Here is a 109,595-nt window from a genome sequence, read left to right as displayed (position 1 = left end):
TGTCGTTCACCCCGTGAGACAGGAGACCATTGAAGACTTGCCCTTTTTGCTTTCTGTCTTTTCTTCATTGGAGGAGGAGGGAGAAAACCTGCAGAGAGGCAGGGAGGGGAAGAAGGCCGCTGGAGAATTTCCTGGACAAAGCCACACATTTCTTCGTATCTACCCATGGGTGTCTTTATTGATTTTAAGTCTCCCTCTAGTGCCCTCGGCAGTGGACACTGGCTATGTTCCTAGGGTGTGGTTTCCTTCCTGAAGCAGTCTGAAGAACTCCCTTTTGTGTTCAATTCCCTTGTTGCTTGCATTGGGAAGACTGCTCTCTCTCCAGATAGCACCCCCGAGCCAGGACTGCTGAGGAGGCACACCTGGGATCTGTATGCAGTCACCGTCCTTCCTTTTTCTGATTTCAGTCCTGAGTCAGGACTGTTATCTTAGCTTTTTCAGTTGAAGACCTTAGCTGTGGTGGGCTATTAGCCTCAGAGGTCTCCTGGAGAGACACCATGTGTAACCAGCCAGGCTGGCCTTTAGCGAGACTTGCTGCTACCTACTTGCCACACTTCAGCTTCCAGCAGGGGGTACAGGAGTGACACAGGAGTGACACAGCAGTGGGGCGGCTGGGCTGAGGGTCTGGCAAGGTTCTGGACTCACTTGGTAGCAGGGGTCGGGTAATGAGTCTTGTACTGTCTCGCGAACCACTCTGCCAGCAGCAGCCTGTCTTCTGCAGAACACAGGAGGCCTGGTGTGAGGTCCACCTGTCAGTGGCACCCAAGTTACAGCTGTTGCCCTGAGCATGGTAACCACCCCTGAGACACAGCAAGCACCCTTTGAATCTGGGACTGCATTGGGCATGGTGGCTACACCTGTGATCCCTGTGGCTTGGCAGGAGAATCGCCAGTTCAAGACCTGCCTCAGCAATTTAGCGAGGCCCTCAGCAACTTGGTGAGACTCTGTCTCAAAATCAAATAAGTTTTAAGGCCAGGCACCTGTAATTCCTGCGGCTCGGAGGCTGAGACAGGAGGATCATGAGCAACTCAGTGAGGTACTAAGCAACTCAGTGAGACCCTGTCTTTAAATAAAATATAAAATAGGGCTGGGGATGTGGCTCGGTGGTTGAGTGCCCCTGAGTTCAATCCCTGGTACTCAAAATAAATAAATAAATAAATAAAAAGAAATCAAATAAATTTTTAAAATAGTTGGGGATGTAGCTCAGAGGTAGAACTCTCCTGGTCCAACCCCAGTAACACACGCACATGCACACATAGCCAGGGCCCACACAGCGCTGTGTGCAGGAAGGACAGATGAATATGGCGACTGGAAACACAGGGTGAACATCCTGAGTCTCGTGAACTCAGATCCAGATCCCTAGGAACCTGCACCTCCATCTTATCCTGCTGAAGACTGACAATTGCTTGAGTTTGCTGAATGATTTGTAGGAGGGGAGTGTGGTGCTCAGGAACACACAGAGCGCCTTAGGTAAACCTCTGGGCACACTCCCAGGGCAGGTCTGAGGAATGCCTTTTCTGAGACTCCTTTCCTGATGCAGAAGGCCTTCTTAGTAATCAACAGAGTTTGTGGCTCCAGTACTGAGTGAAGCCCAATTCCCCCCAGCCCCCCAGCTGTCTTCCCAGGCTCCCCAGGGCTCCCCAGAGGACAGCTGGCTTTCTACGTGGCCTCTCACTGCCCATCTTCTGCAAGAGGGGCCCAAGAGGAGTTGTGCTGGTCCCCCCACAGCCCCCCGAAACCAGGACAGTTTGAGCCTTCCTCCTTCCACCATCCCTTTTGCTCATGAACGCACACTGGTTGGTTTGGTTCCATCTTTACTGGTGGTTTATGGGCCCCACATAGATGGCTGGGCACTCACCTGAGTCAGCTTCTTTCTTCCTCCTGGGTCATTGGAGGGGACAGGAGTGCCACTGCCACGGGGACGTCTTGCTTTTTCTGTTTTGTTCTATTCCCTCTCTCCAGTCACATCTCTGCTGTAAATTTTAAAGGCAATCTCTACCAGTAGAGAAGGGTTAGTCTTTGGACTCATGACCAATTTTTGGAGTTCTATTCAGACATCAGGAGCACACTGAGATAGGAAGTAGGTATTTGGGGTTATCTGGCTACTGTTCCCTTCTGGATGCCAAGGGGTATATTCTTTGAAGATGGTTTCTCAACCTCTGCATGAAGGCTGAAGGATCCTTCTTTGGCTTCTGGTGAATTTCCCTGTGTGCCCCAATTAACTTTGGGTTTGCTAGCTTCCTGCATTCTCTGAGGATGTAGGAAACTTGCTCCTCCTGCCACTTAGTTGGGACTTTAAAAATGAGGGTCCCCTGGAGCTATTCACCAGGTCACCAAGCTGGTTTCATGATTTGCATGCAGCTTATCAGCCTTCGTTTTAGCCTCTGCCAGTGCAGCTGACTTGACTTCTTTGGTTGGAAGGTGGAAAGGAAAGTGTGACTATCTTCTCAGGCTGAGTTGTGGGTTGTAGATACCCCTCATAAGACAAGTGCATCTTCCTGGGTCTGCCCTCAGACCTTGGCCATGTGCTTCCCAGCTGTACAAATCAGAGGTCACACAAGGCACATGCATGTAAACAAAATGCCCCTGTCCATTGGGAACCTGTCGCTGGAGAAAAAAATCTTTCCTGGCTAGTAATTGGCCCCATGCCTGGTGGTGCTTCAGGAGGAAGAAGGGGTTTTAGTTTAAGGGAGGGTCTGGGTGCAGAGGCTCTGGGAGAAGCATCTGGAAAAGGAGCTCAAGATCAGGAGGGTGTGGAAAAGGCTGATCCACCTGCTCAGCAGGAATTGAGAAACAGGAGAGTCACCTCTCCACCCATGGGAAGGTAAAGCAGGTCTTCCTCCTCAGGAGGTCTTTCAAATAGCAGGAAGGGGTTTCCTTACTTCATCAAAGGTTTAAGCTTCAGGTTGGTTAATTACATTTCTTTTGGAGTCCTTCAGTTTGATATAAAGCCATAAGACACTGCGTGGGGAATTTTCTCCCCTTCTTCCTCTCTGTTGCAGAGAATGGTCTAGTATTGTAATGTAGATCCCAACATCGGGCCATTGTTCTTGGTCTCCCTGATCATACTATAGCCATAACATGTTACAGAGAAAGACCATCTGTCCCTTGGTCATCACTGAGTAGCTAACCCCTGTCAATGATGGGGGAGACACATGAGTGGTCTGCCCTCTGTTGTGGACATCTGATTGCCCATATGAGTTGCCTGAGGGGGAAGAGAGAATGATTAACCAAAGCACAGATTCCACAATTCTTTATGCAGGTGTGAATGTTGGCTCTGGTATTTCATGGCATTGAAATCATAAAATTACACATCTGGTGGTTCTGGAATATACCAACAAGATAAAACAGAGACCCCCACACTTCCCTCCTTTACATCCTTTGGAGGGACCCCTTTACCTTGCTGTAGATCTGCGGGTGGAAATGGTTTCCAGCCAGCACAGAACTCTCCTGGCCCTCCTCTGAGGGCTTCTGTGGTTGATCGACCCTGAACAGCCTCCCCTTCAGGACAGAGCCCCCTGGTAACGTCCTGGATGCCTGGGCTCAGCCTGGATGGAGGTTTTCTGTCAAGACCAAGAGGCACTCTTGGACGTTCAGCTGACCCCTGCCTGCTTCCATCTGTTGTGGAGCCTCTGTCAGTGACTCAAGGGAGCAGCTCCACCCATCCATCAGGGAAAGCTTCCAAATGACAGCTCGGAACAACTATCAAGTTCTCTGGGAAACAGAATGGCGAGGCAGGTCACCATCATACACCAAGAGAGGGTTCTCCTTAGCAGGCCAGGACCCATTTCCAGCAGTGCAGGATGGCTAGCCTGGGATAGGCTACCTTCCATCTCTCTCCTATTGGGAGTCAAGCAGTAAAAACCAGGGAGCTATCAAGGGAAAGTCCTAACTGAGGTCACCAACCATGTAACAAAATGCAGTGGGTTTCCACTTTACTGAGTGCAAACCCAAAAAGTACAACCAGAAGGTAAAAGAGTGGAGATTGATTTACCACCTGCACTGGGAGGGCACTGGGGTTATTTCCAAAGCAATGCTCTCCTTAGGGAAAGGAAGCATGGGGTTTCCTTCAGGGAGTCCGTATTTCTATAGGAAAGCACACTAAGGGTGCCAATGTTCCTGAGCATGCTCAGTTCAAGCTGTATGCTTCTGGGCAAGCTCAGTTTGGAGTCATAAAGATGGTGGCCCCCAAATGCTTCTGGGCATGCTCAATTCAATAGTATAAGGAGCCAGTAGTATAAGGTGACTTTAGGTCACCTCAAAGAATGAGCCAGAGTGGCTTGGTGACCCTGGTTGGTTCTCTGCAAGTTTTCCAAAGAGCATTAACTGAAATAAAAAGAAAGGACAACTTTGAAGGTGCTTTAATGCAAGAGTTGCCCCTGAAGTTTCCCGCTTTACTTAGTGGCTAACATACCAGAAGCTACTGCAATAGTCTAAGCCAGAAATTATTATAGCCAGATTGGAATAATGGCCTTGGGGAGAAGAATACAGATAAAGGAGAAGCAGACAAGGGGTAAACAGGCAGAGCTTAGGGAGCAAGTACATCTGGTGGCAAGGGTGAAGGGAAAACTCAGGAAGGCTCCCAGGGCTCCAGGTTAGATGCCCAGGTACATGTGGCAGTGCGGGTCCCTGAGCAGGTATGTGAAGGAGGAGGAATGCATGCCTTCATGCAGTCAGTCCCCACCCTGACAAAGAGGGTGCACAGGTGCCGGGTGTGGTGGAGCACTTGTAGTCCCAGCTACTCGGGAGACCAAGGCAGGAGGATTGCAGGTTAAAGGCCAGCCTGGACAACTGCCGTGGCAATTTAGCAAGAGCCTGTCACAAATTTTTAAAAAGCAGGGCAGGGGAATGGGGATGTGCTTCAGTGCTGCTCACCGCTGGGTTCAATCCCCGATACTGTTAGGGAGAAAAACACCTGCAGTCACAAAGGTCCAGGCACAGTGAGGCTTTCAGTGCTTGCCTTATTTTGGAGTAAACAAAAAAGTTCAAAGAGGTGGGCTCCATGAAGCCAAGACCGGTCCTTTCGGACGTTCCCTCTAGTATCCTTCCTTCAGCACTCTGTGCCCTTATCGAGCAGCCTGGGGGCACAGGAAACTGAGAAGGTGGGCGAAGAACAGGCACACAGCTCTGGTGATGGATCCTCTGCCTCGTCCTGGTCTTATCCACGCCTTTCTATAATAAAATCTTTTTCTGGTACTGGGGATTATAGGCATGTGCCACCATGCCAGATATATAACACAATCATTTAAAAACAGTTTCCCAAATATAAAATATTTGCTTCACTCAATGACAGGATAGACTTTATGTTCAAATTTACTGAGAAAACAATTCACATGCCAAGTAGAGACTTTTAAAAACACATACAACTCAGTGGGCTGGGGATGGTAGAGGGCTTGCCTCACATGCACAGGGCCCTGAGCTCAATCCCCAGCACCACCAAAAATGACAATAAAAAAGAAAGAAAAGGGCTACGGAAAACAGAAGCTTAATGAGATGTGTTAGTAGAAGTAAAACCAATTTAAGTCCCTTGGTGTTTTTATAGACAAGCCTCTCTGTCTTCTAGAGAGAAGCTTTCTCTTCTCCCTGTCTGTCTCCCTCTCCAAGTGTGGACTTCACCTTCAGTCTGGGGAGCTTCTGTTATCTAGGGCCAGTGCCTGCTGAAGGACTATTTGGGGCATGACCAAGACATAGGGGCTGAGAGCCTCTGGAGACAGCACACTCCTAAGTGAAGGGAGAGACACCTGCTATCTGCAGTGGGAGGAGCTGAGGAGGGAAGCTCCTGCTCAGGTCACTTATGTGGCTGCCTTCCAGCAGGGACTGAGGTTGAAATCATTTCCCAGGTTTCCTTGCTCAGATAGCTGTCTTGAATGTGGCAGTCAGCTGGGATCTCACTGTGCTGTCCTGTGGCCTGGGCTTCCAGACAGAATGACAAATGGGTCTAAGAGCAACCCTCCCCCGGGGAGAGCCACATGGAAACCAAATGGGTTTTTCTGAACTAGCCTTGACATTATAGGAAACACTGCGTGGCACTTCAGAAGCATGTGACTAAGCTGGTATTCAAGGACATTCCATCTCTGGATGACACAACTGCCTAAGAATTTGAGGATATGATTTAAATCACCACATCCTGTCAAGCAAGGTGATGCATGTCTGTAATCCCAGCAGCTCTGGAGGCTGAGGCAAGAGGATTGCAAATTTGGGGCCAGCCTCAGAAATTTAGCGATACCCAGTCTCAAAATAAAAATAAAGGGGCTGGGATTGTGGCTCAGTGGTAGAGCTTGCCTTGCATGCATGAGACCCTGGATTTGATCCTCAGCACCATATAAAAATAAACAAATAAAAATAAAGTTATATTTTTAAAAAAGTATTGTGCCCAACTACAACTAAAAAATATTTTAAAATAAATAAATAAAAAGAGCTGGGAGGCTGGGCATATACTTCAGTTGGTAGAGTGCTTGCCTCCCATGCACAGGGCCCTGAGCTCAATCCCTAACACCACCAAAAATGAAAATAAAAAAGAAAGAAAAGGGCTACGGATGTGGCTCAGTGGTAAAGCACCCCTGGGTTCAATCCCCAGCACCAAAAATAATGGGCAAGGAACATTGGAAGGAGGCGGCCAGCTGCAGTATCTGGGAAAGAAATGGAAGCTTATTAGAGATAAGAAATGTAGAATCCCAGGAGATATTTGGAAAGGAGAAATAACAGGACTTGAATTGAATGTGGGAAACAGGGAGAAGGACGACTCTGAGGCCCTTGGCTTGAGCAACAGGGAGAACATGTGTCACTCACTGTAGTGGAGGAGACAGATGGAGGAACAGATGATGGGAAGGTAGATGATAGAAACCAAGAATGTCACATAGGACATTCTAATTTTGAGATGCACATTAGATATACAAGTTGAAATGTGGAGGAATTGGTCAGGATTTAAGTTGAATGCTCGAGACTGGTGTAGGCTAAGGGTGTCGATTTGGCACTTGTTAGCATTAAATTGGCATTTAAAGTCATAGGCTAGAAGAAATCACCCAGAGAAGAGAGATGGACAGGGAAGAGGTGTGCCCTTAAGGTGCTGCATTCCTGCTGGGAAGAAAATGGAGCCCAGAATGGGAGGAAATGCCCCAGAGAGCTTTCTACTGTAGGAGAGTCAGGAGATAGGCATGCAAGGATAAGAAAATGACACCATGGAGTAAGGAAAAGGGAGCGTAGAGAACCAAGGAAGCAGAGGGGACTGAACATCACCATCTACATCCAGTCAACTGGGAACCAGGAGGACCACCCGCAAGATGGCAACTCACGACACAGGAGAAGCCCTATGTAATCACAGCGAAGCCGCAGAATAATAGAGATTCAAGCAATTGAAAAAAATACTAATTGTGGAAATTTGGACAGAAATAATAGCCTAACCCTGGGTTGTCCATTGGTCGTCCTGAGAGTAAATAGAGAACTTAAGAAAGGAGAGAGGACAGACCTGCAGAGACAGAGAGGCACACCATACACCTACAAAGGCACTTCCCAGAGCCAATCCTGGCCAAACCACTGAAACTACCAGGACAAAAACCTTCCACAGACCTTCCGGCAGGAGAGCAGGAGGACCTTCAGCCAGCACAGGCTTTCTCACAGTCCCAGCCGGAGCCAGAGGATACTAGAGTCAGCTCCAAGGAAGAACTGACAGAAAGGAAGTGAATCAAGAACATTCTACTAAGATGTCAGCTATGAATGAAAGCATGAAGCAGGAACCCCCAAACATGTACCAGAAATAGAGCAACGATGAACTCCCACATGGAAACTGCAGATTCAACAGCATTGTGGTATTTTAAAATCTTCTATCACAGCTTTCATGAATCTTGAGAACAGATATGGCTTATACCCAAGCACTTATCTAAAGAAATTCTTTCACTGTACTTAATTTCTTTAGCTTCTGCTATACAGAAGAGTTATTCCTAATGCATTCTGTTGTCTATCTGCCTAATATTTTAACCACCTATTTGCACATAAAGAAGCATGAAATGAGCATCACCTAATGTTAAAAAATGATATATTTGGTGGTAGGAAATTTCATGATTGTTTACTTTATTCTTTGTATTTTTATATGACTTAGATTTTACATAACAATTACAAATTATTTCACAAAACACTCTAATTTTTTTAAATTAAGCAATTATTAAGAATGATGTACAGGGCTGGGGATGTGGCTCAAGCGGTAGCACGCTCGCCTGGCGTGCATGCGACCCGGGTTCGATCCTCAGCACCACATACCAACAAAGATGTTGTGTCCACCGAGAACTAAAAAATAAATATTAAAAATTCTCTCTCTCTCTCTCTCTCTCTCTCTCTCTCTCTCTCTCTCTCTTTCTCTCTCTCCCCCCTCACCCTCTCTTAAAAAAAAAAAGAATGATGTACATAAAGAAAGAAAGAAAGAAAGAAAGAAAGAAAATGAGCTTCATGAGCCAGGTGTGGCAGTGCACACCTGTAATCCCAGAAACTCAGGAGACTAAGGCAGGAGGATCACAAGTTCAAAACCAGACTCAGCAACTTAGTAAGACTAAGTTTCAAAATAAAAAGTACAAAAAGGAATGGGGATGAATCCCCAGTTCTGCAGAGAGGGTGGGGGCAGATAGATGAGCTTCGTGACTACAGGAATCACACTTACTCAGCACAAAAATTACATACTGGCTATCTTGCACACATTGGACCCACATATAATTCATCAAAATAAGAATCATGACCTTAGCTTTCCAGGGGGGGGCACTGAGGTTCCTGGGTATTTGTTAAACCTGGGATCACACAGCAGATAAAGACAGGGTCAGAGCTAGGCCTGGGCCAAAACCAGTGCTCCTCTGCCAGCCTCCTGCTGCGGTCTGCTCAAGCTCACCCACCCTCACATGTGTCCACACGACTTCCTCAGTACCCATCTTCCAGGCCCAGGATTTACCATGAGAAAGCAAACGCAATCTCTGTCACCTGACCACTCTGTCACCTGACCAAGCTGTCATCCAGTGTCTCATGATTTGGGACGCAGGTTCTGATTCCACCCTGACAAGGGTCACACTCACAGCACCTCCTGTTCCACGTAGAAGGCGATGGTGTCCAACCCATCCAGCCCTTTGGGACACTCTGCTGGAAGGTGGCCAAGGGCAAAGGACAAGTGACTCACCGTCCTCTCTGTTGCTTTCATGGATGACAGTACTGTGTACTCTAGCGTCTGTGCTAAGGGTGGATTCCAAAGTCCTAGAAGCAAGCCAACGTCTCTTCCACAGTAAGAACCTTGGAAAGTTGGTGCAGTATCTGGTCGTAACCACACACATCCTCCTATATGCTTTAAATTATCTAGATTACTTGCAATACTTAGTATGGCATATACTAGATTGATTAGGGAATAATTACAAGAAAAAATTCTGTCCACATTCAGTACTGACAGTTTTCCCATATATTTTCAATCCTTGGTTGGTTGAATCTATAGATGCAGAACTTAAGGACACAAAGGGCCTCACATACATTCACGCTAAACTAATAAAAAAAAAAATAAGTTCCAAATGACTCATGAAAAGCAAATGCTTTTCATTTGCTTGAAGTGAAGGTGTGGCCCAAGCTGCCCAGATCAGGCCGTTACTGCTACAAGGTGAAGAGTGAGAACACAGTCGTGGCCCTGAGAGCGCTGTCTTGGGTTCACCCTCATTCCACCTGCTCTCTGCAAACTCCACTTCCTCTAAAATCCTGACTGCCCAGGGCACAAGTCACATGTGTTCTTGGCTACCCTGCTGGATCTCCCCCGATGTAGCACATTCTGAGTCCTGTCTCCTGGCATTATTGGGGCTCAGAGTAGCAACAGCTTCCAGGGACAGGGCCCACCATAGCTGCCATAGGACCCACACAGAGATGACCCTACTGCCCCTTGTCCCCTATGATCTAGTTCCTCAAGCCAGCCAGGGAGAGATATGTACAATGTGAACCAGACCATATATTTCCCTGGCTCCAAAGCCACACACCCTGAGTGGTTCACTACAACCTGCAAATCCTCTTGTGCCCCACACAACTCATTGCTGCTGTTGGCCTGTCTCTGGGAGGAACTCATGAAATGCATTTGCTTTTCATGAGTCATTTGGAGCTTATTTTTTTATTAGCTTGAACAACTCTCCCTCTAACATCATCGTTAAAACAGCCTCAGGCTGGAGTTAGTTGAGAACAGATTGAATCAGGCACACAAAACTCTTCCAATAGCCCTGGTGTCACTCTTGATCCACACCTTGCCACACTTTCCTCTTGATCAAGAGGAAACAAACCCCAACAGGCCTCTGCACCAACCTCCTGATCTCCCAGGACTGTCCCAGCATCAGGTCCTCCCAAAGATGGGCCAACAGCAGCAATGGGTTGTGTGAGGCACTTCCATATGACTACCATATTCAACATCCTCCACTAATGCCACACTGAGTCTCTACCATCTAGGTCAAAAGCATATCTGCATCCTTGAGACAAGTCTAGCAGCTTGCAGTAGCTCCAAAGGCAAATGCCCCGACCAAATTTTGGACTGTAAGTCTTCAGAGGTGGAGATTCCAGAGCTGCCACCAAAGAAAACTGCTATGGTAGAAATATGAGAAAGGACTATGGGATCTTGCATAGAAGTCCCCAACTTCAATGGCAAAGTAAGAAGTGGAAGTGCATTGAGGCAGTTGCCATGGTTCAGATACGTGGTGTCTCCAAAAGCTCATGTGTGAGACAGTGCAAGAAAGGGCAGAGGTGAAATGTTGGGTTATGAGAGCTTTGACCTAACCAGTAGGTTAATCCACAGAAGGATTACCTGGGTGGCAACTGCTGGCAGGTGGAGTGTGGCTGGGGGAGGTGGATCACTGGGGTGTGTCACTGGAGTTTATGTTTTGTCCCTGGTGAGTGGAACTCTCTCTACTTCCTGGTGCCATGTCCTGAGCTGCTTTCCTCCGTCAAGCCCTTCCACCATCATGTTCTGCCTCATCTTAGGCCCAGGGCTATGCAGTCAGCTGACCATGGACTGAACCTCCGAAACCAGAAGCCAAAGAAAACTTTTCCTACTCAAAGTTGTTCTTGTCTGTCAATTGGTTATAGAGATGCAAAAGATGACTAAAACAGTGGTTAAGTCAAGTTTTAAAGTCAAATAAGATCCAGTTGTGGTGGTGCCTGCCTTTAATTCCAGCTTCTCAGGAGGCTGAGGCTGGAGGTTCACAAGTTTTAGGCCAGCATGGGCAATTTAGCAAGACCCTGTCTCAAAATAAAAAATAAAAATGTTGGGGGGGGTGGGGGAGGGATCTAGCTCAGTGGTAAAGTGCCCATGGGCTCAATGCTAAGAACCACAAAATAATAATAATAGTAGTAATAGTAATAGTAATAGTAATAAAAAATAAAGTCAGATAAGGATCACCATGAGGGCTTTGCTAAGCTGTTCTTATGTCTAACTATTTAGTGGTCTCCAAAGCAGGCAAGTACTTCCCAGGGATAACTAAAAATAACTATCAAAATGTGAGAAGAAAGTACTAGAACTGGGCTGGGGATGTGGCTCAAGCGGTAGCACGCTCACCTGGCATGCATGCGGCCCGGGTTCGATCCTCAGCACCACATACCAACAAAGATGTTGTGTCCGCCGAGAACTAAAAATAAATAAATAAATTAATTCTCTCTCTCTCTCTCTCTCTCTCTCTCTCTCTCTCAAAAAAAAGAAAGTACTAGAACACCTATGTATATTTTTAAATCTTGACCATTTTAATTTTTTGTATATTTTATTATAATCAACTTTGAGTAACACTGTGTGTAATTTAATGTGTATGTATCATGGATGTGTGTTTAAAACTTTTTCACTAATGGGAGCACAGGAACAGGATTGGAGGCTACTGTTATTAACAATGGATACCGGCTGAAGAATCGTCCTGGGGAACAACAAGATCAGATCTTATTTTGGTAAGACAGTCTGTCTGAGGTTTGAAGAAGAAATTCAGTTGGGATGAGGGTCCAGGCAGAGTTTAGAGGCTGTTGGGGTTCTCTGAGCAAGGGCTGGGGCTGGAACAGTGTGAGTGGGTATGGGGGGAGAGGTGAGAAATAGGCAGCAGACAGAACCCACCTGACCTGGGGATCTGTGCACAGGACAACAGGGGAGCAGATGTTCAGGACTCTCAATTTCTGCCTGTGGTTGAGTGGAATCACTATTCAGGATAAGGAAAAAGGAGTAGGTTATTGGACATATTAAGCTTCAAAAAAAAAAAAAAAGTCTAGATCTCCAAATCTGATCCTCTTTCTGAACCCCTGCTCTGCATCAGTCAGGGTCCACACAGGAGACAGAAACCACACAGTAACTTGAACATGGAAGATTTGCAAGAGGATCAAAAATAATTTTAAAGAACACAGTTACAGCAGAGCAAAGGAACAGGCCTCCTGCAGAGTCTGAGGCAGGAGGATCACAAGTGCAAAGCCAGCCTCAGCACTTAGCAAACCCTGTCTCAAAATAAAAACAAAAGGGGCTGGAAGGTGGCTCTCTGTGAGTGCCCCTGGGGTTCAATCCCTGGTCAACAACAACAACAAAAACAGTAACAGCAGTCATAAGCATAACTATCTCCAGGGCTGAGACAAAGAGCCACCCAAGGCTGAGCACCCCTCCTCTTTGGAGCCAAGATCAGAGCTTTTCAGACAGGCAGTACTGTGGGACTCTGGGTGGTAAAGTCACCAGGAGGTGTGCTGGATAATTTCCTGGCAATATGCCCTCTGAAATTTGCCAGAAATCCACCCTCTAGGATCCTGAGGAAACACGTTCAGAGGGAGATGTTTCACCGGAGGAACCATGCCATGAAACTGCCGGAGGAAGAGTGCAGGGAAGCTGCTGGCTGCTGGGGGCTGCAGAGGGCCATCGGGAGCATGTCTAGGAGCCAGGCGCTGGAGAAGCCATCCATGAACCAAGAGCTGGGTACGGGGAAGCTGCCTGTGTTTTAGGGTCTGCCAACACGAGCACACCAGAAACAGAAGGGAAAACCTCTTCCCTCCTGGACATCTCAGGTGACTGGCAAGGTCTGACATCACGCCAGCTGCAAGGAGCATAGTTAAAGGATCCATCTTTATTCTATTTAATTTTTTAAATATCTATTTTTTAGTTGTAGTTGGACATAATACCTTTTTGTTATTTATTTTTATATGGTGCCGAGGATCGAACCCAGGGCCTCACACATGCTAGTCAAGTGATTTACCTCTGAGCCACAATCCCAGCCCCCATCTTTATTTTTGCAGAGCAGGAAATGATGGGTTTGGAGCTGAGAGACAATATATTAATAACTGGCATAATCCACCCTTTTGGTTTCTCAGCTTTCATGAGAGTCTAAACCACGTTTCATTGCAAGTTTGAGAGTCCCATTTTTTACCTACTGGTGCCCTCACTTTCACACCAGATCACGTGTTGGGATCTCATGTGAAACTGGGTGATGCTGTGAATCCAACTGCTGCAGTTCTGCAACCACTGAGTTGATCTTGAAGACATCAGCCCTGGAAACAGGAGATGTCTGAGGTCCTTCTCCAGCTGCGAGGAGAGTGCTCTGGTTCTTGGGCCTGACTCAGGCTGAGTTAGACTTGAGCAATGTTTTCCTCTGCCAGGTCTTGACTGCACTAAAGGGTCATCCTGCAGCACAGTCACCACTCAGCTCCCCAGGCGTCAGCCTGGGGCGTGTCATCACAGTCAGCAGGTGGTAACACATTGATTGGAAGGTCACTTCCTGTTACAAACACCTCATTCCCCTGGAGCTCAGCTCTGATCTCAAGGCAAAAGGCAAACCAAACTTGCACCCAGATCCTGGCTCCTGTCTCCTGGTGGCAAGTCCTCTCAGGATTCAGAGAGGAGACATAAAGCACAGAGGTTTACATAAATGGAGTTTAATATGAATAATTATTAATTATAGCAAGTGACCTGCATAACAAGAGATTGGCTTGAGAGAACTTTAAAGAGGGTTAAGATTAGGAGCTACACTAATGTCAACATAAGGAGCAACTATTAATCCTAAACTGAGTGCCGGAGGAGGGGATCCCTCCTGGGTGGTGGAACCAGAGAGCCCTTCAGCGCCCTCTACTGACCTTGTTTAATGATGTGTCAGTGGCCAGGAAACCTGTAAAAGACGCATCTGTGTGGTTCTGAGCCAATGGTTAAGGTGAATCTGGAACTGATAAAATCAAGTGGTAACTAGTACAGGACCCATTTCCACCCTGGGAAAGAAAGAAGAGAGGGGAGGGTGTGGGTTCTTCCAGGACTACAGACACAGTTGGAAAACAGGAGAGCAATCCTAGTAACCACAGGCTCAGGGCCATTCTAACTTCATAACTGTACCCTCCATGGGACCCCTGGTCTTTCCGCAGAGATCCCCATGTTCCCCAGAGGCTTCTGTCCCTAACCCTTAGCAGCTCCCTTTCCTCTGTAATCCACGACCCCATCTTGTATTTCGCAAAGACTCAGAAACCACCAGACCAAACCCCCTGAACGTTTTGCCTCTAATGTACACAGACCTCCCTTCTAGTTTCCTTCTCTCCCTCCTGTTGGAAAGTGCTACCCCCTGGGGATCTTCTCTGTGACCACACTTACCATTTTCTCTCCCATTTCCCTGTATCTCTAACCTGTTCCCTCTTTTAGATCTTCCTCACCAGCACTTAAACTACTCATGTTCTTCCATTTTAAAAAACCCTCCCTAACCTGAGGGTTCCCCTTTAGGTCTTCAGCGCACCTGCAGAGCGTTCTGCTCCCACGGATGATCTGATCCACGAATCTGCTCCTGTCACCCTGATTTAAACAGCTCTCTCTGGCCTTCTGGATTAACTCCAAACTCCTTAACAGCCCACACTCCGTCCTGCCTCAACCAGGAGTCTCACCATTTTACCTGCTTCCCAGCCCCACTGAAACTTTTCTCCCCCTAAGTGTCCCGATTGTCTCTTCAGGCCTCTGAGTGTGCCATTCTCTCTGTTGGTATTCTTCCCCGTAAACACTGCTTTCTAGTTGGCTCACCTGTCACTTGCCCCCTTTGGCATCGTCTCCTTCCAGAAGCCCTTATTTGCTCCCAACCCTGGGGAGCATGAGAGGTGAGCTGCTCCTCCATGAACCAGGGAGGTTAGGGAATGTGATCCCCATGGAGAATTCATTAATTCTCCAGTGCTTAGCTCAGCACCTGGCACAAAATAGTCACTGTGGTAGGCAAAACAGCATCCCCTAAAGATGTCATGGCCTTATCCCATACAATTATGCTGTGTTACAGGGAAAGGGGGAACCAAGGGTACATAAGAAATTAAGGTTGTTCATCAGCTGAATCTAAAAGTTTACCAGGAAGGGCGCCTGGAAAGCCCTGGCCACTAGGGGCCACTAGATGCTGCTAACCACCATGCACCATGGGGAGCCTGTTGCCGGCCCAATGTAATTGCAAACAGAGAAGAGGAAAGCAGAAGGGTCAGGACCAAAGATGGCATTATGAGAAAGGCTCAAAAGATGGGAATGAGCAACAGGCAAGACTACAAGCAGCCTTAGGAACAGCAAAGGGAAGGAATCAGGCCCTCCTAGAGCTCCAGACAGGAACACTGTCCTACCAACAACTGGCTCTGGCGCAGCGAGGCCCACTGTGGATTTCTGATCTCCAGAATTGTAACTAATAAATTGCTATCTTATACCACCAAAATTATATATAAATTATAAATAGTGCTTCCACTGCCCTCAGAAAACCCTTCCTGTTTGGGTCCTGTAAAGGAAAGCCCCATGGTTTCAGAGGAGCATGGGACCCTAGCAGGCCTTACTCCATCAGATCTTCGTTCTAAGACAAACAACTCAGTTATCTTGTCTGAAATGCAATATCCCTGCCCTCCATGGGCTGTTGTGGGGATAAACTAAAGAACTGTGTAAAGCAGGCGGCACCATGGCAGCCAGGACATATGTGGGCAGCTCCTGGTAGCCACTATGAGTGTTCAGATCAACACATGAGCAGGTTCTCAGATCATCATACAGCTAGAAGCCACTCACACTGACCCCTACTACACTCTTCAAAAAACAACAGCCCTGGGATTGGGGTTGTGGCTCAGTGGTAGAGCGCTTGCCTAGCCTGTGTAAGGCTGGGGGTTTGATCCTCAGAACCACATAAAAATAAATAAAATAAAGGTTTTGTGTCCAACTACAACTAAAAGAATTTAAAAAAAAAAAAAGCCTTGGCCCACCTGGGATTGTGAAAAAAAATACACTCTGTCAGAACCGAGTGTATTCGAGCAGAGCCTGCACCTACTGTGTGGATCTTCCATGTGAAGTGGGGGTCTTCCTCTATCAAAGTAAGTCTTCTGTGTTGGGGGCTGACTAGCGGAGCCAGCAAAATCCAAAGAAAGGCTGATGGTGGGAACCAGAGTTAAAGACCCTCAAGAGAGACCTCAGCAGAATAGCAGGCTAGAGAGTAGAATTCTTTTTTTTAAAAAAAAATCTTTATTATTTATTTTTATTTATTTATTTTTATGTGGTGCTGAGGATTGAACCCAGGGCCTCATGCACGTGAAGCAAGTGCTGTACCACTGAGCTACCACCCCAGCCCCAAGAGTATAATTCTTTACAAAGTCTCCAAGTCTAAGACTGTCTGGCTCTTTCTTGCAACCTGAAAGGATAATTATCACAATAAAATGATATGTCTATGGCAGCCAGGTAATAGTAAACTGTTTTCCCAAGTTCTGAGCCATTCTAGCAAGTGATTTTACCCAAGAATGGGAACCGCTGGATGACAACTGGTTGGTCACAAGTCCAGGGGGTAATCTGGGACTTGCAGCTAGCATTGGAAGTAGGGGTGGTCTTGTAGGGCTGAGTTCCTAACCTGTGTGGTCTAAGCTAATCCAGGCAGCCTCAGAACTGGACACATGACACCCAGTGGTCTCCAGAGGTTTGGAGAATTGGCAGATTTAGTCAGAAGCATATGAGTGGAAACACAGATTTTTGTTGTACCTATCTTTCCAGTTTCCTAGGAGAGGCAGTATGCAGAGCTAAAGAATAAAGCAAACAGAGAGCTAAAGAATAAAGCAAACAGCTGAGCACAGTGGTGCATGCCTGTAATCCCAGCAAGTTGGAAGGCTGAGGCAGGAGGATCACAAGTTCTAAGCCAGCCTCAGCAACTTAGTGAGATCCTGTCTCAAAATAAAAAATAAAAAGGGTAGGAGTGTGTTGGGATTGTAGCTCATGGTAGAGTAGCCCTGGGTTCAATACCCAGTACTATAAAACAAAAAATTGATATACAAAATGATCATGGGTACATTAAGATATTGGGATAAAGGTGATTCATTTTCTTTTTTGTGTATTTTCTAACCTTTTTTTTTTTTTTTTTTTTTGGTACTGAGGGTTCAGCCTAAGGGTGCTTAACTGCTGAGCCACATTCCCAATCCCCAGCCCTTTTTATTTTTTATTTTAATTTTTTTCTTTAGTTGTCGGTGGACCTTTATTTTTATGTGGTGCTAAGAATTGAACCCAGTGCCTCACACATGCTAGGCAAGCGCTCTGCCACTGAGCTTCAACCCCAGCCCCTATTTTTAATTTTGAGACAGGAGAATTTTATTCTCTCAGTTCTGGGGCCTGTCATCCAGGATGCAGGTCAGCTGGACCTTCCTTATCTCTCCACCAGCTTCTGGTTGCCCCCCACCCTGCTGCCCTTCGTCTGAACATACCATTCCTTGTTTGCTTGTCACACCGTCATCCCCCCCCCCTTTCTCTGTTTATTGCTATAAGTTTCCTTCTTGGGACTGTTTGCCTCGTCTCATAAGTTTTGGTCCATTGTGTTTCATTTTAATTTCCCTGGAGATATTTCCTAATTTCTCTGTGACTTCTTCTTTGATCCATCAGTCATTTCAGGCTGTTTAACTTCCATGCATTGTGGTTTCCCAGTTTTTCTTCTGCTATTGTTTTCTAATTTTGTTTCATTGTGACCAGAAGTGATACTTTCTTTTTTTCTTAATATGTATTTTTTGAAGTTGTAGTTGAGCATAAAACCTTTATTTTACTTATTTATTTTTATGTGGTGCTGAGGATCGAACCCAGGGCCTCGAACATGCTAGGTGAGTGCTCCACTGTTGAGCCACAACCCCAGCCCCCAGAAGTAACACTTTCTTTTAGATAAAGATGTTTCTGTAGTATTGTTTAAGTCCTCGATTTCTCTATTGTTACTTTATTGATATCTGTTTCTCCCTTCAATTCTGTCAATATTTGCTTCATGTATTGAGGAGCTCCTGAGTGTGATGAACAAGTGCTTATGATTGCAACATATTTGTGGTGAGTTGATCTTTCATCATGACCCAGAACTCTCGTTGGTCTCCTGTGATCATTTTGACTGCAAGCCTGTTTTTTTCTGACACTAGGATAACCAACCCAGCTCTCTCCGTTTACATGAAATCTCTTCTTTTTCCTGTTGACTCTAAACCTATTTGTGACCTTATACCTAAAGTGAGTCTCCTGTACACAGGATAGATATAGATGGGTGTTTCTGTCCCTTCTGCTAATCCATGAGTTTTGATTTTAATCCATTTATGTTTCAAGTCATCAGAAGGAAGTTCTCTGCTGTTTTGTTACTGGTTTTTTCTTTTCTATCCCTCATCTCCTCCACTACTAGCTTTCCTTCATGTTTAGTTAATGTCTTTGTTTTTCTCTTCATTTTCTCCCATGAATAATCTATAGATATTTTCTTTTTGGTTATCATGGGGATTAAATATGACATCCTAGTTATGGGAATCTGTTTTGAATTTATACAAACTAGACTTGAATCACATAAAAAGGCACACACATTATTTGCCTTCCCCCATGATATGTTATCGGTATCATTGCGTATCACCAATAGTCTTAAAATTATTCTCTCCAAAGTCTGGAATACCCAGGCCTGCCATTTGCTGATGTCGCTTTCTTTTTCTCTATTTTAATTAATTAATTTATTTATTTTGGTACCAGGAATTGAACCCAGGGGTGCTTAACCATTGAGCCACACCTCTAGGCTTTTTTATTTTTTGAGACAGGGTCTTGCTAAATTGCTTAGGGCCTCACTAAGTTGCTGTGGCTAGATTTGAACTTGCAATCCTCTTGCCCCAGGTTCCTGAGCTGCTGGGGTTACAGGCATGCACCACTGTGCCTGGCTCTATTTTATTTTACTTATTTATTTTGTGATGTTGGGCCTTGCATGCTAGGTACATGTTCTACCAATTAGTTACATCCCTTCACTCTCTTTATTTTATTTTGCTCAAGTGCCAAGACCTTCTCATAAAGGTCTTCCAATCCCTCTGAAATATCACATTCACAATGTGCCCATGTTTCTATTTCTTCTTGTTAAATATATTTCTACTGACTCTAGCACAAAATTACATATTTCCTAATCGCACTCATCACCAATGGAGACATGTTGTGCATCTTTGAAAAAATTGTTGATCTCATGGTCTCATACTAGAATATAAACTGCATGTGAATAGGAAACTTTATCCTGGAAGTCTAAAGCAATGCTGGGTACATAGTAGATATTTGATCAATACATTTTGAATGAATGACCAGGGCTTAAACAGCAATTTGAATTTTGCTGGTTTTCATTAATACTTTTTAATACTATAGGTGTTTATCTATTCATAAACACACACACACACACACACGTTTAATGAATGGGAACTTATTTTACACCTATAGCTGGGGGAGAGACAATCTTGACGGGGTGCCAGGCAACCACAAGAACATGGCAAAGGCATAAATGAGTGGGGAAGAGCAGTGTTGGATGTGAGGTAAAGCCAGTGTCACTTAAGTCCTGCCTGAGGGATAACAGAGACAGAAGTAAGCTCTGCTTAGGTTCAAAAGCAAACATGGGTGTGCAGTGTCACTCAGCTATGGATCCTGACCAAGCCAGATGAAGAAAATGAATCTTCATTTCTTTTTCTACTACTCACAGGGTTGCTGCAATGATTTATTGAGAATCCTAATGAGAGAAACAAAGCTTTATAATCTGTGCATATGTAGGCTAACATGAGGAATTAGAGACCACTCCCAGAGCATGAGCATTGCTTGTCTCTGTCCCACCGAGTATGGAGTCAAACCACTCAACAATGTACTTTTAAAAAAAAAAAATCTTTATTTATTTTTAATGTGGTGCCAAGGATCGAACTCAGTGCCTCACACATGCGAGGTAAGCACTCTACCACTGAGCTGCAGCTCCGGCTCCTAAACAAGGTACTTTTTTTGTGGGGGGAGGTTTACCAGGGATTGAACCCAGGTGTGCTTAACCACTGAGCAACATCCCAGTCCCTTTTCTTTTTTATTTACAGACAGGCTCTTGCTAAGTTTCTGAGCCTGGTCTTAAACTGACAATTCTCCTGCTTCAGCCTCCTGAGCAGCTGGGATTACTGGTGTGTACTACTGTATCAGCACAAAAGCTACTTTTAAATCTTATTCCAGGCTCTGAGGTATACCTCAACAGTAGAGTGCTTGACTAGCACAAATGAGGCCCTAGGTTCAATCCCCAGAACTGTGGAGGGGGAAAATGCTTCCCAATAATCTAATCAGCATACATTTAGAGTCTTCAGGCAGGAGAATGAGAGATATTGGAACCTGCTTTCTGGGGACATAGCTCAGTTAGTAGAGTGGTTGCCTTGCATCCACAAAATCCTGGGTTCAATCCCCAGCACTGAAAAAAAAAAAAAAAAAATATATATATATATATATATATATATATATATATATATATCTTCTAGAAGCCAGCAGGGCATGGATATTTAGCAATTGTGGATTGAAACACAATGAAAAGGAAGAAGTAATGAGGGGCTGGGGATGTGGCTCAAGCGGTAGCACGCTCTCCTGGCATGCGTGCGGCCCGGGTTCGATCCTCAGCACCACATACAAACAAAGATGTTGTGTCCACCGAAAACTAAAAAATACATAAAAAAGAGGGGAAAAAAAAGTAATGATGCTGGGGTCAGAAGACTTTAGTCCTAGTCTCAGTCTGCTTTCATTAATTATACAACCTTGGGAAAGTTATTACCATTTTCCTTATCAGGAAAAAACAAGACAGCATATCTCACAGGGTTCTTATAATGATTGAGTTAGTCAACTTTCCATTACTTACTTTGGCTCACAGTTTCAGAGATGTTAGTCCCTGTCCACTTCTTGTGTTTGGGCCTGTGATGAGGCAGATGATGATGATGAGGGATGTGTGATACAGCACAGCTGCTCACCTTAGTGGTGGCCAAGAGAGGGAGAAAGGGGCCAGGGACAAAATACACCTTTCAAAGGCCTGTCTCCAAATAAATAGGCTCTGCCTCCTAAAGGCAAAGCTATCAACCAAGTGTTTAGCACAATTGTCAAAAGACAAAGTTATAACAAATTTAAACATCTAATTGACTTTCATTTGCATTTATAGAATAAGGCAACAAATTGCTGAGCAGAGGAAGTTGGTTTTATGAAGCCACAAAGAATAAAAAAGATTGTTTCAAACTTTCTTTCCTGATAAAAGTCAAAAGTAAGGGAATTTCCTTACTTTTGACTTTTATCAGGAAAGAACTGGTCTGTTTGGGGATTTGGCTAACATCTCTCAATTTCTTGGAAGGTCAAATAGACAACTTAGTTTGGCTAGGTGCTGTGGAACTTCAGCAAATTCCACTTTGGTTTGATCTGCTGGGCATAGTTCAGAAGCTTAATCCAAACCAATGGACTCCTATAGATCATATAGGGTGTGATCTGCTTAGCATCAAAATAGCTCATCTCTAAAGGTGAATATGATGCTAATGGCTGGTTTTGGCTGTAGGGCAGAAATGTATAGGATGAGTATGGGCACTTTTTAGGGCAGAAATGTATAGGATGAGCATGAACACTTTGATGTGTCAGAAAGCAAGTACATTCTCCAAGACTATGTTAAGGCCAGAGAAAAAGGATCACAAGAAGGAGCTCTCCTTGGCCACATACAGGGAAATTTGAGCATTTAAAAAAATGTATGAAATTGATTGAAACACATTGATTATACTTTAAAAAGATCCACAGCTTCATAATGATTCTCATAGGATAAAAAAGCAAAATCCACTTTAAAAATGAAGAATTAGGGGCTGGGGTTGTGGCTTAGTCATAGAGTACTCACCTAGCATGTGTGAGGCACTGGGTTCATTCCTAGTACCACATAAAGATAATAAAGGTATTTATCCATATATAACATACATATAATGAAGAATTAAACATTTGTCCTTCCTTTGCTATCAAGGTGTATTTAAGAGTAATGAAATAGTAGCCTTAGTTCATGAGAGAAAGAATTATAGATAATAAATGTAGAAAGAACGATTGGATTAGAAAATTAACTGGGCTGGGCGAGTAGCACTTGACAGAGTGTTTGCCTAGTATATACAAGGCCCTGAGTTTGATCCCCAGTGCTGCATAAAAAGAAAAGAAAAAATTACCACAATCCCTGATGAAATAACAGCTAATGAAAACAGCAAGTAAGCAATGAACATTGGACAAAACCATTAGACAGAGTATAATGAACAGCATCACAGAGGCAGGCTGTCTCCAGAGGAGCCCAGCGTCATTGAAACCAGAACAGTGAAGCACTGCTTGTTGTCAGTGCACATCATTTCCTGGGAAGTATTCTTACTCACCCTACCACATTGAATCCAGGTACCAAATCTCTATATCCACCCTCAATTTACAGAAAATGTGGGAGAGAAACAATTTTAAATGGCACTGGAAGAAAATTAGTCAAATTCACAAAATGGAACTCTACATGCGGAATGACCCAGTTTCTAAAAGGCAATGACAGGGAGAAAATAAAAGGGTGAGAGAGGGAATGCTCTAGAATAGGAGACATATAAAAGCTATGGAAGTAAATTTCATATGTAGATTTTGTACATAATCTGAGTTGAACAAACCAATTGTAAGAGAGTGCAGCCAGACTACTAGGGAAATTTTATTCTGGACTAGGTATAACTCCAGGATTAGCTGATTTTTCGGTGTGAAAAGGCATTGTAGTTTTGCAAAACACAGATCTACTTTTCTACTTTTTCAGAGCTGTATACTGATATGTACAAAAGTGAAATGACATATTTGTAATTTATTCTAAAATGCAGCAGTAGAAGAAAACGGGAATACATGAAGTTTCAGGATCTTGGCAACTGTTGAACGTTTGTGATGGGATATGAGAGTTCATTGTTCTGCTTTTGAGAATGCGCATTTTCATAACAAATTTTAAAGAGTTTTTTTTAAATTATGTATAGGAGAGTGGTATAGTGAACAAGCATTAGATCTCCTTCTTCACACAGATATAAGATATGTGGGTGGAAGCTGAAACCCCCTCAGTGTTTTATTTAAAATACTCTGGGACTTGTTCATTTAAGGACTTAGGCAGGCCACGTGCCCACCAGAGATCTGGCCCCAGAGTGCGCAGGAAAAAGTTCAAATCAGCAACTGTCACAGGTGGGAACTCTGTAAGACCAAAGTTTGAAAAGCTTTTGTTTTTCTTTTTCCTTTTTAAGTAGGGAATACTTTTCGATCTACCCTTAGGGGTATCTGTAATTTTCGCAGGATAAGCATTAACCGAGCAAGCCAAGAAGAACCAAAGGTAGGCCTTCCCGCCTATTCCCTAGAAGCGGGATGAGAGAGGCAGGACTAGGCAATGAGACCCCCAAGTTCTGGGCCTGCGTGAGGTCAGCCTAGAGGCGCGCGGGGCTCTTTCCCGCCTCGGCTGGGCGAACGGAAAAAACAACGTGTGGCCCCGCCAGCCACAGGAGCTCCCAGCCCTTGACAACTTCCTTGCAGTCGCTGTACAGGCAGATAGATGCATTTTCAGAGCACGCTTCCGAGGTGACCAACACCTCTCCAGGAAGCCCGCCTTTCGCTGGGCATCGTTACCAAGCGGTCCTCGCGAGCACTCGGCCCGCCGTTCCCCAGGAGCCCCTCGTTGTTGCACACCTGGATGGTTCTCGCCTGCAGGCCAGCACAAACAGAATGTTGAGAGGAGTTCGTCAGCCAACCTTCTTCAGCCCGCAGCGACTATCACCAGGCTGTCACCATCGCCAGCCAGGCCAGCACCTTCGGGGCTCTATGACGTCGGCGAAGCTCCACCCTGGCCACGCCCCTCCAGGCGGAGCCAATGGGAGCGCGAGGCGGGCAACTTGCCCCTTCGCCACGCCCCTCCGGCGGAGCCAATCAGAGGGCCGGGCCGCTCCGCCCTCCAGGGGCCCGCAAGGGCTGGCTCCTTCGCGGCGGGGCGCGATGGACCCAAGCCCCGAGCCTGCTCATCTCCGCGTCCGCCGGGACCGGCCGCCGCCAGCTGAGTCGAAGCTGCCGGTGAACTACGAGGAGGAGCTGTACGACTGCCTCGACTACCACTACCTGCGTGACTTCCCGGCCTCCGGGGCGGGGCGCAGCAAGGGCCGGACGCGGCGCGAGCAGGAACTGCGCACCAACCGGCCGGTGCCCGGCGGCCACGAGCGCAAAGTCGCGCAGAGGCTCCTCAACGGCCAGCGCAAGCGTCGCCAGCGCCAGTTGCAGCCCCGGCCGCGCACTTGCCTCGCCTAAGCGCTGTAGGTGCAGACCGCGACCCGGGGCCGTCTTCCCGCCGGGGCTGCCCGGCCACGCTGCAGTACGCTCGCCTCTCATGGCTGTCGCTGTAGGGGTGCAAAGCCGCCTTCCGCCAGCCACACCGCAGCCGGGCCCAAAGCCGCCTTCCGCCAGCCACACCGCAGCCGGGCCCAAAGCCGCAACGAAGCGCAGGAACCCGCTTGGAAGACAGGAGCGCTCTTCCAGCGCTCACATTCACACTAGAGTACTGATTTCTTTTTCTGTCTGATTTTCTACAGGATACTCAAAGGACCCGTAAAAGTATTTTCACTTAGTCCAGCTGTAACTGTGGTCCTCCATGTTGCTCAACAGAACTTTTCGACATCCTTAAGTTTGCTGCTTCAATCTTTTCCTTACCAATTGTTAATTAAGTAACGTCCAAGTGGGTATGCCTTTTAGAGTTTTTAATTAAAACAGAACAGCAAGAATGGCATTTTCAACTCTTCTGGGCTTTTTTTCCCTCTTCTAGTTACTATAGTAACTCGTTTCTGGTGCATAAATACTTGGGTTCTTATATGCAAAGAAGAGATCATAGAGACGGATGGGGGAGACCAAAGAGGAATTTGTACAAGATTTCTATCCAAATGTCACAGACCACACTGAAGGTTTAAAATTTGTTATAATAGGACACACTCAACAGTAGGTAGGTTCTCTGCACTTAACTGATGTCCTAACAATCCTTTGAGGTAGATGCAGCTATCCCCACTTTAGAGAAGAAATTCTAAGGCACAGTGAGTTCAAGTAACTTTCCAGAGATTACACAGCTAATTAGGCAGTAGACCTTGTTTAGTATAGCAGTAAATAGTTCATTCAGTTTTAACCAGAATTTTTCTACATGGTATGCAAACCATACTGGAGTTGAACACTTTTCTGAAAATGCAAAGTATTTTGTGGTTGCAGATATCTATAATCCCAGCTACTCTGGAGGCTAGAAGATCACAAGTTGGACGCAAGCCTGGGCAACAAGTCAGACACTGTCTCAAAAAAAGCCTTGGAATGTAGCTCAGTAATAGAGTCCTTGACTAGCGCTGATGAAGCCCTGGATTGGATCCCCAGTACATCTCCCCTGCAAAAAAAGGGAAAGAAAAAATGAAAAAATTTACAGGAGGCTCATTTTCCTTAAGCTAACTGATAAAGGAATAATGAGGAGCTGGGTACAGAGGTGAAGCCTGTAATTCCAGTGACTCTTTAATGGCCAAGGTAAAAGGATCACAAGTTTGAGTCAGCCCCAGCAATTTAATTAGGCCCTTCTTCAAAAAATGAAAAGGGGCTGGGTAAAGTGCTCACCTGTAATCCAGCGATTCCGGAGGCCAACAAAGGAGGATTGGAAGTTCAAAGCCAGCTGCAGCAATTTAGCAAGGCCCTAAACAACTTAGCAAGACCCTGTGTCAAAAGAGAGAAAGCTGGGCATGTGGCTCATGATAAAGTACCCCTGGGTCCAATCCCCAGTACCAAAAATAAGTAAAAGGGGATATAGTTCTGTGGTACAGTGCTCCTAGTTCAATCTCCAGTACAAAAAAAAAAAAAAAAAAAAGGCAGCTTTTTTTCAAATGCATTTTCAAATTTATAATTTTCCCCAAGATACAGGAAGTGTTTTAGGCAGGCTTGGTGGTGCATTCCTGTAATCCCAGCAACTCCAGAGGCTGAGGCAAGTTTGAGGACGGCCTGGACAACTCAGCAAGGTTCTAAACTCAGTGAGATCCTATCTCAAAATAAAATGGCTGGAAATGTAGCTCAGAGGTTAAGGGCTCTTGAGTTCAATCTCCAGTACCAAAAAAAAGAAAAGTTTAAAGTGCCCCAAACCAGCAGATAAAGGCATTCACTTTTCCAGCATCAATTTTCCTTAGCTGTTCGACAGTGTTGTATGTTTCAGAACCACTCACAAACTCCATGTTTAAGGACAAGAGTTGAGTTACAATTGTAAAATTATGCAGAATATGGCAGGCTGACTGTCCTCTTTAGTCTGCATTCAGGCAGGCCTTCTGCACCTATCAATGCGTCCTTGATTGGGACAGAAGATAATATATTGAAAGGAACAGCTCATGTGAATACTGGCTGAGATAATCTGCCACTCTGGCATCCAGAAAACTTTTGAGTGGTAACTAACTCAGTTTCCACCAAGCTCGTTTTCTCATTTGTAAAGTGGAAATGATATTGGTTCACCTTGCAAAACTGTATTACAGACAGAATGTAGAAAGCATCTAACACAGTTAAGAGCCAGCACATGACAGGTACTCAAATGAGTGGTAGCTAATTTTAAATTTATAGAATATCTTTCTTCTACTTGAGTAATCTTAAATTTTTTCACTTACTACTTTAATTCTTCTGCTAAAATGTCTCCAGCAATGTAGTATGGTAGTAGTCTGGCTTTGGAGGTAAGCACTATGGAGCCTTGGACAAGTTATTTAAAATCTAAGCATCTTTCCCTTACCTATAAAATGGTAGTAATTGTAATGTCTCTAGTGTAAATGAAATACTGAGTATAAAGCTCTTAGTACCAGGGCTAGGGACATAACTTAGTTGGTAGAGAGCTTGCTTCACATGTACAAGGCCTTGGGTTCAATCCCCAGGACCACTTTAAAAAAAAAAAAAAAAAAAAAACTCTAGTACCATACACACAGCAGGCGTTAATTTTTTTTCCAGTATCAGGGATTGAACCCAACTCATACAAGCTAGGCAAGCACATTCTGCCACTGAGCTACATCCCCAACCCCTTTTTAATTTTTATTTTGAGACAGGGTCTCGCTAAGTTGCCCAGGATAGCCTCAAACTTGAAATTCTCCTGCCTCAGCCTCCTGCGTAGCTTGAATTACAGGCATGTGCCCCATGCCTAGCCTAAAGGTAATTTTTAATAATGTTTTCATTGCTTGGTCCCCCTTCTACCTCTCAAATATAATGTACAAATTGGCTCTGTGGTACAATGGATAGAGCATTGGACTTCTAGCCAAACCTGCAGTAGCCATTCAAATACCATGTCCAGATTAATCTTCCTAGAGAAAATTTTAATCATACAAAAACCCTCAATGGCTTCTCTAACCATATAATGTAAAAAGCTTGAAATCCTTATATTGTCCTAAAAATCATATATTGGATTTTAACTTAAAACTTCACTTAATTACTTGTTTGTATAGTTCTTAGTACTTTCAGATCAGCAGTTCCAGCTGTTATTTTTTTGTCAGATATGTGAAAGGCACTATATTTGTATATCTCAGTTCTCCAAAGAAAAATGACATGTAGAGCAACTTACCATTTTGGTTCTTCCACAGCCAACTGTTAAGTACAGCATGCCCAGACAGTGGCCGTGTCAAACCGACACTCTGTAAGATGATCTGCTTAATAGAGTTTGCTTGTTTTAGATGCTAGAACTTTTTAATTAAATTTAAAACATGGTGGCTGTAGAAAAATGTGTATTATATACTGCTGTGTAACAAATTACTTCAGACTTAGTGGCTTAAAACAAGTCACATACTGCTTAACCAGTGGATGTGTTCTGGGAAATGCACTAGGCAATTTCCTTGTTGTATGAACACAGTGGTGCACCTGCACAAATGGAGATGGCTAGTGCCACTTGACAGTGCAGTCTTCTTGACTGTACTCACCTCAGAGTCAATCTGGGTCATCCTGACTCAGGTGTCTCCTGAGGCTGCAGTTAAGCTGTTGGCTCACAGACCTCTGATAGCTGTTTCCAAAATGGCATACTCCAGTGACTGTGACAGGCCTCAGTTCTTTGCCACATGAGGCTCTATCCAAAGGCTGCCTGGGTTTCGTGGCATGACATCTGGCTTTCCTCAGAGTGAGGAACCCAAAGAGAGTGAGTGTAGACTCCAGTAAGATTGGCAGCCATTCTGAAGTCAAACAACAACAAGTGCTGGCGAGGATGTGGGGAAAAGGGTACACTTGTACATTGCTGGTGGGACTGCAAATTGGTGCGGCCAATTTGGAAAGCAGTATGGAGATTCCTGGGAAAGCTGGGAATGGAACCACCATTTGACCCAGCTATTGCCCTTCTCGGACTATTCCCTGAAGACCTTAAAAGAGCGTACTACAGGGATACTACCACATCGATGTTCATAGCAGCACAATTCACAATAGCTAGACTGTGGAACCAACCCAGATGCCCTTCAATAGATGAATGGATAAAAAAATGTGGCATTTATACACAATGGAGTACTATGCAGCACTAAAAAATGACAAAATCATGGAATTTGCAGGGAAATGGATGGCACTAGAGCAGATTATGCTAAGTGAAGCTAGCCAATCCCTAAAAAACAAATGCCAAATGTCTTCTTTGATATAATGAGAGCAACTAAGAACAGAGCAGGGAGGAAGAGCAGGAGGAAAAGATTAACATTAAACAGAGACATGAGGTGGGAGGGAAAGGGAGAGAAAAGGGAAATTGCATGGAAATGGAAGGAGACCCTCAATGTTATATAAAATTACATATAAGAGGTTGTGAGGGGAATGGGGAAAAAAACAAGGAGAGAAATGAATTACAGTAGATGGGGTAGAGAGAGAAGATGGAAGGGGAGGGGAGGGGGGATAGTAGAGGATAGGAAAGGTAGCAGAATACAACAGTTACTAATACGGCATTATGTAAAAATGTGGATGTGTAACCGATGTGATTCTGCAATCTTTGTAATGTTTTGAACAACCAATTTAAAAAAAAAAAAGAGTGAGTGTAGAGGCAGCTGCAGAACTCTTATGAACTAGTTTCCAAAGTTAGACCTTCACTTTTGGATTTTCCTGTCAGGAGTGAGTCGCTATATACCACCCATATTCAAAGTGAGAGACATAAAGCTCCATCTTTTAAAGGGAATGTCTAAGGATGTGTGGATGCATTTTAAACTACCATGGTATGTTTCATTATTGTGTATTCATTGCAGAAAAATTGTAATTCCAGTACTCAATTGTGGGGAGTCGTTCTGAATGACCATGCCTTCCAGTGCTGAAGCACAAGGCTCTGACCAGTCACTACATTTCGTGGTGACTTGGGAATTGTCCCAGCTTGGATAGCAAGGCAGGTCTTCAGGTGTAGGCGTCATCTGCAGGGGTTGAGCTACACTCACCTGCTCCCTTGTAATCCTATCTCTTCTGCCATTTTATGGATAGAATTTTCTAACAGTGCCTCCCCCCCAAATAAAAGCTGACTTCCAACCATGCTCTCCCTTTTGGGGAGCCTGAGGCTAAGAGCCTGGGGAAGCCATCCTGAAGATTGTGTAAAGGTAAATGTGTCTGTTTTATTTTGCGTCACCACAGATTCATACGACCTTAGTTCAGCTGCCCGTGCTGGATGGGGGTGGCAGTTGGCGTCCCAACAGGGACACTCAATGTGAATTTGTAGGTTTGACTTGGGTTGAGCGCACTTTAAAAATTCAGAGAAACGTGTTTTGGGTTGTGAAAGAAGCAGATAAATGGAGAGTAAGGGACATTAAAAAATTAACATGGGCCATTCCACATCTTCAGGAAAAAAAGAGATTTATCTGATGATCCTGGAGACTTTAAACTAAAATCAAAAAGAGCCCAGCTAGCTCAAGCAACCTAGTTCAGCTGCCCATGCTAGATGGGGATGGCACTCAGTTGGGTGTATATGTACTTTAAAGTTTTCAAAATAAACTGTGAAAAACACTTTATAAACTGCTCTTGCACTTAATATACTGTGACGACTCCAAGCACTGCAGTCCCAGTGACTCACTAGACTGAAGCAAGGGGAACTTATGGTTTGAAGCTGGCGAACGCAACTTAGGGAAACCCTGTTTCAAACAATAAAAAAGGACTGGGGATGGAATGTATCATATAAATATGTATATAGATATATCATATAGATAGACATGTATATAGATGTATCATATAGAGGTGTATATAGATCATGTCAAATGTTCTTTTATAAATTTTTTCCATGCTGGAGATTGAACCCAGGGTCTTGCTCATGATAAGCAAGCACTATGACACTCAGCTATGTCAGGTGTGGTGGTGCACGCCTATAAGTCCATCAATCTGGGAGGCTGAGGCAGGAGGATCCCAAGTTCAAGGGCAGCCTCAATAATTTAGTGAGATCTTAAGCAACTTAGCAAGACCCTGTCTCAAAATTAAAAAATAAAAAGGGGATGTAGTTCAGTGATTAAGCACCTTAGGTTCAGTCCCCAGTACCAACAATACCGAGCTACATCCCTAGCACCCTTTCATAACTTTAATGACAGTGTACATTTCATCATATTTAACTTATAAATAATTCTTTATTGTAGTATGCTTAAGTTGTTTACAGGTTTTCTCTGTTAAATGAACATTCCTACAGCTAATTTCTACAATCAGGAATATTATGCAATTTAAATTTTCCTGTTAGGGCTGGGGATGTAGTTTAGTGGTGGAGCTCTTGCCTATCTTTTAAAGGCCCTGGGTTTGATATCTGCCTCTGGAAAAAAATTCTGATGCCATTAGGTGTAGTAACACATCTGTAGTCCTATGATAGCTTGAGCCCAGGATTTAAAAATTTTTTTTTTAATTTTGTTTTATACGACAACAGAATACATTACAATTCATATTATGCACAGAAAGCACAATTTTTTCATATCTCTGGTTGTACACCCAGAATTTAAAAAAAAATTTTAGTTGTAGATGGACACAATACCTTTTATTTATTTTATGTGGTGCTGAGGATTGAACCCAGTGCCTCATAAATGCAAGGCAAGTGCTCTACCACTGAGCCACCACCCCAGCCCTTGAGCCCAGGATTTTGAGGACAGCCTTGGCAAGGCAGCAAGAACCCTTCTCAAAACAAAAATAGAAACAGTCTTCTCTAAATGATAGTACTAAAAATAAAATTGTTGCCTATTGCCTAATTTGAGAATTTTTACTGCAATCATTGAGTCCGTTTACCTAAATTTCTTATCTATAACAACTTTTAAGTTTCTTGGTTCAAATTTTGATCACTGTAAGTGAATTTAGGTGGGGGGCTTAACAATAAGGGGACTGAACCCAGGGCACTCTACCACTGAGTCACATTTCCAACCTTTTTTGTAGGGTCTCCCTGCGTTGCTGAAGCTGGCAACTTGTGATCCTCCTGTCTCATCCTTTTGAGCCACTGCTCTTGTTTATGGATCTTAATACAAAAATTCTCAACAAAAAAACTAGCAAACGAGGGGCTGGGGTTGTGGCTCAGTGGTAGAATGCTCGCCTAGCATGCATGAGGCACTGGGTTCGGTCCTCAGCACCACGTAAAAATTGTGTCCAACTACAACTAAAATAATAATAATAATAAAACTAGCAAACTAGATTCAGCATTGTTAACAGTCTTATACAACAATACCCACCTCTTTTCACTGTTTTATGGTTCTTACTAGTTGTCATAGCAACTCTCAACTCTTGGTGCCGGGTGTGTGGGGTTGTCATTTAGCAATCAGACAAGACAATAATGAAGTTAGAGGTTGCCTGGGTCACTCTGGCAACACCTTAGATCCAGTCAGTCTTGGCTAGCCCACCTGACCCACCAGCATCTGCTGCTCAAAAACAAAGTTTGCAAGATGGCCCACACCTAAATTCCAGCTACAAGGAATTAAAATTAAAAGGGCCTCAAAATTTAAAGAGCCAGAGATGTGGCTCGGTGGTTGAATGACCTGGACTCGATAACCAAAAAGAGAAAAAAGGAAAAAAAAAAAAAAAAAAAAAGCAAGATCAGGATGAGGCAGCTAGGTTCCACGGGCAGGTCAAGAGCAGGGCAGGGCAACACCGCCGCCACCCGGCAGGCCCCGGCCCACCGCCCCTCTAGCGCGGCGGTCTCGCCTTCTGCGCCTTCTTCGCATCACCACTGCCTGACTCAGGGAGGCTCTGGGGTTCCCCTCCCTGAAACACAAGCTCCGCGAAGGCAGATCTGGGGTGTGTGTCTGTGTGTAATTACTACTATCTGCGGTACTGCGGACGGAGCCCGGGATCGCTGCTAGTCACCGCGGGGTGAGCCTCGCGGCCCGGGGAAGTCACGCCGGGACCGCGGCGTGCGGACGCTGTCCCGCTCCGGACCGTAACCGCACGGCGGCACGCAGAGGGGCTGTAGTGACGGACACGAGGCGCTCATGCCGCGCGACCTTAGCGGGGTCACACGGACACGCGGCTTCCTTGCGCTTGTCTCCTGAATCCATTCTCGAAACCCTCGCGAGGAACCCAAGGCCGCAGCCTCTCTGCTCGCGCCCAACACGCCCAGCAACAACTTCCGGTCTCCCAGAGCGCCGGCGCCCGCTCATGACGTCACTGCGCTGCCAAGCCGTAGTGACGTCTTGCTCTTCCGGTGACCTTCAGGGCCCGTGGACGTCGGCGCCCGGCCCCTGCCTACGCGCTGATTGGTTGCGCCCCGGACAGCCCCATCCCCAGCTTCCGCTAGCCTTCGGAGGTGGTCACCTGCGCACTGCACTTCGCCTTCTGGACGCCGAGCAGTCGGGAACTTACCATGCCGCGTGGAAGCCGGAGCCGCACTTCGCGCGTGGCGCCCCCAGCCAGGTGAGGCCCCGCGGGGCGCGGGGCCCCTGCCTGGACGCCCGGCTGCTGGCTGCGGGACGCGGGGTCGCGGGGCGGGCGGGTTAGGGTTAGGGTGCGGGGAGCGCAGGGCACGTCGTCTCCTGTTGTGGTGCGGGACTCGCCGGTGCGGCTGTCACGCGGGGGCGCGAGCTCACCCGGGCGCTCCGCGGGAGGGACTTGCGGGGAGGGGACCCGAAGGCTCCGAGGGCCTGACCTGGGCTAAGGGTGGCGCAGCGGTGTTTGACGCTCCGGTGGGAATGCTGGGAGCGCCGGTGGCCGCGGGTGGGAGCCCCGGTACGTGCTGCAGCCCGGCAGTCGCCGGCGCTGGCCGCCTTCCAGTCCAAAACGAGATGCCAGCCCAAACTTCTCCCCAGCCGAGCCTCCTGTGGTTTGAGGACGGGTCTCGCGGTGTTGCCCAGGTTGCTCCCGCACTCGTCCCGAGCGACCCTCGAGTTCGGTTTCCTGGGGACAGCCCAGGGCTAGAGCCTTCGAATGTAGCTGGCACGGTGAGGCTCGCTTTGGTTCTACTGAGATTCTGATATCCCCCAACATAGCCTCTCTAAAGAAATTTTCTCCTGGCCAGGCACCTGTAATCCCAGCGACTCTGGGGGCTGAGGCAGGAGGATGGCAAGTTAAAGGCCAGCTTCAGCAATTTAGCAAGTTTGGAAGTAAAGAATAAAGCACCCCGCGATTCAATCCCCAGTGCAAACAAAAGAAAATGAATTTATTACTTAATATTTAATATAACTTAATTTTTTTAGCCCACTGTATCAAAAGGCATCATGACATTTTAAATTATATGAAGTAATTCTTGGAAGTTTCAGTAGAACTTAAGCTCCACCAAGGCAGAGGTTTTTGCCTCTGTTATATTCCCAGCCTCTGCAATACTGCTGCCTAATGTTTGAGTAGATGAATTCTAGGTTTTTTTCTTCCTTCATTGTCTTTTCTTGGTGGCACCAAAGACTGATGCAGGTGCTTTAGTGCTGAGCTTCCCCGCCCTTTTATTTTTTTCATTATGAATGTTGGAATAAATGTGTTTTGAAAAGATTCTGTGACCTATATGAAAACTTTGAAATGGTTGCAGGAGTGGGGATGGGAAGAGAGTTCATTTTTAAGTTGACAGTTCACAAAACCAGTTAGAAGTACTTCATCCTTGTTCCTTTTTCTCACAGCCGGGCCCCTCAGATGAGGGCTGCACCCAGGCCAGCACCAGCAGCTCAGCCACCAGCTGCAGCCCCACCAGCTGCAGTCGGGTCTCCTGCTGCAGCACCCCGGCAGCCAGGTCTGATGGCCCAGATGGCAACCACTGCAGCTGGTGTGGCAGTGGGCTCTGCTGTTGGGCACACACTGGGCCATGCCATCACTGGAGGCTTCAGTGGAGGAGAGCCCGCAAAGCCTGATATCACTTACCAGGTATGTTTGGAGAAAATATAATTGTTTATAAGTTCCTTATGCCTAGGAATTGTCTTTAAGGTTAGAATCTACAATACCATTAATAGAAAGTGTGTTGTCAAAAGCCCTATTAGTGATTCAGACCAGCACCAAAAAGTACTGTACAAATTGTGTTTCTTCCCAAGGTGTACAGTTGGGACAGTCCAGCCTGACTCCCTGTAAAATAGCCATTCGAATATTTAATCTCAATGATTTTCCTTATTAATCTAATCTCAATATTAAGTAATCAAAAATTTGCTTTGTGATCCTTTGCCTGATATTTTCCAGCACCTCTCTGAAGTGTGTGGATTTTCTTTACTAATGAATACAAGTTGGGACTCTATAATTCCTGTGTTCTTGAAACTCACCCCTATTTTTCCTCCATCGAGTTTCATTGGAACTTACTTTCTTTTTTTTTTTTTTGCCTGTGTGGGTGTTGTACTGGGCTACCTCCTCGGTATGTTTTATTTGTATTCTGTTCATTTAGTAGGGCCTCACACATGCTGGGCAGATGTTTTATCACTGAACTGTAACCACAGCCCCATTTAATCTTGATGTGCCAAGATAACCATTCTGCCTTATTTGCTTTTGTATTCATGAAACTTTCTTATTGCAGCTGAAGTTTTATTAAAATTCACTTGCTTTCTGCCTCTTGATATTTTTCACTTTCAGTGTTATTACGTGGACACTTTGATTAATTTGTATTTGATCCTGGTTGTTTCCCCAGTTAACTGCAAAAACTGTAGCGATTTTCTTTCTCAGTAGTTACCAAATGTTTTGCCTTGACTTTACAGGAGCCTCAGGGAACCCAGCCAGCACAACAGCAGCAGCTTAGTGACCCTTGCTTTTATGAGATAAAACAATTTTTGGAGTGTGCCCAGAACCAAGCTGATGTTAAGCTCTGTGAGGGTTTCAATGAGGTGTTGAAGCAGTGCAGAATTGCTAATGGTAAGTGATTGAGCAGGCTTGCATGTGCTTAGTTTACAGTAGTATTCCTGAGCCTGTGGTACTTAGGGAGTCTGTTGATAAATTACACCAACAAGTTAGAAGAAGTATTGTTTAAATTTCTCTGTGCTTTCACCAGCTGTGTTCTAACTATGACCCTTCCTTAAGCAAGTATAAATACATGTGAGTGGTCTCTTAGCCTTAAGGCTGTGAGTATAAAATTACATTAAGTTCCTCAAACTCTTGAGATTGGCTTTCTGAAATTCGTAGTCAACTTACTTTTGTGTAAGTGTCTCCTGCCTGTTTTAAGAATTTTATTTTTCCTCCTTCATTTAGGTAGGAAGTAGGGGAAAATTTTAAATCCTTTTAGGTGGTTGAAATATGGAATTAAGAGATTGCCTGTCCAAGAGTGTCAGAAGACTTGTTGGCATTACATACAGTACCAGAGTAGCTGAATTTCTCCCTCAGAACTTTGTTCCTAGAAGCACACGCACCTAGTCTTTTTCTGTTGAGGCAGCTGGAGAGTTGAAACTTTGTTACTTGAAAGAAGCTTTCAGTAGCTTATCTCAGACATTTGTTTTGTCAGTATCTGCAGCTAGTGTACTTCTAACTTACATTTTCTGTTTGCAGGATTAGTCTAATCAAGAAGTTCAAATTGAAGAATTGGAAAATCGGCTCTGATGACCAAGTTACTTTAACATAAAAATGTAATTGATAGTGAAAGTATGAATATAAAACTGCAATGTAAAGCCTCATTTAATAGCTTCAGTTTTTGTGAATGGCAGCAAATGAGTATTCTAACTGTATGGAAGTTCACAGAGTTGGGACTGGCAAATATGTGGCCTCCTGAAGTCAGCTGTTCTGATGTTCTTTGAGTATTAGAATAAAATGATTTTTCTCCTGAGGTTTGTGGTGATGGTCGGTCTTTAAGTATGAGTTCATAAATTAGATCTGCATGCCAAACATGATGAATCTCACAACAGAACACAGTAGTCTCCATGGGTCTCCATTCCACTCTTCTCTAGGCTTTGGATGCTAAATTAGTATCCACCTGGAGGGTCTGACAGCTGCCTGAGGGGTGCATCAGGAGGAGCATGCAGGCCTGCCTTGGGGGCTGGGGTGTGAGGGCCAGGTAGTGTGCGTGCCTAGCTGCCTGAGGCCTCAGGTTTGATCTCCAGCACCACAAAAAGTAACAAATCCTAAAAAATACTGTTGTAAAGGAGTGACTGGCAAAGGAGATGCAGCCTCAGGCTTCCTACTAGATGGGTTTCCTGGGGCCAGGTCAGTACTGCGTTGTCCCCCAGTGTGTCCACTCACCTCAAACTCCCCTCCCTGTGTCCCAGGTCATTTTTAAGTTTTAGATGACACAACACCTTTATTTATATGTGGTGCTGAGGAATGAACCTAGTGCCTCACGCGCACAGCTCCAGACCCCTCACGCCATTTTTAAGTGAAAGAAACCTAGCTACATCCCTCGTGGAAAGCTCAAATTTTCATTTTCTTTTAGGAGTTGATCTTCCCTCATTTTCTGCAGTTTGTATTCTCAAAAGTACCTTTCAGTTATGGTGTAGCTCAGTGGCAGAGCATTTGCCTAGCATGTGTAAGGTCCTGGGTTCAGTCTCCAGCACCATATAGACAAACTGTTGATGAACCTAGGACATGTCCTTGTCCCTGATCCAACAACGAGGACATGGTTTTGAGAAAAAGGAATAAGGTTTATTGCTGGGCTGAGGGTATAGCTCAGTTGGTAGAGTGCTTGCCTCACATGCACAAGGCCCTAGGTTTAAAAAAGAAAAGGTTTATTGGTTTGCGAGCAAAGGAGAAACACAGGGGACTCCTGTCCTACAGGCTGTGATTCTGCCCCTCAGCCAGAGCATCTTAAAGAGATGACTCAAAGGCCACATTCCATGTGTTCTCTGGAGTTGCAATTCACTTGTGAATTTGGGAGATAGACATTTCTGAGATCTTCTGGTACCCTCCAAAGTCTGGACTACTTTGTTCCTATGGTGGGTGTGTACTCAGGACAGATTAACTCTGCCTAGATTAGGGAGAGGGGGAGAGATTAAGAAGGAACTGGGAGAGAGGAGGAGAAAGAAATGTCCATTTTTAAAATAAGTAGTAGGGGCTGGGGTTGTGGCTCATTGGTAAAGTCAGTTTCAACTCCTTTCTTTTTTGTTTTTGTGGTGCTGGATTGAACCCAGGATTTTGTGTATGCAAGGCAAGCACTCTCAACTGAGCTATATCCCCCGCCCTTTATCTCCTTTCTTTATGGCAATTCAGAATGTGAGTTGATGGGCTGATGTGGAAAGACTCCTGGCTCCCACTGCATTGGCTTAGTGTAGGCCTTTCTACTACTTACTTGGTGACCTCAAGCAAGTCACACTAGAATGCCTAATACCAGGATTCTTGGGTCCTGTGAGACTGAAATCCTTTTAAAATGCTGTGTGAAACACTGTGTGACAACATTCTTCCCCACTTTGGAATGTTAGGGGTTTGAGAAAAGACATAGGGTGGTTATAAGGAGAACAGGTGTCTGGCCTGGCACAGTGGTACATGCCTATGATCCCAGAGACTCCAGAGGCTGAGACACGATTGTAAATTCTAAGCCAGCCTCAGCAACTTAGTGAGGCCCTAAGCCTTGGAATCTGTCTCAAAAAGAGAAAAGGGCTGCGGATGTGGCTCAGTGGTAAAGTACCCCTGGATTCAATCCCCAGTGCCCCCCCACAATAAAAGTGGGTATCCACTAGATGCCAGCACATTGCAAATCTCATTCCTAGTTCTGTCCATCCCTTAAGATGGAACCAGTCTCAGGGGCACCCTGACATTTTTTGGCATGTGGGACTCTTTCCAGTACAAGAAGAGTGACTTGCTCAAGGTCACCAGGTAGGTAGGTGAGTAGAAGGAGGGTGTTTCAGATAAACCTGTGGAAGGCATAGCAGAGGTGAGCTCCCCAGGGGAGGGTCCCTAAGTTTTGAGGCCTGTCTTCAGGAGGGGCCCACACAGAAGGCAGTGCATGCTGGTGTCTGCCCTGTGACAGCTGCCACACCTGTGTACCAAGCTGTTCTTGACATTCAGGGGAATCACTCCCAGAGAAATGTGCATGTTCCTGACAATTCTGGCTTTGCCTCCTCTGGGCCTGGAAGCCAGGTGAGCTCCAGAAGGAAGGCCTTGCCTCGCTGTCCCATGGTCCTGGGCCACCTGCACCTCCCTTGCCCTCCACCAGGGGTTGCCCCTGGCAGGATTTGGCCCTGGGCCTAGCCCTGCTGAGCCTGGCCTGCATCCCAGGCTTGCAGTTGTGATTTATTTTTGGCACTTCAGCTTTCCGTCATCAGTTAGCAAAACCCCAAAGAAAAGCACAGGATATCTTACTCCGGCCACAAGTGTCTGCTCAGGACACAGCTTCAGCCTTCTGTTGTCCCTTCTCCTCCAGGGGCTCTGGGACCTTTGCGATTCTTCTCACATTCACTCAAGGGCCTGCCAAGACTAACAGGTGAGTGGCCAAGCAACAGGTGGGAGAGGGAGGCTGCAGGTAGAGAAATCAGAGCTCCTGGGCCCATTAGGCCCATTTTTCTTCCCTTCCAAATGCAGATAGGCCTGGGAGTGTGGCCACACCGATTCCTGAAACACTGCCGGGGAGTCTCTGTACACAGTGGCCCTGGTGACTGCTTTCCAACTCTAGCTCTGGCGGAGGGCTGTTATGTTCCTAAAAGACCCGACCACCCACTCCTATTTGGGAATCTTCTCCAAAGGGGCTTGGGAAAGATGTGAAAGGCTGATGGGCAGTGGATAGGAACACAAAGTTGGCTCTGCTCAGGCCTCCGAGCAGAGGGACACACACAACACACACACCAGAAAAGGTGAGCGCAGCAGGACCTGGCCCACTTGGCTGTCAGGGAATGGCCTCCTGGCATGGGTCCAGATATACCCTCTGCCCATGGAGGCCTGGGGAAGGGAGGAGCCTGGTGTTGCTCAGTTTCGAGATGCACGAATGCCCATCTTGGGAACTTGGAAGGACTTGCCAGAAAAGGGGCTTGTTTGGGGGAACATACTCTCCCGGGCTCTGTTGGTTGCTGACGGGGCAGAGGAGACCTTTGTGCAGTCCAGCCCTTGCTCCTGGCAAGGAGACTGTTGTTATTCTAAGCCTTCCTCTGGTAACCAGGCACCCAGTAGCAGGGACACCAGGCCTTCTGGAATGGTCAGCCTGGGTCCTAAGGCAGCCAGGGCTGCTGGTTGGCTGGTCAGCAAATCAGCCTCCCTGAGAGACCAGGGTGTGGTAGATGTGGGGTCAGAGGCAGCTTGTGCCCATTCTCTATCTTCCCCTCTTCCTGTTGTCTGCACTTGTCAAAGCCTGCACCTGAGATAGGAGCCCAGTTCCCTGGTCAAGTGGGCCTTCTCGGCTCCCTAGGTACAGGCTCGACTTTCCTGACTATGCTGCCCCACACTGCAGAAGAGCCACACCGGCTCAACAGTCCTCCCCATTGTTAGGTAGGACCCTGGACCACAGGCTTCCCTACCCAGCCATGGACTCTCATTTTAGGAGCAGTATCTCCCACACCCGAGCACAGAGGGCAGAGGTGATGGACGCATCCTAGGGGAGGTCACAGTCCAACGGAGATGACAGCACACACTGGCAGATTGTTCCAGAGGCTGGGCCGGGACTCGCCACCCAGCTCTGCATCCCTTAGAGCACCTGGCTCTCTGCTTGGCCAAGCATAGGCATTATGTTCTACAAAATGAAAGATGGGATGAGTGGATGAGGGAGGGATTGCAGAAGCCCTGGCTGTGGGCAAAGCAAGAGAGGAGCAACGAGAAGGGCTTCCTGAAAGGAAAGGAGGCATGATGAACAAGGATCAGATGCAAGCACCAAGTCAGGGTTCTTGCCTCTTCCACAGTTGCAGAAGAAAAACAGGACTGGTCTAGTCTCCTTCAAAGGCAAAGTAAATTGCACATTAATTTGCCCTCTGTGGTTTAGCTTGGCTCTTTCTAAAAACAAGGATGTGCTGGCCTCACTAGAGCTAACCTGATCTCTTGCCCCAGGGCTAAGCCTGGGCTTGGCCAACAATTTGCTAACCCCATCTGTGACCATAAGGAGCCTCAAGTGTCCTGAGGATCACAGGAGCATTAGCTAGTGGGAAGAAGCAAGCTGGGCTCTTTCCAAAGCTCCCAGCAGAGAGGAAGAGAAGTCACAGGGAGGAAAGGTGGTCATCACTGGGGGACCAGAAGGGGCTGGGCAGTCAGAGGCAGCTGGATTTTTTCACTAATATTTATTTTGAACATTCACTATAGGCCTGTCCTGTGCCAGAAGGTATAACGATGAATGAGAGCTGGGCACGGTGATCAACACCTGTAATCCCAGAGACTCAGAAGGTTGAGGCAGGAGGATTGCAAGTTGAAGGCGAGACTCAGCAACTTAGCAAGGCCCTAGGGCCTTAGTGAGATCCTATCTCAAAATTTAAAAATCCTTGAAAAAGGGCTGGGGACATGGATCAGTGGTGAAGCAAGCCTGGGTTCAATCCCCAGTACCAAAAAAAAAAAAAAGGTGAATGAGAAACAGTTCCAGCCCTCAGGAGCACACCACCAGTGTCAGGAGGCTGATGGCTTCTTTCTGTTCTCCTTTAGGGACCCTGGGACTCACCCTGAGGAGCTACTATGACGCGGGATGAGGGGCTGCCAGACTCTCATTCCACACAGGGCTTCTATGAGAACTATGAGCCCAAGGAGATTCTGGGCAGGTAGGAGCCACACTGTCCTGAGGAGTGCATCTGGGCTCCAGCAGGCCCTGTGGGCTGTGCCATCTCTGCTAACCCTGAACACTGACCTGTGTCCATCCCCTAAGCACTGAACCCTTGGAGAATCCTTCAGCTTAGGGGCCTGCCCTCCTGAATCCAGGACAGGAAAGAGGAATGAGATCAGAGATGTTTCCCGCAAAAGATTCCCAGGTGCTGTTGTTCAGCACATCCAAACCTGGCCTTGGGCTGGGGGTTAGGGTCAGGGATCCTAGGGAAGGCTGTAGCCCGGGGAGGGTACCCCTTCTCTCTACCTGCTGAGGAGGAGCACTGAGCCTGCCTTGCTATGCCCAGCTCTAGGAAAATCACCCCTGTGCCTTTATTTCTTCACCCCATCTCCCCCCAAAACTCACAGGGATTTGGGAAAAGTGTGAATTACAAGGGCAGAACATCCTGGCCCCGGCCTGGACCTGGGACTCCCCTGGAGTAGGGTCCCTTTTGTCACCTGTGCTCTGCACGCTAGGGGAGTCAGCAGTGTGGTCAGGCGCTGCATCCACAAGCCCACATGTCAGGAGTATGCTGTGAAGATCATCGATATCACCGGTGGAGGCAGCTTCAGCCCCCAGGAAGTGCAGGAGCTGCGAGAGGCCACACTGAAGGAGGTGGACATCCTGCACAAAGTCTCTGGACACCCGAACATCAGTGAGTGATGGCCCCAGGCCACAGCAGATACTCTGCCAGGATCCTGCTCTGAGATCCCAGGAAGGGCCATGTGACCCACTGAGTGGCTGCCCAGACTGAGGGTCTGCAGCCTCAGGGCCCCATGGCTTGGAGTCACCAACCAGCCCTTCGCTGCCGACACCAGGGTCACAGGCAGGGCTGGAGTGGGTAGGGGTGGGAAGGTGGAGTGTCAAGTCCCGGGCCTGCCCACATCCAGGTTGACTTCCTCTGACCACCAGCCTGCTCCTTCCACGTTCCCCCAGCTTTCATCCCCCGTGCCCCTGTACCCTGCCCCCTGCTACTTGAAACCAGCTAGATGTTTCCATTTCAGTACAACTGAAGGACACTTATGAGACCAATACCTTCTTCTTCCTGGTGTTTGACCTGTAAGTACCCAATCCTGCAGCCAGCCACACCGGGGCCTGCTGGAGAACCTCCACTCTGGCTCCTGCCCAGGCTGCCAGGCTTTGAAACCTGGGTCCACCACATATGGGCCAGGTGGTTTCTCTCAGTATTGGTCTTCTTATCTGTCTTATGGGAGCAATATTGGCACCGTGCTTGGCACAACGTAAGTGATACTGATTATTAACTGCAGTGACAGTTGTTCTGGGGGACACTCCATATTTATTCTAGACGTGGAGGACATGGCAATGGAAGGGCCAGACCAGGTTCTGACTTGTAGTCGAGTACATGTACATGCACATAAGGCACAGCAAAGGGTTAGGGGGACCAGGACTTCAGGCAGAGTCTCCAGGAGGTGACTTGAGTAGAGGTGTAGGGGGAAGGCATGGAAGGACCAGAGCAAAGGCCCCGAGCAGGTCTCCAGCCAAGGGAAGAGCTGGCTCGTGGGCCCCGTGGCCGGGATCTGCAAGGCCCCCGAGTAGGGGGAGTGAGCTTGTGCAGAGCAGCAGGATGTGAGGCTGGAACCAAGGAGCAGGTGCTGCAGGCACTATAGCCATGATAACCCTAACCCTGACTCTCCCCGGAGGGCCTGGTGCACCTGGGCAGGTGCTCCACCATGGAACTGTTGGTTTCTGATGAGGATCCCAGTGGCAGGATGTGGGTCAGCAGTGTGGCGGGCAGAGGCTGCATCCAAGATGTGGTTCAAAGCTCAATACCATTAGTATCAAGATCACCCCTTTGCTTGAGCTCCTTGTCACTGAGTGTCAAGTGTGAGCAACACAAAGTACTCTATGAACTGTGTTCAAACTTGTCATCGTTTTTGTTATTAAAGCTTCCCAGGGAAGGGAATGCGCTGCTCCTTGTTCCCCTCCACTGCCTTTTCACTGAGAATGTCAACCTCTGCAAAAACAAGTATGATTTCTCCATATGCAATAGTTTTAGGGACAGGGGTTACTTGAGAAATTATTCAAGTAAGTTATGTATTGCTGAAATATTTCGCATTGTAGCTATATTATGTTCAGTATTATTTTTTTAAATTTTTAATTAATTAATTAAATTTGTGGTGCTGGGAATGGACCAGGGGCACTTTACCACTGAGCTACATTCCCAGCCCTTTTCATTTTGTATTTTGAGGCTGGGCCTCACTAAGTTGCCTAGGCTGGCCTCAAACTTTCAGTCTTCTTGCCTCAGCCTCCTGAGTCTCTGGGATTACAGGTGTGTGTCACCACACCAGGCTTACTGACTTAGAGTAACAATTTAGCCTCACATGTAAGCATAAATACATGGTTAGCTCCGGGAAGGTAGAGCCTACTGAGGTGCCGTGCATGGCCCCCAGTATTCACTGGCCAATCATTGCTGCTGCTGCTGATAATGAGTTCTCCTAGTATCTTTCAAATGAACTAAAATGATAGAGACTGGGGCTGGAGGTGTATCTCAGTGATTAGAGTGCCTGCCTAACATGTGGGAGGCCTTGGGTTCAATCTCCAGCACTGGATAAAGACTGGATTCACACATTACCTTTTAGGAACACATTACAGGTACTGTGTAAAACGAGGCTCACCTCTGTAAATTCTAGGTCATCTCAAAAAGACACCCTTTCCCTTCTCAAGCTGCCAACCAAGCTGAAGGTTTTCTTCCTCTCTGTGATGCTGGCCACAAATCTGTTCCTCCATTCACTCTCCTCCCCATGGGGATCCCTTGACCCTTGGAGGGGTGGGAAGGAGGGACAGGATGTGCCTTTTCCTACTTAGTCTCAGCAGACTCTCCGAAGACCCCTCCAGACTTGACCAGCTGCTGCTCTCCCCAGTCTGCAGCACCTGCACCATCCTGTCCCACCTTTGGGGGTAGCTCAAATGTCTTTAACCTTTGAAGAGGCTGCTTGGGGAATCTATTTTTGCTGTTGCCCTCAGGAGCCCTCAGGGCATAACTAGATCATTCTAGCAGAGACCCTTTCAAGATCCTCCCAAGAGGTAAGGAGATTGAGTGGCAGTTCTTGACCCTGTAACAGGCAAACCTTCCCAACATTCAGTGTTGATTCCTCCCATTTGTCTCCTGGGAAAATTCCGGATACTTGAGTCCTTCTGATCTGCACCTGGAACCCTGGGCTCAGGGGGCCTTTCGACCTCCAGCTTTGATCTGGGTTCTGACAGGTCCCAGCCTATGATGGCACTTCCACAGACAGGGACCCCGGCACTGGTGTGCATCCCACCTTTCCAGCCTCCTCTTTTCTTCCAATTCTTGCCAAATTCTGTACTCACTCCCCCAGTTCCTCTCCCCAGACTTGGGTCCTTCAGGAGGAGTGGCAGCCCACCTTGTCCCTCTGGGAGCAGGGTGAGGGGTGATCTTGGGACAAGCATGACTAGAACCTGTTCCCACAGGATGAAGAGAGGGGAGCTCTTTGACTACCTCACTGAGAAGGTCACCTTGAGTGAGAAAGAAACCAGGTGAGGGTCTGTCTGCCCCTCTTTCCAGGCCCTTCCAGTGTCCTAGCAGCACAGGTGTGAAGTCTAGGAGGCATGGTGCCCTGTCTCAGCTGGGAGTGTGCACTGCTGTCTTGGTGCCCTGACTCCCTGGCTGGGTCTGGACTCTCCCAGCCTATCCCAAGCCCTCCTCCCTGTGCTGGCAGTGTGGCTGGTATGTGAGCTTTGCTCTCCCTGCTACTACCTGACCCTGCAGACTAGAATAACATGGGGTGGAACGCGGTCTGTCTTATGGAGTGTTTGATTTATGTGTCTACAAAGCACCAATCAAACAAATACATGAGTGAAAGGAAGACATGTAGAACAGAGGACAGAGGACGGAGACTAGGGTGGGGGAAGGGTGGGTAATGGGGACTGAAATGGAGTCAAATTCCATGCATGTATCATTTTGTCAAAATGAGCCCAACTATTATGTATAACTATAATGCTCTAGTAAAAGAAAAAACACAGCCAATTAAAAACTTTAAAAAGGAAAAAGAAAGGAGCAACATATGTGCCCACCCTAGAAAGATCATGAGAGCCCTGCTGGAAGTGATCAGTGCCTTGCACAAGCTCAACATCGTACACCGGGACCTGAAGCCCGAGAACATCCTCTTGGATGACAACATGAATATCAAGCTCACGGACTTTGGCTTTTCCTGTCAGCTGCAGCCGGGAGAGAAGCTGAGAGGTCTGGTGACATGCCAGGGGCTCAGGCTCTCTGAAGCTCTCTGGTCCTGGTCAGTTCTCCAGGACCAGAGAGCCTGGGTTTCTCCCTGCCATTTTCCACTAGAATAAAGTCCTGCCAGTGGAGGGCTAGGTGCCTCTTCAGGTTGAGTCCTCTTTCCGGGACTGCGCTGAGCCAGGTTGCCACTGCCTAAGCTCCAGGCTGGGATGGGTAAAAGGGAACCAAAAGGCAGCCCTTGGGCCTGTGTGAACCCTGCCCCTGCCCTCAGCCCTGAAGTTGGCCAGTGTTAGGCCAACCCCAGTCCCAGCCCCACTTCCTTTACATCTCCACTATATCTTTGGCCTTCCTCTTCTAAGTGCCCTCTGCCGACTGGTTCTGACAGTAACTCTTCTGCAGAGGTCTGTGGGACCCCCAGTTACCTGGCCCCCGAAATCATTGAGTGCTCCATGAACGATGACCATCCAGGCTATGGGAAGGAGGTGGACATGTGAGTGCAGGAGGTGGGGAGGGAGGAGGGACCCATGGGCAGGACTAGGTTGGAACAGAGATGCTCCCTCTCCTTCCCTGATGCTGCTAGGAGGGGCAGCCAGCCCTCCTGCACTCACCTGCCTATCTGCTAGGGATAACAAGCTGCCCTTGCACAACCCAGGTGGAGCACAGGGGTCATCATGTACACCCTGCTGGCTGGCTCCCCACCCTTCTGGCACCGGAAGCAGATGCTGATGCTGAGGATGATCATGAGTGGCAACTACCAGTTTGGCTCCCCGGAATGGGATGATTACTCAGACACCGTGAAGGACCTGGTGAGAGGCCAGGACTCCAGTCTCGTCCAGCATGGCCTGGGGAGGGGTCTTCTGATGTGCTGGGAGGGCCGCCTTGGTGCTCAGCTCCTCTCTTCTGTTCGCTCAGGTATCCCGCTTCTTGGTAGTGCAGCCCCAGAACCGCTGCACTGCGGAGGAGGCCTTGGCACACCCCTTCTTCCAGCAGTATGTGGTGGAAGAGGTGCGGCACTTCAGCCCTCGTGGCAAGTTCAAGGTATTGTCCTTCCCTTGACTTGTGGCCCTAGGGCAGGTGCTGCTGCTCCTGAGGTCTTAGCCCTAAGACACCCAGGGGCTCTCACATCCACGCTGTCCAGTGCTTTGCTCCTCACCTGGGAGGGTTCCAGCTCAACTCCTAGCTGCAGAAGAGCATGGCACCTGGCTGGTTCTGTGGGCCGGGACTGTGCAGGGCCCAGTGGGCCGCTTGGGGGACACTCTCAGCGTGGCCCCTAGGCAGGATCGCTCTGATAATGCTGGCAGGCTGGGGATGTGGGGGGCCGCGCAGGGCTGGGGTTACCCTAGGGGAGCTCTTAGAGCAGGTACTTCGCAGGCCATTGCGCTAACCGTGCTGGCTGCAGTGAGGATCTACTACCAGTACCGTCGCGTGAAACCGGTAACCCGGGAGATTGTCATCCGCGACCCGTATGCGCTGCGGCCGCTGCGCCGCCTCATCGATGCCTACGCTTTCCGCATCTATGGCCACTGGGTGAAGAAGGGTCAGCAGCAGAACAGGGCCGCGCTCTTCGAGAACACACCCAAGGCCGTGCTCCTCTCGCTGGCCGAGGAAGACTACTGAGGGACGGTGGGGCAGGCAGCCATGAGACCCCGCATTGGCCTGTGTGCGAGGAGCACCAGGGCCCGGCTTGAATCCTCGGATGCAGGCGGCTGTCGCTGCAAGGCCTCCGCAAGACGAGCAGCGTGTGCATGTGCACCGCATAGCGATAAATGTAGAACAGGTGTGGTCTGAAACAACCACGAGTCCTCCTGCTTCTCCACGGCCCAGACTGCACCATCCCAGTTTCCTTCCATGGGGAGCCAGGGTTATTGACAGTTGGAACCCTTCCTAAGGGTGCCAGGGTGAGGATCAGCCAGGTGTGGTGGCGCACACCATGATGCCTGCGACTCTGAAGGTTGAGGCAGGAGGATGACAAGGTCAAGACCAGCCTGGGAAACATAGAAAGACCCCTGTCTCAAAATAAATAAAGAGAGCTGGGGATGGGGCTCAGGCAGGCATAAAGCAACCCTGGGTTCAATCCCCAGTACCAAAAAAGAGAAATATCTGAGATACACAATTGCAAATTTATTGATGTGGTGACATCTGATGACATGGAGCAGGTTTTTTGCTAGGGATGTTTTTAGAGGCATCAGAAGCTCCTATACAAGTAAGACATATAATTAACATCAGAAGGGAGCCAGCACAGTGGCAGGCAGCTCAGGAAGCTGAGGCAGGAGAATCATGAGTTCAAAGCCAGCTTCAACAAGAAGCAAGGCTTCACGCAACTCAATGAAACCCTGTCTCTAAATAAAATACAAAAAAGGGGATATGGCTCAGTGGTCAAGGGCCTCTGAGTACAATCCCTGGTACCAAAAAACAAAACAACAACAAAAAACATCAGAAGGGAAAGCTTCTGGATTATTTGCTTTGTGACTGCCACAATGCACAGCTTCCTGGTAAATTATTTAAGATTGACACTGGCCCAGCATGGCAGCACACTTGTAAAGTTCAAGGCCAGTCTGGGTAACTTACCAAAATCCTGTCTCAAAATAAAAAATAAAAAGGGCTGGTGTATCTCGGTGGTAGAGCACCTGTAGGTTCTGAGTGTGAGTGTGTGTGTGTGTGTGTGTGTGTGTGTGTGAAGCCCACTGCATTAAAAAGAAATTTTTTTTAGATGTTGATGGACCTTTATTTTATTCATTTATTTACATGTGGTGCTGAGAATCAAACCCACATGGTAGGCAAGTGCTCTACCACTGAGTCACATCCCCAGCCTAACCCATTGCATTTTTACAGATAATTCCTTGAAAGGAGCAAGAAACACTATAGGCAGATAAAGGAAGCATTTTCCTTCTACAAAAATCTGCTGGGAAAACAGCTGCCTTAGAAAATTTTGTGTTGAGGAAATGTCAGATCTCTCAATCAGGGAGAAAGGGAAGGTAACAGATTTACAAATGTTTTGGGAACTGCACTTTGGAGCCCTCTGTTCCAACAGTTTTTCTATCTGGCCCTGTATGGTCAATGCTTGGCCTCCAGGGGACACCCAGCTCCCAGTCACTGCAGTCAGGCTCCTTCCCTGAGACAGGGGCAGTTCTCAGAGGGAGAGCCCACCCTGCCTTGGGAAATGCCTGCTGTGGAAGATGGGAAGGGAGGGGAGGGTGTCCCCGAAGCTGCAGTTTAAGAGCTTAGGGTCAGCTGCGTTTGGAATATGGCCAGGGAATGACCTGGGTCTCAGGGGAACTTTTCTCCTGTCCATGCTGCCAGCAACTCACAGCTCCCCGGGCAGGCGGCCTGCTCCTGAAGCACAGCGGAAGCCCAGGTTGTCTGAGGCAGAGTCCGGAGTGTTGCCCATCCTGCCATCAGAGAAGGGGAGAGAAGCCTGTGTTGAGAGGGGCTGGTGGCCATCCCACCCTTCCTGCCCACCCCAGGCTTGCTGAGGCTGGTGTATCTGAGGCCTGCAGCAGCGTGGCCAGGAAATACCTGGTATAAGGGCAAGTCCTGGGTGAGAACCACTCCCGGGGTGTGGAACAGAGTAGGGTACGCGGAGTGGCCCTGAGGGATGGCACTGGAGGACAGGGCTTGGCTATCACTATAACAACCTCCACTGTGGGGGGTTAGAACAGCATAGCCTCAAACCCTGTAGGCACGGAGTGAAATGGCATTGGGGAGGTTACCCTCCCCAGCTTTCCTTCACATGCTACTTCCCCTGCTCTACAAGGCAGGATGTCAGCATTTCCTAGATCCAGAATCAGAGGCCAGGAAGGCCATGTGTATGGTAGGAGGCGGGTGGGGCAGTCAGCAGAAAACCCAGATTCCTGCTCCAGGCCTTCCTGGTTCTCCACTACTTTGTTCAAAAGAGAAAGGCGAAGAAAACCCAGAAATTTCAAAGCATCAAATAAACCTCTGTAGCCTTGATGTCGTGAGGCCACAGACAGCAGACTCTAAGACCTTAAGGAATCCAGTGGAAGGAGCTGCAGAGGTTATCAGCTAAATTAAACCTGCAGATGCTGAAAGAGGGTCCTGGAAGGGGGTTCAGGAACTCTGCCAGCCAGATGCCACCACTAAACATCTGTGTGAAATAAGGAGGCCCCAGGACCTCCTGAGCCTTTTTTTTCTTGATTGTAAAGCAAAGGATTATAAAAAATGATTTTTCATGTGCCCATCTACTTGGAGAGTCAGTAATTCCATGTCTACCGGCAATGACCTGATGTGGCCACTCTACCCCCATCCCCCTGCTCCCACCTGCTTAGGGAGGACGAGAGGGATGCCCATACAGTTAGTGGGCCACACAGTCCCCCCTGGAGTGGCAAGCTGGCAGGAAATGCTGCAAGTTGCCCCAGGCCCCTAACTCTTCTTGCCTGTTCCTGTTCTGTGCCCACAACCCCAGCAGAGGCTGGTGCCCAGAAGCAGCACCCGCATCAGCCGCCTGGGCTCCTGCAGCCAGGACAGACCCCCGGGCCCTGGCTGCTGAGCCGTGTTCCACAGGACCAAGCTCTCACCTAGTGGTGACCCGGGCCCGGTGGTTGGCAGAACCATCAATGGTGTCGATCCAGGATGCACCCCGGAGAACACGCATGTCCTGGCCAGCGGCCCGGTAGGGTGATGCAGTCCACTCCCACACATTGCCCATGAGGTCATAGATCCCTGCAACATAGGAGGAGCATCAGCCAGGCTGGGAAGCACGAGATCCCCCAACCCGTCTGCGGCCTGGGGAGAATGGGCAGCATTAGGACCATCAGCAACTCGGGAGAGAGCCTACCGTAGCTATTCTGTGGGGGAAAGGCATTCACCGGCGAGACTCCGTGGAAGCCATCCTCAGCTCTGTCACCCTTGGGGAATGTTCCCTGGTGGAAGAAATTAACCCTGAAGGGTCTATCAGCCTATTCCAAGAAAGGAAACCCTGCCTGGAGGAAAAATCCACAGTCCCCTTGCTGCAGAGCTGGCCCAGAAAGGGGCTGGGGCCATAACCTAAGGCTCCCCTCAGGCTGGGTCGGGAAGAGTGCGTTTCTGTGCCCACAGTGGTCCACGTCTAGCCTGTCCTCCTACTGTTGGCTTTCAGAGACCTCCTGCCCTCTGCCTTGATACCCTCACGCTGTGGAGCTACTGGGAGCGGCATTTCCCACTCTCCTCCAGGTCCTGCACCTGCTGCCTTCGCAGGACTATGGGTACCCCCCTGAGCCTTCTCCCTTCCACCACAACAACCTTAATGCCCTCTCATCCACCCCACGCTACTGTTCCTCTCTCCTACTCTTTACAAGAAAAATTCTTAAAAACGTGACTGATGCTTGCTGTCATAACTTGTTGAGCTCTGTCACCTTTCCTTAACCTGGGGCGTGGTTGGCACCACTGCCTGTAAGCAGCTCTCACACCAGGAGGGTGATGGTTGGTGATTTGTTCAGCGCCACCATGCACTACATCACTTACACTTCTCTCCCTTAATGTGACTATCCTCAGTGCCACGTGTTGCCTCCCTTAAAAACTCAGCAAAGTGGCCAGGTGCAGTGGCACACATCTGTAACCCCAGCTCAGGAGGCTGGGGGAGGAGGATCACAAGTTGGAGGCCAGCTGGGGCAACTTAGTGAGACCCTATCTCAAACAATAGAAAGGGCTGGGGTGTGGCTCAGTGGTAGAGCACCTGCCTAGCATGTGCAAGTTTCTAGGATCCATCCCCAGCACCACACAGACACACCAACAAAAACATAAATAGGTCATTATAACTGCAGGCCCTCTTTGATGCTTTCCCTAACAGGCTGGTGAGGAATCCCCCAACTCTAGAGCCTCCAGCCATCCTCTAAAAGGTAGATGCCTGATGACTCCCTGCTGGGAACAAACCTGGGCCTTGGGAGCCAGACAGGGGCTCCCCTCCTGTTTTCAATCTTTACTGACAAGAGCACCTGATCTGGGCTGACCCTGAGCCCATAGACTCCCCCCTGACTGCTGATGTGCAGGTTATCTGTGTAGATGAGGCAGCACCTTAGCCATATGGCCTAAGCCTGGGCTCAGGCTGGAGTCCACCCTCCTCCACCCTTCCACGTTTGATGAATTATCAAACCCTATCCACCTTCTCACACATGCTTCTCCCATTTGGCTTCCTCTCTTGATCCTGTTTCCACTTAATTTGAGAACTGATGACCCCTGGGCCACTTCCATAGCCTGGGACTCAACACATCCTGTCACATCTGCAGTTCTACCTCACCTGCTCCTGCACAAGTCAGCCTCAGTGCATTTCTTCCTAACTCAGAATGATGATGCTCCAGCGCACACCTGCAGCCATACACTGCGTGCCCAGCAAGCCCAGGCCTTGGATTCCTGGGTTCCATTCCCAGAAACAAACAAGTAAACCCCTGCTGGCTCCCCAACCTGCTCTTTTCCTATCTCCTGTAGCCCCTTACTTCCTGAAACGGCCACACCTCTGAACATGCCCTGGTGCTCCCTTGGCTGGGAATGCCTGGACTTTTCACTCGGCAACCTCCTACCTGACCAGCTCCAGCATCGCCCTTTGTGGTGAAGTCTCCCCCACACCCTCTTGTCTTTGTCTTACCAGTGCAGAGTTTTCAGTTCCATCAGGACACAAGCCCTCTGAGCCCCACATCCCCTCCCATGATGCCCACCTCCTGCAGGAGGAGACTGGTGCTGCTGAGGAGGAAGTGGGTCTTACCTGCCACAGGTTGGTACGGTTTGGCTGGAACCGGTTCCCCCATGGGTAGACCTGACCTGTCAGGAGGGCCAGGACACAGGCCGGAAAGGAGAGGAGGAATTGGGGAAGAAAAACAAAATCAAACAGTGAGGGCACCTGAGGGAGCTGGGAGGTGAGGAAGAGGAGGTGGCTTACTTCTGTCCCACCCAGCCCTGCCTGGGGCACTGGCCTGACCCCCCACCCCCAGGGCTCTGCAGTACCCCTTGAGGTGCTGTGATCAGGTCAACCTAGAAGCCTTGTTACCAATTCACGTGGAGATGAGTATAGAAATAGAGAGTGCACATTGAGAGGTTAGTTCATTGGATTTCAAGCAAGAAGCAACCTGGTCCGCCACACTAAGCACCTCAACTACTGATATCCCAGGTATTCGTCTGAAGAGGTGTGGAGGTGTTCAACGTGGGAAACTGTTCTGTATTATTGTGACCTTTTGCACAGCCAAGACTGACCAAGACAAAGCTATAAGCAAGTGGTGCTTTTTGATATCAACCCCTGCTACTTTGGAAACTGTGCTTTCCCTAAGCTGTGCTGCTCTAACTAGATCTATGGAAATCTAACCTGTACCTGTGGAATCTCCAACAAAAACGTTAGGTCTCCTTTTCACTCCGTGTTTTCAACCATTAATTTTTTTTGTGGCATTGCGCATGCGTGTTGGTCTGAGGTGGGTTAGCAATGAAACAACACAGGGAACCCTGGCCCTTCCCCACAGGGAGTTTAAGAAGCACTGCTCTAGGGAGCACAAGCTCTTCCCACCCTCAGAAGTCCCCCAGGCAGGGTGGAATGTGGAGGAGAATAGAGAAGTTGTCTTGACATCTGTACCCTTCAAGCCCCCTCGGGCAGCAAACTCCCACTCTTCCTCGGTGGGCAGCCGCTTCCCCCGCCAGGCACAGTAGGCCCGGGCGTCGTTCCAGCTCACGTGTACCACGGGGAGCTCCAGTCTCTCTCTGATGCCAGAGCCAGGACCTGCAGGCTGACAGCCAGGATTAGGTGAGACAGGCTCTGGGAGCTCATGAAAGTCTGAGGAAGGCTAGGCTTAGGGGGCCTGAGTTAAGTGTTTACCACTAGATGGAGAAAGGAAGTTGGGAGAAACAGCTTGGTGAGTGAGGGACTTCCAGTTAGAAGGCAGACTAAAGGAGAAACAGGAGGGCAACAGGAAAAGAGTGGAGCAGAGGAAATGGGATTGCTTGGCTATTTCCCTGAACTCCCTGTCATCCTTTAGGACTTGATGTGCCTGTCCTGGTGGCTGAGGGATCTAGGGAAGACAGCTTCGAGAATAAGGGAAGGGGTAGAAAATGAGGAATCAACACTTACCTGCCTCCAAAATGCCTTTTCCACTGGAAACCACCAGAGAACAGGCTGCAAAACAGAAGACACACAGTGGAAGACGCTCTGCCCAGGAAAGGCACCTTCCAACAGCCACGGGAGCAGAGCAGAGGCCTCGACTGAGATGGGGTCCCGGTGAGTTGTGGCTGGACTTTGATCAGCCTCACTGCAGGCAGGTTCCTCAAGGTGCTCTCCTGAAGCTTCAGGAAGCACCAACACCCGGTCTTTACCTGGATTCTCTCAGCTTCACTACACCAGAACCAGCTCAGGGTGAACTTCAGGAGCACTGCTCATCTGACTCTTTCTCCCCCACCATGGCCTAGGCCATGCTGACCAGGCCCCACTCCATCCCTTGGCTGCGTGCCAGGTACTCTCACCTCCATTTGCTGGGTCGCTTTGTTTCTTAGCTCACTGGAGACAAAGTCCTCAAAGACAAAGCTCCACCCGAACATCTCGGCCTCTGTCCGATACTTCTTCTCCCTGACAAACTCCCTGAAGAGAGAGTTTCGCTTGCCAACAGGGTTCCGAGCCCCATTCCTACCCACTCTGGGAAACCTCCTGTGTCCTTGACCTCAGTCACACCCCATGGGTCTCAAGAGCTCCAAAAGATTCACCCTATCACCCGAGCAGGGTTACTCTTAAGTCAGGATATAATTTGCATTTAACACATATAAAAGATACTGGGCTGAAGGAAGCCCACCAAGTCCCCAGAGTGGCTTTCTCATGGCTGGGTATGGTCTGTGGACTCTAGCAGGCAGACTGCAGGGAAGACTGCACAGCGCTGGGCCAACTCCATAGGACCTAATGGCTGGTGAGCAGTCTCACATTGATACATTATCTTTGAGTGATTGTTAATTATTAAATATTAGTCTACAATGTCACCTTTGTGTTTTTGGACAATCTTAACTCTTTCTTTAGGACAAACCTCTAGATGTGGAATCACTGAGTCCAAGGGCCTGAGGAATATGCCAATTCTTGCTTCCGAATCAATTTTTCCCTGCAAGGTTTGTTTTTTCCCCTCCTTGGGCCTGGGAAGTGAACCCAGGGCCTTGAACATGCTGGGCAAGGTCTACCTCTGAGTTGCTTCCCCAGCCCTTTTTACCCTCAGGCAGCGTCTCACTAAATTGTTCAGGCTGGCCTCAAACTTCTGAACCACTGCCTGAGCCTCTGAAGGAGCTGGGATTACAGACATACACTATACCTGGCTTTCCTGCAAGTTATTTTTATCTTGAACATGTTTTAAGTCTACAAATACGACATATTTTTCAAGAGCATAATGTTAAATTTCATTTCCTATGTTTAATTCTGAAGTCACGCACATATTAATGATATGTTTTTGTTTTCCAAACTTTCAAACAAACATATATAGGAAAGATGTATGAGAATCTCCTTGTGAAAACATTCTTTGAGAAATGACACTGTTTGGTAGTTAAATTTCCAGAGATTTGGGCTGGTACAGAGTTATTCCTTATAGCATTGCAAGGAGTAGGCTACAGAATGTTTCTGTGATTTTTCATGTATCATCATACCCAGTCTTTTGGCAAGGACCAGCAACAAACAGCATTTTATAGTCAGTTTGCCAAGAAAACTTCCCAGTTCCTGTAAATATGAGATAAACTTCTCAGGATTACAAAATTGGAAAATACAGATTAGAAAGTCACCAAATAGTATTTCTTCCTAATTCATATTACCATGTCCCTGTAGCTACAACTGCTAACAATACTAACATTCAGACTTAGAACTCCCTCCAGAAACTTTCAGTATTGATTTGCTGATCATTCAACAAACACATCTTGAGAGACAAGGAGGTGCTGAGCCTGCTACAGGACCTCAGGGGCAAGCCATAGGGGAACAGGACAGGCAAGGTCCCTGCTTTCCAGGGGACAACATTCTGACCCATTTAAAGTAACAACTGGATTAAAAAAGACTTAGCCACCAATTATAACATTCCAGAAATTTCCCATATTTACTTTATTGTCTTCCCTCCCTCCCTTTTTTTAAAAAATATTTTTAGTTGTAGTTGGACACAACACCTTTATTTCACTTATTATTATTTTTTAATGTGGTGCTGAGGATCGAACCCAGGGTCTCGCATGTGCGAGGTGAGCACTCAACCGCTGAGCCACAACCCCAGCCCCGCTCCCTCTCTCTTGAATATATTTTTTCTTTTCCTTTTTTCAGTATTGGGGATAGAACCCAACTTAACCACTGAGCAATACCCCCAGTCCTTTTCATATTTTATTCTGAGACAGAGTCTTGATAAGTTGTTGAGGCTAGCCTGGAACTTGTGATTCTCCTGCCTTAGCCTCCCAAGTCACTTAGATTACAGGTGTGTGCCACTATACCTGGCTATAAATATTTTTTGAATATTTCATATATATATATATATATATATATATATATATATATATATATATATATATATATATATCTTCCCCTGCACCATCTACAAGTATCTTTTGGATCATTTCTTTTACCTTACTCAAAACATGGCCTTGGGGAAAGTAGGGCAACTCATCATAGCTTCTTAGATTGGGCCGGAGCTATTATATTTGACTCCTAAAACAATGCTGCTTCCTTCAACAAATACAAAGGCAGGGCTGGGGATGTGGCTCAATCGGTAGCGCACTCACCTGGCATGCGTGCGGCCCAAGTTCGATCCTCAGCACCACATACAAACAAAGATGTTGTGTCCACCAATTAAAAACTGAATATTAAAAAAAAATTCTCTCTCTGTCTCAAAAAACAAAAAACAAAGGCAATTCAAGGGACTTCTAGCTAGTGTGACCCCTCTCCCAGATCTTCCCACCCCTCATCTCCACCTCTACAGGAGGGTTCTTGGAGTGTTTGACTTTGCTGGCATTTCTCAGTTATGCTGTCAGAGGAAAATGTACTGGCTTGGGTCAGTTGGATGTGAGTGCCAAATTCGGTTCTTCCTGCAGAGAGCGGGTCAGGACTCTTGGTCCTTCAGGCTCTCCATGTGAGACAAGCATGGCAAGCCCCACAGTACCAGTACTGAACAAGCTAGTTCCTTTCAGATGTGACAAATGATTAGAAAGAGCCTTTACTTCCCCTGGAAAACACTGATATACCTGAAATCTTGATTGGTGACAGGAAATATGTCGATGGCAAAGGGTTTTACTGTCACCTCATGGATGGGCCCTTCTCCATCTCTGCCATCAGGAGCATCTGTTCCCATCATGAACTTCCCACCAGGCAGCTGGACCATGCTCGTTGCCTGTGCATTTCCTGTGGACAAGGAGGGGAGTTACCTGCAATGTGTTATGCAAATGTGTTCACCAGCCAAGTGCTAATGGCTCAATCACATGCAATACTTAGGCACAGCAAAAGTAAACCAGGAACTTTAAAAATGTGGCTTTAAATTCTTGTTCTGCTACTTAATTTGCTGGGAGAATTCAAGCAAATGACTCAATCTGAGATTCAATTCCCAAATCTATAAAATAGGGATATGGGTTACAATAGTGTGTCAAATGTTGGGGTTGGGAATGAAGCTCAGTGGCAGAGCTCACCTAGCACACACAAAGCCCTGAGTTGGGGTCCTAGGCTCTGGAAAAACCTAGGGGAGGGGAACCCAAGATAAAATAATGTGTGGAATGTTGAGCACATGGTAGGTCCTCAGTCACCTCTTCATTTCTACACACAACACTTTGCCCCAGCCAGCTAGGCAAATCCAGGAATTATACCCTCAAATATAACAGCACTTTCCACTCTGATCATGCTGTTTCTTCCTCTCCACTTAACACCACCAACCTTTTTTTTTTTTTTTTTTGAGATAGTGTTATTATGTCACACGCTGGTCTCCAATTCTTGGGCTTTAGTGCTCTCACTACCTCCACCTCCTGAATGCTGGACTACAGGCTTGAATGCTCAGTATCCTCACTATCACATCATCTGTTATCATCTGTTCCAGGAGGAAATGGAAAGGACATCTATTTTGCTAGTGTACCCCTAGCAGTTAGCACAAATGTAAAATGATTATTATAAAAAAAATTGGATGAACTCCTTTAAAAACATGCTGTTTGGGGCTGGGGTTGTGGCTCAGTGGTAGATGAGAGGCACTGGGTTTGATCCTCAGCACGACATAAAAATAAATAAAGTTCCATTGACAACTAAAAAATAGTTTTAAAAAAAAGGTGCTGTTTGTCTCAGAAGAAAATCATATAATAAAAGTGATCTTAAACTTATTTCACAGGAACTGGGGCTCAGTGGCAGAGTGCTTACCCAGCATGTGTGAGGCACTGGGTTCAATCATCAGCACCATATAAAAAATAAATAAATAAAATAAAGGAATTGTAAAAAAAAATTTTAAAAAACTTCACAGGAGGAAACCAAGACCCCCAAGAGGTGACTTGATGAGCCGATTGACGGTGGTCAAGAGTGAGCGGAGTAAGCATGCCAGGGGCTGGGAGAGGGTAGCTGGCCAGCAAAGACAGGACTATATCCAGGGTCCAGTCTCCACTTCCACAGTGTGGCTCCCAGGAGGGGCACTGCCTGGCTGAACACATCCTTCATGATTTCCACGGAGGATATCCAAGCACTGTGCATTTCCCTAGAGTCCAGTTTCTGGCACTTCTGTCTCATCTGACACACTGACTTCATTCACTTTATTTCCTCAAGAAATATTTTTCAAGGAAAAAAGAAAGGGAGTGGAATCTCAAATTTAAAAAGTATTAAAGAACATAAAATTGCAGCGCCCATAAACGATTCTGCCGTAACTCCGCAAACGAGCTAACTGGGAAAGCATCTGTGAGCTAAAAGGTGCCTCTGGATAGATGGAGACCCTGAAGAGCACCAGCTGGTCGTGTTGCGGCGGTCTCGCCTGCAGGCCGGCGCAGTGCGGGGGAGCTGGGATCGCGGAGGCTTGAGAACCGGGGGCAGGACCGGCACCGCCCGCCCTCCCTTAAGCGGGGCCACGGGCATGAGGGATGAGACTCCTCGTGCGCAGCAGGCGCCCCGTAGGAAGGTGAAGCAGCGAATCCCGCCCCCCGTCCCGGCGCCGCAACACCCACCTAGCCCGAGCCAAGGAACCGACAGGAGCCACAGCGCCGGCACCAAGAGCCCCATGCCGAGGACGCGCGGGGCGCGTACTCCATGGGGCCTTTGCGCACGCGCGCGCACGCACGCCGGCTGCCGCCCGCGCATGCGTACGACTCGAGTGTCCTCGCACCAAGAACCACTGCCAGGCACTCGCCGGGACATTGTAGAGCTGTGCGCAAAGCCGGCCACAGCTTCTCCTTGGAGAATGCGGTACTGTCGCTGGCGCCAACAATTCCAGGAAGCCAAAGTACCACGAGCTGACTACAGGGGGCTTGAGTATTTTGCAAAATCATTTTTTTTTGGGAGGGGAGAGAGAGAGAGAGGAGAGGAGGGGGGGGGAAGAGAGAGAGAGAGAGAGAGAGAGAGAGAGAGAGAAAAGAAGAAGAAGAAGAAGAAGAAGAAGAAGAAGAAGAAGAAGAAGAAGAAGAAGAAGAAGAAGGAGGAGGAGGAGAGAGAGAATTTTTTTATTTTTTAGTTCTTGGCGGGCACAACATCCTTGTTTGTATGTGGTGCTGAGGATCGAACCCGGGCCGCACGCATGCCAGGCGAGCGCGCTACGGCTTGAGCCACATCCCCAGCCCGCAAAATCATTTTAAGTTGTCAGCCTAAAAAATTTTTCATCTCATCCAGTTGCTCTCGACCACCTCCATCGGTCTTCCAGCCGTCCATTTTACCACTTTACACTTGCGCTGTTTCTTGGCCTGCAGCTCACTGGTCTTTCCTATCTACTACCAAGTAACTTTCCCCCTCTTTTGGTGGTCCTGGGAATTGAATCCTGGGGGGTTCAACCACTGGGCCAAATCATACAGGCCGGCCTTGAACGTGGGATCCTCTTGCCTCAGCACCAGTTGTTGGAATTACCGGTGTCTGCCACACCTGGCAGAGTAAGTGTTCTGAGGAGCATTTTAGGAAAGCTACTTCAAAAACATGTAAAAGGTCCAACTGACCCAGTTGAAATTTATACCACAAAAATAAAAAATCTTTCAAAACCCAAAGGTATTCATGTTCCTTTTTTTGGTGGTACTGGGAATCAAAGCCAGGGCCTCAGGTGTGCTAGCCAAGTGCTATATCCCTGAGCTATGTTCCCAGCAGCATCTAGTGTTACTTTACACTAGCATAAAACTTGAAGGTTTAACAAGAAACTGTTTCATTAAAGTAAACCCAAAGAAATAATCAACTCCTTAAAATGTGTTTTTCAAGGAATATTTAATAAGGCAGATGACGTGCTTATCTGACATGTAATTTTATGTCACTGTAATAAACAAAACATCCTGTTCACTGGGTAAAAAGGACCTGCTTTATGCATGTACACTCAGTGCAATTTAAAAAATACTGTAATTATAATTTCACACCATAATTTGAATATGTGACCAATCTTTTTTTTTCATAGGGGAGAAGAAAATTCCTTGAACAATCATTTGAGGCTGGTACAAAAATCCACCACTATATCCCTCAGGATCATTCCATAGTCTTCAAGATTCAGATGACACAAGAGTGGCTTAAATTCAACCTTTTAGAGAGGACATTCCAGCTCGCATGATCTCATCAACCAGGAGAATGTTGGTGGCAATCACAGTGCTAAAAGGGAAACAGATGGCTCAAAAAGGAATCCTTAACTCAACCTGCTGTTCCCAACTAGACTATACAAAACACATCCAGCTGATGTCCTCTTTCTACTCAGGGCTGACTGGTTGAGTCTCTACCTTACAGCAGATTACATCCTTCAGAGGATAACAAAACTCAGAAGGTACCACCATGAAGAGTATGCTGATTCCCAAAGGCAAGCAAGCTGCCCATCTTGGTCAAGTCTTAATCCTGTCTGCCCATGCAGTGCTGGGGACTGTACCCAGGGCCTCACATGTACTAGACAAGCCCTCAACCACCAAATTCTATCCTCCTCAGCCCTTTGAAAGCTTTTTTTTTGGGTGGCACTCAACCACTGAGCCACATCCCCAGCCCTTTTTTGTATTTTATTTAGAGACAGAGTCTCAATGAGCTGCTTAGTGTGCCTTGCTTTTGCTGAGGCTGGCTTTGAATTTGCAATCCTGTCTCAGCTTCCCAGCTGCTGGGATTACAGGCATTTGCCCCTATACCTAGCTCTGAAAGATGTTTTAATTTTTATTCTCCCCAACTTACCAGGAGTGAAGAAGCTGTTTCTTCACACAGTAGTTATCCCATACGCCCACTTCTGCTGCAACCATTGGCTCACCTGAAAGGTAACCAAGTCTTCTTAAAATACACTACATCATTATATCAGACACAGTCTAAAGGTATAGGGAGCACTATTTTATGAAGTGTTGCCAATTCTAAAACAGAATAAAGCCACTGAAAACATTTAAAATATAAAAGAACGTTTGGTGCTGACTTGCTTATTACCCATTCTCTCCTCTGTAACTACACAAAATCCTCCACAATACCTCTGATGAGTGGCTAACCTCTGCTTAGATGCCTTCCAGTGACAGGGTGATCTCATGGGTTACCACATGCGTGGACATCCCTCTGTTATTTACTATATTTTCATTTGTCAATCTGATCACATAATATATTCTTTTAATCAGTTCCTGATTAAAAGACTGGGTTAATACAAAAACCCTTCATTATCAACAAAGCTTCATACCACAACTCAGCAACATCTCCAAGAAATCTGTACTCAGGCATCCACCCCAGCAGAGCCCTGAGCTCTGGACAGCACTGGCATCAAGTTGCAGAGCTGCTTGCCAAGACTCTTTCCAACCCTCCTAGGGTGACCTCACATGCTTGGTATTGTTCTTGCCCTACAGAGAGGCCTTCTCTTACCTGTGTTCAGGTCCACGCCTACAAGCTGACCCGATTCTGAATGTTCTGCTTGAATCTTAACTAGTGTTTCTTGAAGGTCAAAACCAGAGTTCTGAGCAAGAACCTAAAGTAAACAAATTTAATTCTTGAAAAGGCAGGAATTAAGAAGTTCTACAACAAATGAACAGTATTTACAATCCAAAAGGTAAAAACACAAAACCTCATAATGAGGGCTGGGGATATAGCTCAGATGGTGGAGTGTTTGCCTTACATGCACAAGGCCCTGGGTTCAATCCCAAGCACCATAAAAAACCCCAAACAGAAAACAGTGGTTTAAAATAACAAAAAGTTATTTTATAACTTTTAACATCAGTTTAAAATAACTTTTAACTTATAACATCAGTTTAAAATAACAAAAAGCAAGCTTGTACTCAAGCATAATGCCTTTACTGCAAATATTCTTAAAACAGTTCTCTTGTCATCCAAAACCTCAAGGACAGTCAAGTCTCCCAGAACAAAAGGCTTTGAGATGATGTGGATAGTATAATCGCAGGGGCTCAGAAGGCTGAGGCAGGATGATCACAGTTCAAGGCCAACCTCAGCAATTTAGCCAAGACCTTGTCTCAAAATAAAAAAGGGCTGGTGTTGTGGCTCAGAGGGAGAGCACTCAGGCACTCGTTTGATCCTAGCACCACATAAAAATAAAAAAGACACTGTATCTACCTATAACTAAAAAATATATTTTAAAAAGTAAAAAGGGCTGGGGATGAGGCTCAGTGGTTAAGTATCCCTGGGTTCAATCTCCTGTACCCCTTCCCCCAAAAAAGTATATAGATATGATGGGAGTATAAGTGTCAAGTAGAAAAGGATTCAACCTGCTCACCCAAAATTCACATTATGAAGAAAACCTATATTATCAAAAAGGTTTGCTCAGTTTAATTGTTTTGATGTATTTAATAACTGTTCAAGTTTTCACACCTTGGGAATAATGAGCAATGCATCAGCAAACGCCTGGACTCCAAGTTGGGCCCTGCCTTTCACACTGGGCTTATACTTAATCAGGGCTTCTGCCATGGCCACCTCCACTGCACCAGCACCTGGAACCACACAGCCTGTTGTGTGGAGAAGAGGAGAAATGATAATAAGCTCAAGAAAAATGACGAACCAATTACAAGGAAACAAGATATATATAGAAAACCACTTATGAAAGACATTAACTTCTTAGGAATCCACCGTTTTCATAACTAAAAATTTAACAACAGCATTACACTTGTCCGCTCTGGAGAGCTGCGGACTGAACTGGGGCCCCATGCTACTAGACAAGCTCTCCACCACTGAGTGACACACCCAACCCACATGCAAAGGGACAACCTAACAGCACAATAGTTCAATTGAGCTGGCACTCTCGTGAGCATGTGTTAGTTCATTTGTCTGTATTCACTTTTAATAGTGGCACACTATGAAAAACCTTAGCATACCACAGTTATTATAAAAGGAAGACTTTACTTTTGCATGGTGTCTGGCTGTGTAAAATACTGACTAAAGTACACAGTATTCAGCCATGCTTTTTACACTAGCAAAAAGAACAAGATTTAAACACAATGAGCTCTTACCATCATCGAGTGCATTTTTGACTGCCCTTAAGCCATCGCGTATAGCATCTTTGATCTGAGTGAGTGTGTGCTTATTTGGTCCTTTGACTAATAATGTGACAGAACGGGGATTGTTACATTTCTCAATAAAGGTGAACTTCTCTTCTCCCTGTAAGAGAGATTTTCAAAAACAGAATATATACAAAGAGTGAACAGGAGAGGCGTGTACGGAGAGGATAAATAGCATATTAATCATACTAATTATACTGACCATATTAAAGCCAAATTTAGTAAAGATTGTCATTTTTTTCCATGCCAATGGAAAAAAAACAAACAACAAAACGTATATAAACAAAGAAAAACCTGATCCTGAATTTAAACTTTTCTCCTGAGGAATTCAGGTTTGGGAGGAAAACACACTTACCAAGGTATACTCATAGACAAGTCCTGCATAGCCCAGGCAGTCAGGACTGAGGTCATCAAGAGAATTCAGAGCCACCCCACCACAAGCAAGAGTCAGCCTGAAAGGGTAAAGTGTGAAACGTGTCAGCAGCATCAGCAGTTACGCTCAAAGAGACTAACCACTGTCAGGAAGAAATCTCCAGAATTACAGGCTAAAATTGCATTCTCAAAAATATTTCAACCTAAGCCTTTCCATTCATCAACAATCAGCAGAAAAGGATCTTTTCTTTTAACCTGTTAAAGCCACCCTCCCCCAAAGTCAGCAAACAGGCTTCAAATATGACCCTGCACCCCTGGTATTAGGGATCGAATTTGGGGCCTTGCATGTGCTAGCCAAGTGCTCCAATGAGCCATATCCTAGCCTTTTAAAATTCTATTTTCAGACAGGGTCTAGGTAAGTTGCTCAGGGTGGTCTTGAACTTGCAATCCTTGTGCCTCAGTGCCTCAGCCTCCCAAGCCGCTGGGATTACAGGTGCGTGCCATCACACCCAGCTCTCTGGAACCTTTTCACAAGAAAAACCAGGGGTAGGGTGTGTCTTGTTCTAAACAATGCTCACAGAATTATTCACAATAGCCAAAAAGTGGCTACAACCCAAATGTCCACCAACAGAACAAAGATAAAACATGGCACACACAATGGAATAAAGAGTGAGATTCTGGCCTGATACAGCATGCAAACTATGCCAAGTAAATAAAACAAACCAGATACAAAGGACAAACACCATGACTCCATTTACAGGAGGCACTGAACTCAGACCTGTGTTCACCATGGTAAGGAGAGGGAGAATTGGGAGTAACCTATCTGGATGACAAAAGTTTCAAGATGCACACTGGTGGCAGCTGCACAACAGTGTGAATGCAGTAATGCCTCTCCTTGGAGTCCTTAAAGTGGGAGATGTTATTTATATGATGCCACAAAAAAGTGAAAAATAAAGGAGGAAAAGAAAAATCCTAATTTACTTGCCAACGAGTGAAATTTACATTATTCAGATGATCTGCTCATACCTTTCCATATTTCTCCGTTTAGCTCTGCGCAGAGCTACTATGCCTTCTTTTGCAAGAGCATCCAAAGAAAAGGGGTCAATCCCCTATAAAAATAAAATCAGTTTCAGTATATCTTGCCTTAAGAGTAGAAAAGAACAGACTTTTCTTTTGTAACTCTAATTTTCATTCTCACCTTCTGATTGATAACAACAAAACCTTTATCTGAATCACCACAGACTTTCTTTTTCAGTTCTACTATTTTTTTCACTCTATCTTCAATAAATTTTCTTTCAGCTTTTACTAGTTTCTCTCTCTCTTCTGCACTCTTGTAAAAAAAGCCAGAATTCACTTCTCTGTTAGAAAAAGAGAAAAAATGTTTACCGCAAAGAAAGCAGCCTGAGAAACTTGATTCATCTTAAAGCTTACAAAGTCCCTGAGACCCAATCCTGCCCCTTGTACATTGTTAGTATTCATCTGCTCCTGGCCTCCCAAACCCAAGCGAGTTATTACTGCCTTCACAGTGGGCAAAACGAATCTCAAAAGGAACTTGCTGCAAAACACCAATCTCCTCCACTCCCCCTTAAAGGGGCGACCACTCACGTTTTTTCATACTCCAGCGACACATTGCATGTGAGAATGTATGCGTTTTCCACTCTCTTCTTCATGTCAGGGTGGCGGGCCCCATGGTCCAAAACAAGCCCTCTGATTAAGCTGTTAAAAGACAAGAATTCATATTGTTACTTGTGGGAGGCCATCCTCGTACATGATTTAAGATACCTCCCTGGCTGGATGAGAGGCGCTTAGACACATCTTTGTGTCCAGAGCTTTCCCCACCCTTCTCAGGTCCGAGGGCTTGTCCATGTGGAGGTGTGTCTGGCTACTACCCCTAAAGACCCAATTGTTGCACCATGACTTTGGGACACTGCCCCCCTTAAACTTCATTGGATGGGATTTTCCCCAGAATTTTTTGTTCCCCAATAAAGTCTACTCCCTGGCGTGTTCTCTCTCTCTCACTGGCCTCTTCAGTAAACCTCGCTACCCTAATAGGTAGCTTGAAGCTGGAGGTAGGAGAAGCCGTCCTGGAGCTGGTTTAAAGGTAATTAGAATCTGTCTTTTTAATTCAAACTCCCTTCGGATTTCTCACATAGCTGAACCTTCATTTATGAAGCCTGTGCTGGCAGTGGGCTAAAGTTACTGATTTCCAAAATAGGACTCTTTCACTGACAAAACTGAAACACTCAAAAGATTATACTGACAATTTTTATACCATTAGTTTTCTCTCTTGAATTATCTGAAGTTTCTAGTGAAACCTAGGGATGGTCAATTGTGAAAAAGCAGTATTACAGAGCGCAAGACAGGCTATTCCAACAAGAGTAACACCACTATCCTCAATGGAAAATTCTGCAGATACTCTCAAATGGCAGACATCAAACTCTTGATTACCTCCTTCAAATAAATATTATCTCGGTCTTTAAAAAACACAGCATACCCTCCCCGGTCTTCAAGAGGAAATATCACTAGGAACAAATGGACTACCCTGCAATTTATTCCATATAAATTATGTTTACCCAAACATATAAATATATTTTTGTGAACATCCAACTTATAAATCCACTTCATTATTATTTCAGGGCTGGAGACTGGCTCAGGGGTGGAGCCCCTGCTCACAGGCACAAGGTTCAACCCCAACAGACACTCAGAAGTGGTTCAACAGAACTCTATCACCTACCTTGTGTCAGTTTCAGATTTATGTTTCATCTCCATGATTTCAACCATGAACAGGTCAATAGGCTCATCTTTTTTTTTAATGGCCAAAATGGAGTCCACCACAGCCTACAACAGGAGTACAACTGTTATATAAATTCAATTTGCAAAAGTTAAAAACATTGGGGGTTGGGGTTGTGGCTCAGCAGTAGAGTGCTCGCCTAGCATTTGTGAGGCCCTGGGTTCAATCCTCAGCACCACATAAAAATAAATAAATGAAATAAGGAAATTATGTCCAACTACAACTAAAAAATAATACCCCCCCCCAAAAATAAAATAAAATGTTAAAATACTGAAGTTCTTCTTTAGAAGTTTTAAGTTTCTTTACTTTAAAATCTGATTTTTTCCTATGAGTAATGAGACTACAGTAGAAATAAAAGGCTCTAGTCATTCACAGTTCTAAAATATTAAATAACCACTCCTATTTTGCTGAAAATACTAATAACTATAGCTTACTACAATTACATGAAGAACTAAGAGTCAGAAGATTCCCAACATGGAAAGGTCAATACCCAAGGAAGCAGAAATGCTAATTAATTACCCTGATTTGATTGTTATACATTGGACACATGTATTAAACCACCACATATGCACCATATTTAAATTACTGATTAACTAGGAGCTTTCTAATTAAACCTTCATTTTATATTCCTTTCAAAAAATTGTTTTATTAGCATTTTAATGAAAGTTCCAATTGTATTTTTATAACCTGGTGAGGTAAGTTGTTCTTTGTATTTTCTCACTTCATATTTCAGGGAATTGGATTAAATATCACTGCCGGGACAGAAATGAACCTACTTACTTCAAATGGTGGACACTGAAGGTTTCAGACAGTACCTTCTAATTGGAATTGCTAAGAACACCGATGCTTCTGCTCTAAGGTATTTTCCATGTTTACTACACCACACACACCAATTGAACACATACCTCTGTCAGGATGTCTGCAAGTTCAGCATGAACTTTGGTTCGGAGAGACGTTCTGGCCACATCTATGAGTGTCTCCCTGTCCATCTCTCTGCTTACTTTGATTTGTTCCAAAAACTGAAGGGCCTTTTCCTTTGCAGCTTCGAAACCTTCAGTGATTATTCTAGGATGAAGACCCTGTAACACACACACAATCAAAACATTGCCACTAAACCTGGCACCTTCCATTAGATGCAATTGTTCATGGAAGTTCAGATAATTTCTGAAGGGCGATTTGGGATCACTCATGCCTTTTAACATAACCAAAGCAGCATGATGTGCTGACTTTCTGAATACATTTGAAAGAATAGAATATACCTTTCAATGCAGAGGAAAAGAACAGACATTTCTCTAGCACAGCGTGAAAGCCAAGTGAACTATAAAGCACACTTGGGTGTTTGCTGTGCAAATCACCAGGGATAATATCAAAACCTAAAAGTGATCCCTAGAAATCTGTTATTAGTAGGAACTCCCTCACCCCCATACTGGGGATTAAACTAGGGTCTCATGCATGCTAGGCAGTGCTCTACCACTGAACTACATCCTTAGTCCTATTTTATTTTTGAGACAAGGTCCTGCTAAATTGCCAACGCTGGCCTCAAACTTGAAATCCTTCTGCCTCAGCTTCCCATGTAGCTGGGATTCCAGTTGTACACCTCCACACCCAGCTAGTAGGAACATTTTAACTTTTCTACAAGCAATCTGAAATTAATTCACATCTTTAGCAATCAAAATAAATATAGACTAAACATCTGCTCGCTCTCTCTTCACAGGGAATTCTGACAGTGGATTAGTTACTCACCGAGGTTTGCTTTAAACTTGTAACTATTCAGGGCTAAAAAAAAGTTGTAGAATTTGGTGAGGCGTGGAGGTGCATACCTGTAATCCCAGCGGCTTGGGAGGCTAAGACAGGAGGATCTTGAATTCAAAGCCAGCCTCAGCAAAAGCGAGGTACTAAGCAACTCAGTGAGACCCTGTCTCTCAATAAAACACAAAACAGGGCTGGGGATGTGGCTGAGTGGTTGGGTGTCCCCGAGTTTAATCCCTGGTACCCCTACCCCACAAAAAGTTGTAGAATTCTTTTTACTCAAATGTCTAACATTTAGTTGACCTTTTCCTTGTAACTATGGCTAGTTCAGACCTCTACATCTCATATTATTAATTTGTTGTAGAGCTAGATAGAAATAAAAAATGAAACGTAACTTGATTAAAAAACTTGCAGGCCAACAAAGATTCCATAACATATCCATCATCACACATTTCTATTTCCACCATGATAAAGACCCAGGTTCTCAGATTTATACCTCCTACTCTTTACATGCTGTGTGGCCTCGGCTACTGTTAGCACATCAATTTACAAACGTCACATTTCTTACACACAATTGAGACAAGACAATTCTATGTACCTCAGAAATGTAGAGGTCTGCCTGTTTGAGCAGCTCTCCAATGATAAGGACATTGGAAGTGGTGCCATCCCCAGTGATGTCATCCTGGGCTGTTGCTACTTTTGCTATCAAGGAGGCTGTTGGGTGCTGAATTTGCTGAAAAAGGAAAAAAATTTACTTAAATTACATTACTTAAAATAAATATACCTTGAAACCAATCTGTTGAGAACCTCTTTAAATGCTGTCTACCTTAATTGCCAAAATATTTGACTAATAGTCCTTTAATAAAAAACTTGCAAATTGCTATTTTGCATATCAATCTATGATGATCAAAATATAAGCAGACACACACTGGCAATCCCAGCTATTTGGGCAAGTGAGCCAGGAGGATTTTAAGTTCAAGGTCATCTGTGGTAACTTAGTGGGACCCTCTTAGCAAAGATCTACCAAGGAGTCACTGTGGGAAAGAAAAATTTTCCTGTAAAAACAGGAAAATCACCATGCCTCTGAAGCCACTCCAGATTCTTAATCACAAAGGATTCAACCAAATCTCCTGCACTGCCTTTGGTTTTTCTATGCTCCTTTAACCTTGAACAGCTCTCAGCCTTCTCTATCTTTGGGGATACATTTTTTTTTGGGTGCTCCACCACTGAGTTACACTCCTACACTCCCAGCCCTTCTTATTTTGAGACAGGGTCTTGTTAAATTGCCCAGGCTGGTCTTAAACTTGTAATCCTCCCACCTCAGCCTCCCAAGTTCCTGGGATCACAGAGCCTGGCTGATTAAGAATCTAGGCCATGAGGCTGGGGTTGTGGCTCAGTGTAGAGCGCTTGCCTAGCATGTGCAAGGCTCTGGGTTTGATCCTCAGCACCACATAAAAAAATAAATAAAATAAAGGCATTGTGTCCAACTACACCTTAAAAAAAAAAAAAAGAATATAGGCCTTGACAGAATCTTTATAAAGACTATCGGCTGGGCCTGGTGGTCACATGTCTGTAATCCCAGCTACTGGGGATGTAGCTCAGTGGCAGAGCACCCTTGAGTTCAATCTCCAGTACGTCCACATATACAATCTTGCACACTGCTTCCTACTTCACCTAAACTGGCTGCTAAGCACTCTGGCAGGGATGCTAGTAGGTGATGCTGCTCACCTGTCAGTCCCACAGCAATAGATTAAAGACGATCTTTCCATTGCACCTGGGGAACTTCAGCAGCCAGCCAGGAAAGACACATGTGAAACACACACAGACTATATGTAAAGCTGCATCAGTGCCAGGCCTGGTGGCTCACACCTGTAATCCTAGTGGCTTGGAAAGCTGAGGCAGGATTAAGAGTTCAAAGCCAGCCTCAGTAACTTAGAGAGGACCTAATAAACTTAACAAAACCTGGCTCTAAATAAAATATTAAAAAAGGGCTGAGATGTGGCTCAGTGGTTAAGTTACCAGGGCGGGGAAAAAAAAAAAAAGGAAAAAGGAAAGCTGCTAAGAGGTACAATGACGACATTTTGGCCATTTTGGGAGGATGATGGACCCATTAAGAGCATTTTTTTTTTGTTTAAAATTTTAATATTTATTTTTTAGTTTTCGGCAGACACAACATCTTTGTTTGTATGTGGTGCTGAGGATCGAACCTGGGCCGCACGCATGCCAGGTGAGCGCGCTACCGCTTGAGCCACATCCCCAGCCCCCCATTAAGAGCATTTTTAAGGGCTGGAGGTATAGCTCAATGTGAGAGTGCACACTTAGGATGGACAATGGGCTCAATTCCCATCACCCAGATATAAAGAACATTTCAGAAATGAGATGCCATGTCTGTGATTCACTTCCAATCAAGAGGGAAAAATTAAGCAAAAATGTAAAAAAAAAGAAAAACCCACTAAAGAGCATGTGAATGTTTCATTTTCTCAACTTTTCTGTTCATTTATAATTTTTCAAGGAAAAAAAAAAGAAAAATCTATGGCAATTTAAGAGGTGCGGGCAAAGGGGACTTCTGAGGTAGCAGTTTCTTTCTTAGTTTCTTCCTGTGTTCAGTTTGTTAATTATTATTAAACAATAAATGTTTAATATGCTTTCCTGTAGTTGTCATATTTTACAATAAAAACCAACCAAAACTAAAAAGTCAAAAATATGGCTTTTCTGACAACAAATTTAAACTATAACTTTGCTTGTCATTAGCAAAGGCTACCATTTAGCCATGCAAAAACAAACATTTCATAATCCTGTGATTAAAAAACATCTGGATATTGATACCATGGATACTACTATCAAAATTCCAAATTCTATTCTCAACTTAAATTAGAGGAAAGAAATGTAAGGGGGGGGGGCGCTGGGGTTGTGGCTCAGTGGCAGAGCACTTGCCTGGCAAGTGTGAGGCACTGGGTTCGATTCTCAGCACCACATCTAAATAAGTAAATAAAGGTCCATCAACGACAAAAATAAAATAAAATAAAAAAAGAAAAAGAAATGTGTATGAGCTGCTAAGTTTTGGAAGAACAAATATGAGCAAGAATTTTGAGACAGGGGCTCCCTAGAATGCCCAGGCTGGCTTCCTGCCCCAGCCTTGCAAATTGGTGGGATTACAGGTGTGTGCTACAGTGCCTTTCAACAACACCGATCCCTGGGACTTAAGGTGGAGAGATGTATCAAAGGTATTCCTGTTTTTTTTTTTTTTTGTATGCTGTTGGGGAAGGAACCAGAGCCTCGCACATGCTAGGCAAGCAATCAGTCTTGTGAGCTACGACCCCAGTCGAAGGGATTTTAATTGAAAACAGAAAATCTTGCTGTTTTGCCCAGCTGGTTGTGTCAACCGCCCCTAATTTCTCAAATGACAATGAACTAAAACAATCCTTTAACCCAGACAACAAGTGGCAGGAGAGCCGGTACTCAGGCTCAGGGCCCCTGGCTGCACAGCACTGGCACTCCGTCCTGACCACGCCGCTCTCCTGGTCCTCCCCCGTCTGCGCGGCATCTCGGACACGATTTTCTCCCATCCCTCCTGTAAGGCAAACGAGCTGGGGCAGACGACGACCTGACCAGCACGGGAACCTCACCATTTCGTGCAGCAGCACGTTGCCGTCCTTGGTGAGCTTGATGTCCCCAGCGCCAGACACCAGCCTGTTGGGGGGGGGGGCAAAAACGCCAAGTCAGCTTGCGCCTTGTCAAGGAACCCAACCGGCCTCCCGCGCCAGCCCCCGGGGCCCGGGGCGCCTTCCCACCCCTCCAAGGCCCGCGGAGGCCGGAGAGGGGCGGCGCAGCGAGCGCACACCGGCGGAAACGCGACCCCGCCCGTCCGCCTTACATCTTCATGGTGCCCTTGGGCCCCAGGTTGGTCCGCAGCACGTCCTGCAGCCCGCGGGCCGCGCTGATGTTCACCGCCAGCGCCGCCTGCGCGCGGGCCACCTCGGCCTTCGGGTTCAGAGTCTTCACGGCCGCCATAGCTGTCCGGAGAAAGGAAGAGGGGCGCGCACGGAACCGGAGCCGGCAGCGCGTGGCCGGGCGGCGCTCTCAGCAGCTTCTGGAAAAGTCGGGCGCGCCGGACCCGCCCCCAGCGTGCGCACGCACCGCCGCCGTTGCCCCCGTGGTCCCGCCCCCAGCGTGCCACGCGCCTCCACCATTGGTCCATAGGCCGGTCGGCGTGCGCTCATTGGTCGTGGCCGCTAGGCGCCTGCGGACCCGCCCTCGCGCCCTGGCCCAGCGCTGTTGTTTTCGGGAGGAGCTGGACTTCTCGGGGCCTGTGCTCTGGGCCTGTGGCGGTTCAGGGAGTGCGGGGGCCGGGGTCCACTTGGGCGGACCCGAGACCTGAGAACGTAGGCGGGCAGGGCCTGCAGGTGCCGCGCGCGGACGGGCGTGGCTGGGCCTCTGCGCGACCTGGGCTCCTTCTCCCCGCGGCGGCGGGGTTGGATTCCCAAAACCAGGGTGGGGTTGGGGGACGAGATGACATAATGAGCCAGTCTTGTTGCTGACACTTAAGTTGTTCTCAGTCCTCTGTTATATAGGCTGCAGCGAGTATGCCAGTATATGATGCTTTTAGGTGGGTTTGTGAAATTAGAATAACAAAGCCATCTGTATAAGTTTGAGAAACAATGCTGCAAAGTAGGAGGCTAGTGATTGGTTCTGCAGACAGTTCTTCATCTGCTGGTGAAGATGCACAGGGAGAGAAACTTAACCCGTGAGCAGAGGTGAAGACTGGAATTTCAGGCAACTTCTAACAGGTAGAGAAAGGGGAGTTGGAAAGACCTGCTCTCTGGAGTTTCAAATTTTGAGTTCATTTATTATGTGCTTTAATCATTCTAGTCTCAGTTGTCAGAGTTTGAATCAAATTAGGTTTATGGTTAATTGGTTATTTTTCATTATGTGGTGCAAAATACAGTAATAAGGACTGTTTCTTGTATGCTAACTTTCAAAAAAATATATTTTTTTTAGTTATACGTAGACACAATATCTTTGTTTTATTTTTAAGTGGTGCTGAGGATCAAACCCAGTGCATCACATGTGTGAAGCAAGCTCTCTGCCACTAAGCCACAACCTCAGCTCATGTGCTGACATTTTTAAAGAACGGAGAATTTTAAACTGGATGTGGTGGCTTAGACTGTAATTCTAGAAACTGGGAAGGCTGAGACAGGAGGATTGCAAGTTCTAGGCCAGCCTGAACACTGTGAGACTTTGTCTCAAAAAAAAAGGAGGTAGGGCTGGGGCTTTAGCTCATGGAAAAAGCACCCCTGGGCTCAATTCAGATTATCCCATGTGCGGGGGCGCGCGCGCGCGCGCGCTCGCGCACACACACACACACACACACACACACCAAAAAAAATGTTTAGAATGCCTTTTGGAAGTTTTCAGTTAAACCTTAAACTACCTTATGGGAACAGATCCATTCAGTTCATGACTGAAGAAATTGAAGTGGCAGCAGGTGTTCAGACATTTGATTCAGGATAATTTCAATGAAAAGTAAAAATTTAAGGCAATAATCCTAATGAGACAGTGTAATATAGTAAAAAGAATTCTAAGATCAGTTTGAGTCTGAATTCTATTTCTTTTCCAACATACTTATTTTAAAACTTAATTTTCTTTTTTTTTAAAGAGAGAGAATTTTAATATTTATTTTTTAGTTTTCGGTGGACACAACATCTCTGTTTGTATGTGGTGCTGAGGATCGAACCCGGGCCGCATGCATCCCAGGAGAGCGCGCTACTGCTTGAGCCACAACCCCAGCCCTAAAACTTAATTTTCTATGTTTCTGTTTTGTTTTTTTCGATGCTGGAGATTGAACCCAGGGCCTTGTGCATGCAAGGCAAACACTCTATCAACTGAGCTATATCCCCAGCCCTAAAACTTAATTTTCTAATCTATGAAAGTAGGTATAAGTAACCTTGGAAAATTGAGATTGACTATGTAGCATGCTTTATATTGTGCTAGATACAGAAGGTACTCAGCAAATTGCTACTTCTGTGTTCAAGTAGCCATGTGATTAACTATGAATCTTTCCTAGTACCCTCACATGCAGTCTTTTTTTTTTAAATATATTTTTAGTTGTAGTCAGACTCAATACCTTTATTTTATTTATTTTTATGTGATGTTGAGGATGGAAGCCAGCGCCTCCTACAGGCTAGGCTAGCGCTCTACTGCTGAGCCACAACCCCAGCCCCTCACATGCAGTCTTATTTGATTCTAACAAGAATCCTTTGAGGTTGATGGATCAGTTATAATGAAACAAACTGCAAAGATGATTAAAAGGTTAAATGACCAGCTCAAGATCACATTGTGTTGTATTAGGGGAGAGCTAAACACTGCTTCCATCTTTGATTCCTCCCTTTGTCTCAATCCCCTTGTTCAAATACTCCCTTTCAGTTCTTAGACATTGCCTCTGTCTACTTTTTCTTGTCCCCATTTCCAGTATTCAAATCTTGGCCATGATCACGTTTACTGCTTCTCCTACAGGATGCAGTGGACCAGGAACCAAGGGGTAGAAATGGGAGTGACCCCTAGTGACCCAAGGGCAAAAGTTTTGCCACCTGTGCCCGTGACCTTATTCTCTGCTTGCCTAGAGGTCTTAGTTCCAAAAGAAGGAGTGATTCTACTAGGAAACATGGTAATTATCATCTGAACTGGAAATTAAGACTGCCATTTAGCCACTTTGAGCTTTATGCCTCTGAAGAATAGACAGGAGCGTTACTGTGCTGGCTAGGGTGTATTATCCTAACTACTGAAGGCAGATTGGACTGATACTCCATCATGGAGGTAAAACTAGGGTACATCTAAAACACAGGTGATTCCTTAGGACATCCCTCGGTATGTTTTATTATACTCTGGTTGGTCTGTGGAAATATGACCCAATGCAGGCAGAACTTCTAATGGCCCACACCCTTCAGGAAGAAAGTTTTAGGACACCACTTCAAATGAAGAACCACAGTCAGATAAGGTGCTTGCTGAGGGCAAAAAGAATATGGAATGAGCCGTGGAATAAATTGGTTATAAATATATCTATCACTGCATGACCATATACGGAAATGATGCCTATATTTGTCATGATTAATCTTCTTATTGTACAGTTGGATCTGGACTGTCCCCCCCAAAGTCTCATGTTTTGAAAGTATGGTCCCCAATGCATCCAGGTTCAGAGTTGGGACTTTTAGGCAATGATTGATCATGTGGGTTCTGACCTCATCTGTGGATTAATCCACCTATTAATCCATTGATTAATAGAGACCTGAATGGACTACTTAGAGGTAGAACTTAGTTGTGGGAAGTAGGTCACTGGAGGTGAGCCCTGGAAGGGCTCCAGGTCCTTCCCCTCTCTGCTTCCAGGCTGCCATGACCTGGGAAGCTTTCTTCCACCACTCCCTCTGCCGCGATGTTCTGCCTTGCTTCAGGCCCCCCACAATGGACCTGCCCACCAGGGACTGAATCCTGTAAAACTGTGAGGCAAAATAAATCTTCACAACTGTAAGTTGTTTTTTTCAGGTATTTGTCACAGTAGTGAAAGGTTAACACACTTGTTTTGTCATGAATGTGTTTGTATGTATGTGTTTGTTAACTTTTCATTACTATGACAAAAACATCTAAGAAAATCATTTAGGAGAAAAGATTTATTTTGATTAGTTTTGGAGGTTTCAGTCCATGACTGTTTGACTTGTTGCTTTTGGTCCCATGGCAAGGTCCATGTGATAGGACCTTGACCTTATGTGGGCAGGGTGTGGTGGAGCAAAGCTGCTCACCTCATGGCAGCCAGGAAGTGAGAGAGAAAGAGAGAGGAGGGGCTGGGTCTCACTAACTTCTTCAAGGTAATGTCCCCCATCCCTGGTGCCAGTGATCTAATTTCCTTCCACTAGGGTCCACCTCCTAAATGTTAGGCAAACTCTTAAATGTTCTACCCCTTTCCAGTAGCACCACCGTCTGGCAACCAAGCCTTTAAAAACACATGGTCTTTGGGGGACATTTAAGTTCCAAACTGTAGCATACTTCCTCACTTCCAAAGGCTTATATCCATCTCACAATACAAAATGTGTTTAGCTCATCTCCGAGAATCTTCAAAGTATGAACATCCTAGCATTGCTCAAAAGTCCGAGTCCAAAGTCTCCTGGTAGACTCAAGGCAAACCCTTCATTGTGAACCTATAAAAATCAAGACGTAAGTTACATACTTCCAAGATTCATTGATAGGACAGGGTAGACATTTCCATTCCCAAAAGGAGGGATGAGGCAAAAAAAGGGAAGGGTCAGACCAAAGCAAGACTAAAACTCAGCAGGACAATGTTAATTTCGGTAGCTCCGTGTGTGTTTGGTATCTGGGACACATGATGTGATGTGAGCTCCAAAGGACTTGGGCAGCTCTGTCCCTAGGCCTTGCTAATTGCAGCCAAGATGGCCATTTTTTGGGCTAGCTCTGCCTACTCCCTGCAACTTCTCTTGGCAGGCATTCCACCTTCTTGGCATCCGTAACTCCCTGGGATCTCCATTGCAGCTCTGGCCTCACTCTTGTGGCTTCCTACAATGCCCTTTCAGGGACTGCTGGCAGAAACTCAGATCCTGCCTCACACTGCCTGGTCTATCAGGCTTTCCTTTGAAATCCTGGTGGATGCTTCTAGCATCATGTGGACCAAGCCAAGGTCTGCTGCTGACCTGACTCATTCCAGAGACCCCTTGAACCATGGCTATAGCAGTCTGAGCACCTTGAAAGCTGATCACAGGAAACAATCCTGGGGAAGCGATTTGCTAGGCCACCCTATATGAGTAGTGTCCTGGGGCTCACTCCTTAAATTAATGCCTTTGAAATGATTCCACTTTTACATCCCTGACTCTGCAGTGAGTCTGGTCTTGCCTGTTCCTGAGATGCCCTCAAGGCATCTTTCCTGTTATCCCAGTGCAAAGTACTTGGCTTCTTTATAATCTTGCTAATCTCTTTAGCAATTCCACCCTCTTTGGTCACAACTAGTCACACTTTTTTTTTTTTTAACCAAATTGCAAATTTTCTAAAATTTTCTTTTGACTTTTTTTCCCAATCCTCACTTTAAATCTGGCTGAAAACATCCAGTAATACCCATTCCATAGCCTGAATGCTGTACTGTCTAGAGATTTTCTCTGAAGATAAACTAGTCTGTCATCTTTAAACTCAGCCTCCCACGAAGTCTCAGGGCATGGACCATGTACAGAAAAGCTCTTTGCCAGAATGTAACATGGGTGACCTCTAGTCAAATTCCTGATAGTTCTTATTTTCATCTGAAACCTCATGGGTATAGCCTACCCACGTTACTGTCATCATTCTGGTCTTTTGGGCTATTACTAGAACTGCCATTTAAGCTTTGCCTATAGTTAATCTAGGCTTTGTCTAGTCTGCTCCTTCAAAATTCTCCTAATTTATCCTGAAAACAAATTCTAAATGCTTTTGAGCCACATTGTCAGCAATGGTCACAGGAAAAATTCCATTTGGTTGGTTTTTTTTCCCCCCTGTTAGGAAGTTTTCCATAACTGAGACCAAACACCAGAGAAAAATGACTTATAAAGAAGGAAAAGGAAGGGCTGGGGCTGTAACTCAGTGGTAGAGTGCCTGCCTTGCATGTGTGAGGCACTGCGTTCAATCCTCAGCACCACATAAAAATAAATTTATTATGGCCATCTACAATTAAAAATTTTAAAAAAGAAGGAAAAGGAAAAGTTTTTTGGTTCATGAATTCAGAGGTTTTAGATTATGGCTGCTTGGCTCTATTACTTTGGACCTGTGCTAGCGCCAGAAGCAAGTGGCAAAGAAAATCACTTCCTGATGGCTGGGGTACCAATATCTCCTTCAAGGGCATGGCCCAATGACCTGACTTCCTTCCCTTAGGCTTCACCTCCTAAAGATTTCGTCATCCCAGCAGCAGCTTGAGCTGTAGCCAAGCCTTTAACGTGTGCTCTTGGTGGACATCTGAGCTTGAAACTGTGGCAGTGTGTATTAAGCAAATACCTTTGTTTCCTTCTCATCTCTTTATCATGTTGCATAGGATGTGTTGATTTTGTGTCATAGTGTTTAATAGTGTCGGCCTTCTATAATGGAGCTTCAGTTATGAGAGACCAAGAGTAAATATCACTAAGGACTTTGCATTCTCATGTGGTGACAGGGTTAGTGTTTTTTGTTGCTCACAGGACAGTTGTGTCCTATTAGATATAAGTATGGCCTTCTTATTACCTTGGCTTGGAGATTGCATTTAAGAAATTGTACATGTGTGCCAGGCAAGCAAAGGGTAGGCTTGTGTTAGCTAATTTTATGTTAGCTTGGCTAGGTCACAGTGCACTGCTATTTGGTCAGAGATTGTCCTGGATGTTTTTGAATGATATTAATATTTAAGTCACTAGATAGACGTGGAGTAAAGCAGATTGCCTTTCATAATGTGAGTCTCATCAGTTGAAGCCCATAATGCAACAAAGACTGGCCTCCCAGCCAGAAGGAACTCTGGCAGTGTAATTCCTCTGGATTTGAACTGCAGTGCTTCCCTGGGTCTCCAGCCTGCTGGCTACCCTGCAGAGCTGGGATTACCTCATCTCTATGTTGTGAGCCAGTTCTTTAAAGCAAATTTCCATTTCTGTATGCATACACACATCCTGGTGGTTTCTAGAGTGCCTGTTCCAATGGGTTGTATTTTAGAAGGATATTTTATTAGCACTGCATGACATGATTGTAATATAATTAATCAGAAAATTCGTTAGCTTATAAAAATGTAAACTATAGAAAACCTTTCAGGAAAGCAATGTTACCTGTGGTATTTTTTATTAACCAATTGTGAGTAAAACTTTATGGAAGAATGTACTAATATTATTTATTATGGCCTCATTATACTATATTTTATTGGTTTCTGTGTGATATTTGACATTATTCCAGTCAGAACAGCAATGAAGCATATTTTAATCACGTTATACAGTTATGCCTGGTCTAGCTGGATTGTTACATGTGTATGTAGCCACACCTTAGCTTCTTCTGGTCAGCTCCCCCCACCCACAGTGCCAGAGGTGAACCTAGGGCCTCACACATGCCAGGCAAGTGCTCAACCACCTCACCTCATCCCCAGCCCAGCTTTTTTTTTTTTTTAATTGCTTGTGTGCCATCACTGAGTCGTGTCTACAACACTGCCCTCTCATGCCCAAAAGTATTAGCACAGGTATCGAATGTGAGGTGGATCCAAGTACCCTGAGTAGCTAACAGATTTTGTTCAAAATAAATATTTTGTCTGAAATCCATTGAATGAGAAAATCTGTGAAGCCAGGTATAGTGGGGCACACCTGTAACCTTAGATACTCTGGAGGCCCATGCAGGAGGATCCCAAGTTTGAGGCCAGCCAGTGCAACTGGGCTGGTAATCAAGCTCAGTGGTAGGGCACTTGTCTAGCATACACAAAGCCCTGGGTTCAATACCCACTGCCACAAGAACAAATAAAGATCTACAAAATATGAATAACAGCATAAATTAACTTATGGTCATTCATATTCTTGAGATTCTTTTCCACTTGAATTTTCAATTACCATTTGTACTTAAATACAGATATTTGGAGTTTACCATCTTGTGTCCTTTACTACACTTATTTGAAAATTAGTACACAATATATGTAGGTTCTTGACAAGATTGTTATTTCAGACCTCTTTTCCCCTCCCCCATATTTTTATCTCATTCTTTCAAAGCGTTAGAATGGGGGGTATAGCTGGTGTGGTACAGTATGTGCTTGGCCTGCCCGAAGTCCTTCATTCAATCCCCAGCACAAAAACCAAAACAACAGACATCAGAATTTCTTCCTCTCCATCCTTCAGCAGAACCATCTCCTCTAGAATTGGGAGAAATTAAAATGGGTGTGCCCCAAATCTGCAGCCATTTCTTTTACTACTAAACTCTGGGAATGTAGAACTTCAAAAGCGCAGCTGATTAACAGCATCAGGATTCTTGTTAGTTACTGAATAGAACTGATTTTGAGGGGTTCCATGGCTAAGGGCAGGGATGCTGCAACCAAGTAGCCTGCCTCAGCCTGCATCCTCTCTGCTTAGAGGGAGCCTGGAGCCCAGATAGTTAGCACCAGAGGTTTCAGGCTGTGTCCTGGTGTACTCAGTGCTTAGCTCCAGACCTCTGCTCCTGAAGGCTCATTCTGGCACTCATGTAGTTTTGTGCCCCCCCCCCCCCGCCCTGCTTGAAGTCCTGGGAATCAAACTCAGGGCCTCGTGCAGGCAAGCACTCTACCGCTGAGTTACCTCTACCTGTAAGAGTAGTTGTTGAAGAGGCTGAGGCAGGAGAATCGCAAGTTCAAGACTAGCCTGGGCAAGTTGGCGAGAACTTGTCTCAAAATGAAAAGCGCTGGAATGCAGCTTAGTGGTAGGCGTGTCCCGGAGTTCCATCTCAGCACCCAGGAAAAAAAAAATTCTTTGGACCTACAAGAGCATACATAATGCCAAATGTGAATTTCAGAAAAGGGCCCTAGGGACTTCATTAGTTGCAAAATCAGTGCAGAGGTGCCTCGCTTCTTTTGCAGCCCTTTTCCCAAGTGGCCTGGCAGTGGGGAGTGGGGGAGCTCTTTCGTTCCTTGGCAAAGCGGAGGTGCTGCAGGTGGCAGGCTCTGCGGGGAAAGCTCCCCCTGAGTACTACAGGTCTGCTCTGCAGCCTCGGGGCCGGAGGAGAGGCGGGGCCCAGAAGAAGGCGGGATGGAGCCGGGAGGGAGGAGGGGCGCACCGGGAGCCCCTCCCCAGGGCGGGGCCGGGGCCTGGGCCTGCCGGGCGGTGCAGAGCTGAGGTCTGCCGCCCGCGGTCTGGAAAGCACATGCGGAGCTGCTCTGCGCCGCCCCACGAATCAGCAGTCTGTGAGGCTGGGTCAGAGCCCTGCCTCCCCGCACCGATCACCTGTCTCTGCGCCTGGAAGTGGGGGCCGCTGGGCCGTGCAGCCGGAGAGGTGCAGCTGCAGCCGCGCGGTGAGTGCGCGACTTCCCGAGGTGCCGTCTGACCCTTCTCCCCAGGGCCTCTCTGACTAGCTTACTTTCCTTAGTCGGCAAAGGTCTTACTAAGTTTCTGAGGCTGGCCCCTGACTGGCATCCCAAGGCTTTATTTTCATCAGTTTATTTTTGGATGGCTTCACTTGTTTTATTCCACAGTTATATTACCAAACTGCATGAATGAATGATGCAATCCCGCCTAGAAGAACCATCAACCCAAGATTGGGAAAATCCCCCAAACTTGAAGTGTCTGACTTTGTCACCTCTGCCATAAGAAGTAGAATCTTAGACGAATGCTTACCAGATACATTGTTATAAAGATAAAGCTTCACCTTGGGAGTTAATTAACTCTTTCATTCATTAGATTTGTTTAAAATCATTAAATTTTATTTTTATACATGATTTGCATATTTTAGTTATTCATTGAATGTTTGATGGCTGGTATTGGTAGAGGGTCAGGGCAGAAAATAGCAAAATCCAAGATTTCTGTATTTTATTACAACTACCAGGTAGGTTTTGTGTATAATAATGATTATAGTCCTGTTAACTTTCATGATAGTGAAACAAACCAATCAGGACTTTAAACATTTTGAAATAATTTGACACCCCTAATAACTTTTTAAAAGCCAATGCTGTATTAATGTATAATTTAATGCAACATAATGCACCCAGATTAAGTGCACGTTTTGATAAATTTTGACAAATTTATACACACTTATCACCACAACAGGACATTTCCTCTGAACCTTACAAGGGCCTCTTTCCCACCTGGCTCTTATTCCTGCTGATCTGATCTTTGTCATTATAGCATTTGTATTTCCAGAGTTTCATGTGAGTGGAATAATACAGCTCGTACTCTTGTGTCTGGCTTCTTTTGTAAAAAGTGTGTGTGTGTGTGTGTGTGTGTGTTTAATATCCATTTATGTTGTCGCATGTATCATTCATTCTTTTTATTACTGAGTAGTGCTCCATTGTAAGAATATACCACAATTTGTTTATCCATTTTTCTGTTGGTGGACACATGGGTTGTTTCTAGTTTGGGGTGATCCCAAATAGAGCTGTTATGAATATGTTTTCATTTCTCTTGGACACATCTCCAAGAGTGGGATTGCTGGGACTTGTGGTAAGTGTGTGTTTGATTTTCTCAGAAGTTGCTAAACTCACCAGCAATTCATGAGTGTTGACGCTCTATATCATCACATGGCATTGTCTCTCTTCGTTTTATTCATTCTTCTTTTGAGATTATTTACATTTCTTCTTTTTTGAAATGTCTAGTTAAAGTCTTTTTTGCTCATTTTGAGTAGGTGGTTGTCTTACTGAGTTGCAGGAGTTCCTTATATATTCTGAATAGAATTCCTGTGTCAGAGATATGTATTGTGAATAAGAAATTACATTCTGTGATTTTTCTGCTTTTTTTCTGTTTTTGGTACCAGGGATTGAACTCAGGGTACTTAACCACTGAGTCACACCCCCAGCCCTTTTTATTTTTTACTTTGAGACAAGGTCTTACTAAGTTGCTGAGGCTGGCCCCTGACTTGCAATCCTCCTGCCTCAGCTTTCCAAGTAGCTAGGACTACAGGTGTGCACCCTCACACCTGGCCTAGACTCCTGTCAGGAGTCTACTTCTTTGTTTATTTGCATTTTCTTCTTCCAACAGATCCTCTTTCCCTTTGCTTCAGTTTTCTATCTTACTTAAAACTTGCAGAATCAAAGCCATTAGAAGTGTTTGTTCCTCTGAAGAGCTTGAAGAAGGCAGAAGCAGGGCATCTTCCAGGGGAGTGGTCTTAGGGAACTTGGCATCTGAACTGTTCCTGTAACTGTCCCAACAGGAGGGACAGTGGATCCACAGTCTCTCTTTCTTTCTTTCTTTCTTTCTTTCTTTCTGTACTGGGAATTGACCTCAGGAGTGCTTACCACTGAGCAACATCCCAGCCCTTTTATATATATGTATGTATGTATACATATGTTTATATGTATGTATATACACACACACACATACACACATAAATGTATAGGCATGCGCCATCATGCCTGGCTCCAGTCTCCTTTTTCTTGTCATGTGTCTGGACCTTCAGGTACACATCTTCCTTCTTTCTTTCTAGGCCCTTGCAGAACCCACAGATCCTTCCTAAAGAAGTTTGCAGTTTGGGGCTGGGGTTGTGGCTCAGAGGTAGAGCACGTGACTAGCATGTGCTGGGCCCTGGGTTTGATCCTTAGCACCACATTAAAAAAAAAAAAAATGAATGAATGGAATAAAGATATTGTGTCCAACTACAACTAAAAGAAGAAAAAAAAGTTTGCAGTTTCCCTCAGAAAGGGAATCCAGCACCGGAGAGATATGAGTCACTGAGTCTTATGTAGTCAGTTGCTGTGGTGCTTCTCTCTATTAGCAGTTGCCTGTACCTGAAGAGACAACCATCCACTGTTGCCCAGGAGGCGGACACAGCATCTGGATTGCCAGAGGCGTGCCTGCTTCTTAGCCAGTTGTCCTGTTTGCTTTAGGTGCCCTGGAATAGGGACTTATGGACGCTTGTCGTGCTTGCAGGAAGGGTCTTTTCCTCTCCTCTGATTCGAAAGCTTCCATAATTCATTGTGTGCTGCTCAGGGGCCTGCACAAATCTGCCTCTGCTTCCAGAGTGCCCAACATACTTGCTCTCTTGCTGTGTTTCACCTCCTAGCACCATGCTGGTTCCTATCTATCCTTTCACAGGGGAAGATCAGAGGTTGATCCTCAAAAGGTGAAGGAGGTGGAGTGATCTTAGATGCCTCTTGCAAGATACTAGATGGAAAAGTTGGGAGAGTTTGTTTGGGAAAGAAGATATTTTCCCCCTCTTATCTAAAATTAGGCCTCCTAAGACTGGCCCTGAAGGAAAACCTGTTTTTGTACTTTGGAGCTAAGCCTAAGAAGGGCTTGTCAGCATGTTTTCTATTATGTTTTGTTTTAAATCTGTTGGATCACGCTGGCACCCTGGTTGGGACTGAGCCTGCGCCTGAATCATAGATCCTTCCATCAGGATTTTTTCCCCCCACATTTTTTATTGGTGCATTATTGTTGTATACATAGTAGGATTTGTTGTTACATATTCGTATGTGCACACAGTATAACAGTATAGTTCAGCCAGTGTAACTCCCCAGTACTTTCTCCTCCCTCCAGGATTTTTTTTTTTTAATTCCTAGTCCTGTCTTCTCCCTTCCCCCAAGAGCCAGATTGGAGGATCCAGAGTTCATTCCCAGCAACGATTTTTCTTTGTGTGAAATTCTAATGTACACAATTTACTTTGAAGCAACTTACTCAGCAGATTTTCTCCCCTATAGCCTTTTTTAAAAAATATTTTTTAGTTGTAGTTGACATAATACCTTTATGTTATTTATTTATTTTTATGTGGTGCTGAGGATGGAACCCAGGGCCTCACTCCTGCTCTACTGCTGAGCCACAACCCCAGCCCTCCCCCCATAGACTTTTTTCTTTTCTTTTCTTTTTTTTTTTAATATTTATTTAGTTAGTTAGTTTTTGGCATACACAACATCTTTATTTGTACGTGGTGCTGAGGATCGAACCCAGGGCCACAGGCATGCCAGGTGAGCGCGCTATGGCTTGAGCCACATCCCCAGCCCCCCTCCCCATAGACTTTTGAATATGCATGAACTGTGAGTCATTCCTGGTGGAGACAAGGAAAAGAGGGAACAAGGGAGTGAACAAGGAGGCATAGCAGGTTTGGAAGAGCTAAAGGAATCTGAGATCAAGTTTGCTGTGCTGGTCAATCAAGCAGAGAGGGAGCTGAAACCCTTGTAACCCGAGGTGGCAGGCACAGGCCCTGGCAGGAGTGTTGCCTGAGCAGAGTTATGGTCATGTCATACAGCTTGGCCTCCTGGCAAGGGTGTAGGGAAAGAATCTGTTGAGGGGTTGTCTCAGACGTCCTGTGTTCTCTGTCTTGGGGACCTCATTGCAACACAGAGGGCGGGTGTCAACAATTTTAAGAGAGAAGTCAGAACCAGTGTTCAGCTGGGGATGTGGGATTCAGTCCTTGCATTACTTGAGGGAATGTAGGTCTCCTGCCAGTCAAGGCTGATGTTCTTTTTTTTTTTTTTTTTGTCTTGGTAATGAGGGTTGAATCTCTGAGTGTAGAATGCTACACCCCAGCGCCCCACCTTTTTTGGTACTGGGGATTGAACCCAGGGGTGTTTAATCACTGAGCCACATTACATCCCCAGCTCTTTTTGTTATTTTGAGACAGAGTCTCTCTAAGTTGCCCAGGCCAGCCTGTTACTTGTAATCCTCCACCTCAGTCTCACAAGGAGCTGGGATTACTAAAGGCTGGTGTTCTTGTGGAAGCTGGGGATGGTGTTAGTGGTTTGAAGAAAGCTCAAGTACTTGGTTTTTCAAGTATAAGCAGTGATTATTTTTCTTTTGTCCTCTCTTAAGTCTTCTGTGAGGCCCTGGGGCCTGGCTCTGTCTGGCTCTGTCTTTCCCTGGCTTTGAGGCTGTAAGTACCTGGCAGTCACCCTCAGTGGTCTTGCCCATTCTGAATCATGCCACGTTGCCTCTGCATGTTCATGAAGTGTTCTTCGGACTGCCCTATTTAGCTCACCTCAGCTTTCTGTCTTCCTCTTCCCTCACCTATGGCCCACTGCCCTTGTGCAGTGGGATTGCCTGGCTTCTCTGCTGACAGACTCTTTCCTGGGCTTTTACAGTGAGCCTGCTGGCCATGTCATATGAATGGGGTTGATTCTGCCCATCCAAAGCCAAATGAGGGCTTTGAGCAGAGTAGGAGTACGATAAGGAGCTCCCTGGGTCTTTGGCTCAATGGGAACTGATGGTCTATGAAATCTCCTCTAGCTGCTGGTCTCCCAAGGAACACACAGCCTTCCTTTTTCTCCTGTGGTGAATCATCAGCCATTGTGCTGTCCAACCAGCAGAGCTCTGGCCAGAATTTCAGAAGTTCTCTGGGTCCAGTTAGGTTCTTATCAGTGCTTAGCCTCAAGCAGAGAGGGAGCTGAAACCCTTGTAACCTTAGATGCCTTTCTGTGCTATCTCTGTGCATTCAAGATCCAAGTTTTAGTTCCTTTAGTTATCACCTGGGTTACTCAGTGACCTTGGGTACAGCTAAGCAGGTACGAGGAAGTTAGAACTCCTTGCTTGCATGTGCTTACCTGGCTCCTGTGGCAAGGCTTGGGACCAGACCCAGATGACAATTTCCAGGTTCTCTCCAGCTTTGGAATGCGTGGTGCTGATCTGCCTCATGGGCACAGGCAGCATTGCTGGTCAGAGATCTCAACTTCAGGCCAACAGCTCACCGACTTGGAATTGTTTTATCAAGAACAATAATAGATTCAGTTCCTTGTTGAGTCCTGATAACTGTTTAGATCCAACTGCATCTAACTTGTGAAGCATTTACCTAAACCAGCCAGGTTCTGGGTGCAAGATAGAAAGGTAATTACTCAACAGGACCGTGAGTTCTAGGGGATTAATGGGAATATGAATTCTCTGGTGGGAAAGGAGAATATAGTATGGTACAGGGAAGGTCATTTGGTCTTCACCCTGAAGAATAAGTCAGAATTTAGGGAAGGTGTGATTCTGGGCACAGGGAGCAGCATTTGCAGCGGCATTGAGGATAAAACAATTGGCATTTTAAGGAACAAGTCCTTTTTTATTTATTGGGCACAAGGTATGTGTGTTTGTGAGGGGAGAAGAGCAGTGGGAATGATGTAGGTAGAATGGACTGAGCTAAATGGGGAATGAGGAGTTCAGTGGCAGGGAATGGATCAGTACGGTCAGACATGGGCACGTCTTACCTGGTTTGACTCTGTGGGCTGGCCTTAGGTTCCATTCCTTAGCAATGAAGCCTAATCAGTACAGTAGCATTGTAAAAATGCCAAGACTGTGTTAAAAAAAAAGAAAGATTGTTCAACTAATCAAGCTAAGAATGGGCAAATGATCAGAATAGGCACTTCTCAAAAGAAATAGTACAAGCACCAACAAATACATGAAAAAGAGCTGCATCGTTAGCTGTCAGGGCAAGGCACATCAAAACTACAACGAAATACCTTTGCACTCCAATTAACACAGCTGTTATAAATAATAATATTAATAAATGCTGGTAGCCAAGCGTGGTGGTGGCACACTCCTGAAATCCCAGCTATTTGGGAAGTGGAGGCAGGAGGATTCCAAGTTCTTTAGTGAGACCCTGTCTCAAAATAAAATAAAAAAGGGCTGGGGATGTGAGTCAGTGGTAGAGTGCTCCTGAGTTCACTTCTTAGTACCACTGGGGAAAAAAATGCTGGTGAGGATATGGAGAAATAGGAATCCTGATATGCTGCTGGTGAGAATGTAAATTGTTTCCATCATGGAGAACAGGATGGAAGTTCTTCAAAAACCTAAAAATAGCTGGATGTGGTAGTATATACTAGTAATCCTAGCTACTCAGGAGGCAGAGGCTGGAGGATCAAAGTTACCCTGAGAATGAAAATAGAGAGGGCTGGGGATATGGCTCGGTGGTCAAGTGCCCCTTGGTTTAATTCCCAGTACTGCAAAAAAAAAAAAAAAAAAAAATCAAATTTAAAAACCCATGAAAAGGGGCTGGGGATGTGGCTCAAGCGGTAGCGCGCTCGCCTGGCATGCGTGCGGCCCGGGTTCGATCCTCAGCACCACATACAAACAAAGATGTTGTGTCCGCCGAGAACTAAGAAAAAATAAATAAATATTAAAAATTCTCTCTCTCTCTCTCTCTCTCTCTCTCTCTCTCTCTTTTTCTGTCCCCCTCTCTCTAAAAAAAAAAAAAAAACTCATGAAAAAATAGATCTACCACATGATTCAGCTGTCCCTCTTCTGGGTATATGTCCAAAGGAAATGAGACCAGTATGCCAAAGAAATGCCTGCACCCGGTGTTTATTGCTGCAATATTCACAACAGCTAAGATGTGGAGTCAGCCTAGGTGCCCATTAACGGATGAGGGGACAGAGAGAGAGTGGCTCATATACCCAAAGGAGCATCATTCAGCCATGAAGAATGAAATACTGTCATGTGCAGCAAACAGATGGAACTAGAAGATATGGAGCTAAGTGAAATAAACCAAGCACAGAAAGACAAGCACTGCATTTTGTCTCACATGTGGAAGCTGAGCAAACTGACCTAACATAGGATAGTGACTACTGGAGGCTGAGAAGGGTTATATGTGTGTGCAGGAGCAGTGGTTGGAGGAGCTGGGTTTGATTGGGGTATGACATATTCATGTGTGGAAGTGTCGCACTGAACAACTGATATGTATTAATTTTATTTATTTATTTCTTTTTTCTTTTTTTTTATTGGTTGTTCACAACATTACAAAGCTCTTGACATATCATATTTCATACATTAGATTGAAGTGGGTTATGAACCCCCAATTTTACCCCAAATGCAGATTGCAGAATCACGTCGGTTACACATCCACAATTTTACATAATGCCCTATTAGTAATTGTTGTATTCTGCTACCTTTCCTATCCCCTACTATCCCCCCTCCCCTCCCCTCCCATCTTCTCTCTCTACCCCATCTACTGTAATTCATTTCTCTCCTTGTTTATTTTCCCATTCCCCTCACAACCTCTTATATGTAATTTTGTATAGCAATGAGGGTCTCCCTTCATTTCCATGCAATTTCCCTTTTCTCTCCCTTTCCCTCCCATCTCATGTCTCTGTTTAATGTTAATCTTTTCTTCCTGCTCTTCCTCCCTGCTGTGTTCATAGTTGCTCTCATTATATCAAAGAAGACATTTGGTATTTGTTTTTTAGGGATTGGCTAGCTTCACTAAGCATAATCTGCTCTAGTGCCATCCATTTCCCTGCAAATTCTATGATTTTGTCATTTTTTTATTGCTGCATAGTACTCCATTGTGTATAGATGCCACATTTTTTTTTATCCATTCATCTATTGAAGGGCATCTGGGTTGGTTCCACAGTCTAGCTATTGTGAATTGTGCTGCTATGAACATCGATGTGGCAGTATCCCTGTAGCATGCTCTTTCAAGGTCTTCAGGGAATAGTCCGAGAAGGGCAATAGCAGGGTCAAATGGTGGTTCCATTCCCAGCTTTCCCAGGAATCTCCAAATCTCCAAACTGCTTTCCAAATTGGCCGCACCAATTTGCAGTCCCACCAGCAATGTACAAATGTACCCTTTTCTCCACATCCTCGCCAGCACTTGTTGTTGTTTGACTTCATAGTGGCTGCCAATCTTACTGGAGTGAGATGGTATCTTAGGGTGGTTTCGATTTGCATTTCTCTGACTGCTAGAGATGGAGAGCATTTTTTCATGTACTTGTTGATTGATTGTATATCCTCCTCTGAGAAGTGTCTGTTCCGGTCCTTGGCCCATTTGTTGATTGGGTTATTTGTTATCTTATTGTCTAATTTTTTGAGTTCTTTGTATACTCTGGATATTAGGGCTCTATCTGAAGTGTAAGAGTAATAATTTGTTCCCAGGATGTAGGCTCCCTATTTACCTCTCTTATTGTTTCTCTTGCTGAGAAAAAACTTTTTATTTTAAGTAAGTCCCATTTGTTGATTCTTGTTATTAACTCTTGTGCTATGGGTGTCCTATTAAGGAATTTGGAGCCCGACCCCACAATATGTAGATCGGAGCCAACTTTTTCTTCTATCAGACGCAGAGTCTCTGATTTGATATCAAGCTCCTTGATCCATTTTGAGTTAACTTTTGTGCATGGCGAGAGAAAGGGATTCAGTTTCATTTTGTTGCATATGGATTTCCAGTTTTCCCAACTGCCGCAGTCTTGGCTGGGCACAGAATCACGAGCCAATCAAGCAGGAACAAAACTTTATTTTGAAAAAGCCGCTAACACTCTCAGCGCCAGCAAGTCAAAAACCGGTCCTCCCACGAGGGTGTCCGACCGGAACCGCGCGCCGACCGGAACCCCCCCGTCTCCTCCCACCTCCTCCGGAATTCCCTCCTACTATCCTTCCCCAACCAATGGGAACTCTCCAGCAGTCCCGTAAAGTCCCGTAACTTGAGTCCGGTAGCAGGCCAAGGTGAACAGCGGGAGTCCAGTTTGCATATGAATGTAAATTTTAACATAATCATCTCAGTGGCTAGCTGGCGTCACTTTACAACCAAAGGTGCCATACATCGTATATATGCTTGTGGCTCCTAGCATCTGCCCCCTTCTGTTTAATTAAGCAACAAGCAATGTGGCTAGGGACCGTGCCTGGTAGGTTGTCCAATTTAACATATGGTTCTTACCCGTCATGGGAGAACTGACCTTTAGGCGTCAGCTTCCTGTCTTAGGTTGAATCCACTGTAATCAGAGCAACCCGTCGCTGACTACCGGTCCAGCATTCAGCCATGCTTGTGGATAGGCCTATGCACCAGTGGGGGGGTGAGGTTCTTGCCTCACCTCTGTTGGCCCCCAAATTTAGCCTTGGTGCCAGTGGGGGGGTGAGGTTCTTTGCCTCACCTCTGTTGGCCCCCAAATTTAGACCATCACTAGTAGAAGGGAGGAGGATACAGAAATGCCACGACACCAAGCCAATTGACGGCTCCTTTGGAAAAATTGCGTCACTGGTGACACCATCAGCAAAGATATGCCAGTATTACCACAATAAACATGGGGTGAGCTGGCAAGGAAATTGCATCACTGGTGACACCATCAGCAAAAATATGCCAGCAGTACCACAATTCGGTGCACCAGATGATATTTCACAATGTATGCAACTGATATATAGTCCAGGCAAGTTCTGCAAGCAGTTCAAATTGGAGGAGTCTATCAATATGTCCATATCCTCCCAAAGTAAATCAAGTCCTTGATAGCATTACTTGTTGAGTTATATTCATTGATGCATCAGTTTATACAGTTTACTGTGATAGCTATCATAGAAGCTGTAGTTTGGTTTTATCTCAGTCTTCACTGGAATTGGGATGGAGATGGAAATTCTGGCAATGATGGTAAAGAGACATTATCCTGAACAGAATTATTAAATATAATAAAAAGAAAAGGTGAAAGTAAACAAACAGATCTGTTAAACTCCTTTAAAAACAATCCTTAACAGCCGTTTACCAAATTTAAATTAGTAAACAAACAGATCTGTTAACCATCTTTAACAACAATCATAAACAGCTGTTCACCTAATTTAAATTAAACCATATAAATCACGTGAATAAAGAAAAAATTCGGATCCATTTTTTCATGAGCGCTCCTCATATAAGAAATATGGACATACACACATACAGACATACAACACAAAACAGAAGTGTGCACACAACATACAACACATAAGACAATAGTAAATAAAGGCCTTGTAACTATACTTAGGTGAAATCTCCATTGCAATGTTTAAAAACTCCACAGTCAAAAAAAAAAAAAATAAATAAATAAATAAATAAATAAATAAATAAATAAATAAAAAATAAAACACAGTCAAAAAATAAAACTGATCAGAAAAACATTAACCTAGGTTTGTATGAGCTCAAAAATAAAATAGAACTTTATGATGTGGAAAAATGCAATAATAAAATAGATACTGAAAAAAAAAACCTTGGTTAATCACTGTCGCAGATGTAAGAATAGCCAAGCTGGAGCTCTGGATGTCAGCTGTTATGGATTTGAGTCAAATCATCTTCTTTTTCTGTAGAAATTGTTTTAGTTAATCTCTCTGGAATCCAAATCGGTTGCTGTTCATCCTGTGGGAAAACACAGACAGCGCCCCGATTCCAGACTATCACTGGATCCGGGCCTTTCCATTGTCCTGTTAGAATATCTTTCCAAAGTACCTTAGGCTTATGTACATTTTTGGGGTACAAATGTCTTTCCGCAGCACTAAGTCCCGATGAATCTAAATTTAAAAAGTTTAGAGTAAAAAGGGTTATTTTAAGTTTATCTTTGGGGGATATATACCCCTTTCCAATTCCCTCCTTTTGTTTTAATAAGTACATTTTAATAGTTTGATGAGCTCTTTCAACTATGCCTTGTCCTTGTGGATTGTATGGAATTCCTGTTATGTGAGTAATACCAAATGATGAGCAAAATTGTTTAAAAGAGGAGGAAGTATAACCAGGACCGTTGTCCGTTTTTAACTGTTTTGGAACGCCCACAGTGGCAAAATTTTGTAAGCAATGAGCTATAACATCTTTAGTTTTTTCTCCGGCATGAAGGGAGCCCATCAAAAATCCGGAAGAGGTATCAACTGTAACATGTAAATATTTTAATTTTCCAAATTCTGGCAAGTGTGTGACGTCCATCTGCCAAATATGGTTAGGTATTAGTCCTCTAGGATTGACTCCAAGATTAACTTGTGGTAAAAATGTCACACAATTTTGACATTGTTTTATTATATGTCTGGCCTGTTCTTTAGTTATTTTAAAACGCTTTTGTAAAGTATTAGCATTGACATGGAACCTTTTATGAAAATTTATAGCTTCTTCTATTGTGGAGAAAATATGTATGTCATGTGTAGATTTATCTGCTAGTTCATTGCCCATACTAAGGGCTCCAGGCAATCCTGTATGTGCCCTGATATGACCTATGAAGAATGGATCTTTTCGGTCCCAGATTAGACTTTGTATAGCGGAAAACAAAGAGAAAACAGTAGAGGAAGGGGAAATCCTACCAGCATCTTCAAGGGAATTAATAGCATTAACTACATACTGACTATCAGAAAATAAATTAAATACAGAATCTTTAAACATCATAAAAGCTTGTAATACTGCATTAAGCTCTACCTTTTGAGCTGATTGTTTGGGTACTAAAAATGTAAAAGTTTGATCAGGAGTAACTACTGCTGCTGTACCATTGTTTGACCCATCAGTGAATATATTTGGAGCATTTATGATAGGGGTTTTTCTTGTCATTTTTGGAAAAACTACAGGATGCTTAGACCAAAAAGACAACAAAGGATTAGATGGTAAGTGATTATCAAATGAAACACTAGTTTTACACAGGATTATTGCCCAAGTATTTAACTCATTAGCTAACTCATCAATTTGATCCATAGTATATGGAGTAATAATTTTATTGGGAGAAATCCCAAACACTCCCTTAGCTGCTTTTATTCCTTTGAGTATTAATTGTCCTACAGCCTCAGGATATCTAGTAAGAATAGTGTTAGGGGAATAAGATAAATGTATCCACAATAATGGACCTTCTTGCCAAAATACTCCTGTAGGAATATTTTTTGTTGGTAGTACAATAAATAATAAAGGCAAACTTATATCAATTCTATCCAAATGCATATTTTCCATATATGTTTCAATGATTTTTAATACTTTTCTTGCTTCAGGCGTTAACATGCGGGGTGAATTTGGATCTGATGGACCTTTTAGAATATCAAATAAAGGTCCTAACTCTCCTGTTGGTATGCCTAGATAAGGCCTTATCCAATTTATGTCTCCCAATAACTTTTGAAAGTCATTAAGTGATTTGAGTTGATCTACTCGTATTTGAATTTTTGGTGGACGGACCATGGTTGAGGATAATAGAACTCCTAAATAATTAATTGGAAGATTTAATTGTACTTTATCTATTGCTATCTCTAGATTATAATTTTTCAATAAATTTGTAAGTGTGGCATAACATTCTAGTAATGTGTTTTTATCTTTATGTGCCAGTAACACATCATCCATATAGTGAAATATTTGTAGTTCAGGATTTTGGTTTCTAAGTGGCTGGATTGCTTTATTAACATAAATTTGACACATAGTTGGGCTGTTAGCCATCCCTTGAGGGAGTACTTTCCATTCATATCTCTGATCAGGACCTTCATGATTCAGTGCAGGGATAGTAAATGCAAAATGTGGACTATCCTCGGGATGAATTGGAATTGAAAAGAAACAATCTTTAATATCTATAACTAAAACATGCCAGGTTTTTGGTAAAGCAGACAATTGAGGAATCCCTGATTGAGCAGGTCCCATAATAACCATCTCATTATTAATGGCTCTTAAATCTTGTAATAATCTCCATTTACCAGATTTCTTTTTAATGACAAAAATGGGAGTATTATAGGGGGATACGGAAGGTTGTATATGTCCTTCCGCTAACTGTTGTCTGACCAAGTCATGGGCTACTTGTATCTTTTCTTTAGTCAAGGGCCACTGAGGAACCCACACTGGTCTTTCTGATTTCCAAGTAATTTTGATTGTCTCAGTGGCCCTTTCTGAAAACCCAATTCATGTCTATTTATTTCTTGATCTATTTGAATAGGTGCTGTCATACCTTGTTCTTGTTCTCTTAATCTTTTTTCTTTCCTAAAGCCTTGTTTAGCCCTAGTAGTGGGCGCGTTAGGATTGATGTTATTTGTTAATGTCAATCCTAATTGATCTAGGACATCTCGTCCCCATAAATTTACAGGAAGATGATCCAATACATAGGGCTGTATAGTTCCTTCACATCCTTCAGGATCCCTCCAATCTAATACCATAGCACTTCTATGGGGATTTGTTGCCACTCCTAGGCCTCGAAGCGTTTGAGTGGCTTGTTGTAATGGCCAATGTTTTGGCCATTCTTGACGAGATATGATGCTGAGGTCAGCTCCTGTGTCCAGCAGCCCATTAAAGTCATGTCCTTGAATTTTTAATTTTAGCATTGGGCGAGAATCTAAATTTAAAGACAGCATAGCCCAATCTACACCTGTGGAGCCTAATCCCTTGGAACCTCTTTCTACATTACAACTGGAAAATTTATCATGCAGGCTGGGTATTATTAATAACTGTGCTATTCTATCTCCTGGTGAAATTACTGATATACCTCTTGGAGAACTAGCTATAATTTTTATTTCACCTTCATAATCGGGATCAATTACCCCAGGACTTATCATAAGTCCTTTTAGTGTAGAAGAACTGCGTCCCAATAATAAGCCTACTGTTCCCTGGGGAAGAGGTCCTTTTACTCCTGTGGGAATGATTTGAATTCCCATCTCTGGGGTTAGTACTGCTCTGGCAGAGGCGCAGATGTCCAGCCCTGCGCTCCCTCTAGTTTGTCTGATGAGGGATTTAATGGATAATGCGTCCTGGGCACTACCTTGATGGGGCTGTTGGGTTCCTCCATTGCCCCATATATTTGTGGTTTGGGGCCCCGGGGCATTGGGCCCTCTAGTCCGTTTTTTGGCAATGGAGCTTGATACCTTTCTCCACGATATCGTGGGTAAACACTTGGTCCTTGTCCGTTTTTTGATAACGGAATACCCTCTATGGTGGTTTGAGAACGGCATTCATTAGCCCAATGTCTCCCTCTACGGCATCGTGGGCAAATACCTGGTATTCTATTCCTTTGATATCCAGCTTTGTTAAACCCTCCTCTTATGGGGCAACTCCTTTTAAAATGTCCTGTTTGATTACAATTATAGCATGTTCTTGGCCTGGCATCTAAAGCCTGTTGTACTGCTGCTAAGACTTGCCCCTGTTCATTAATGTCTCTACATAATTTAATATATGTGTTTAAATCCTCATGTCTCCATGGTCTAATGACCTCTCTGCAGCAACGATTTGCTTGGTCATAAGCCAGTTGTTTTATAAATGGCATTACCTGTTCTGTATTTCCAAATATCCTAGAGGCTGACTGAATAAGTCTATCTACAAATTCAGCATAAGGTTCATTAGTTCCTTGTATTACCTTAGATAATTGACCTTGTAAGTCTCCATGCCCCTGTAAAGTTTTCCATGCCCTAACTGCATCTACAGCAATTTGTGCGTACACACCAGGGTCATATTCAATTTGTTGTCTTTGACCCTCATAAGGTCCCTTCCCCAAAAGCATGTCCATATTTCTTTGAGGGTACCCAGCTTCTGCATTTCGCCTAGCTGTCTCCATGCAAAATTCCTCATTGGCAACCTTCCATAACAAATATTGTCCTCCGTTTAGCACAGATCGACACATGTTAGCCCAATCTGCTGGTGTCATGTCCAAGTTGGTAACAGATTCAACCATGCTTATTGTGAAGGGAGCTTGCGGCCCATAGGTCGTTACAGCCTCCTTTAATTGCTTTATTGTTTTGAAATCTAAAGCACGGTGAATTCGTTGCCCTCCTGCCTGCTCAAGTACAGGGCATGCTAATCTTTGGGGTCCTGCCTCAGAATTCCGTCCATCAACTACGGTAGTTGAGGGCCGCTCAGCGGTAGATGGAGCTGTTGGCTGAGTTACGCCCTCTGGTGATAGAACGGAGTTGGTAGCAACCTCCTGTTGTAATTCTCCACCTGATGGCTGCTTGTCCTCTAAGCTTGCTTTCTTTAAATTCTCCTCTGTCTGACTAGCTTGAGAGACCTTCTCTTTTGCTTGACCTAGCGTTTTTTCTACCATAGTCTGGACCTCTAACAATTTACTTAACAGTTTTTCGGTTTGTTTTTTATTGGATTCTAATCTACTATAACCTAACCCAATAAGGTAGGATAAAACAAAGCCGAAGCAGAATGAAACAAAGACGGAGCAGACAATGGTTGTATCAATTTTCTCTTTCTCAGGGCTGAATAACTTCAAACCTTGAGCCAACCATTTTTTCCAGTTCGCCTGAGAAAATTCTAGGGCTAGGGAGCTCGAAATGAAAACAAAATAAATCAAAACAAGAACACATTGTTTTCTGAGAAGGTCATCCATCCTGTCGCCTTCCCTCAGGGGCGAGCAATTTACTCACCTCTAAGCTTCAGGCGTTCCCCGCACGGGCCGCCAAATGCCGCAGTCTTGGCTGGGCACAGAATCACGAGCCAATCAAGCAGGAACAAAACTTTATTTTGAAAAAGCCGCTAACACTCTCAGCGCCAGCAAGTCAAAAACCGGTCCTCCCACGAGGGTGTCCGACCGGAACCGCGCGCCGACCGGAACCCCCCCGTCTCCTCCCACCTCCTCCGGAATTCCCTCCTACTATCCTTCCCCAACCAATGGGAACTCTCCAGCAGTCCCGTAAAGTCCCGTAACTTGAGTCCGGTAGCAGGCCAAGGTGAACAGCGGGAGTCCAGTTTGCATATGAATGTAAATTTTAACATAATCATCTCAGTGGCTAGCTGGCGTCACTTTACAACCAAAGGTGCCATACATCGTATATATGCTTGTGGCTCCTAGCACCCAACACCATTTGTTGAAGATGCTATCCTTCCTCCATTGCATGCTTTTAGCCCCTTTATCAAATATAAGATAGTTGTAACTTTGTGGATTAGTCTCTGTGTCCTCTATTCTATACCATTGGTCCACCCGCCTGTTTTGGTACCAGTACCATGCTGTTTTTGTCACTATTGCTCTGTAATATAGTTTGAAATCTGGTATCGCTATACCGCCTGATTCACACTTCCTGTTTAGAATTGCTTTTGCTATTCTGGGTCTTTTATTTTTCCATATGATTTTCATGATTGCTTTATCTATTTCTACAAGAAATGCCGTTGGGATTTTGATTGGCATTGCATTAAACCTATAGAGAACTTTTGGTAATGTCGCCATTTTGATGATGTTAGTTCTGCCTATCCATGAACAGGGTATATTTTTCCATCTTCTAAGATCTTCTTCTACTTCTCTCTTTAGGGTTCTGTAGTTTTCATTGTATAAATCTTTCACCTCTTTTGTTAGGTTGATTCCCAAGTATTTTATTTTTTTTGAGGATATTGTGAATGGAGTGTTTTTCCTCATTTCCGTTTCAGAAGTTTTGTCGCTGATATACAGAAATGCCTTTGATTTATGCGTGTTGATTTTATATCCTGCCACTTTGCTGAATTCACTTATTAGTTCTAGTAGTTTCTTTGTAGACCCTTTTGGGTCTTCTAGGTATAGAATCATGTCATCTGCAAATAGTGAAAATTTAAGTTCTTCTTTTCCTATTTTTATGCCTTTAATTTCTTTCGTCTGTCTAAATGCTCTGGCCAGTGTTTCGAGAACTATATTGAATAGAAGTGGTGAGAGAGGGCATCCCTGTCTTATTCCAGATTTTAGAGGGAATGCCTTTAACTTTTGTCCATTCAGAATGATGCTAGCCTGAGGCTTAGCATAGATAGCTTTTACAATGTCAAGGTGAGTTCCTGTTATCCCTAGTTTTTCTAATGTTTTGAACATAAAGGGATGCTGTACTTTGTCGAATGCTTTCTCTGCGTCTATCGAGATGATCATATGGTTCTTATCTTTAAGTCTATTGATGTGGTGAATAACATTTATTGATTTCCGTATATTGAACCATCCTTGCATCCCAGGGATGAGTCCTACTTGATCATGGTGCACAATTTTTTTGATGTGTTTTTGTATTCAATTCGCCAGAATTTTATTGAGGATTTTTGCATCTAGGTTCATTAGAGATATTGGTCTGTAGTTTTCTTTCTTTGAGGTGTCTTTGTCTGGTTTCGGAATCAGGGTGATGTTGGCCTCATAGAATGAATTTGGAAGAGCTCCCTCTTTTTCTATTTCCTGAAATAACTTGAAAAGTATTGGTATTAATTCTTCTTTAAAGGTTTTGTAAAACTCCGCTGTATACCCATCTGGTCCTGGGCTTTTCTTGGTTGGTAGTCTTTTGATGGCTTCTTCAATTTCATCCATTGATATTGGTCTGTTCAAATTGTGTGTATCCTCCTGACTCAGTCTGGGCAAATGATATGACTTAAGAAATTTATCGATGTCTTCACTATCTTCTATTTTATTGGAATATAGGTTTTCAAAATAATTTCTAATTGTCTTCTGTATTTCTGTAGCATCTGTTGTGATATTGCCTTTTTCATCCTGTATGTTAGTAATTTGAGTTCTCTCTCTTCTTCTCTTCGTTAGCATGGCTAAAGGTCTGTCAATCTTATTTATTTTTTCAAAGAACCAACTTTTAGTTTTGTTAATTTTTTCAATAGTTTCTTTTGTTTCAATTTCATTGATTTCCGCTCTGATTTTAATTATTTCTTGCCTTCTGCTACATTTGCTGTTGTTTTGTTCTTCCTTTTCTAGGGCTTTGAGATGAAGTGTGAGCTCATTTATTTGTTGGTTTTTTCTTTTTTTGAGGAATGACCACCAGGCGATGAATTTTCCTCTTAAAACTGCTTTCATTGTGTCCCATAGATTCCGATATGTTGTGTCTGTATTTTCATTTATCTCTAAGAATTTTTTGATTTCCTCCTTTATGTCTTCTGCAACCCATTGATCATTCAGTAACATATTGTTCATTTTCCATGTGATGTAGGATTTTTCCTTCCTTCTTTTATCATTGATTTCCAGTTTCATTCCATTATGATCAGATAAAATGCAAGGTATTATCTCCACCCCTTTATATTTACTGAGGGTTGCCCTATGGCATAATATATGGTCTATTTTTGAGAAGGATCCATGTGCTGCTGAGAAAAAAGTATATCCATTTGATGATGGTTGATATATTCTATATATGTCAGTTAAGTCTAGGTTATTGATTGTGATATTGAGTTCTATAGTTTCTTTATTCAACTTCTGTTTGGAGGATCTGTCCAATGGTGAGAGAGGTGTGTTGAAGTCACCCATAATTATTGTGTTGTGGTCTATTTGATTCTTGAACTTGAGGAGAATTTGTTTTATGAATGTCGCAGCACCATTATTTGGTGCATAAATATTGATAATTGTTATGTCTTGTTGGTGAATGGTTCCTTTTAACAGTATATAATGTCCTTCTTTATCCCTTTTGATTAACTTAGTCTTGAAGTCGATTTTATTCGATATGAGGATGGCCATCCCTGCTTGTTTACGAGGACCGTGTGCGTGGTATATTTTTTCCCATCCTTTCACCTTCAGCCTGTGTATGTCTTTTCCAATTAGATGTGTCTCCTGGAGGCAGCATATTGTTGGATTTGTTTTTTTAATCCATGATACCAGCCAATGTCGCTTTATTGGAGAGTTTAAGCCATTAACATTCAGAGTTACTATTGATATATGGTTTGTACTTCCATCCATGTTTGATTATTTATCCTTTTTTAAAAAAATTTAGTTTGTTTCTCCATGATTATCTTTCCCCTCGCCCTCTGTCTTTACCGAGGCACTTCCTACTGATGGTTTTGGTTATTGTTTTTCATTTCTTCCTCGTGTAGTGTTTTGCTCAAAATGCTTTGCAATGCTGGTTTTCTGGCTGCAAATTCTTTTAACTTTTGTTTATCATGAAAGATTTTTATTTTGTTGTCATACCTGAAGCTTAATTTTGCTGGATACAGAATTCTTGGTTGGCATCCATTGTCTTTCAGTGTTTGAAATACATTGTTCCATGACCTTCTTGCTTTCAGTGTCTGTGATGAAAAATCTGTTGTTAACCTTATTGGTTTACCCCTGAATGTAATCTATCTCCTTTCTCTTATAGCTTTTAATATTTTCTCTTTGTTCTGTATGTTGGATATCTTCATAACAATGTGTCTTGGCATTGGTCTACTGTGATTTTGTGTGCTTGGTGTCCTGTATGCATCTTCAATTTGTATATCTGTTTCCTTTTTTATTTCTGGAAAGTTTTCTGTAATTATTTCATTCAGCAGTTTACTCATTCCCTTGGTTTGAATCTCTGTACCTTCTTCTATCCCGATGACTCGTAAGTTTGGTTTTTTTATGTTATCCCATAACTCTTGGATGTTTTTCTCGTGATTTTTTACCAGCCTTTCTGAGTTGGCTAGACTCTTTTCAAGATGATATATTTTGTCTTCATTATCTGACGTTCTGGCTTCTACTTGCTCCACTCTGTTAGTGATACTCTCAATTGAGTTTTTAATTTGGTTTATCGTTTCCTTCATTTCTAGAATTATTGTTTGATTATTTTTTATAATCTCTATCTCCTGATAAAGATGCTTAACTTCTTCTTTTATCTGTTTATGTAATTCATTCTCAATGTGTTCTTTCGCTGCTTGAATTTGCTGTCTTGTATCCTCTTTAAGGTTCCATTCCATCTGTCTAAGGTGTTCCTTGAGTTCTTTATATGACCATTTTTCTGATGACTCTAGGTCCTCCTGAATATTTAGGGTGTCCTGCATTGTTTGTACTCCTTTTCTTCCTTGATTTTTGAAGCTGCTCATGTTACTTCTTGTTCTGTTTGACTGATGAGTTACTGTTTACTCCTATAAATTTATTAGATGCTTGGGAGGAAAGGTATTAGAAGGGAAGGGAAGAAGTCACTAAAGAGAATGAGAGTAAGCAGGTAGAATTCAAGGAAGGGGGGATAAGATAATTGAAAAGAAATGAAAAGACAAAAGAAGAAAAAAAAAGGAAATAAAAAAAGAAAAAAAATTTTAAAAAAATAATAAATTAAAATTAAAATTAGAAGAAAAAAAAGTTAAAAAAATTGTAAAAAAAAATTTAAAAAAACAACAAGAAAGAAAAATGAAAATGAAAGAAAAACCCAAATCAAAAAAAAGAGAAAAGAAAAAAAGAAAAAAAAAACTAATAAATGCAGTCTTAGAGTTTGATTAACTTCTCTTCCAGTAGGTGGCGCTGTGCCCACCAGGCCAAGTTTCTCCTGTCAATACCCGGGAACCAATTACTGTGCAGCAGCTCCTCCCAGACTGGGCGAGTCTCCAATCCTGAGTGCCTAGGGCCTCCTCTTGTGTCTAGTCACTTCCCACTTTTCCTCTAGCCAGGCCCCTCTCACGGGTGCCGCTCACCACAATACTGGCTACACGCCAGGTCTGCTGCTCCCGGGAGCCCTGTTTTCATGAACGACTGGGCACACTCTTCCAGTTTGCCATTCCCTCAGACCCTAAGTTTGTAGAGCTTGGGGCTGAGAATCCTCAGCGAATTTTACTTGCTCTCCGGTAGCCACGCCCCCGGTAGCTGGTGCAAGAGACCTCAGCTGTCAGCACTGGTGGGAGCGGTAGTTCTGCGCCGCGGGTCCTGAGCCACCTCTGATTCCCTGGGTCTGGCTATCGTGCTCACGGGAGAGCTGGGAGGGGCCCTTAAGGTTTCCCCGTTGTGTGGAGAGGGAAGGCTAGGGAATTACACACCTGTAGCCGCAGGTTTCAATGAAGTTATCTCCTCCTCCGCAGTCTGATGACGTCAGTTCTCTGCCATGGTGGTATCTCTTGCAAATGGCGACAGTTCGTTTCCCTTTGCCGGGCGACCAATGCAACGGGTGGGTCCTTACTGTCTCTCCCAAGCCCCGTTTCAAACCTGTGGCCACTACCTATGAAGGCTCGGTAGGCATTTACCTCCGTAGGATGAGAAGGGCTGACCAGTTGTTTCAGCCGGATGGATTAGTGCTGAGTCACAGCTGTTTGTCTGCGGGAAGCAGGCGAACGGGAGCTTGAATTCAGCCGATCCGGGCTCAGAGTGTGTTCTGAGAGGCCCAGACTGTGTTCTGAGAGGCCCAGACTGTTCTCCCCAGATCCACGTCAGCTCAGCATTGCCTAGTGATCCTGAGCAAACAGATTTAGGTTGTTTACGACTCCCTATGCCTGCACAGCTGAAGAGGTCAGAGACTTGATCTCTCTGCGCCCGCCGCCATGTTGGAATCCAATGTATTAATTTTAAAAGTTTCTTTTTTATACCTTTATTTTACTTATTTATTTTATGTGGTGCTGGGAATCGAACCCAGGGCCTCCCACGTGCTAGGTGAGCACTCTACTGCTGAGCTACAACCCCAGCCCAATTTTAAAAGTTTTAAAAGGTGTTTGTGCCTTTTAGGAATATAACCTAAAATACTCTTGGATGAAACGACTTGCTTTGAGATCGTGCGGGAAGGTGAAAGTATGTAGGGCAGTTGGTGGAGCCAGATTAGCTCTGCTATTAAAGCAGGGTAATGAATACACGGGCGTTTGTGTATCCATTCTATTTTTTTATGAAGTTGAATTTTTCCAAAGTGAAAATTTAAAAATGATTATGTGAATGAGTATGCTATTTACAGTTTTATCACTTTACTCATTCAGCACTCAGAATTTAATTAAACTTCTACTTAAACAATTGAGTCAGACTAGGTGTTTGGGAAGCTTAGCATGTTGGTGTCAGGGCCTGGGCCTGGTGAGGACGTGTAGTCTGTTCTAAGCGTAGATCACTGGCATCATCTGCTGACTCTACACATGACAGCATGTCTCTGATGGGAGGCTCTTCTAGATAGCCTTTAGGATCCCTCTCATCCTGATTCTAGTATAATCATTTTTCTACAGCAGGGCCCCTCTCGCTTCCTCCCAGGCACCTCCTCTCCATTCTCCTTCAGTTTCACAACTTATTTTTCGGTACTGGGGATTGAACCCAGGGGCGTTTAACCACTGAGCCACACCCCAGCCCTTGTTATTTTTTATTTTGAAACAGGGTCTTGCTAAGTTTCCCAGACTGGCCTTGAACTTGCGACCCTCCTTGCTCGGCCTCCAGAGTCTCTGGGATCACAGACAGGCACCACTGCGCCTGACGGGCCATTCCCCCAACCCCTTCTCCTTTCCCCACTGATTTCAGTCTGGCCATGTTTGACTGCCCCTCCGCCTCAGCGACTGCTGTTTCCTCTCGCCAATCTCCTGAGTGTCCCAGTATTAAAGTCCAAACCCTTGGTTTTTCCCAAGGCCCTCGTGACCTGAGCTCCTTGTGTGCTGCCAGGCGGGGCCTGGCTATTGTGGCTTCCAGCAGTGTCTGCACCACTGTCCTTCCTTCTGTTGTCCTGACTTCCCTGCAGCCCTGTTCCTCAGACAGGGCTAAACAGCTTCTCCATGTGCCCGTAGTGTCTTCAGTCCCCAGAAAGAAGGAAAGTTGGACACTGGTACAACATCGGCATATTTGCAGGTGCGTCCCTTCACTAAACTGGGCTCCAGAGTTTGGCTTTTGCTCATTTCTGTGACCCTAGAGCCTGGGATTCAGAGGGTACTATACTGTGTCAGTAAGATGTGCGTTGTGAGCCACACTGACCTAGGTACCATGGGCCGCCTGTGGCACAGCTGCAGCTTCTTGCGCCTCTTTCTGTCCTCAAACACACTTGCTTGTTCTCTTCCAGGAGGAAAGATCTCCCGAGGATGGTCTCCCACTCAGAACTGAAGCAGCTTTTCTGCACAGCTGATGCAGTGTGTTTCGACGTGGACAGCACTGTGATCAGAGAGGAGGGGATCGACGAGCTGGCCAGGTTCTGCGGCGTCGAGGATGCTGTGTCAGAAATGTAGGGACAGTCTTCACTCACTGTCTGCATGGTGGACAGGGTTACTGCGCAGCTCTCTGGGGAGAAATGCCAGGACCCAGCCACCGTTCTTGGATTTGGTTGTGGGTAGAGCATGACAAGCGCTGAGCATTTCCTGCCCTCCCTGAGAGCTGACTGATAGTGTGCCTTACTCACTCACTCATCATCATGAATGATGGTGACATGTGTCATGGCACAGAATAAGAACACTGTGTCTGGCAAATCCATAGCCAGCCATGTTCTGAGCTGGGGCAGGAGAGCCACCCACAACCATGACCAACCAAAGACACAGCCTGGGAGGTCCTCGGGGTCCAGCACCTGTGTCATGGCTGAAAGTGTGGCCTTACCCTGTGAGGTGGCCCACATCTGTCATCCTAGTGACTCAGGTGGCCGAGGCGTTGCAAGTTTCAGGCCAGCCTGAGAAACTTAGCAAGGCCCTGTCTCAAAAATAAAACATAAGCTGGGCACAGTGGCATTCACCTTTCACCTCAGCAGCTCAGGAGGCTGAGGTAGGAGGATGGCAAGTTTCAGGTCAGCCTCAGCAACTTAGCAAGGCCCTAAGTAACTTAGTGAGACTGTCTCAAAAAAGAAAAGGGGCTGGGGTCGTGGCTCAGTGGTTAAGTACCGCTGAGTTCAATCCCCAGTACCAGAAATAAATGAATAAGCAAGTGTGGCCTTGGTGGTTCTTGGGAAGGCTCATCTGTGAGCTTCCTGGGGGGTCAGAACCCTACCCCCACCTGCCTGCAGCAGCCACTCTACCTGTCATAGCTCCTCACCAGGTCAAAAATATCTTGTCCTTGGTCCCTTCTTGGTTTACAGGCACTCAGGGCTTCCAGGGAAGGTGCCTAGAAGAGGACGATGGCTTCTCAGAGCCTGCAGGGCAGGTTGTGGAGGCACGGTGTGTGGTCTCCAAGGCCCAGTGCTGCTCAGTCAACCTCAGGAGTTTATTCTGAAGCCTCACCTCCCATAGCAACAGCATCGCTGTGGTCCCAGGGTCCTGCCAGTACCTTGCTCACCACAGGCATTGTGAGAACCCGGGGCTTGTGGGTTTGACGACCGCTGACGTGATTGGCCTGACTGTTGGGTCTTTCTCCTAGGACACGGAGAGCCATGGGTGGGGCAGTGCCTTTCAGAGCTGCGCTCACTGAGCGCCTGGCACTGATCCAGCCCTCCAGGGAGCAGGTGCAAAGGCTCCTGGCAGAGCACCCCCCACACCTGACACCCGGCATCAGGTGAGAGCGGCCTTGGTGCTGGGTGCACCGCCTACAGCACTGGTGTTTGGCGCTCCTGAGAGTGTGTGGTGCTCGCTGTGGAGCCCTGCTCTTCGGGCCCTTAGGTGTCTCGTCTGGCTAACGTCTGCCCACCCTCCCTCCCTCCCTCTGTCCTCAGGGAGAACCTGAGCTCACCTGTGTTTCTTTTCTTGTGTTTTTCTGGGTCCATGGGCGGAATAGAGTTGTAGAATGGTTTCTGACAGCAGAAAAGCTTCACCCATTGATTTCTGCATGCATTTAGAAAAATGTGTACAAAGCATTAAATCCCTAGTCAAAATACCTCATCAGATTTACTTTGGCCAAATGCATTCCAGAGGAAAAAATATATGTTAGTTTCCTTTTCCTGTGTGGTGAGCAGTGTTTGTGTTTTGTGTTCTCTCTCTGCAGGGAGCTGGTCAGTCGCCTGCAGGAGCGGAACGTCCAGGTCTTCCTCATCTCTGGTGGCTTTCGGAGCATTGTAGAGCACGTTGCTGCCAAGCTCAACATCCCTGCAGCCAATGTCTTTGCCAACAGGCTGAAATTCTACTTTAATGGTAAGCTGCCTGGGAGGCAGCATCTGGGGGTGGACCTGAGCAGGGTTAAATGTAAGATCAGTGATTCCTTGACTGACTGACTGACTGACTGACTGACTGACTGCCATCTTTTGCTCTGCGGCCACTCAGGCCATCTTCCGTCCAGCTTGAGTGTCCACGCCGTCGCTCATCTGTGTAGACTCTGCATCCAGCAAGCGCTGACTCCTGGGTGGCGGGGGCTCTCTTGTGTGTCCACTTTCCATTCTGTGTGCTCTTATGTGCTAGAAGTTATTTAGCCTCCAGAAGGAGAGTTTCGTTAGCTGGGTCAGCGCACCATAGCAGCCCCTGGGGATACTTCCTGGTCCTCTGTGAGTCCTCTCAGAGTCATGGCTGTGGTTCGATATTATTCCAGTAGGGTCAAGGGGCAGCTGATAGTCTTAAAACCAAATCACATTCAATTGTGTTAATATGACTTTTTTTTAAAGGATCAATAGATAGAGATGGATCATTGAAAAAGGTAGGGAATGAGGGGCTGGGGCTGGGGCTCAGCAGTAGAGTGCTCACCTAGCACATGCAAGGTACTGGGTTCGATCCTTAGCATCACATAAAAATAAATAAAATAAAAATTTTTTAAATTGTTTAAAAAAAAAAGAAAAAGGTAGGGAATGAGTGTGATATTCTATTAAGAATAGTAATAGGGGCTAGGGTTGTGGCTCAGTGGTTGAGCGCTTGTCTAGCACGTGAAAGGCCCTGGGTTTGATTCTAAGCACCACATAAAAATAAATAAATAAAATAAAGGTATTGTGTCCAACTACCAAAAAAAAAAAAATAGTAATAATTGAAAGTAAGTTAGAATTTCCTCTTAAATGCAATTAAATATCAACATTACAAGTTTAATACATTACTATTTTATGGTGTTTAGAATTCCTACACTGGCACCTTGGAGGATACAGTAGGTCACCCAGCATGTTTAGACCTCACAGAGCCACCTCTGCAGAGGTGTCTGTAACTCAGAGGCCAAGATGATCTATTCTGAGGAGAAACCTGGAGCCTAGGCTGCAACTTACCCGGGACATTTTAGCCTCTCAGGGACATCATCTGTGCAGGAAGCTTGCCCTAGTAACTTCCCTCTGAACTTAACATGTTTTCTCTGCTCTCTTAAGGTGAATATGCAGGTTTTGATGAGACACAGCCAACGGCCGATTCTGGTGGGAAAGGAAAAGTTATTAAATTTCTAAAGGAAAAATTTCACTTTAAGAAAATAATCATGATTGGAGATGGAGCCACAGACATGGAAGCCTGTCCTCCTGCTGTATGTATTGAGGGCACTCTTGTTTTTGTTTTTCAAGATTGTGTTTTGTTTTAGACAGCTGATTCAGAACTCCATCAGGTTTGCAATAGAAATTAAACCAAATAGCCAGATACCACCATAGAATAGAAACCCCAACAGCCAGAAGGCATGCAGTCTCTTTCTGTTGGCTGGCTTTGCAAGCCCAGGAGGACTTGTGAGCAGGCCTCCTGTCTTCCAGACCTGAGCCCATTGTCTGTGGTTGGTGCCACCATGAGGGAGCCTAGAGCTTTTGAGGCCTGGCTTCAGCCCAAGGCACTGGCCCCTTTGCAGCTGTACTGCCTCCCTGCCCTTCAGGCCTCCTGCAGCCCTGGGGAAGGAAGTACCTTCCTTTTAGGAGCCTAGTGGGGTTTTATTTCTGAGGAGTTAAACCCTGAGCAGGAAGCAGTGCCATGGGGCCAGCCGCCTGAGAGCCATGCACGCGATTCCCTAGGGCCGTGGGGTAGATGTTCAGAACCCAGGCAGTCTCTCCATGTGGCTTGGCTTCCTCTGTGTCTGCCTTGGGTTAGGAGGGTGAGGAGCAGGTCGCCTCCTCCCAATCCCCAGGTTGGCAGGCTCTGGTGTCCCTGGGTGAGGATGCTCAGCTTTACAGGACAGCTTGTTCTTCCAGGCAAACACTGCCCTGAGTGATGCTGTGTTGGCTTAAACAATGACCCCCTTTCTTTTTCTTAGGATGTTTTCATTGGATTTGGAGGAAATGTGATCAGGCAGCAGGTGAAGGACAATGCCAGATGGTACATCACTGATTTTGTGGAGCTCTTGGGGGATCTCGAAGAATAATCTCCATTTTTTTTTACATAGCTCGTGACAACTTCAGATTAATTTTTACAAGTTACACAGATTGACACTATTTGATTACAGTTGCCTGTGACAACTTAATATATAAAGTCGGTACTGATTTTCTATATGTTCAAGTAAATTATAGTTAGGACTCCTAGAAGATTGCTTTCTTTTTCTTTTTTAACTGTAGTTCTGGTATTGTTATGACCATCAATTACCTGGAGAGTTGTATTATCTGAATTCCTGTGTACCCTGTGTACATTGCTGGCTGTATTTTACTTGAGGCCTTTTAAGGGTGTATGGTAAAATAAGTACCTTCCCTCTGGCAGCATCCATTCGGCAGTCTCACGGGAACCCTGGTTTTCCCCTTTGGTGTACAAATAAAAATCTATCCACCCTCCAGGTCAGATTTGTGGAGTCTTTAGTTCTGCCTCTTATGTAGTCCAGTACCCCAGCCTCAAGGACTATGGGTGTATGGGTGTCTGCAGGCAAGGAGGAGCCTGGGGTCTGTGCAGCACATTGGTCAGCATCCTGGTTCCATACGCGAGGCCCTGGCCCGGCAGGGAGAAGTCCCTTTCCCACCTCTTAGGATTGGTTATGTATGGAGGGCTAAAAGGCCTTAAAAAACAGCAATGGAGCTTTAAACAAGACTAATGGTCTTATAAGATAGATGTTGGAAAATTACATCAAGGAAAAGAAAGAAAACAGGTTTTGACTCACCAGGGAAGGTCCGCTCCCCCCCCACCCCCCACCCCCCACCCCCCACCTCCGCACGCTCCCACACACCACACCGACTGAGCAACATCTAGTAGCCGCCGCATGTCTGTCTGAACTCTGTCTGTAGGTGGCTTGGGAAGAAAGACCTGAGAGTCGGGCTCCCTTTTGTTCTGAACTGTGCCAGGAGAGGGTCGTTGCCGAAAATGTTTTGAAAGTATGAGATTACGCGCCTTTCCTGACTGAACCCGGGGAAGGGGAGAGGCGGGCGAGGAGGAGGGCAGAAGCCCCTGCCTCCCGTTGGGTCTGGACCCCGGGGCCTGCACTGCCTAGCAGGGTGGGACTCGGGCCTGCACGGCTGAGCGCGGTGGAACTGGGGGTGGGGGGTCCTGCACTGCCCGAGCGGGGTGGTACTTGGGCCTGCATGGTTGAGCGGGCCTCTACCCCTCGCTGTATCCCTAACCCCAATCAGGATTGAATATTGGAAGTCACTTGAAGAATTTGACCAAATAATTAAGTTTGGCCAAATAATCAAATAATTATGTAGCCAGATAAGTCAGATGAGTGCAGCTGCCCTCAAAGCCATCTCCGTGGGAGCGGCACGAAGCGGGCTTGCCAACAGCAGCTCCTGGCACCTCGCCTGGGCTGTTCTGGCCTCTGGCTCCAGCGGCGAGCTCTGGGCTGGACCTGGCCTACAGGCCTGGGGGCTGCCGCGGCCTCCGCTCTGCAGTGGCCTCACCTTTGCCGCAACCCAGCTGCGGAGCTGCCTGTGCGGGAGCAAGCTGCTGCACGGGTGGGGAGCTGCCACCAGCGCTGCCTCCGCGGGGCAGCGCCTCAGTAGGCGCTGGGCGACCGGGCTCTGCTCTGCCGAGGAGTCCAGGAGTCGCGACGCCCACTTGCAGCCTTTTGTCGAGCAGAGCACGCAGCCCCTCCTCCCTAATGGCGCCAGCTGAGCAAAGCCAAAGGCGGTCTGGACAATCGCGTCTTTGTTGTGGAGGCTGAGTTTGGAATAGTGCGAGAACGTGCCACCCTCTCCCGCTTCTGATTCTGGATTCCTGGGAGTTAGGTGGC

General features: G+C 45.5%; 6 protein-coding genes and 1 long non-coding RNA gene across 12 annotated transcripts; 5 read left to right on the top strand and 2 right to left on the bottom strand.

Annotated features, from left to right (window-relative positions):
• Positions 1-24,127: 24,127 nt before the first annotated feature.
• Positions 24,128-24,642, top strand: NUPR2 (nuclear protein 2, transcriptional regulator). Its single transcript, XM_081298998.1, has one exon. The coding sequence runs from the start codon at positions 24,197-24,199 to the stop codon at positions 24,500-24,502; it is 306 nt and encodes a 101-aa protein (XP_081155124.1). The 5' UTR covers positions 24,128-24,196; the 3' UTR covers positions 24,503-24,642.
• A 12-nt stretch (positions 24,643-24,654) lies between these two features.
• LOC308651621 lies at positions 24,655-29,757 on the top strand. The gene is made up of 2 exons (XR_014022620.1): positions 24,655-25,187; positions 25,445-29,757. It is a non-coding gene; the product is annotated as an uncharacterized lncRNA (long non-coding RNA).
• Positions 29,758-32,858: 3,101 nt separating this feature from the next.
• Positions 32,859-36,327, top strand: CHCHD2 (coiled-coil-helix-coiled-coil-helix domain containing 2). The gene is made up of 4 exons (XM_081297477.1): positions 32,859-33,028; positions 34,219-34,459; positions 35,272-35,425; positions 36,053-36,327. Exons 1-4 carry the CDS (start codon positions 32,979-32,981, stop codon positions 36,061-36,063), a joined length of 456 nt encoding a protein of 151 aa, XP_081153603.1. The 5' UTR covers positions 32,859-32,978; the 3' UTR covers positions 36,064-36,327.
• Positions 36,328-38,755: 2,428 nt separating this feature from the next.
• Positions 38,756-47,511, top strand: PHKG1 (phosphorylase kinase catalytic subunit gamma 1). The gene is made up of 10 exons (XM_081299530.1): positions 38,756-38,912; positions 41,042-41,154; positions 41,672-41,850; positions 42,200-42,254; positions 44,649-44,714; positions 45,257-45,420; positions 45,814-45,904; positions 46,067-46,220; positions 46,327-46,452; positions 46,786-47,511. The coding sequence occupies exons 2-10, from the start codon at positions 41,072-41,074 to the stop codon at positions 47,029-47,031; spliced, it is 1,164 nt and encodes a 387-aa protein (XP_081155656.1). The 5' UTR covers positions 38,756-38,912; positions 41,042-41,071; the 3' UTR covers positions 47,032-47,511.
• A 674-nt stretch (positions 47,512-48,185) lies between these two features.
• SUMF2 (sulfatase modifying factor 2) lies at positions 48,186-58,645 on the bottom strand. Its single transcript, XM_081299531.1, has 9 exons — positions 58,498-58,645; positions 56,560-56,716; positions 53,845-53,959; positions 53,456-53,500; positions 52,964-53,114; positions 52,109-52,164; positions 50,210-50,294; positions 49,950-50,094; positions 48,186-48,803 (listed from the first exon to the last, which is right to left on the bottom strand). Exons 1-9 carry the CDS (start codon positions 58,628-58,630, stop codon positions 48,719-48,721), a joined length of 972 nt encoding a protein of 323 aa, XP_081155657.1. The 5' UTR covers positions 58,631-58,645; the 3' UTR covers positions 48,186-48,718.
• A 1,067-nt stretch (positions 58,646-59,712) lies between these two features.
• CCT6A (chaperonin containing TCP1 subunit 6A) lies at positions 59,713-71,993 on the bottom strand. The gene is made up of 14 exons (XM_081300469.1): positions 71,748-71,993; positions 71,500-71,563; positions 68,472-68,606; positions 67,030-67,203; positions 66,068-66,171; positions 64,939-65,049; positions 64,532-64,691; positions 64,360-64,442; positions 63,317-63,413; positions 62,914-63,061; positions 62,279-62,412; positions 61,322-61,424; positions 60,662-60,734; positions 59,713-60,103 (listed from the first exon to the last, which is right to left on the bottom strand). The coding sequence occupies exons 1-14, from the start codon at positions 71,882-71,884 to the stop codon at positions 60,031-60,033; spliced, it is 1,596 nt and encodes a 531-aa protein (XP_081156595.1). The 5' UTR covers positions 71,885-71,993; the 3' UTR covers positions 59,713-60,030.
• Positions 71,994-72,170: 177 nt separating this feature from the next.
• PSPH (phosphoserine phosphatase) lies at positions 72,171-108,217 on the top strand. Of its 6 annotated transcripts, none has more exons than XM_081299475.1 (7): positions 72,171-72,660; positions 103,454-103,514; positions 103,723-103,881; positions 104,997-105,131; positions 105,558-105,703; positions 106,846-106,994; positions 107,703-108,217. In XM_081299475.1, the coding sequence occupies exons 3-7, from the start codon at positions 103,742-103,744 to the stop codon at positions 107,808-107,810; spliced, it is 678 nt and encodes a 225-aa protein (XP_081155601.1). In that variant the 5' UTR covers positions 72,171-72,660; positions 103,454-103,514; positions 103,723-103,741; the 3' UTR covers positions 107,811-108,217. The 6 variants fall into 6 exon arrangements, with proteins under 6 accessions (XP_081155601.1, XP_081155602.1, XP_081155599.1 ...); XM_081299472.1 differs by lacking the exon at positions 72,171-72,660 and adding an exon at positions 80,443-80,861 and having other exon boundaries at positions 103,723-103,848; XM_081299471.1 differs by lacking the exon at positions 72,171-72,660 and adding an exon at positions 80,480-80,861.
• Positions 108,218-109,595: the final 1,378 nt, after the last annotated feature.

Source organism: Spermophilus citellus, assembly GCF_964194105.1.
Source record: "Spermophilus citellus genome assembly, chromosome: 6".
Lineage (NCBI taxonomy): Eukaryota > Metazoa > Chordata > Mammalia > Rodentia > Sciuridae > Spermophilus > Spermophilus citellus.
This window is presented reverse-complemented; position numbering and strand designations above follow the sequence as displayed.

Coding starts and splice junctions, on each gene's coding strand:
- PHKG1 (XM_081299530.1), top strand. CDS start 41,072: ATGACGCGGGATGAGGGGCTGCCAGACTCTCATTCCACACAGGGCTTC. Junction 41,155..41,671: donor CCCAAGGAGATTCTGGGCAG/GTAGGAGCCACA, acceptor TCTGCACGCTAG/GGGAGTCAGCAGTGTGGTCA. Junction 44,715..45,256: donor TTGAGTGAGAAAGAAACCAG/GTGAGGGTCTGT, acceptor TGCCCACCCTAG/AAAGATCATGAGAGCCCTGC.
- CCT6A (XM_081300469.1), bottom strand. CDS start 71,884: ATGGCGGCCGTGAAGACTCTGAACCCGAAGGCCGAGGTGGCCCGCGCG. Junction 62,413..62,913: donor CAAAAATGCACTCGATGATG/GTAAGAGCTCAT, acceptor TCCACACAACAG/GCTGTGTGGTTCCAGGTGCT. Junction 61,425..62,278: donor CATTGCTCATTATTCCCAAG/GTGTGAAAACTT, acceptor TGTTTACTTTAG/GTTCTTGCTCAGAACTCTGG.
- PSPH (XM_081299471.1), top strand. CDS start 80,714: ATGCGGAGCTGCTCTGCGCCGCCCCACGAATCAGCAGTCTGTGAGGCT. Junction 105,704..106,845: donor GCTGAAATTCTACTTTAATG/GTAAGCTGCCTG, acceptor TGCTCTCTTAAG/GTGAATATGCAGGTTTTGAT. Junction 106,995..107,702: donor TGGAAGCCTGTCCTCCTGCT/GTATGTATTGAG, acceptor TCTTTTTCTTAG/GATGTTTTCATTGGATTTGG.
- NUPR2 (XM_081298998.1), top strand. CDS start 24,197: ATGGACCCAAGCCCCGAGCCTGCTCATCTCCGCGTCCGCCGGGACCGG.
- CHCHD2 (XM_081297477.1), top strand. CDS start 32,979: ATGCCGCGTGGAAGCCGGAGCCGCACTTCGCGCGTGGCGCCCCCAGCC. Junction 33,029..34,218: donor CGCGTGGCGCCCCCAGCCAG/GTGAGGCCCCGC, acceptor TTTTTCTCACAG/CCGGGCCCCTCAGATGAGGG. Junction 34,460..35,271: donor AGCCTGATATCACTTACCAG/GTATGTTTGGAG, acceptor TTGACTTTACAG/GAGCCTCAGGGAACCCAGCC.
- SUMF2 (XM_081299531.1), bottom strand. CDS start 58,630: ATGCGCGGGCGGCAGCCGGCGTGCGTGCGCGCGCGTGCGCAAAGGCCC. Junction 50,295..52,108: donor ACCGTACCAACCTGTGGCAG/GTAAGACCCACT, acceptor TTCTTCCACCAG/GGAACATTCCCCAAGGGTGA. Junction 50,095..50,209: donor TCCCCCACAGAATAGCTACG/GTAGGCTCTCTC, acceptor CCTATGTTGCAG/GGATCTATGACCTCATGGGC.